Genomic DNA, 136,853 nt, shown 5'->3' on the forward strand with positions numbered 1-136,853 from the left:
GAGCCTTGCGCTCCCGCAGTTGCACTCCCGCCGTGGTCTCTGCAACCAGTGCCGCCCTGGCTGCCTCTCTCCGCCCTCAGTGCTCCCAGCTCCTCAGTCGAACCGCAGCCTCCTCAGTCAGACTCTGCCCCGCTCGCCGTCCCAGCAGCGCCCACGGGCAGGAAGGCGACAGCCACCTCCCTGGCAAGCACCACAGCCCCTGGACCCTGGCTCCAGGCAGCAGCCGGATGCGCGGCCCCGCGTGGGGCGGAGGGCACAGAGTCAAGTCTGGGCACCGAGGCATGGCGGCTGCTCCAGTGGCCTCTTCTCAAGGATGATATTGTCATTTCCCCAAATTTGCTCCTGCTTCAAATCTGTGCAGCCAGGTGTGCTGAACGGCGGCAGCTCCGCCAGGAGAGCCCAGGCCGCCCACCCTCAAGTACGCTCGCCGGCGGGCGGGCACGCACGCTCGCCCCGCACTCTCGCTCCGCACGCTCGCCCGCGCGCATGCTCTCTCACACCTGCTCGCACTCACACAGAGCGGGCTGCTCTGTGGTTTAGCTGCAAGGCCGGCGGGGGCTGGGAGCAAGTGGACGCAGCTTCCAGCTACTCTGCAGCCATCTTGGACCCCCCTGAAATCCTTCTTGAGTATAAAAGCTTTTTCTCTTTGCTGTACTGTTACGGAACAGGAAGTGTGGTTTGGCTGCCCCCTGTCACCCACAGGAAAATCCCAGAGGCAGAGGTTTGGTGAGAATAAGAGGACTTTTATTCAGAAGCCGCACAGGCTAGGGGGATGGCAGTCTCCTGCCTCAGAGCCCAGCCGCTCCCACAGCCCGGAGGGAAACCCCGCCACCCTCTGCCAGACCAGCCCCAGGCTGCGGCCAGAGCTCCTCCCCACGTTCAGAACAGCGCCTCCCTTCCCTCCATTTAGATCTCTAGCCAAAACGTTCGCCTGCTCCGGAGCATCCAGGCCCCCAACCAATCCCGTCCTTTCCCAGGCTAGACAGACAGGTTTTTTCGGGCACAGCACCTCCCCCTCTGCCATCCACAGGAAGGGAGCAGGAGGGCTTTCTCTCAGCCAAACGTTTCGCTGGCCTCGTGCTCTGTAGAGGAAGCCTTCACCCAGGGGTCTCTCCCGGGGGTGGGGAAGTCCGTGGTCAGGCCCGTGTCTGGGCAGTGCGGCTTCTCCCGCCGCCTCGGGCGCTCCCTGCAGTCCCTCCCCTCCGTGCCCCTCTCTCACTGGGGGCACCACGCCGGTATCAATACGACACAGAAAAATGTGAAATAATTCAGAATCATTAATAACGCTCAGGTTTTATATAATGAGAAATGTTAGGTAGAAAAAGATCTTTTTAATAACCAACTTACTGTGCTTGGCTAGAGTTCAATGTTCAGGAGTTGCTAAGTTCAAAAACCTGGCGAACCCCGTACCACCGTTCTGCCCCGTTTCTTCACAGGGTAGCTTCTAGAATGCAGATCTTAATAAGATTGGCAGGCATCGAAGAATGCTGTAGCAGAACCAGCAAATTAGGACCCCTTTCTCGAGTCCTATGGGGGCGCCTACCCTAATCCACTCCACCCAGGCTCCTGGGGAAGCCACAGTGGGGCTACTGCCACTAACTTTCGACAGGTGAAATGAATGTCACGGGGAGTGGCTGCGGAAAAGGTCATGCAGGCGATGGCTGCAGACAGGGAACGGCTGACTGCAGAGCCGTGCCAGTCAAAGAGGAGATATCCTGTTGGGACTGGCAGAGTCTCTCCCCCCTGTCAGTCTGTAGCCCAAGGCACGGCGAACCTCAGAACGCTGGGTCCGCACTGGCCTGGAACTCTTTCAGGCTCAATGACTTTTTCCCTTGCTCATTCACAACCACATTTATGGATGCCATGTGGGTGCTCCCTTTTGCTTTGTGCTGCTGCTTCTCCTAGATTCAGATCTGTCGCGGCCTCCTGTGCCGCCCAGGCTGCGTTGGGGCAGGTTCCTGTTCCTGGCCACCCCTGCGTGCCATCTCACATGGCATTAGAGTCCCTCTGCCCCTGCACAGACCTGGATCACTGATTCCATTCTCTGGTTCCCTTCAAGGACTTTCACCTTCTCCTTACGAAGACTAGCTTACATATCAAACGGTTCACACAGCTCCTGTGCCTGGGCTTGGAAGGAAGACAGCAGAGTGCGCCTTCTGCATGGCTTTAACATAGTCCTTTCCACTGGGTCCTCAACAGGGTGCTCCACGGGGCTTCATTCTCAGAATCACTACTGAGATGTTGAGAATGAATGGGAGGCACTAATGGGAGCGCCTCCCAGGCCGACCCACGTTGCTGGGACGGGCGTGTCCCCGGTGTGAGAGGGGTTGTTTATGCCACCGCTTTCCTTCCAGGCTCTCACCAACAGCAGCTACCAGCGCAGTCCATGGATGATTTCTAATATCATTATCTGGCTCTTTAGCATATTTAAAGTATGAATTTTTAAAACAAAAATTTTAGTTCATTTTAAAAAATACAGAAAAGCATCATGGTAAGATACAGATTATATCATTAGCTAAATTATACATACAACTACATATAATTATTATAAGTAGTTCTAATAATCATTACATAAAGTTCTCTATATTATGGCCTTGTAGATCTATAAATTAAATGAATCCCTGTAACAGCCAGGTAGAAAGTCAGCGCAGGGCATGGGAGCAGCGAGGAGGCGCTCCCAGCAAGGCGCTGCCACACGGTCGGGCCTGAAGGCAGCAGAGCTCACAGCAGGCCCGGCCAATCACTGGAGCTTCCTGGACGCAGCACACCTACGGTGGGCGGAGAGACAGCCGCTTAACTAGCCCCTCACACTCCATTCTGGGCACAGTGAGGATGGAGAACCCCTGACAGCGGCAGCTCTCAGCTGTTAGCAGGTCCTTTGTGTCAGGCCCTGTTCTTAGTGCTTTACATGGACTGAAACATGTTAATCCTTATAGCAATCCCAGCGCTCTCTTGCCCTGGAAGAGTCAACTTGCCCAAGGTCACGTGCAGAGTAACTGGTGGACCTGGGGTTGGTACCAGTGAGTCCCGGACCAGGTGTGTGCTTGTACCTTCATGCGGGAGCTTCTCTGTCATTACAGCTCATACACAGTGCTTCTTCCTTCTGAGGGGGCAGCGTAGAGGGAGGAGAAGGTACTCAATTCCACAACATTAATGACTCATGGAATATACCAGCACTGATTTAGAAACAAATTCTTTTAATTTTTGTTTTCACATTTTAGCAAAGAGAGAAGAATTTTCTTTGAAATATATGAATCTTGTCTCGTGTCTTCAGTGTTCCACTTGCCTAAGTTGCCTTACACCAGGGGGACCTAATTCCTGTCTCTGGAACTCAGGCTGAAGAGGACGGCCAGGGTTCACTCCCCCATCCTCTTCCTCTCCAGACATGTCTCCCTTCACCCGTTGAGGCAGTCCAGACTCTTCTGCTTCCTAGTCTGCAGGTGGGACACAGGCACTCCCAGGCTGCTATGGCCCCGCTTCTAAAACCCACCGTCTTGGTGATTGTTTCAAATTCTCAGCCAGGCAGCTCTGATGGGCTCAGCATGGACAGGTATTAATTAGATTCTGTACCAGAGTCTGGATCTGGGGTGAGGCCAGGGGACTCAAACCTGGCTGCTCGTGCAGCAAAGCTGAGTTCTAACTGGGGACAGAGGTGGGGGTTTGCAGTGGACGAGGAGGAGCAAACAACCCAGTAGGGATCTACTACACTTAGATTCCACTGACAGGCAAAAGAGAAACAATTTCCAGGCCCCATTTCCTCCTGAGTCCATGGACTTAGGCTCAGCTTTATGAGCTTGGAGTAAGCGCTGGTTATTTGATAGCATCATTTTACCCGGAGGGCCTTGGTGACAGTCACTAATGCCTGCGAAAAGCAAACAAAGGACGCCAGAGAGCACAGTGAGCTTTATTAGGTTTCCTTAAATGGAAGATGATAGTCTCATTCCATTAGAAACACAGCTCCTAGAGCCTTCCCTGATACATGGTAAACACTCAGTAAAGATTATTTTCATCTGAGCAAAAGGCACAATGCAAATAGCATGAAATGCTGGTCAGGTGGGAGCCCTGACATGTGTCTGGGGTCTTAATCTTCTCAGCACTTTTCTAGTCCAAGGCCCATTACAGAGCTGACAATACTCAGCAAAACCCAGTATTGTGATGGACTATTTCTTCAGAATAAGAAAAATTAAAACAGGGAGATAAGCATTTAAAAGGCCAAGAGTAAATGAACCAAGTTTTATGTTAATACTGAATTCCTAGTAGCCTCTTCAACTACTGGGTGTTTTCCTCTAATAATCTGGCATCTTTTGATATCTAGCCTGTCAGTCTTTTTAGTATGTTACAATCTGTTCATATGAATTCCATAAAATGCTTATTATTTGCTATGATCTTGAAGCATTAATGTCACAGTTACTATCTAAACTTTAAAAGTGAAGAGTAGTTTAAGATATTTTGTGTTGGTTTGCACATTAATTCAAATAAGTTACAAATACTTCCCAGCAAAGCTCTGTCACGTAGAGCAGGATGAGGCCCCGGAGGACCTTGCCCTTTGGGTGGCCGCCATCGCCCTCTCCTCCATCCAACTCTGCTCCGTGTCTGGCGTGGATTCTGATCAAAGTCTGGCTTAGAACCAAAGGCGGCACCTTCTTCCCTGTCCCGCTTGGGGATAATGGCCTCGGCCTCCTGGAAACCAGGCATCCCACCCCGAGTCAGGTGAGAGAAAGCGGCTCCTCCTCCACAGTGAACTCCGCTCAGGCAGACAGGCTGCCGAGGTTCTGTCTGCCCCGCATGCAGGAAGCCACACCGACCGATCGGTGAGGATCGAGGCATGTAGGTACTGGGTACGGCTGCCATTACAAATAAATCAAGACTTGTGGACAGACCAAGGTTACGAAATCAGCTAGCGGGCCAGGCAGCTCTCCTCAACTAGCACCGCAGCGCAGGCATCTCAGGCTGCAGCCGACCCCCAGTGCCCTCTTACGCTCACCTTTCCATCATTTTCCGGCCCCTGCCCTTCTGGTAACTATTCACTTAAGAATTACCCTAGGTGGCCAGCAATTATTTGGGCTTCCCCTAGCATAGGACTCCTAAACTTCCCTATCCTGTTCACAGCCTTCCCAGCTATCCTTGCCTAAAATTAAAAATTTAAAAACCAAATGACAAGATCGGTATATTGGTTTTCAGACGGGGAAAAGTGGCACCGTTCAGATCTCAGGCCGGAAAACGCTCCGGGTGCGCTGTGAGGGCACCTCAGAGCAGGAGGGCTGCAGGGAGGCCGTAGGCCTGCGGGTGCTGGGGCAGGAGGTACAAGGGAGAGGCCCTGAGAAGGTGCTGGGGCGACACTCCTCAGGAAATCAAGGCATTTAAAAGCAACAACATGTGCAGGGGGGATTTTTGAAAAGCAAACACAGGCCCAGGCAGGATACACACCCAGAGAAGACCTGAGAAGGCTTTAAGCTTCCGTACTGGGCTGATGCCCAGGGCTCAGAACGTGCCCTGCTCATTGCGAAAGGTCTCCCCTGGCACAGTGCCAGTCTGCGAAGACTGGGAAAGAGGGCTTCTTTTTTAAATGACTAATTTTCAACAGAAAAATTACACAGTGTACGAAGAAACAGAAAGACATGGCCCATTCAAATGAAACAAACAAAACCAAAATCTGGCATTGAAGAAGCACAGACATTGAAATTGCTAGACAAAGACTTTGAATGTCTTAAATATGTTCAAAAAGTCAAAGGAAAACATGGACAGAGACTAAAGGAAATCAGCCACACAATATATGAACAAGATGAGGATAGCAACAGAGACAGACATTAGTTTTTTAAAGGAGCAAACAAATTCTGGAGCTGAAAGATACAGTAATGATTTGAAACATTCACTGGAGGGGTTCAACATCAGACTTGAACACACAAAAGAAAGAATCAGCAAATAAGAAGATACATCATTTGAAATCACTGAATCTGAGGAGCAAACAAAGAAAAAGGATGACCGAAGTGAACAGGGCCCAGGAAGCCGAGTCTCCCTTCTCTCCGGGACTTCAGTCTGTGTTGCCTTTGCACAGTACCTGGGAACTATGGCCTCCTGTATTTTGTCTCATTTTATAGGATTTCCCTTTGTTGGAGGAAAAAAAAGAAAATAAGAATTTCTTTTAAAAGAATTATGTTTTTGTTTTTTTAAAAAATATTAGTGAGGTCTAATCCTGTCATAGGCTGTCCTTGATATAAGCCCATAATTCTGGGGATATTATAAAAGACACGATCCACTGGAAGAATGGGAATATAAGATGGAAATACAATATTCCAGTACTGTTAGTTCAAGCCTTGCATACCATCTTCACATGACACTTTTCCGTGAGACCAAACCTGAGCTTTGGCGAGCTCTGTGTGCCTTTGGCTGTCTACCTGAAGAAGCCCTGTGCAGGAGGTACAAGTGGGCTGAAGATTGTGACCTCAAAAAAAAAAAATTCAATCTTATGTGGATTCAGAGATTTGTGGTACTGATAGGACTTAGGCTAATAAGTGCATTTCATCGGTGTTCAGAGAATTTTATTTTAAGGATTAATGTTACAAAAGCTTTGGGTAAAATCTAGAAAGATGGATAATCCTCTCATTGCTAGTTTAAGCATCAGTGTGGAAGTGGGAAAGAATATTATATATGATTATCTGAAACCTACTCTCACATCTAAAAGGTGATTTAAATGAAATCCTTTATATATTTGACAAAACAAAGAATCTTTTTTTGCATGATAGCTTCTGGAAAAAAAAAAGTCATGCTGAATTTTTTTTATGCTCTCCTTTGATGTTCCCAGAATATATGCCTGCTTACTTCTCATTTATGAAGAAGAGACAGTTATAAGTTCCATTTTTCAGACACACCAGGTGGTCCTATCATCGCCACGACATACAGGTGAGGAAACTACCCAGGTGTGCTTTGTGCCTCACTGTGAGCCAGGCTGCGGCCCAGGGGGCGTGTCCTCAGGCCAGTGTCCCTCCCACACCGCACTCAGCGGTGTGGACACTAAGACGTCAGCTTATCAGGGACTGTCAAGCCCAGAATGGTTAATAAGTGACAACCACAAATTACAAATATCTGAGGAAAACCAACATCATGAAAGAGAGACCGCAGTCTCTGTAAATGAAGAGTCTTTTTTAAAAAGCAGAAGAGGGTTTTTAGATGACTAGAGTTAATATTTTCAGAGGATTTAGAGACAATAGCATCTGCAGAAAATAGACTGGGTGTTGAGAAAAGATCCTGCAAGAGAAAAATAGTTTTTAAAGTTAAAGAATTCACCAGATGCTCAAGTGTAAATCAATGAACAGGAATGCTGAGCTAAGGACTTCTTTGAGAACACAACAGAGAGGGGAGATAGGAAGAAAAGTTAAGAGACACAAAGGACAAGCCCTGAAGTTCCAACACCATTCCCAAGATGTTTTATCGATGTCGCTGTCATCTCTTTCCGGCTTTTCTTCCTACCCCCAAATAAATCTCAGCCGGCCCTTTCCTCTTCCTGAGTGTGAGGCCCTGCACAGCACACCCACCCTAGGAGCTCTGTGAGCCCAGACCCCTTGGACTCAGCGCCAGAGGGCGTGCCTCCTTGTGCTCCGTGGTGCAGGGCAGTCCCTGCCTCTGGACTCCGGTCCGCCGCCTGCCTTCCGAGCCCAGGTCTCAAACTAACTATCGCTCCTGCAAGAGCACGCAGAGATGAGGTGCAGGACGGCTTCCCTGCATGGCTCCTCCAGAATTTTCCACCTAAAACTCAGCCCGTCCTGTGAACCAGCAGTCTCAGTGTTTGGCCCATACTTTCAAAAAAAGTAGGCAGGGAGGTGGGTTCCTTCTCTCTCTGTCTTCACAACAAACACCTGGGAGCTCTTGTAAGTTTCCTCTGTGACTTCTAGGTGTGGCTGCTGCACCATTTTCACTAGCTTTTTCAAGCTTTTTCATTGTTGCCACCATTCAAACACATACAAGCAATGAAAATTCTTAAATAAACAAGCCGATGTCCATGAACCTTTGGGGGCAGCGCAGGGCATGAGAAACAGGCAAGCCCCCTCCCCTGTGAAACCCTGATGGAGGCTGGGGTCAGAGCTGGGGCCCCGGGACCTTTGGCAGTTTCCACAGTTGCAAACATGAACGTGGCCAAAGCTGAGGGCCAGCACGCTAACTCTGCAAGAGTAAAAATGCATCAGTAAGAATGTGAAAAAAGTACCCAAAGAGGAAAAGGCAGCGCTGCTGTGGACCAGGCTGGGGGATGGGCTCAGAGGAAGGCAGGCTCAGGCCCGGATCTGGGGTCACCCTGCAGCCGAAACACCAGGGCTCCTCCTCTGGTTAATGCCTGCCTTCTCGCCAACGATGCTCAGGCCTGTTTTGCTATTACTGAGGATACCCAGACCCTGTCCTGGGACAGCACCCAGTATGGACCGCATGTGTCCCCCAAAATTCACATGTTGAAATCCTAACCCCCATGTGACAGTGTTAGGAGGTGTCGTCTGCGAGGTGAGGCGGCCATGCGGATGGATGGAACCCCCATGAATGGGATCAGTGTCCTTCTAGGAAGAGAGGCAGAGCGCGGTCCCTGCGGTCCGCCCGCGAAGATCCACGAGGAGGTGGCTGTCTGCAGGCCAGGAAGCAGGCCCTTGCCAGACAGCAGATCTGCCAGCCCCTGCATCTTGAACTTCCAGCCTCCAGAACCACGAGTCATAAATGTTTGTTGCTTAAGCCACCCAGTGTGTGGTAATCCATTAGCAGCTGAACTAAGGCATCAACAAGCCTTGATGAATCTGCTGCTGCGAGTCCACCTCAGAAACAGTAACCAGTCCAGCCCTGGCCGGTGTGGCTCAGTGGACTGAGCGTTGGCCTGTGACAAAAGGTTGCTGGTTCGATTCCTGGTCAGGGCACATGCCTGGGTTGGGGGCCAGGTACCAGGTTGAGGGCACATGAGAGGCAACCAATCTATGTCTCTCTCGCACACTGATGTTTCTCTCCCTCTCTTCTTCCCTTCCCCTCTCTCTGAAAATAAATAAAATCAAATCTTAAGAAAAAAAGAAACAGCAACCAGCCCAGAACTGACCTGTGTCCTTCAGCAGCCCTCTCAGACTCCCCCTGCAGGACAAAACCTCCCAAAAATGCTGTTTTCCTCCCTCTTGGCAAGCAGCCCTCTGTGGTTCCGGTCACATCCTCCTTCACTATACTGAGTCAGTCAGTCCGCTGTTAGCAGACCACAGGCGTGCTCTCGGTGGGCCTTGGGAGGTGAGGCTTGCACCTCTGAGATGGTTCTGGCCGACGGCCTGAGGAAGCGCTGAACTCATCTCTGGATCCTGTTCTGCACCTTCTCCTCATGGCTGCACGGCCACGGCAAACTGTCCCAGGTGCTGGCTCTCTGGTGTTCACTGCTTGGCGTAGATAGTCCTCATAGGACAATTCTGCTTAATCAGTTCTTGGCAAAAGAGCCAGGGGTAGTGGGTGCAAAGTGCACTGATAAATAATGTTAGGGAACAGCTTTTTGAGCGCTGTTTTGCGTGTTTGCTAAGCCTGGTGGTAAACGTAGGACAAGGACTGAACATTCAAAACCCAGAACAACCCACGAAGACAGGAACTACTATTATTCCTGTTGCCTAAATGCTGAAATAGGCCCAGAGAACAAGGAGAAGCAAAAAGAACCAAGAGCCAGGAGCAGGCAGCTGGACTCCACAGCCCAGCTTACGCGGTTGGCACAGGGACATGGCCCTGGTTTCAGCTCTGCCACAACCTTGTCACTACCTCGGACAACCTGTTCATCTGTTAGGTTCAGGCACTTTAATTAGGGATGTTCCAAACAGAAACTGACTCACAGAGTTGTCACAGACTGACAGTTGTCAGAGGGGAGAGGGGACAGGGACTGGGTGGAAAGGCGAAGGGACTAACCAAAAAAACAAAAACAACAAAAAAAACAACCCTCACAGACACAGACAACAGTAGGTGATTCCCAGAGGGAAAGGTGGATAGAGGAGGGTAAAGGCAGATAAATGGTGATGGAAGGGGACTTGACTTGGGGTGGTGAACACACAATACAATATGCAGGTGGTATGTTATAGAACTGTTTATCTGGAACCTATATAATTTTATTAGCCAATGTCATTTACTGTGGTAATGGCCTTAATTCATTTAATGTGATTTTAAGTAATAGTACAAATTAAGAAAATTGCATTTGGCACTCTTCAGTTCCAAGATACCATCAAGGACATTGTTTTTCTATTAAAATGTTGCATGTTTTCTTAGTTAGAAATCAGCTAATGAACACTTCTATGTCAGTGTCAAGGTAACAGGATAGAAATACAATCAACAATTTATGTGCGCTTTTGGGAATAAGAGGAATTGTGGTTAATAAGCCAGCTGAGCTCTGGTAATTATTGTATTTTGCCATGTATAATGTACATTTTTTAGCCCAAATTTTTGAGGGAAAAATAAGGACGTGCATATATATTAGTACCATATATATAGTACTAATTCCATATCTATACAAATGTTATTAATTATTTACGCTTATACATTAAAAGTGTAACTCTAGAAAGCAATAACGGTATCTGTATGCTAAATAATACCCTGTAATATGATAATTGGCTTTGTTTCTAAAGATAAATACATAAAAAGTTGTATTAAAAAGTTAAAAGATTTTTTTCCTGAAAGTTTGGGCCAAAAAGGCGAGTGTGCCTTATATGTGGTAAAATATGGTAGTTCTATTTATATGGCACGATAGAGATATGAGAAGTTAGATAAAGGCTTCTGAGGAGGCTGGTGATTTATTTACTGAAGAATATCCTGACTTGGTATAAATTGCAATTTGTGCTTGGTGATAAGATTTCTGATATTTACTTTCCCCTTTCTCTGGCGTCACCAGGATTAGAAAGTAACTGAAATGAGTCCACTGTTTCTCTAACATATTTATGGAGCTATAAATGCCCAAGTTTTCTTTGTAAGGAGGATGAGGTAAATCTGGGATATGGTTGGAGCAGTCTGCATTGCTCAAAGAGGTTGCAAAATGAGCAATGTCAGTTTGAAGAAAACTTATTTTTATAACCAACATATTGATGAGGCTGAAGAGTAATGTGTGCTGTGCTGAGGATGAAAAAGGTAGTAATTCAGTGACTGGTAAAACGTGTTCCTTTTCTCTGCCCCTCTGTTCACAGCGCCCTTCTTAGATTAACAATGAATCTCTTGGAAGCACTTAGAGAGTATAAGTTAGTAGACAATTTTCAAATTCAAGCCATCATTAAAACTACGTAAATCATATACATGATGGGGTCTAGAAAGGAAACAACCGTTACCCCCCCAAAAAAGTTTGATTTGTTGGTGGAGCATTAGAGGAATTTTTATCTTCTTTAGAATTCTGTTGATGTGGTTCTATTATCTGTAAAAGAAAAAGGCAATGAAATCTAAACCCAGTGCTTCTTTTTGTTACCAATGAGCGAGAGAGAAGTGGGGGCTCGGGGGTGGGCGGGGGCTGTCCAGGAGGCTACCAAACTCTCGTATGGTTCAATGCGACCTGCTCAGGAACGAGGCCTCCTCGTCACCATTGGTGCTTTCTTCCCCACTCTAGGAGGTGCCCTAACAGGTTGCTAGGATGAAATCCTAAAGCCTCTCTTGCATAGAGCAGTTAGTTTTTGGAAGAGTCTATCATAGGTCACAAGATAAGAGGAGCCCTAAGGGACAAGGAGTTTAAAATGACTGTACCTCCACGGGGGTAATTTAGTTCTACCCAAGCAAGGGCAAGTCTTTGGGGCAGGAGTAAACAGAGCACTGGTGGCAGACCTACTGGAGTGATGAGTAGCGATGTCACTCACCCATCCTCTCCGGCTGGAAGATTCTGGGTCTAAAAGCCTGAATTCTGGAACTGACCAACAGCATCTAGGTTGGTGGCACCTTCAGACAGGAATCTGACCTTTTTTCTTATAATCTCAGTTCTAAGATGAGAGCAGAAACACCAGTTCTCTTTAAACCTCACAAACCTACTTCAAGAGTAAAAGAAGACATAAGAATATTGGCACTATTATCGATGATGTAGTAATACTGACCTAGTGGCCCTTTTGCTAACAACTCCTTTTGTGATAATGGTTTTTCCAATGGCCATCTGCAACAGATGGCACTTGCTGAAGTGAAATTGCACGCAGAGATGTTAGGACTGGAGACAGTGTGCACCATGGGAAAACTGTCTTCACCTGGCCTTGATCACAGCTGTATCCCCAGCACCTGCGCTAATTCCTAGTACTCGGCAAGCACCCAACAAGTATTTGCTGAGTGAAAGAACGGACACGGGGCTGGTCTGAAATTTTTGTATTAAATGAAGCTGACACTGAAGGTCTGAATTCAAGGCTGTGTTCTGCTTGCAGTGGAGGGTGTGTTAACATTAAGAAATCCTATCCACTGCTTACAGGTTCCAAATCTACATGCAATGCTTCAACATGGAAGCCATATCATGCCTACATATGACAAGGAAATGGCTATAATGACTTCATCTGGAATTTAAGTCCTAAGAGAATTACACAGAATTAAGAACTGTGGCTCCTGAAGCCTCTGAAGGTGTCGCTGTTTAGTGTTTTGAGCTACACCCATGCACGATGGATGGGAACATCTGTGCATCCAGTGCAGACTAGTGGTGCTTCTGCTCACTCCACTACTGGGTTCTGAAAAAAAGTTCCATGGTAAAGTCTGAGCTAAGCAAACCTCTCCATCAATGTTTGAAATTATGTATTTCTAGCCATTAGTATTAGTAATACTAATTAGTAACAGCCAATTACTTAGCTATTAATATATCTATTGCATCTTTTATGTATTGGTCAAAAACCCGTTTTGCTGGGCAAGGTTTTCTCACCTGTTGAAAGCAATGGGGAAAATAGAAACCACGAAAGGGTTAAATTTTGAAACAGATGAAGTCTGTTCTACACTGTACAAAGTCTGTTCTACACTGTACGGAGTCTGGCAGAACTTCCTGTCTTAGGTATCTGCCTACTGCTCTGAGAACAAATGCACAGGTATGCAGAGCGAGGGTGACGCACACATTATGCACACGCACGTGATTGCCCGAGTGCGCCATGACGTTCAGGGAGGAACGCAGCACGCCAACCTCGGTATGCTAAAGCCTTTGTAGGCCACGATCCTTTATTTTTCTGCCTAAAACTAAACATAATCCTTATTTTTGTACCCAAAGAATACTGAGAACCACAGCTGTCAGTGAAGTGCTTCAATACTGAAAACAATAGACCCTCAAATTTATTAATTAAAAAAGTAAATTTTCAAATTTAAAATACCCATTAACAACAGGGATTCGGGGCACAGATAGGAGTTAACCTAATAATTGCACATGATCAGTGTTTTGGTTTTATCTTTCTTTTTTTAATGGCTGACATTTCTTTAATAGAATTATGACAGTTATATAGAATATGAAGGACCAGTATTACTCCACAGTGCCTTGCTCTACCAAAATAAAAAGTGTACAAACATCAGTGATTGCCTCCAGCAATTCCTTACATTTAACGTAATTTTGACAACTTTTTTATATGCAATACAAAGAATGTACCTTTTGTTGTTTCTGTGGCAAAGTTATTCCTGGTATTATTGTTTTTTAAAAAATATTTTATTTATTTTTAGAGAGAGGGGAAGGGAGGGAGAAAGAGGGGGAGAGAAACATCCATGTGTGGTTGCCTCTCGCAAGTCCCCCACTAGGGACCTGGACTGCAATCCAGGCCTGTGCCCTGACTGGGGATGGAACCAGTTGCTCTTTGGGTCCCAGGCCAAGTCTTTGGGTCCCAGGCTGGAGCTCAACCCACTGAGCCACACCAGCCAGGGCCCTGGTGTTCTTTTTCATTTGTCTTTGAGAGTCGTGGTGAAATGTGTGGTGTCCTTTTAAGTAATGAAAAAAAGACATTAAAAACAATTTGTGAAGCTTCTTCTGGCTCACTCTTTCCCATCTGTACCTGAGGAAAGGGGGCTGAAAACCTGGAGGGAGGGAACCAGGGGAAATGGAAAGGGTCCCTGGCTGAGCTAGAACAGGAAGCGTCACAAACAGATAACCTTTCAGGAGACAGAAAATGGGATCGCTCCTGCAGTTGTGAGTGGAGAGTATGGCAGTTTGGGTTAGGGAAACACAATGATTACCAGGCTCAGAAGCTAAATGGGTGCCCCTAGAAGACCACTACGCTACAAATCTCGACTCTAGCCACTTTCATTAGAAAAAGGAAAAGACTCCGCAGCAGCGCCCTGCTCATCCCCTCCACCCCAAAGAGTAAACAACAGGCAATCTCAGTTACAAAAAGAATGAGGCATAAACCCAAAATCACAAACATTATAGGAAGACCAAATCATGAAAAAAAATTTTCTAATACATTTTTTTCCTCTTTCTTTAAGAGAAAATTTGCACTTGAGGGAACTTTTAAAAAATAATCAGGACACTAAAATCAGTATAATTAAAATAGTAATAGGGATAAGCAAAAACATCACATCATGAAATGAAGGCAGTTATGAAAAATATTAACCAGAGATCTTGGCAATACAAACAGCAACTGAAAAAGAAACCTTGGACAGATGGACTGGGCTGGCAGAACGGGTACTGCTGAAAACCAGACCAGAGAGCAGGAACACGGAGCCAAGGATTCCCCGCCAAGGATTCCCCCAGAAGGCCACACGAGGCACAAAGCGATACCAGCTACCAATGCCCGGGCGAAGAAGGATGGGAGACAAGAGTTACGGGTGCCCGCCCAGTCAACAGGCGTCCGTCCCTGTGGCTGTCGTCTTTCCTGTTCATCTCCGCCAAAATTAAAGCGCCTTGCGGCGGGCTCTTTCCAGCGACTGCCGGCCTCCGGCTCGCAGCGCAGGCCTGGGCCCGGGCTCCCCGAGTCCGGGACTCCCCTACCAGCACCTGGAACTTCCTGGGCCTCAGACTGGCTCCCCGGAAAACCCACAACCACCAGCAGCCTCACTGTAACCCAGTCCCTGGCCTGCGCCTCCCCAGCCGACACTTTAGCACACGCCACACCGCGAGGGACTCAGGGTCCGAGGGCCGGACACCCGCCCAGCGTTGACCAAACCCGGGTGCTCCGAAATGGCCCGGCCCCGCCCCGGGCCCCGCCCCGACGCCGGCGCCCCGCTCCTCCGAGCGCGGGGCCTTGTGGGAATTGTGGTCCCGCGTGGAAGGCGGGGCTGCGGCGGAGCGAACCGGGACCCGCCGGAGCGGAGGCTGCCCCGCCCCTCCCTCCTGGCTCCGGCTCCATGGCGGCCAATGAGGCTGGACCACGCGGGCCCCAAAACACGGGAGGCGCGGGCGGGGTTTAGGAAGGACCCTTCTCCAACGGCCTCCTGCGTCCCGAGTCACTAGCCCGAAACTGCAGTGCTCCGGAGGCCTGACCTTGCGCAGACCTGATTGGGTCGGACCCTCCAGACACTGGACTCGCTCCTCCCCGTCTTCTATTTGACGGCCACTCACACCCAGGCGCTTACAGGGTACACCCGACTAGAGGAATCTACGTAGACGCAAGTGGGAGGGTGCCTTCAGGGGCCCGGCCCCCGCTGGCCCACGTGCAGACAGCGGCGCTACCGTCCGGGAGCCCCGCTCACCTGCCGCCCCGGATCCCGCAGGCAGGACCCCGCCCGGAGGGGCAGTGTGCCCCTCGTCTGCCGCAGAACATCCCCGACGCACCCGTGTCAGGTTTAGGTCGCAGTCGTCCAGACCCACGGGATTTTCTGCTCTGGCTGCTGATTTTGGCGGAAGTATAAAAAGAGCTCAGGTTTCCCTGTGTCATCCCAATAAACAATCGATTTTAATCAGACTGTAGGGGGCAAAAAACCCTTTCCTTCTACCGAACTTGGGGCTCCTGCTGAAGGTCATGGAAATTAAACTGACAAAAGGCAATTCGCAGTGAAGAGTAGTCAGGATGGTGCCAGTGACCAAGGCTCACACAGTGCAGCCCGTATTTCTTGTTTTTTTCTTCCGGTAGTCCCTTAGACATACGTTAAACTTTTTGTAGTTATCTCCAAATTCTTGGGTATTTTGTTCCTTTTTTCCCCCTGCTTTTTTTCCCCTTTGCTTTTCCATTTTGGAAATTGCTTGTGACATATCCTCAAGTTCAGAGATTCTTTCTTCAGCTGTATCTAGTCTACTAATGAGCCCATCCAAGGCATTCTTCTTTTCTCTAACAGTCATTTTGATTTCTAGCATTTATTTTTAAATTCTTTTTGAGAGTTTCCACTCCTTTTTTTTGTTAATCCTCACCAGAGCATATGTCTATTGATTTTAGAGAGAAAGGAAGGGAGAGAGGGAAACATGGATGGGTTGCCTGGGGTAAGAACCCTGACCAGGGATCAAACCTGCAACCTGTTCTTTCCATACAGCAGGTGCTTAGTTGCCTTTAACTTCATTCAAAACAATTTTGTTAGATTGTATTGTGACAGTTGTTATATCATCCTGCATTAAAAACAACTTATCAAAATTAGTGAATTTTTGTGTAGCCGTTTTAATTTTGAAGATGGAAGAAGATATGCAACATTTTCAGCAATTGGGCTTTATTACTTAAAGGAAAGCAAAAATACAACTGAAATGCAAAAAAAAGATCTGTGCAGTATGGAGAAGGTGCTGTGACTGATCAAACGTGTCAAAAGTGGTTTGCAAAGTTTTTTGGTACTATTGACATTTTGGCTAAATAATTCTTTGCTGTGGGGCTGTCTTATGCATTGGAAGATGTTGAGCAGCACACGTGGCCTCTGCCCACTAGAAGCCAAAGGGGGAGACAGCCGACAGACTCAAAATGTCCAAATCAATAAAGTTATCGGTGAAAACGAAAAACGTGTCTTTTGTTTTATGGAAGAAACATTACGGACTTTTTGGCCAGCCCAATACACATGTGCCCTGATCCAAATTCGAACCTGCAACCTATGGTGTATGGGCGGATGCTCCAACTGAGACACCTGGCCAGGGGTCCACTCCGCTGTTTACATTGCTGTCTGTGCTTCCATGCCTTGTATCCATTAGAGCCCTTAGAATATTAATCATAGTGGTTATAAATTCTGTTTTATAATTCCAACATCCCTGCCATATCTGGCTTTATACTTGTTCTGTCTCCTCAAATTATGTTGTTTGCCTTTTGCTATGCCTTGCAACTTTTTCTGGGTAATGGGTCATGATGCCCTGGGTAAGTGAACTGTAGCAAATACCCTGTAGTGGTGCGGTGGTGCAGTGGGGGGAGGGGCCTTTCTACACTGCTGTGATTTGGTCTGAGTCCTTCAGTGAGCCGGTGCCTCTGGGCTGAGCTTCACAAATGCTTCTCAGTCCCCGCTACGCCTTAGGTGGGGCAGGGTTGCTGGAGCCAGCTGGAGTCGACATTTTCTTCCTTTCTGTTGGTTAGGCTCTGATAAAACCCCAATAGTTTAGGCTCTTGTAAAACAGTTTCTCTGGAGGTCAGGCCTTGTTAAGAAAAACAAAATGCTCTGGGTCTTTCAAAATGGTTACTTTTCCCCTCCCCCTGCTGAGAGTCCCTCGAAGAACCTGGTCAAACTCCACCAGGTAAACCTCACAGACGCGTGGAGAGTCTTTCAGCCTTCTCCACGTCCACGGGGAGCCTTCTGCTTGTCCGCAGTGGCTCAGAGTTTCCTGCCCCATCCTGCTCCCCACACAGGTTTCTGCTCATGGGTTTCCGTTCGGGGAAGTAGGCAGGCAGTCCCCACCTGCTGGTCTCCAATTTTGACGGCAGCAGTTTGCTCTATGACACCACATCTCTGATGATTCTAAGAAGAGCTGTTGGTTTTTCAGTTTGTTGGGCACTTGTTAGGAGGGAGGGAAGACTCCAAGTTTGTACATGCTTGCCAAAATTGTGAAGTTTTTAGTATTTGAAAGCAAAATAACTCTTATTTATTGATACACTTTTATGATTGTCATTAGTGTACCATAATTCAACCATGCTACTGTCACTGAACTATTAGGTGCTACCACTCTTCCTTATTTCTAATTTATACTTTATTACTTAAAATTATTCTTTGTGCACTTCAACTTACTCTTCTTTGGGTTATTTTTTCTTATATCCAAAACACAAATCCATAATCTTCAGTCCCAAGCTCCATTAAATAGTGTACAGCTTAAACTTCTCTCCACGCTAATGGTGCCAAGTGTAACTTACTGACAAAAAAGCACACGTTTCTTTCCCTGTCACTGCCCTTGGTTTGACCTTGTTCAGGCAGGGGCGGGCCTCACTCTTGTGTGCCTTTGGCGCCCCCTATCTTCCCTCTTGGTGCACTTCCCTCTCCTTGCTCGTGATTTTCTCCATTAATGTTCCAGTTCCCCAGAGAAAATCCAACTGATTAAAATAATTGATAACAGCATAAGATTATTTGAATTTAAAAAGGGATCAAAATGGTGGCAGTGGCAAGAACAGCACCAGGTGTTAGACCAGTGGGGTCAGGCCAGACCTTGGTTCAGCAGCCTTGGCACTTGAGTTGTGGTTAAGAAAGAATTCAGAGTCAAGGCTCAAACTGTAAGAGAAAGTTTATTTACAAAGTCACAGAGGTAGAAGTGAGCCATACAGGACATGGGCTCAGGAAACAAGTTACAGAGACAAAAAGGAGGGCCCTTGGACCTTAAGAGCGAGAGAGAGGCAAGGAAAACGCACCTGGGGGGAAGGCGGTAGGAAAGGCCCAGGTGTGTTCCAGAGAGAGACCCGCACTGAATTTATCTGGGGGGCCCAGCGGAGGAGGCCAGCGCAATATGCATCAGCTTCCCAGGCGTGTCCTTCCAGGGCCGTGGTCTCTGCTGACCGGTGGACACCAGGGCAGGGGGGCCATGGGTCAGTGCAGCTGGTCCTGAGGTCAGCCGTGGCATCGCTCGTCCGGCTCGGCTGCTCTTCCAAGGCCCGGGGGCCCAGATGTATGGGGTGTGGGTCAGAGCCTCATCGTCCTGGGGGCTCAGTGCTGAAGGGCTCTTCTTCAGCTCCCTTGTTCATTGCCCCTCGAAGGGGCTCTTACCCACGTGACTAGCAGCATGGCAGGGAGGAAAGGGCAGGGGAAGGTCCGAACCACATGACCAACAGTATGCAAGGTCAGTGGGCCTAAAAGCCAGGACTAGCGGTACGCTGGGGGGAGGGAGGTCACCCTGAGGGCAGATCACTGTTTTCTCAGTGTTGCCCATCGCTAGGCCCCGGGGCTTTCCTCCCTGGCGACCTTCTCTGCCTGGGATGTGGTCCTCCCTCTGCTCTTCTAACTGCCTACCACAGAAAGCATATGACACAAAGGTATGAAGTGCTGATGGAGTAGAGCAGATAGGAAGAGTCTTGAATCATGTAAAATGCTAACCATCATTTAGTTGTAAAATGGAAAAAGTCAACAATTACTTTCGTATTAAATTGAACATTTTATAGTCTGGAAATCTTTGAGGGGCAGGCAGGTCAAGACTGATTTTATGAAGCAGGCACCTTTGTGAAAATCATTTCTAATTTTCTATTTAAAATTATTTTAAATAAGATATACATAAATAACTTATTCATATGCAAAATTAGAGCATTACAGAGAAAGTTATAGTCTCTTTAAGCATTATTTCCTCCCTCCCTCATTGCTGGTAGACAGCCATTATTAATTATTGTTATGAGTTCAGCACATATCCATTCTTTAAAAAAAACCTGCCTTGTTGAGGTATGATAGTCACACAACCAGCTGCACACGTTTATCTGTACAGCTTGATAACCTTTGCCATACGTGGGCACCGATGAAATCGTCGCCACAAGGTCTGTGTGGCGAACATACCTCTCCCAGCCCCTGATGACCGCTTTTCCTCTGTGGCCATTCTTCTCTCCCCATCAACAGCTCAGGCTCCCACTGATCTATCACTATAGACGAGTCCGCTTTCAACAGGTTTAGATAAATGGAGTCATGCAGTATGTACTCTCTGTTTTCTGGCCTCTCTCCCTCATCAAAACTGTTTTGAGAGCCATTTGTATTGCTGTGCAGGTCGCTAGGCTCTTCCCTGTATTGCTGAGTCACATCCCATTGTAAAGGTAAGAGAGAACCTTTTCACCCATTCACCTGCTGTGGGCATTGGGGTGGTTTCCCGTTTGGGGCCATTACAACGAAAGCTGCAGTGAATACTTCTGTATGAGTCTCTGTTTGAACATGTGCTTTTAAAAAACACAAGTTAGAGTAAAAACATGGAATAACAAGATTATATGGTAGGCATAGATTTGAGTTTTTAAGAAACTGCCAAATGGTTTTACAAAGAGGTTCTACCCACATTACAACCACCAGGGTATGCGAGTTTCAGCTCCTCCACATCCCTCCTACACTTGATGTGGTTAGTCTTTTAAATTTGAACCATTTCTGTGGTAGGCAGTTAGAAGAGCAGAGGGAGGACCACATCCCAGGCAGAGAAGGTCGCCAGGGAGGAAAGCCCCGGGGCCTAGCGATGGGCAACACTGAGAAAACAGTGATCTGCCCTCAGGGTGACCTCCCTCCCCCAGCGTACCGCTAGTCCTGGCTTTTAGGCCCACCGACCTTGCATACTGTTGGTCATGTGGTTCGGACCTTCCCCTGCCCTTTCCTCCCTGCCATGCTGCTAGTCACGTGGGTAAGAGCCCCTTCGAGGGGCAATGAACAAGGGAGCTGAAGAAGAGCCCTTCAGCACTGAGCCCCCAGGACGATGAGGCTCTGACCCACACCCCATACATCTGGGCCCCCGGGCCTTGGAAGAGCAGCCGAGCCGGACGAGCGATGCCACGGCTGACCTCAGGACCAGCTGCACTGACCCATGGCCCCCTGCCCTGGTGTCCACCGGTCAGCAGAGACCACGGCCCTGGAAGGACACGCCTGGGAAGCTGATGCATATTGCGCTGGCCTCCTCCGCTGGGCCCCCCAGATAAATTCAGTGCGGGTCTCTCTCTGGAACACACCTGGGCCTTTCCTACCGCCTTCCCCCCCAGGTGCGTTTTCCTTGCCTCTCTCTCTCTCTTAAGGTCCAAGGGCCCTCCTTTTTGTCTCTGTAACTTGTTTCCTGAGCCCATGTCCTGTATGGCTCACTTCTACCTCTGTGACTTTGTAAATAAACTTTCTCTTACAGTTTGAGCCTTGACTCTGAATTCTTTCTTAACCACAACTCAAGTGCCAAGGCTGCTGAACCAAGGTCTGGCCTGACCCCACTGGTCTAACACCTGGTGACTTTTCACTGCACCAACAGTTTTAACGGGTGTTAAGTTGTAGTTCATTATGGTTTTAATTAATATTTCCCCAGAGACTAGTGATGTGACCATCTATTCATGTGCTTACTTGCCGTCTGCTTTGGTGAATTTTCTTTGAATGTTTGCCCATTTTTATTGGGTTGTTTATTTCCTTATAATTGAGGTTGAGGATTCTTTTTACATTTTTATATTCTATATATTTACAAATATTTTTTCTAGGAAAGGAAAAGTTTTAAATTTGATTAAGTGTAGTTTTTAATTTTTTATAGATATTGTATTTTTTGGTATTGTACCTTACATATTTTTGCATAACCCAAAGTCCTAAAAATTTCTTCTGTATGTTATATAGCTTTAGGTTTTACATTCATGTGCAAGTCTTTTAAATATGCTTTCGGTGCCCTTAGGGAATAACTAAGGGTGGAATGGCTGGATCCCTTCGTGTACACTTAATTTTTTAAGAAATTGCCCAAGTATTTTTTTAATTTATTGACTTTAGAGACAGAAACATCGAATTGTTGTTCCATTTATATATGGATTCATTGGTTGATTTTTGTATGTGCCCTGATCTATCACTTCTGATCTAATTTTATCTCCATTATTGGCTTATTAACTTTAACCGTTATTTGTGTTATTTTGGTGATTGCTTTAGTTCATTGTGTACATCTTAATATATCACAGTATATATTTACGTGATATTATAAGAATTTATACCTACAAACCTTGGAAGAGTATACTTCCATTTCTCCCCTCCAGGCTTTTGAGTCATTGTTGACATTAATTTTACCTCTATTTCTTTTCTAAACCACACATACACTGTTACTATTTTGCTTTAACATCTGTTAGCTTTTCAATACACTTAACTAATGAGAAAAGTCCTTTTTCTATTTGACCACATGTTTACCATCCCTGGCGCTCTTCACTCCTTTGTGAGGTGCACACGTCCACCGAGGGTCGCTTTCTGCCTGCCTGAAGGGTTTCAGTTTCTGTGGTGCAGGTCTGCTGGAGATGACCTTGTGGCTGAAACGTCTTTATTTTGTCTTTGTTTTTGAAAGAACTCTCTACTGGTCATACGATTCTAGGTCATGGTTCCTTTCTCCCTGTTCATTGAAGTCACTGCTCGCCTGTCTCCTGCTGGCGCAGCTTCTGGTGGGAGACCTGCTGCCGTTCTTCATTTTGTCTGTCTGCAGTGCCTGTTTTCCTGTGGCTGCTTTAAGATTTTGTCTTTGTCAGTGACTTTGAGCAATTTGATTATGCTGTAGCTTGGTGAAGCTTTTTCATGTTTCTGGTGCTTGAGAGTTCATTGTAATTATTGTTTTTTAAGAAACATATATCTTATTGATTATGCTATTACAGTTGTCCAATTTTTTCCCCCTCTTTATTCCCCTGCACCGCCCCCCACCCCACCATTCCCCCATCCCATTAGTTCATGTCCATGAGTTGTACATATAAGTTCTTTGGCTTCCCCATTTCCTACACTATTCTTAACATCCCCCTGCCTGTTTTGCACCTACAATTTATGCTGCGTACCCTTGTACTTTCCCCCCATTTCCCCCCATCCCCCATCCCTCTGATCTCCATTTCTGTGCTTCTGTTCCTGTTCCAGTTGTTTGCTGTTTTGTGTTTTTTTTTTTAAGTTCTGTTGTTGATAGTTGTGAGTTTGTTGTCATTTTACTGTACATAGTTTTTGATCTTCTTCTTTTTCTTAGGTAAGTGCCTTTAACATTTCATATAATAAGGGCTTGGTGAGGATGAACTCCTTTAACTTGACCTTATCTAGGAAGCACTTTATCTGCCCTTCCATTCTAAATGATAGCTTTGCTGGATAGAGTAACCTTGGACGTAGGTCCTTGCCTTTCATGACTTTGAATACTTCTTTCCTGCCCCTTGTTGCCTGCAAGGATTCTTTTGAGAAATCAGCTGACAGTCTTACGGGAACTCCTTTGTAGGTTACTTGCTCCTCCCCTCTTGCTGCTTTTAAGATTCTTTCCTTATCTTTAATCTTGGGTAATGTAATTATGATGTGCCTTGGTGTGTGCTTCCTTGGGTCTAACTTCTTTGGGACTCTCTGAGCTTCCTAGACTTCTTAGAAGTTTATTTCCTTCATCAGATTGGGGAAGTTTTCCTTCGTTATTTTTTCAAATAAGTTTTCAATTTCTTGGTCTTCCCCTTCTCCTTCTGGCACCGCTATGACTCGGATGTTGGAACATTTAAAGTTGTCCCAGAGGTTCCTAAGCCTCTCCTCAGTTTTTTGAATTCTTGTTTCTTCATTCTGTTCTGGCTGCATGTTTATTTCTTCCTTCTGCTCCCAACCATTGATTTGAATCCTGGTTTCCTTTACTTCACTTTTGGTTCCCTGTGGTTTTTTCCTTTTTGTTTGTTTGGGTTTTTGGTTGTTTTTTTTTTTTTTTTTTGCATAGCCTTCACTTTTCCCTCAATTCTGTGGCCATACTCAACCAATTCAGTGAGCATCCAGATTACCAGTGTTTTGAACTGTGCGTCTGATAGGTTGGCTCCCTGTTTATTGCTTAGTTCTATTTTTGGAACTTTGATCTGTTCTTTCATTTGGGCCCTATTTCTTTGTCTCAGAGGCCTGATATATTGAGAGGGGTAGAGCCTTAGGTATTCACAAGGGTGGGGCAACCCATGTCGCTGTGTTGTGGTGCTGTGTGGAGGGGAGAGGTCCAAGAGAGAGCAATGCTGCTTAACTTGGCTTTGGGCTGGCTTTCAGTCACTTCCCCCACTACCCACAAGCAAATTGGGTCCTTCTGGTGCTGATTCCCAGGTGGGTGGGTTTGTGTACGTTCTAGGACCCCATGGTCTCTTCAACAAACTCTCCTGTGAGGCTGGGAGTTTCTCCCCCTGCTGCAACCCCCACAGATTTTTACAGCCAGAGGTTTTGAAGCTTCCCCCCCACCTCCGCACTGGAATCCTGGGTTGGGCAGTCTGTCTCGCTCCCCAGCTCTTCCTCTGGTTTATCTGCACATGAATGTGGCACCACTGGGTCTGCCTGCTGCTGCCTTGCCGCGAGTCCTCTCCTCCCCAGCTGCCTGTCTCTGCCCCTCCTACCGATCAGGATGAATGTTTCTTCTTTAGCTCCTTGGTTGTTGGACTTCCATACAGTTCGATTTTCTGGCAGTTCTGGTTATTTTTTGTTTTTAAATTTGTGGTTGTCCTTCTTTTGGTTGTGTGAGGAGGCAAAGTATATCTCCCTATGCCTCCATCTTGGCTGGAAGTACCATTGAAATTTTTGGATCTGTGGATTTAAAGTTTTCAACAACCTTGGGGAACTTTCAGCTATTATTTCTTCAAACATTTTTTGGTCTCCTTCTCTCTTTCCGTTTCAGGGCATTTGACATTGTCCCACAGTACTCTTCATTTTTTAAAAATTATTTTTCTCTCTGATTTTCAATACTTTCCATTGCTATGTCTTCAATTCACTAAATTTTTCTTCTGCAATGTCTTATCTCCATTTAATACCATTCAGTATTCTTTTTATCTAATGTATTATAGTTTTAATCTCTAATAGTTCTATTTTCAGTTTTTAAATAATTTCCATGTCTCTACTTAGCTTGTTGAACCTACAGGATGCAGTTATACTAAAAGTTCTATGTCCTTAATTCTCAGTGTCCATTCTGGATCAATTTCACTTGACTAATTTTCCTCCTCATTGGGAGCCTATATTTTCCTTCTTCTTGCAAATATGGAAATTTGCATCCCAGACACTGCATTTACCTGGTGAGTACTGGGTGTTTTAGTATTTCTATAAACCTTCTTGAACTTCTTGGGATGCAGCTATATTACTTGAGAGAGTTTGATCCTTTGGGGTTTGAGACCCCCCAAAACTGAAATTATCTTCTGGAGGGTGGACCCCTTGTAGTACAGGCTTCCCCTACTAGGTGAGTGTTCTAGGATCCCATCTGTATCGGTGTGCCAGCTGACGTTGTTATGAGAGGCTGCATTCAGCTTGGGTGAATTTTTTTTTGAAGACTCAACGGGTTTGCCCATTTCATGCTGGTACACCTGCCCTCACTGCACTGAGTATTCGGCAGTTTTTGACAGAAAAAACAGCCTGACCCCTGTGCCCCACCCTCTCTATTTACCCGATCGCACCCCAAGAGACTTTTTTCGTTTGTTTCCCCAGATGAAATAAGTGCTCAAAGGGAAACGTCTGGTCAATGTGGAAGAGGTGAAACAAAAAATGGCAGAAGCACTAAAAGCCATCAAAATCAAGTTCAAAAACTTTCGAGCAGTGGAAAAGTCTCAATTAGGTGTATGGCATCAAATGGAGAACTTAGAAGGTGACTGAAGTTTAAACATATAAGAATACACAATTTTTAATAAATGAATTCTGGGTTTTTGGGGCCCCCCTCACATTCCATGGTATGAAGGTGATGCTTGCTCAGCCTAGGCAAATCATTTCCAGGACTGAGGTAAGACCCTCCAAGTACTCCACCAAATGCCCACGAGTTAGGAGGTGTTTTCTGGTCTGGTTGGTAGAAACAAGCCTGGTTAATGGCACTCAGTGAGCACCAGGTTCTGTTCCCTCTAGTCCTCCTTTCCCATCCTGGGGTGTTTCCCAAAATGACTGTATCCATCAGTAAGTGTTATCCTGAGTAGTCAAGGGTGACAGGTCACGGGTTGCCAGGGGCCTTTCTGTGAAGTCCTCACAGCACTCTGTCCTGTGACTTCTAGTGAGTGGCCTTGGTCTCCTCAGACTTTTGTAATCTCTTCAGGTCAGGGAGTCTGTAGGGCTTTGCCTGGGTTCCCTTTCTCTGCACCGCAACCTTGGAAATTCCAAGGCAGTAAACTGGGGCAAACCTGGGAATCAAATTGTTTACGTCCCAGCCTCAGGGATCACTATCCCTCTTTGCCTGATGTGCAGTGCCTTAGAACTGTCATTTCATGCAATTCCTCTGGGTTTTGTGCTGTTACGGTTTTAGGCCGAAGGGTAAATCTGGTTCCTGCCACTCTACCTTGGCTGCACAGCAAAGTTGACATGTATCCATCTGTAATTGTAGACTTGTATGCATAGATGGGTTTGTGTCTTCCCCGATCTGAAACTTGTTTTTTCATTGAAAATATTTTTGAGCATATTCTTTGTAACTTCTGTAAAATATTCCATGGCATGAGTATATCATATTCATCCATTCTCCTATTGGTGGACATTGAGGTTGTTTGTGATCTTTTCTATTACAGATAATGTTGTACCAACATTCTTATGCATGTCTCCTTGGACCATAAGAGTTCCTTTAGGGAAGATACATAGGTCAAATTGCTCTCCGCTGCACCATACCAATCTACACTCCTGCAGTGTGTGAAGACCCATTTCTCTTTAATCTTGCTAATATTTGATATTGGTGGGCTTTTAAGATTTTGCCAATCTACTAACCCATTATGGTTTAACTTTGTATCTCTTATGTTGAGTGAAGTTGAGTTCCTTTTATTTTTATTGGCCATTTTTGTTTCTTCTAGGAATTTCCTGTTTCGGTTTTGCTTAACCTTCTATTAATTTTTTTATCATATTTTAATTTATTTGAATAAATTCTTAAGATTTTGGTACTGCCTGACAGGTGTGGGTGAGTCGGTTGGGTGTCATCCCGCAAAGTGAAAAGTTGCTGGTTCGATTCCCGGTCAGGGCACGTGCCTGGGTTGTGGGCCTGGTCCCCGGTTGGGACACGTATGAGAGGAAACTGATTGATGGTTTTCTCTCACATTGATGTTCCCCTCACCTTCTCTTTCCCTTCCCCTCTCTCTAAAAATAAATAAAATATTTTTTAAAAATTTAGGTACTAATTTTTTATTTTATATATAAATTATATAGTATTTAATATTCTATTTTATAATTATAAATATAACTATTTTATAATTACATGTTACTTTATATTTTATCATTATAAGTTAGAGTATCATATATAATTAATTTATCTAAGTTTATCCCGTTTTATAATTTTCAATTGCCTTGTGGCATAGCCTTTAAATTTTTATCTGGAAAGTTTATCAGATTTTTCTTCTATGTCTTTTGACTTTTTGCCTTAAGAAAGCCTTCCCTGTTACAGAAATTAAGAGATTTCCTCCTATTCTTTCTTAATAATTTTAAAGGTACATATTTTACAGTCTATTTGGAGCTTACTTTTCTGTATAGGATAAGGTAGGAATATAAATTGCTTTCAAATATAACTCAAAATATCCTGATGCAGTTTTTTGAACCGTCCACCCTTTCACCGTCTAACTGACTTTCTTACCATTCTATGGTAAATTCCAAAGGCAGACCTGTGTCTGTGTCTTGAATTTTTTCTACCCCATTAATCCTTTTTCACTTTTCCTGCACTGGTGCTCACTGTTTTAAGTTCTAGTGTTTAAAATGTCTTGCTGTCTTAGAGAGCAAATCCCCATTCTCTGTTTTTCTTTTTCAAAATTATCTTGTTTACCATTCCATATGAACTTGCAGTCAGTTTCCTGTCCCATGAAAATCCTGTTGGTTTGATTTGGTTTGTATCAAATCTCAAGATTAAAACATCTTGACCATCTTTACAACAATGAGGCTTCTTACTTCCTGACCTCAGATGGCTCTCTATTTAGTCAGATTTATATTCACGTGGTTTTGGTAAAGCTCTGTAGTTCTTGCAATGTGTTTGACACAGTTTAATTAAATTCATTCATAGTTACATTATGGCTTTGTTTGCTGCTGAAACAGCATCACTTTCCCCAGCAGGTTGGTGGTGATAAGGAAGCTGTTGGAGGTGCTCTCTGTCCCAAGAGCTAACCCACTTACTGGGATTTACCGGAAGCCTGCCTTCTTGTCTTAGCTCAGAATACATTCTAAAGGACACTTTGTTAGGTTAACTTTTTCAGTGATTGATGATCTTCTGCACATCTGAGTCACCAGCCTGAGCCCGTGCTCTGCATTCTGGGGGCACAAAACACAGGAAACTGTGCTGCTGGTGGCAACAGGTGCAGTTTTTAGCGGGTCACGGCGAACGCCAGATTTCCTTCTCCTCTGCCCTTTTCTCCTTACAGCCAAAACAGAAGAAAGTCTCCCCTACCTGACTTTAGTGAGTTGAGTTTCAGGTTTCAACACATAAAGTTCATCTGTTTGAGCAGATTTTCTCTCAAAATCTGGAGCAGATATAAATTGTTACATGTGAAGCTCTTTGCTAAGAAAGGAGCGGGAAATGGTGCTGAGAGCAGGCACCAGGCCCCGCCGGTGAGTGCTCGGTGCCCATCCAGGGGCTGGAGGAGTGTCTCTGGAATACAAGCGCGCCCTGCCCGGCTGTCCCTCTTCTCATGCCTCTCCCGCCCTCCCTATACCCCCGCCCCCCCCCCCCCCCCCCCCCCCCGCCCCGCATTCCAAATGTTTGCAGCAGCACGCCAGCTGGGGGTCGCCCACAGTGTGCGATTCTCTTTGTGGGAAACAAAACGCGGCACCCAAACCGCGGTTTTCTAGCCCATGTGTCCTGATGGGTAAATAATTTAAAGTCAGCTGGTAAGAGGGAGCAAGAGAAGTTTCATCTCCGGCACAAGAAGGGTGCCCACTGCATGAGTGAGAAGTAGAGGAACCTTCAGGAATGATTCATCCTTAAATATATGTGCCAGAATGCTGTGCCCAGTCAAACAGAACAGGATTCAAAGCAGCCAAAAATGATAATACTATATTTTACTTATTTAAGTTTTTTAGTCCCTCGATTAATGCTTGGAAATACATCATTGTCATACATATATGCAAGTCTACAGGGCAAACACTCCAGGGAAACAACGAATGCTTACAAGCCCCGGTTGCTGTGGCTCAGCTCGTCAGAGTGTCTTTATTAGAGTTCGTCTGGTAAAACAAAAAGTCGAAGGGTCGCTGGTTAGATTCCTGGTCACGCACATACTCAGGTTCGATCCCCAGTCAGAGAGCATACAAGACAGCAACCAATCCATGTTTTGCTCTCTCTCCCCCATCCTCCCTCTCTAAAAAAGTCATGAAAAATCGTTCTTGGGTAAGAATAACAATAAAAATAGGCAACAAAAGAACATTTTACATTTTCAAATATGCATTTCCCTCACATTTGGACAAGGATATAAATGGAACTCTGTAATAAACTACAGTGTATTGTAGCCCTGGCTGGTGTGGTTCAGTGGGTTGAGTGCCAGCCTGTGAACCAAAGGGTCGCTGGTTTGATTCCCAGTCAGGGCACAGGCCTGGGTTGCGGGCCAGGTCCCCAGGAGGGGGTGCATGAGAGGCAACCACACATTGATGTTTCTCTCTCTTTCTCCCTCCCTTCTCCTCTTTCTAAAAATAAGTAAATGGAATATTTTTTAAAAACTACAATGTATTATAAAGATAAATGGTCTCAGCCTGTATCCTCTCCTCGCTGTTCTATCCTACACACAGCTGCCAGACTAATCCTCCGAAAACACCAATTTTCATTTGTCACTTTTAAAAAACTAGCTTCCTGGCTTCCTGTTGCCCAAAAACTGATCCCCAATCCTTTTGCCTGGTGGTCAAGGCTCTCTATGATGTGGACCCTCCTGGACGTTTCATTCCCGCTCACTTCTTCCATGAGGGACCGGCTGTGTGACCATGGACTAGTTATTTAAGACCCACCTGGTAACTTCCCAGTAAACGTTCCATGCCCCCCCTAGGCTCACTGCTCCTTCAGCAATGCTCTGAAAGCCAATGCCAGGTCACATGCCAGCCGCTGGAGTCGGGAGCCAGGCGATGATGCCACCACCTCACCTCATGGACTACAAGTGGGAAAAAGACTTTTCCAGAAGTGACCTGGGCATCATTGTGAGAAGCTGGATAGCAAAACAGAGATCCACCACAACCTCTTCACAAGCTCTTCCAAAACTTCACAAAATGTACTTCCTGTTCCAGAGATGAGGAGGCAAACGAACTCACTAGCTCTCATTTGGGCCTCTTCCCCACCACACACAAGTCCTCGGGGATATCTGACACGTTCACCCAGGGCACGGTCCGGGTCTGGCACCTAAGGAGTCTCCTGCAGCCCATATGTGACCCTGTAGCTCTGGCCACTTTTATGTACCTCAAACCCCGTTGGGGAGCCCAGTTTTCTGGGATCATTTGTACACGACATTTGTACCGTTTTAAATAATGAAGTATGTGGTTCAATAACATAACTTTTTATTTCAGGTTGCATAAATTGAAGTAACACCCAAAATGGTATAAAAATGAACAAAACAATATAATCCATGATGAATCAAATAAAAAGTATTTTGAGTTGCCATTTTCCCCCTTTGAAGCTAGCAACGTTCCTGATAATTGTCATGATCTGTTTGTGAAAAGGTACAGAACAGCACGTTTCCCCACTTAAGGCTGTAGCCAAACTGCCATGAATGGAGGTCTCAGCATTTGCATGAGAGCCCTGCGGCCAATGGTCAGTCTGCGGGCAGTCCCCCCAAATCGCTCGCAACTCCGTGCGACCTTTCTTTCAAATGCACACCCTTCCTGATTTCAACTTTTTTATCACCTCTGTCTATAGTAAAACATTTGCTAATCTCTTTGGATCATAAATTCCTAGTAGTCAGGATTTCTCACCTTGGTTTCCCCAGGACGTGGCATTTTGTTTGGTGCATAGGGGTCAGGGGGGCAGTTGAAAACTGCATCAATGAATGCTGCCAGTCAGTCTGCCGATCCCTGCTCCACGAACAAACACTGTAAGTACCAGTTTGTTTCTCCTAACAGAGTGATAGGCGCCGCTCTCAATAGACTACATTCCAAGGAAAGAATGAAGACAGAAAGATAACCAGTTTGTTTGTATCTACTATGTCACAGGTACTAGCTTAGGTATCTTGATATATACAATATTTCATTGGATTTTCACAACCCTGTAAACTCTTACAGACGTGGCGTTTGGGTTACATGCTAAAGTCACACACAGTCATGACGACAGGCCCATGAGGGACATGCAGTATGGGAATTACCAAGTTTGCAATCCCCGTTTATGGAAACAGCAAACGTGGAGGTCACTCAGAGCACTGGAGCAAGCGTGGCGTGAACTCTAACACGTACCCATACTTTGCCATGTATAATGTGCACTATTTTTGCCCAGAGTTTTGAGAAAAATAAGGATGCACATTATGCATGGGTATGATTACATACTATGGGTATAAAGAGGATAATAATCCCATGTATAATGCGCACAAACCATGGGTGTGCATTATACACTGCAGAATATGGTAATTCCAAAATGCATACGTATTTAGGTGCTACTAGGAAATGCAAATGTTCATTTTAAAGAGTGTTGTAAAACACTCTTTGGGCAGCAAGAAGAGCAAAAGCAGAGGCATAATGTGATAGCAAATAGATTGTGCCAGAATGCTTTGGGAACTCCAGTGCATAAGAATCGTTAAACTCCTTTTGTTCCCTTTTCAATTGCAACAATAATAGCTTCCATTTGAATTATACTTTATAGTTCACACAGCCTATGGGAAAAATAAAGGTAATTGGATACAGTTGCCATTCATAAGAGAGGAGGTACAATGAAATGGAAAGTAAGGGAAATATATAGGTAATACATATTATATATAATTTACATATACGAATTACCTTTAATATATAAACTATATATAATATATAAATTATATAAAATTTATAAAAATATAAAAATTAAATATAATATATAGCCACTCTTCCTTACAAATAAATTAACCTTGCCCTGCCGGTCTGCAGCGTCATCTCACAGGCTGAAAGGCTGCAGGTTGGATTCCTGGTGTGGACACATGCCTGGGTTGCAGGTTCAGTCCCTGATCTGGGCCTGTGCGAGAGGCAGCCGGTCGATGTTTCTCTCCCTCTCTCTAAAATCAACTAGCAGGTTCTTGGTGAGGACAAAAAAAAAAAAAAAAAATCACCCTTAAGAGGCACTTCTGCCACTCATCTTCTATTTGATATCTATCGCTCCTGAAAGACAGAAGCGATAGGAAGGTGAGGGGTTCAGCGCAGGGCTCTGGAAAGCAAACCGGCTTTAGAGCGACGCTCAGTCCCTGGGGCCGCGTTGCTAACCCCACAGCTTAGTTTGAGAGGTGCTTCCTGAAAACCAACCTCAAAAATAATTCTATTGTTGAGAGAGGTTCAGAAAGAACCACAGACCCAACCTCAAAATGGATTGTAAGAGAAAATAACCTTAAAAAAATTTCCCTTCTCATCAGAGGGCGGACCAAGAGGAAGTTCATCCTCCCACCCACAAATTTCCCAGAGAGGCTTCATCAGGCGGGCCTTTCTCTCCACGCGGCGGGGCTCTGCGGGGCTCTGCTCCCAATGCCTTGTGTCTTCATGGCCCAGTCTAGACAATAGAGCCAACCCGGACCGCGGCATGGGCCTCAGGACGACCAAACAGGTGAAGAGAGGCGCACAGCAAGGCCCCGGTCGCCAAGAAGGTATGTGGGCACCTGCTGCTTCCCGCACGTTTCACAGCTGAGTTCTCATAGAGGCTGCGCGGTTGTGCACTAAAAGCTCTCACCAGCTCCCATCTTTCTGTCCTTAGGTGGGAAGGCAGGCATAGATTAGCTAAAAACTCTTAAGAGATTTCTTTTAAATTTAAGTTTTCCATCACCTTTGTGATTGATGATAGGTTTAGTTAAAGTATAACAATTTTAACTACAAGGTGGGGCAAAGCAGGTTTACAGTTGTTTGTATGGAAGATAATACAATAATAAATAAATAATACAAGAATAAACTTTCACATACTTACAACCGTTACCCTACTTTTGCCCCACCCTGGGTATACTTAGTAAACGGGGCAGGTGCCAGTCTGTGCTCACGTAAGTAATCGGTATAAAATATCTTTAAATTAAAACCTAATGGTTGTTTTTAAGAACGAAGCATTTCCGAGAGGCCCCAGCTCTTTTCTGGAGAGGCCGTGGGTGTGTGGCCGTGTGGCCCCGGAGGTCACGCAGCAACTAGTGCCAGAGAAATCCAGACAGAAGGTACTAGCGGGCGCCGCCCGGCAGCAGCGGACTCCGTCCGAAGATCTGGACGCCGTTTAGCCGCGATAGCCCGCGGGCACCTCCGCTCGGGCCTGCGCGCCGGTTTTGCCGGCGGAGGGCGGGCACGGCTGGAGGCGCAGGTTGAAGGCTGATGCTGTCGCGGCGCACCCGCGTAGCCACCGCGCGAGCTCGGGGGACCTGCCCCGGGACCTGGGCGCGGCCGGGAGGGACGGCGGGCTGCGACGCACGGGCTCCGGCACGGACCCGGCGCCCGGCCCCGCCCGCTGCAGGAGACGGAGGACGCGCAGAGAAGGGGCTCCACGAGTTGTCGGAGCAGGAAGTGAGCGCGAGGTGGAGCGGCAGGAGCCGGGAGGAGGAGGGGGAGGAGGAGCAGGGACGGGGCGGGAGCTAGAGGAGGGGCGCAGGGCTGCGCGTGAGCTCCGCGCCTCCGCACCGCAGGGCTCTCGGTCCCGCCGCGCGCTCCCTCCCGGCCGGAGGCCACTAGTTCCGCTCGGGCGCTCCTCTTCCCATCCGCCCCCATGGCTTCTCCGGACGACCCTCTGCGCGCAGGTAAAGTGGCACCGCGCCGCACGCTCACCTGGAGGCGCCCGGCCGCGGCGTGGGGTCGGGGCCGAGCTTTCCGTGACCCCCTAGCGGCGTCCGGCCGGGGTCGGCGCTGGGCCGGCAGGGGACAGTGGCACGAGGTCCCCACACGGCCCTACCCCCATCACCCACGCGTGCCCCGGACGCGCCCGCCGCTTCCCACCTCCCCAGCGCTTTTGTTCTGGACTCCGCCGCCAGTTGGGACAAGTCCCTCCAACCCCTGGCAGAGGAGAGCGCTAGGAGCGGATTCCCCTTTCCTCAGGGCGCTCTCTTCTCCCTCTCACAGGCCTCCTTTCTCTCCTCATTTCGCTTCTGTTCTGTGGGTTTGCTCCAAATATTAGCCCTCGAGCTATTTCATAAACTAGTGTCCCCAAACCAAGACCCCGTCCACCCGTGGGACCCCCCAGCTGTGGGGCCTTTGATTCGATGGGCCTCTAGTCCTGTCCTTACTTTAAAATACCGTGTTTGTACCTAAGGCCGGAGTCTGGATTGTTGTCCAATCTCCCTTGAATTTAAAACCCTTCTCAGGCCTCACCTCCCAAGAAGTTTTCTGCCTTTGCTTTCCCATAACGTGGCCAATGCGCAGTGCACGTCCTGAACGCGAATGAATGAACGATGGACGCCCGGAGCGCGGAGGCTCTTCTAGTTTTGTGAAGGTTGGAAAAGCGCGGGAGGGCCGAAGGGACCACATACCCAGACACAGAACTGCATATAACTGCTTACGTAAACGCGTTTCCTAGTCTATTCGTTGGCCAAGAATTCTGTTACGTTTTTTCGGTAGGAGGGCTAGTTGCACTTAGTTGTCTTTAACTTGGTTCGAAACAGTTTTGTTGAGACTGTATCGTGACAGCTGTCATTGTCAGCGTGCATGTTTTAAAAACACTTGTTGAAATTGGTGAGTTTTTGTGCAGTCATTTTAATATTGAAGATGGAAGAAGATACACAACATTTTCGGTGTGTTATAATTTATTACTCTAAGAAAGATAAAAAATACGCAGGTGAAATGCAGAAAAAAATTTGCGCAGTGTATGGAGAAGGTGCTGTGACTGATTGAACGTGTCAAAAGTAGCCTGCGGAGTTTCTTGGTGCTATTGACATTGTGGGCAAATAATTCTTCACTGTGGGGCTGTCTTGTGCATTGGAAGATGTTTAGCAGCGCCCCTGGCCTTGACCCACTAGAAGCCAATTGAGGGAGACAGCCGACATACTCAAAATATCCATAAGAGTATTGGTGAAAATGAAAAATGTGTCTTTCATTTTATGGACAAAATATGCAGAGTTTTCGGCCAGCTCAATATTTCTTGGGCTGGAGCAGGGGCGGACCAAGCTTGAATGTTGCGTTGTTCGCCTGAGGCTCGGGCAGTTAGGAGGAGACAGCTTCTGTGGGCGGGTGAGGTGACAGCCACACCGGCATGGTGATCTGCTGCGTTTGGGAGAGTTCCCCGGGCATTTTAAAGAAAGATCTACGCTCGTCTTCACGTGGGGAACGATAAACATTTTATCCACGAGAGATGGAAAACACACTGTCTGGATAACCTCCCCCTCCCCGCCCCCGTGCCCGTTACTTGGAAAAACAGAAGGGCACAAAAAGGCAGAAACCTCCCATTCCCCATCCCCATGCTTCTCACGTTCTGAGACCCCAACTGACAAGGTGCATGAGGTGTTAGGCCAGACTCTGCCAGCTGTGGTCTCAGGTCTCATGAAGTGGTGGCGGGGGGGGGGGGGGGGGAATTCAGAAAGATCTGGATAGGGATCCGTTGAATGGGGATAAACGTAAAATCTGCTTGTGCCCCTCCCCCCTCCCTATCCCCTGGCACCAGGGAGGTCGTACAGGGAAACACTGCTCCCTCCCACAGTGTGTAAAAGCCCTCAGTGAGTCAGTAGTGTGACGAGGCCACCAGGGTGGCTGATGTGATCTTAGATAACAGAGCCCTGCAGAGTCTAGATTCAGTGATAGTCACTGAGTCGACTCGGCCCAGCCAATCCGGGGCTCCCAACCTGGAACCCCGGGACTCGGAGGTCCCAGCACATGGGGTCTGATGGCACACAAGGGTATGACAACACCAGTGTGTCTACGGGAGGAATGTCTCCTTGATTTTGAGAAGCAGCACCTGGAGGAGAACATTTTTGGCTCCTACAAAGAGGGGAGAGGACTTCTAAGGTAGAGATGTCCTTGTCCCTTACGGGAATTGCTTGTGCCCACGCCCATTCTGGAATTTGTCAATAAGATGAGGGTTCCCCCATTTAAACAGATTTAGAAATGACATCCCCTCCACTATCTCATTTAGTTTGTCACCTCCAGGGCCCACCCACGTCCCCCTTCCCCTTCTGTAATGAAGCCACAGATGTTGCCGATACACAGAACTTGGTGAATGGCATTTTCGCGTCTCCTCCCCACACTAGGTTTCCATCCTCCCTCGTCCGATTTCCCACACTCATCTCCCAAGTGGTGCTTCGCCCCCACTCATGCCTTCCACCGACCCCCTCACCAAAAGGTAGCCAGAGTGACCTTTTAAACACGGCTCAGATCCTGTCATTTCTCTCCACTTAGAAGCCTGCACCAAATCTCCAGCAAGTCCTCAGTCCTTACGTTGCTGCCACGCTGGCCTCTGCCTGGCCCCTCAGCCGACTGCTGCCCCCTCCCCCTTGCAGCTGCGCCACCGCCTGGGGGTTCGTGTGGTGCCTTTGTACCTCCTGCCTCCCTGCCTTTGCACAGGTTGTCCCTGCTGCCTGCAAGGCTCCCTTCACCTGTCCCCCCTCCACTTACCTCCTTCAGGTTTCACCTCAAAAGTCACGGAGAGCAAGCCCCACATTACACACGCTCGTGCGCCCGGGACCTTCCCTCTCGAGCGCGCGTCACCGCCACTCTCCCCTGTTAGACTCTGCCCTGGGACAGAACGTCCGCCTGCTTTGCTTGGCAGATCCCTGAGACACCTGCGCGCACCCAGCACAGAGTAACTGCTGGCCAGCCTCTCGCTGCCTCCGTGAAGGATGAAAGAGAGAGAATGTAATCGCACATGCTTCCAGCTCTGAGGAGCTCATTCACCAGGCTAGACATGTGAGCTGAGGTTACCTTGTGAAGTTAAAAAAGACGTTGTATAGCCACATGCATGTAACAAAGGTGTGTAGGTATGAGTAGGCTCTGTTAGGCGCTTAATTAAATCAACGTCTTTATACTAAGAAAATTGACAGGATTGCTGAGGTCACATAAGAGGAAATGCTGGTCACAGTGTGGTCCTCTCTCTCTACCACTAGTCAACAAGCCAGCAGGGAGGTGGTCAGAATTGCCTGTGCAATGTGCATAAAACCTTGTTTGTGTTTGTACAGAAGTGAAGACAAAGAAAGGCTTTGCAGGTCTGCCGCTGTCCCTGTCGTGAGCTCAGTGCCCAGGGCCACGAGCACCGTTCCCCCCCCTTCCTGACCCAGCCTGGCTCTAGAGGCAGCTCAGCACCGCCCCTGGGGGAGGGGCAGCTCAGCTTTCGCCCCCTTCCAGCCCCGCTGTGTGCTCAGGAGGGTGTGAGCTGCCCCTCGGCCCCTGCCCCGCCCTATGCACGGGAAGCAGGACGAGGAACCCAGGGGAAGCACTGCGATCAGCACCCACGTGTGAAAGGTGGACCAGCCTGGTGTTGCCCAGATCCAGCAGAGGGCGACGGCTGTGGTTTCCCTTTCTCCCCGCTCCTCTCCCCTCCCCAGTGCCCGCTGCATTTCTTTCTGTTCTTAGTGCCTGTGTTTTCTGTGTCTTCTCCTCTCTACCCTCCTCTGAACCTCCTCCTGTGACCCTTTGTTTCATCTTCTCCCTCCTCCTCCCCTGCTCGTCCCTCTGAGGCCCCACTGATGTGACTGGCGTGTGGTGTTAGGAGCCCTCTGGCTTGATCCCTGGCCCTTTCTCAGCCTGTTCAGCCCCTGCTTTGAGGCCTGAGGATGACGGAGGGCTGGTGAAGAAAAGAGGAGCAAGGCCTGGGCGTCAGCCCCGCCCAGGGCGGCCGCTGCTCTGAGAGCCCTTCTAATCCTGAGTCTGATTAGCACGCTCCATGGCTTTATAATCAGTAATGCAAACAGCTCTGGGTCACAAGAAAAGCTAGTGTACATAGAAATAACGTGAGAAATAAATTAACCCTGAAACCACAAGACCCAAGAATTGCCTTTAACTCTTCACTAGAAAGCCCAAGAGGCGCTGGCCATCCCTGACCTTTGGCTCAAGATATTGGGAATTTGGGGAACTCTGGCCCGTTTCCCCGTTTTCTCTGTAAGGACACCGTTAGAGCAGATCTTTGAACTTCCTTAAAGCAAGTGTCTCGAGGAACTATTGGCCTTTATCTAATGTCACTAATAAAGGTAGATGTCAGGATGTGACAGCGTGGCTGCTGGGCAACCTGTGACTGTCCCCCTCCTGGGGAGGCCGCGGGGTGCACCGTGCGGTACCTGAAGCTCCTGAGAGATTCTGATCCTGTGGGTGATGGGATCTGGGTCCTTGAGTGGATGGTGAGTAGGTGACATTGCGGATTTAGGGCTGATGCTGGAATGACTTGGGGAGATGTTGAATGTATTTTATACATGGGAAGGACATGAATTTGGGGGGCCAGAGAGTGGACTGTTACAGGTTGAACTACATGGCTCCCCCTAATTTTGTGGGCATCCTAACCCCCAATGCCTTAGAACATGAACTTATTTAGAAATAGAGTCTTTACAGAATTAACCAAGCTAAAACTAGGCCGTGAGAGGAGGCTCTAGCCCAGTGGGACTGGCGCCCTAACGAAAGGGAAACGTGGACAGGGGTTCTCCGCCCGAGAGTCTGTCAGGTGGTCTGCGCGTGCACCCTGAAGGTAGTGGGAAACAGGGAGAAAGTCTCAGATCCAAATTCTAGCTCTTCCACTGCCCTGTGACCTTGGGGCTCAATATGTAAAAAGGGGGACACTTGTGCTTTTCTCAGGGTTACCCTAAGGATGAACCGAGACCGTGCGCAAACCACGCGGCACGGGTGGGCCAGGCGAGCGGGAGCTCTGCTTGTTGTTGATGAGGCATGTGGACATACTCGTGGGCTGGTGAGCAAGTGCTGTGAACGGGCCTTCCTGCCTCATAGTGACCTTCAGCCTGAGGTGCCTTCTAACCTACTGGGCCACGGCTGCTCACCATCGGCACTCATGGACTTTAAAAAAAAAATTATTTGAGAGAGCGATTGAGGGAGAAACGCTGATTTGTGGTTCCACTTACGTATGCATCATTGGCTGCTGCTTGTGGGTGCCCTGATTGGAGATTCGACACACAGCCTTGGCCTAGGGGGACGACACTAACCAACCAGCTGCCTGGCCAGGCCTCATCACGCATGGACTTCTGAAGCTGGACAGGCATGCGGGGCTACCTGTTCACCCCCAAGCATTACAGATGAGGGACACGATGCCTAGAGACACAAATGACGGTCAGCCCGCTGCCTCGCTGTCGCCCGGGGCCTCTGAGAGCCAGGCCCGGTTTCCCCTTCGGGGCATCAGGCCGCCATGGGTTCCCTCGTGCCTTTGAGGAGCTCCCCGGAAGGTGCGCGTGTGAATGAAACATCACCCACACTGCCAACAGTGAGATCCCTTGGTCAGTTAGTTGCCGGCTACTTTGGGGTGATCTGTGCCTTGTTTATTTCTTTACTTTTTCTTTATTCTCACAGACATTTGGGTCTATTTCTAGATTCTCCATTCTGTTTCCTATGTCTATGCTAGGATCAAGCTTTTAATTGCTGTAGCTTATTTTTGAGAATTTTTTTGTTTATTTTTTCATATAAACTAAGAACTTGTCTCTCCCTACCCCACCATGAAAAATGGGCACACTCGTGAAGAGGTTAGATATACAAGCTAAAATACAAACATACCTTTATAGGTTTTTTTTTTAAAAAAAGATTCTATTTGTTTATTTTTAGAGAGAGGAGAAGGGAGGGAGAAAGAGAGGGAAACATCAATGTGTGGTTGCTTCTCGCGTGTCCCCAACTGGGGACCTGGCCCGCAACCCAGGCCTGTGGGACTGGGAATTGAACAAGTGACCCTTTGGTTCATGGACTGACACTCAATCCACTGAGCCACAGCAGCCAGGGAGTTTTTGCTCTTCTTAATCAAGAACACGTATGCGTGTCTGTCTGTGTGGTTGTACGCCAGTGGTGCGCTGCCCTCGCCCCGCCCCGGTGCTTTGTGACCCCCGCCCCCGGGAGCCCCCGACCTGCCCTGAGTTTTAGCTCCATTAATCAATTTTTTCAGGACCTGATAGTTTCTGGAGGAACCCGACTTCCGGCTTGGGGTTTTTTCTTTTTTATTTGCTGACCCCCTTGTTTAGGGCGACCCACCCAGGGCGTGGAGACAGCGTAGGGAGAAAGCATGGCCCGAGGCTGCAGGGAGGCAGCGGGGAGCAGCAGGAGGCCGTGGCCCCGCGGGCGCCGCTGGTCTTCACCGCGGAGGGCGTGTGGCCTGCTTGCTGTTTCGGTCTCCTGCGCCCCCTGTCCCATCTGATCCCACAGCCTGGGTGGGGGGCTCAGCCTGTTCCCTGGGGCCTGAAACAATAAACATTTTAAAGCTTTTAAATAGACTGTTGGATTTTATACTTAATAATACTGTGAACATGCAGCTCCAAGAGCTCTTGGAAAAGCTTGAGGACTTCCTAGTGCCCGACCAGCCTCAGACACCTGGGACTAGCCCTTGGCAAGGAACCGCTCAGCCGGAGGCTGGTACAGTCACAGGAGTGAAAAGAATAAAATAGTAGCCCCTGTTACCTGAGCCTGGTGCCTTCCCGATGGCCCTCTCGCTTTGCTGTCATGCTTCAGAATATAGAAAACCGAAATTCTGTGTCCCTCCCAACTCCATTTATTCTCAGAGATTTCAGAGCAGAGCAAGAGCCTGGGTGCCTCCAAAGCCTGTTGTCATCCACCTGCGTCTTCCTGTCAGCTCAGGCCCCTCCGGGACACGCTGAGCTGTCCTAGAGCTCGGTCAGCCAGCTCCGAGGGGCACTGGGAGGTCATCCCCCCGGCGGTTCCAGGAGCTGAGTGCGGGCGCCAGAGGCAGGGGCCCCCGCCTGTCAGAGGAAGAGCCTGAGGCTGCAAACAGCTCTGTGAGCCGTCCGAGGTCACACCGCGGGGCTTGTCCTCAGCCGGACCGGACCGCAGGCGCTCTGGCATGCAGTGAGGACGCAGCACCCCCCCGAGCGCAGGGTGCCTTCCTGTTGGTTGTCCTGTCGCGGCCCCTCTGCTGCCTTTGGTGCACTTCTGCCTCCCCAGCCGTCTCCCCCCTTTTCCTGCTGTGTCTCTTTCTCTTTCCTTCCTCTCATACTAATTTGTGTGCAGGAAACAGGACTGGCTTGTCATGAACACAGTGGGCATAGCTGTTCAGGGTGCTGTCGGGCCATTTAGGCCCCCCCGCCCCCCGCACTCCAGTGCTACACAGCCACTGACCTGAAACTCCATTGCCCGTACCTGCTCCGGCACCGCAGCCCTGGCGGGGAGTGTTGTGAAGTGGCCCAGGTGCACTTCAGTGAGAACGAAGCAGGGGAGGCGAGGACGTGATAGGAGGAGGGAAAAAGGGCCTGAGGCCACTTAGTGGTGGCTCCCCCACCCTCTGCCCAGCCAGAGCCACAGGGTGAGGGGCAGGGAGAGGAAGAGCCGCCTGCAGGTGTGGCTGGCAGGGCCTGTGTGAAGCACACCGATCCGCAAGCCCTTGCTCATCTCCAGGCCTTTGCCTGCGCCATTCCCGCTGCCCCTGCGGTTCCCAGCCAGCCCCTTCCCCGGCCAGCGGCAGCGGCACCACGTGGGAGTTCCTCTGCAGGCTCCCGCCCCCGCCTCCCTGCCCGCCGGCTTGGCGGGCTGCGCTTGTCCTGTGTGTTTCTCTGTCACCGGGCAAACCTCGCGTGTTGTGATTAAGTGCCTGTTACACGGGCGTCAGCAGTTCTGTGAGCTCGGGGTGCAGTTAATAACACGGTTTGTTCTCGTTTTCTTTATGTTGATTCAAATCCAAATCTGGGTCTATTTTCTACTAGGCTGACAGGAATGCCACTTCAGCCCGAACCAGGGGCCTGGCCCCCTCCTTAGGGTCACATAAGAATCTGAGGGGGAGGCCTAGAGTTTTCACTGCACCGGGGTGGGAACACGTCCTCCTCGTCCGAGTCTGAGGAGACCCGAGCTCCACGGCCCTCTGTTCCCGAACCGGACAGGAGTCACGGCTGTGGGTGGGGCTGGGACACAGGACCAGGGTTAGCCCTCTGTGCCTCCCCGCATGTGCTCCTGCCGCCTCTGGGCTCTGGTCATGAAGCTGCAGACCGCTGCCCCTGCCCCGTGGGAGGGCGCCGGCAACACCCTCCCGTTCACCCCGCTCATTGGGTCGTTCTTCTTCGGTCCCCAGGACTGTAGGCTGTCACGAAACAGACGGATGTCCCCTTCACACCGCCCTCTTTTGGCGGGGTCACGAACTGTGGGAAGGCCTCTCTGAGACGGGATGCCTCTGCCTACACACACTGTCTCAATCAGGTGTTCTGCTCTGCTGGTTTGTGTCCCCAGAGGCGACCTGGTGCACGGTGTCTGCTCGGTGAGGACAGGGGAGAATGTGGCCGCCGCCCCTCGGCGGTCTGAGGCCATGGCGTCGGGTCCTGCAGGCCACACGCTGCCCCCTCAGGGGGACCCGAGGATCCCACTCAAGCAAATATAGTCATTTGTTAAAATAGTTTTACAGACACAGCCATTGGTTTAGATAGTTTTCTGGCAGATATTTTGTAAAGTGTTTCAGAAAGGGGGAACTTTTTCTAATTTTACAAATCCATAAGATCTAGTGGTTGTCTGTTCCATTTTTCTACATTTCCTCATTAAATGCCTTAACTTTTTGTTTGACAAAGATTCTGTGTTTTTGACTCACATGAGCTATACTCACATACTTAATATTTTAATACGATAAAGATGGATCACTGAAGAGCAGGAATAGGGGAGAAGCAGAAGTCCAAACTAAACCATTCCTGTTCAAAGTTACAACCAAGTCCAACATGCGAGAGAGTTGCTCATGTCCTATCCGCGTGATTTGTGGTTATTGGTCACTCTGACTATTTGTAGATATTTGTAAATAAACTGTTCCAAATATGGATTAAAAAATAAAAGTTTGTCTTAGTCTCTTTCTGATGCAGTCTGACCCACCCCTACTTAGTCCCCACTGACGGTTGAAATTGCTTTTATAGGCCTGACAATGGTAGCTTGCGCCTGCGTGAAGACAGTTCTCCAAGGACACATCTGAGCTTTTACATTAAAGGAGATCCTCTGTACTTGTCCTTCTGCAGGTCACATGGCGGAGGAGCCCGTGGAAGACACAGACCCCAGCACTCTGCCCTTCAATGTGGTAGGTTACAAATTCCACCCTGTTATTGATGACTCTTGTTTTTCTTTTTCCTCTGTTATTTCTTTTCATTTTTTTTATTACTCAGTATTACCATGAAGATCAGAAACCCCAAAATGAGATTTTCCTAAGATAAGTTTCTTTATCTCTGCAATCTCTGTGACTATAGTAAGCTTTGGGTCTCTCCAGGCTGAAAGTGGCTTCACTCAGCTCTTGCTCTGACACCTGGCAGAAGCAAACTTCTCAGATCCGCGAGGTCTTTGTCTGTGTTTCCCTTTAACGCTGCCTCTGTTACCTGCTCTGCAAAATGTCTAACTTGAGATTGAAGAAAAAGTAGGACCACCTTCCAGTGACCGAGTCCCCACAGGCCTCTGGGAGGTGGCGCTGCCTGTTTTGTAGATGAAACGGAAGCCCGGGGGCGAGGTCAGCTGCCAGCCTGGAGGCAGGCTGGAGGGACTCGCGCCGGCCTCCACGCCCGTGGCTCCCCATCCACCTGTGAGACGGTGGGGCAGGTACCTGCACCCCGTTCCACCCACGAGGAAGTGGAAGCTGACGGCTCTGTCTGAAGCCACCCTGCTCTGCTGTGCGTGCTGCCTGTTGCTCAGGACCAAGTCGGGCCATGACAGGGGGACACGTGTTCCTGTGCCTGCAGTTTGAGACACAGCCCTTTTTCCAGAGTGGCTGGAGGATCTGGTCAGTGTAGTTAAATGGCAGCAAATGCACTTGGTGTAATAAAATTCAGTGTCTCAGGCTGGTGAGCCACGAGGCCCGTGGGTGTCTTGAAGGTGTGTGGTGTTGGTGCCCACAGCCGTGGTGAGAGAGGACAGTGAAGGGGATTAAGCTGTGACACCCAGCGGGATTCGGGAGGAACAGAGTCCATCATCTTCACTCCTGTAAAAACAATGCAAGTGCCCTGTGGTCGCGTCCAAGGACCTATCCTACCGCCCCGCCTGTGGTTACCTCGATCCCCACTCACTTCTGTGGCCCCAGGTCTCCTCCCTCCGAGCCATTCCTCCCACTCCTCACCTCAAGTCACCCCTAAGCACTTTGCCACATTCCTTTTCTGAACCACCCCTGTATTAGTTTGCTACGGCCGCCATAACGAGGTCCCACAGCCTGAATGGCTTTAAACTGTAGAAACCTATTGTCCCACAGTTCTGGAGGCAGAAGTCCAAGGTCGGGGTGTCTGCAGGGCTGTGCTCCCTCTGAGACTCGCAGCAGAGGATCCTTTCTTGTCTCCTCAGCTTCTGGTGGCTGTTGCCGTCCTCAGTGTCCTGGGGCTGCGTCACTTGTTCTCTGTCTTTGCTGGCGTGAGGCTGTCTTCTCCCCCATCTGTCTGTGTCTGTGTCTCTCTCCTCTTATAAGGACATGGGTCACATCGGGTTAAGGGTCCACCCTGCTCCAGTATGACCTCATCTTAGCTAATTATATCTACAGTGACCCATTTTCCAATGAGGTCACATTCTGAGGTACTCGGGGGTAGGGCTCCAACACACCTTGGGGGGAGTGGGGAGCACAGTTGAACCTGTAACATTCCTGCGGTCCCTAGGATTAAATCTCAGTCCTTGGCGTGTCCGGTGAGGTCAGCATGCCTCTGAGAGCCAGTAGTGGCAGCTCTTTGCTGCTGCTCAGATAAGCCCTCACCCTTGTATCTTCCCAGGGCACCTGTAATACAGTCCCCTCCCTGCGTCCTCAGCTGTTGAACTCCTGTGACCTCCCCCCTCCCCAGTCGGGCCAAGGGGTCCCTGATTACGCAGCCTTCTTTGCCTTGCCCTGGGGCCTCCAGGCACTCAGTCCTCATTTCCTACCACACTGTGCCAGATGGCTCGCTTGTCTGAATTCATGCACGGCTGTGACGACCGTGACCCCGTGTGCACAGCGGGGCACAGGCGGCGGCGGCGTCTGGTGAGCCCAGCTCTCACCTGAGCCCCGCTGCCTCCCTTCCAGGCCCCCTTGCGTCTTACCCACCTCCGTCTTCCGCTTCTGCCTCCACATGCACCGCTGCTTCCCTCTGGCTGGTCTTCCACACCTGCCACGCCACTCTGCCCCCCGCCTGGCCTTGCTCCTCTGTGCCACCACCTGCTGTCACCACGTCCTTCCCCTTGGTCCTCCTCATCCCAGGAACCCCCAGGCCTAGCTCAGATGCCAGTCGCTCCAGGAAACCTGCCCCCGCCCAGCCGGTGTGTCCATTCATGCAGACGTGCAGGAGTTTAGCTAACGTGGAGTCAGAATTGGGGCTCTTCTCTCGTCTCTCCAAGGAAACAGACAGCTGCTGTACAAAGAGCCTGGGAAGTGTTGAAATAAAGGTGTATTTTTCTGGGGAGCAGAGTGTCGAGAAGGCTTCAGCCTCGGGGAAAACTGACTTTTAAGTTCTCTGATTGATGGTTGATTGATTGGTTGGTTGCTTTTGTGGAAAGGGGTTGGAGGCTTCTCAACATCCTGAAACTTTACTGCCCAACTCCAAAGAACCTCCAACGAAAGGCATTTAAAACAAAATCCTTCATTCCACGTTTGTTTGTTTTTGTCGTCTGTCCAAGGAAGACCTGGGCGAGGCCCACCAGTGGGTTGGAAGGTGCAGCTTAGTTAGGCCGGATTCAGCGGCCCAGGTACAGGGTGGTGGGAGCTCAGCTGGGGCCAGGGGCTCCGTGGGGCACGGGGCACACTCTCACCCTGCTCGTGGAAGTTGTCAGAGAACAGCTGCTTAAATAATCTGAAGCCAGTGTTTCCAGAACATTAGACACCCGTGTGCTTGTAGGCGCCAACAAAGAAATGCATGGCTGTGAGGGCTGGGCCGCGGGCAGTGCTTGGCGCTGGGCTGTGCCTGGCCGTGCCAGTGACCGACCAGGCCGGAGACCTTCGTGCAGCCAATGGGGCGGTTACCGTGTGAACCCAGGACAGGGCTGTCACAGGGAGGACTGCCCAGGACACATGCGTGTTGACCCAAACGAATGCCCCAGAATTGGTGGGACAAAAATGGGCGCATCCCCATAATCCCGGGAAACAAACACTCCTCAGTTTAAGCTACAGGAAGGCAGCACTGCAGGCAGACTCCGGAAGTCGGGGAGGCCGAGTCGGCCTCGCGTTCCGGCATTAACACCTCGTCAGCCTCGATCTCATCTCTGGAAGTTGAGGATAGGAACGAGCTGTGAGCCAGCCCTAATGATAAGTCTGGGGCTAACAACGTGCAAAGTTTTAAATTAAAATCATGACAAGATTTCCCAAGACAAAGGTTTCTTTTTACTTTGATCTTATAATTGACTGTGGTGTTTAAAAATAACTTCCTTCTTTGTTGGTTTCTACAGTCAGACAAATATCCTATTCAAGATACGGGACACCCTAAAGGTATGTACAGTTAACATAACTACTTGAATTTATGATGATTGTAATATCTTGAATGAAACACTAGTGAAAGTGATTTTTCATTATTTAACATTGTAAATGGCTTTTTTTGATGATTATCTCAGGCATGAATTTTCGTATTAAAATCTATAAATTGATTTATAACATTATACATGAAATTCCTATGGTGTTTTTCATGTGCATACAATGAAGACACCTAGCACTCTAGGTTACAAGTGACAGAAACGTCGCCGAAGGTGGTTTTAAAAAGTGGGGAGACACTTGTTGGCTTAAGGTCTTCGGGTGCTGCTAGGTGCAGGCACTCGAGGGGTGGCGCCGGCCCCCTCTGTCCCTCTCTCGGGCTCTGTCCTCTGTCCTCAGGCTGGCTTTCCCCACGTGGGGGGAAGATGGTCCCCGACACCACTAGCCTCACTTGGTGCTGCTCATGATGGCGGAGGGAGGGGGACCTTCCCCCACAGTTGCGACATGAGCAGTTTGGCTGTGTGGCCACCGCCGAATCAGTTGTGGTCACCTGGGCTGAGCCTTGAGATTGGGTGGGTAGGGAGGGGTGGACCGTCATTTCCACCCAAACCACAGGAGCACTGCCCTGGTTCCAAAGAAGAGCAGCTTGTCAGGCCCCAAGGCAAAATCACCTCTCCTGCACAGCCCGGGCTCGGGTGCCACGCAGACCACAGCGGGGCGAGGCTTTGCCTGTCCTGGTCGCCTTGCATCCGTCTGTGGCGGAAGCCAGGCTGCTGGCTGCCACGCTGGGGTCTTTACCTTGGGCTCTGCTGACAACCCAGAGGGAAGGGTGGGGAGCAGTCATCTGACCAGCTTCAGAGCTGCCCGGCACCCCCGCGCCCCGCCTCCACCACCACCCAGCTTCCTGGGGAGGGAAGACTTCCTAGCACACACTGTGGGTTCCCAGCAGCGCCTGCAGTGCTGGGTGTTGTGGGATCACTGACTGGCGGTGGGCGGGAGCTCCTGTCGGGACCCACCCGTGCGTAAGTCAGGGCCCTGCCACATCTCCCCTCTCCCCTCCAGTCCCTGCTCGCAAGACTCCCCGCCCCCACCCCGCCCCCTGAAATTACAGCATTTGAGGCTTCTTCCTGGGCGTGTCCCAGGAATGGCAGTGGTGGAGGAAAGACCAGCTGTGAGCCCCACTCCTGGCTATTAGGGGTGGCTCTGGCGAGCTCACGCCCCCCTCCATGGATGACCTCAGCGTGTCCTGAGTCCCCAGTCTGTGGCTCTCCAGTTCTGCAGGAGAGTGGGTGGCGCGAGCCCGGCAGCCAGGCGCAGATAGGATGCGGTGTTGGGTGGCGCTGAAGGCTTCCGTGTGTGGTGCTTGTTTAAAAGGCAGATTGCAGGCCCCGCGGCCCTGACGTCGTGATGAGCCGTCTTGGGTCAGGCCAGGGAGCCTGCATTCTAACGCTTACTAAGAGGCCGGGACTGCGACCGCACAGAGAGAGCCAGGCTGGGAAGCTTCGAGACCTTGATGTGCTCACCGACGACTCCCAGAGACGGAGAAGAGAGCGCGGCCGCACCGCCAGCCCGTGGGGGCTCAGCGGTGACTGCAGGCCTCCAGGTCTCAGGTTCTTGGCAGCGCAGGCAGGACATGTGAGCATCCACCTCCCAGGTGCTGGGAGACGTCAGGGACCGAGCCTGGGATGGTGCCTGACAGAGGAGCCTCAGATGGGTGGAGGGAACGCGGCCAAAGAATTGTGAGAAATCAGGGTTGAGGACTGTCAAAAGCTTTCATAGCAGAGTGGCATAAAGTGGGACGATTGTATTATTACTATTATTTTTTAATCCTCATCTGAGGATATGTTTGTTGATTTTAGAGAGGGGCGGGGCTAGGAGCTGAGCGAGGGGGGAAGAGAGAGACATTGATCAGTTGCCTCCCATACTCCTCCTAACTGGAATCGAACCCTCAACCTTTTGATGTTTGGGACAATACTCCAACCAGCTGAGCCACCAGCCCGGGCAGAAGTGGGACTATTTTAGACAAAGGATGAGCTACAGTGACTCAGGGAATGCATTGTCATGATTCAATCTGTCTAAAGATCTTTCCTCATCACCCTTAAATGAGATTTCCTGTTTTGAAAGATTGTTGCTTAGCACCCCAGTAGATACTACAGTAACCATACTGTTGGGTTTCTCCTAGAATTTGCGACAAAACTTTAATTAGAGTGGTGATGAGTTGACAGGAAATGTGACTCTAAAGAGTCTTTCTTCTGCGGAAATAGTAGTATTAAGCACATAATTTATCTCCAAAGAAATTTATCATCTTATATGTAATGAATCATGTCCAGAAGTTTAAACACTCATTCCAACATTTGCATTCAATAACATGACAACTTAATGTCTGCTAGTGTTTTTTAAACATACCATAATAGGGGCAATATCATCATTAAATGTTTATGGTAATTTTCTCATTGAAGTTGTTTTTAGGGAAAGAAAACCCATATGAATCAAAGAGACTAATTTATAGGTTTAAAAGTAAATGTTATCTAATTGTATTAAGTACAGACCCTGACATTTAAGTGAATTTTAGGGAGGCTCCTTAGTAAATGAACCATCTGTAATTAGCTTGAGCAATTTCCATATGGTTAAAAAATCTTCAACATTTATTTTCTCAAGCAGATTAAGCATGTTTCACAAAATCTTTATTATACTTCTAGCGTATTCCTACTTTATTCATCAACAGCAGAAAGCTAATTCCTTAATGCAGTTCAAACTGGAGTGGTTTTGAGTAATGTGGTTTTACCATAAATCAACTGTGGAAATCTGGTGTAATTTTAGTGATCGGCATGTTTTTGAGGTGAAACATGTTATTGTGCTTGTTCTCCTGTTGGGAACGAGTGTGTAGCTTCCGCCTCACCTGACTGTCGAGACTTCGGGGGTCACCCTGCCGGCCTCGCTTCTGGTGGGACAGGCGTCGCGTGAGCATCTCAGGCGCTGAGTTCAACTTGGGACCAATATACGTAAGATTGGACAGAACTCCTGGTCTCTTGTAGAAAACGCTGGCTCGCATGTTCTCAAGGGAATGTTACTCCACATTTTGAGGGGAAAAATGTCTTTGGAAAAAAATTCTGATTTTTGAGCCACTGTTCATAATGAGGGGAAATTGTACATCACAAATCAATCTCATTTTATCATCTTCATTTTTTTCTGGTGTCAATGTTCTTTTCTTTTATTGTTCAAAATTTTATCTAGCAAATTTAAAGTTAAAAGAGAAGTAGACTGATTTTATTGTTAATAATTTCGAGGAATTTAAACTTAAGTATAGATGATATTTGGCGCCTTTTAGAACAATTTGTTAACTAAATGAGAAGTAGTAGTTCAATTTGAAAAATTTAGGAGAAAATAAAAAAGTACTAAGGAAATCTCTAAAATAATTCAGAAGTAAAAATGTCTGCCCTAAAACTAACAAACTGACCTGCTTTGTCTTGTGTGCCTTCTCACCTCACATAGTGACAGTATTTTGTTAATAGGTTTTCTTGTTCAAACTTGAAACTAGGCACCTGACCACCTGCATGATTTGCTGTGCGTCTGCGTCCTGGTCATTCCACACCTACATGCCCTCCCACACTCCTTGACCAAGACTCTCCAGGGAATTTCCTGTTATACTAAACCAAATACCAACCCCTCCCCCAAATTATGACATAAATACAAAGTTGACCATTCTGCAAATTGTTTTTCTTTTGCAGAGAACAAAGGACAGGGAGATAACCCTAGGATTGTACGGGATACCACATAAGAAAGCTTGCTATTTAATTTCAAATTATCATTGTATTGGGGAAAAATACCTGACTTTTACAAAAACGCCGAGCTGACAGTTATGACTCTGGCCATTGGGAGAAGCTGTATGACTGAAATCACAGCTCTGTTTTTGCTGTGAAGCCTCATACTTTAGTCTGCGTAGGAATCCGGAATCCATGGAGTGCTTGTTAGATGTCAGATTTCAGAGGTCTCTGAGGTGCCAGCGGAGGCCTGGGGCGGGGGGAGCCCAGGAATCTGCATGGTTAATAAGCAGCCCAGGTGCCTCAGGTGCACAGGCCTGGGGACTGGGTCTTGAGCAACGCAGGCTGAGGCAGGATCCTGCTGCTCTAGCTGAAAACGTATCGCATAGGCTCTCAGTAAAAGACCACGTTTCATTTAAATTGTGCAGGAGGGAGTGAGTATAGCCCCTTATTTGAACAAACCTGGCAGCCAGCCCAGCACACAATAGGTGAATGAATGTTAGCGAAGGTAAAAAATAAACAGATGAATCAATCTGTCATTCAGTCTTCACTTTTGAACCCTGAGTTAAATGATTCTCTGTTTAAGGCTTTATAACTCTAAAAATGTACATGACACCAAACATTTCTTTTATAACATGCTGTATTTCTGTCAACTTTCAAGTTTAGAGTGTGATGTAGAATTCTGAGGTTAAAGATAAAAATCTGATGGAGTGAAATTGTTTTATAACACATCTGTACAACTGTCACCACATGTTGGGGACCCGTGAAGCTAACACATGTAGGACAACCTGAGGGCAGAAGTTCTTCTGTAACTGTGGACTTTGAAAGGTGTGAGATATTTCACATGTGCATCTTGCTCCTTTGACCTCCTGGCAACCCCCACATTCACAAGAGAACTGGAACGGCTGGGCGTGGCTTTTGGGAGGTGAGCTAGCAAGGCAAGCAGAACCCCTGTCTGCTCTGCGAAGGGCTTAGTAAAACGTCAGACAGAGGAATGACACAGTGCATTTGCCATGATGGCCGTCAGAGGGGAACGTGTTTCGAGTGCCTTTGTGAGGAGGGGACCCTGCTCTGGGGTCATGGAGGTGGCCCGGCACAGGACACCTGACACTGGATAGGTGGCATCAACAGAGGTTGATAAGTCACATGTGCTCACAGCCTGGGGAAGGACACTGAATGCCGCACAGGGCTCTACGGGGACACAGAGTGAGCAGCCAGGTGCTGGGGTAGACGGGCCCTGCTTCCTAAGGGAGGATGGGACATAGTGTCGGAAGGACTCTGTGGCCTGGCCAGAAGTGGGAGCCACCACGCAGGGGTAAGCAGGGACTGTGCCGGTCCCCTTGGTGAGGAGCGCTATTTGGCGAGGGGCCTCTGTGGGGCAGGTACGACCTGGGCCCCCTGACCTTACCAGGTGTCAAGGCCACACATCACATGGCATCTTAGGCCTCACCGCCTGGGCACTGTGTTCTCTTTACAAAGCTTCGTGTCTCTTTTTTTCCTAGTTGAAGAGTGTGATTCAGTTCCTTTGGACTGCCCAACCAATCCTGGCGTGCAACCTCAGGTAAGAATAATTTCAATTCTATTTTTACCCTCAGGCACATATAACCTAACTGGAATTTTTAAGGAATTATCTTCTAGAGCTTTAAAAATAACGAGTGGGATTTTTAGGTAATAAAATAGGTCTGGAAATGACCTCCGAGCATCCCAGTATTGTAGCAGATCCATAGAACCTATGGTCCCTGCAGTCACTGTGGTAGCTTGGATCTGCTCAGTGAAATAAATGCTCATCTGTAGGCCAAAACAATCCTTGTCAGTGCATTAGAAAGGAGGGTTGCTTTCTTTCTTAAGTAGGGTGCATGGGAACTTTTTATTAAGCTGAAACGAAACTGCGTAGTCTAATAACATTTTTGTAATGTTTGACAAGACTTTCATTCTTTTCAGATAGCAGAAGTCACAATTTAACATATTATTTTTATTGCCTTTTTTCCAAAAAGCAAATGTACTTACTGTTTTCTGGCTATAAAAGAATGGTTGTTATTTTAATTTTAGATAGGACAAAAATATACAAAAGAATTTGAAATGGCCTGTCATTCCACTGTTCATGTTTTGAGGTGCGTTCTTCCAGCACCGTCTCTGGGTCGCTCTGTGCTTCAGTTACTTCTTGGACTGTCCAGTGCATCTCTTTCGCTCACCCAGAGCTCATTAGCAAAATTGCCCCAAACCTCACATCTACTTAATTTGGCAGCAAAGGGTCTCAAAAGGCACGTCTCACCTCAAGATCAGTCCTGCTCCTTCCTTAATACAAGTTAATTTTTAATAAGACAAATTTGAAGTTCTGTTTAGTCTGACTTGTAGAACATCAGTCTGTCATAAGTCATTAATAATGATATTCTTGGATAGCCAAATCACTTTTGTAATAAAGCAAAGTTAGTCGATATAGTTGATAACACAAGCAATTCTAATGATAAACACAGCTCTCCTGGAAGTTGTCAGTGCTGCTATTTTAACTTTGATTTGGGGGTCTTCAGTTGCGCCCTGTGATTGTCTTCCTCTTATTTGCTAATTTTGAGACTCAGCATTTTCCTTGGCATTACAATCTAATGATTGACTTTGGCACGAACTGATGTAAAATATTTTAGTAAACCTAATATATACATTTTTCCTTGCTTACAATTTTTAATTTATTTAACAAAGTTTTGTTCTTTACATTTTTTTTATGACAAGGTATAGGCTCCCTTGAAGATACAAGAATGCTGCATTGTTTAGTTTGCTTTTAGGGATTTTCCAAAACCATTTAAGGTTAGGTACAGAATATACGTCAGGATGCTCTTAAGTGTTTTTCCTAATTTTTGTGTTATAGTTCTTTTTTATGTGAAGTAAGCACTATCCTAACAGATGAAAATATATTTATCAACTAAAAAATTAGGGAGGGATAATCTGTTTGAGGGTTTCCCCCCCAGTTTTATTTTAAAATAGAGTGTCTTATACTCTGACAAAAATGTAGGCCTGTACCTGGCCTCTTCAGTTGGTTATTTCTTTGTATAATCTATAGGATTTGTTCTAACTGCTGGATATCCAGAAAGAGCCTTTGAAACCAACTTGGCAGTCAGAACAAAGAAAACACACCAGGGGCGAAACGTTAAACACACACACATGCACCCCCCCCCCCAAAAAAAACACCCACACTCCATTTTCTATAGCTCAGACATTAAAAGCAAGCTGAAAACATGTTCTTTAGGATATTGAATATTTGCTATATCAGTGATTTTTATAACTTAACAACTAAAACCTTCCTCCACCGACTTTTAGCTGCTTTGTTTGAATGAGGCAAAGGGAGGACTCTGGTGTTTTGGAGGTCAGAAACTGAAGTCTGACGTCTCCGGCGAGGCTTCATAAAGAGCTCTCCCCTTTTAGTAATTTAAAATCGACACCCCATCTACCAGGGCACCCAGCTGCCCTGGCTGCGGCAGCTGGAGTCTGCGGAGCTCTGAGCCCAGCCGGGCGGGGCTCCCTGCGGGGGAGGAGACGGGGCCTCGGCAGCGCCCACAGGCTTGTTGAGAAGCAGTGCCCACACTCCCGATTCATGTGTTTAAAAATTCACATCTTTATGTTAAAAAACATTCCCTAGAACTTTAATCAATAAAGTTTTTACTACTTAACCAGATGCACAAATATATGGCTAGCGATAGTAAAACAAACTTTGTTCCAGTTTGTAGCCAAGAATCTACACCAAGAAGAGACTAAAGTTATAAGAAAAATGGTAAGTATTTGGATGCTAAGTTGTAGTTAGTGGTAATGGAAGAATGACATTTCCCCAGTTAATGTTGTTGATTTAGTTCTACCAAACTAATGTTGTTATTATTTTTTTTAAGTTTTCAAAACCACAGTAAATTCTTGGCTTATTTAGTTATGACAAAAGTACAGGATGTTAATAAGGCAAACTGGGCGGAGGGTAGACTGGAACTCTCTATACCCTCCTGTCAAATTTTCTGTAAATCTAAAAGTGTTCTAAAATAAAAATGTATAAATTAAAAAAAACACATTAAATGAAATTTAGAATCTAGGAAAATGAAAAAATTCGCCCACAATTCCATCACTCCCTTGTGCAGTTTTATATGGATGATTATAAAGACTGGGAACAATAGTCTCGTTGTATAACGTTGTTTCACAAGCATCGCATCCAGTTTGCTACAAGGCCTCGCCCCCAGTTGCAGTGACTGCGTGGGGTCTTCTCTGACACAAAAGGGGGTGCTAGGGAGTGTGTCCGAGGGCAGGGGAGGGCACCCTGGACGTCTGCAGCGCTCCGAGGACAGTCAGTGACAGAGGGAGCACCGCCTGCCGCGGAAGTGTTGGGAGAGTGGATTCAAAAAGTAAGTGGGGTCCCGGAACCTCGAATGCAGAAGAGGGGTAGACGGAAGGTATTGGGGCTTTTAGTAACAGCCCCATGGCCATATCTGGGACCCCGGGGGAAGACCGTTGTCACCTGAGACTGGGGGATGGCCCTATGAGCGATGTAAGTGGAGAATTCTGGAAGAAGACCCGGTTTGCGGGTAACTCTCGGGATTGCGGCGGTTCGTTTAGGCCTGTGGAGTTTGGGGCATGTGAGTCTGGGGCGAGGTGTGCGGAGTGGTCGACGACGCGACCCCAGGGGTTGGTTCTGGGGCTCCTGTGTCAGCAGGTTCCGGTGAGGCCCTGGGAGTGGAGGAGACGGGCAGGGGTGGGCCCTGTGGAGGAGCGGAGGGAGCCGCGGGCGCTGCCGGCGCTGGGGGTCAGAGGGGGCCCGGGGGCCGGGGCCGGGGCGGGGGCCGGGGCCGAGCGCGGCGCTGTGGGGGGCCAAGCACTGCGCCTCACAGCGCCTTCCGGGGGGGAATTACCTGATCGCGAAGGGTTCATTGTCTCTCCCAGGGGTCACACTGTGACCCCCAGGGGCAGGACTACGGTGTCGTTTTGCTCAGAATTCCATCCTCACTGCCTAGCGCGTCGTAAGTCTCCATAAATATATGTTGAATAAAGAGAGAGAGAGGCCAGGCCTGGGAATCACTTCAAGCGCCAAGGTGGGGACTGTCGGCGTCCTTGGGCCCAGCGTGGCCACGGGCGAGTCTCAGAGACACCACTGACTTCTCCACTCGGGTGCCTTTCAGGGAGGAAAAGGGTCACAGGGACAGGAACGTAATTGCCAGGCCTAAGGGATGAGTGGGTCACAGAGACTCTGCAGCCCTGTCATATTCATTAAGGCAGCAAGGAAAATACTGAGCCCTCATCTGAGAGTGTCAGAAAACACGGAATCCTTTCCTTTGCAGGGTGGTTTTAAAGGGTAGGGTGCCCTGGGGCGTAGAGGGGTTAGAACTAAGGGGGAGGACAGGGAGAAGTGGGATGATGAACAGTTAGTGGGTTTGTTTTCCCTGCAGACAGTAGAGAGGATTCCTTTTCTCAGCAAATATTTATTGATAACATGCTTGGCAATGTTCTGCGGAGGACACGTGGCACATTGATTCCGCTTGGAGGTGTGTAATCTGGCGGGAAGATTGCACATATGCACACGGGTGTTAGAGAAAATTCAAAGGCACAAAGATGTGAGCTGGCATTTTAGAAGGAAGAGCCTCCACTCTTTTAGCGGTAAGACTAAAAGAAGGCTGATTGGTGAAGATATAAATATTCTTTTTAGCTGTAAAGACAAGCAGTCGAGTTAGCTGATGTCTAGCTTGGGGCAGGGAAGAGGGAAACCTAGCCAAGACGTTCGGGATGAAGAGTTTGTTCTGTTCTTCCAGCAGGGAGGCCACGGGCCTTCAGGAACTAGGCGGCGGGGTGATAGTGCTCCATAAATTGGAAATGATGAGAGGAGAGGACGCAATATCCATGCATCCATCCATCCACCAAGTAGCTGAGAGCCAAGAACGCGTTAGGACCCCTGCTTCGTGCAGGGATATGGGGGTGAGTGCTCAGAGCTGCGGTCCGTGCGGCCCAACAGCCTCTGCCAGGAAGGCTGAGCGGGAAGGCACATGGGTGCTCAAAGCACAGAGGCCGCATAGGCAGGGAAGCTAAGAAACGCTCCCTCAGGCTCCGAGGGGTCTCAGCAGTCCTCGACAAGAGGTACTGAGTCTCTTTACCACGTAAGCCGACTTCTGTGAACAGAGAGACTTGGTTCTGCCCCCGCCACCCAATCCCCTGCCTCCTCTAAGCCGTAGGGGCGTGGCCTGGGCTCTCGGGGAAGCCTGGAGGCCAGGACGGAGCATAGGCCGCTCCCGGAGGAATCTTCCCATGGGAGGCCGGGGCCAGCGTGGAGCCTGAGGAACGCGGTCCTTTGTCCTCGCTGTGGCCTGCCCAGGGAGTGGGCAGGAGGAGAGCCTGGGGCTGAGAGGCAGCAGGGGCTGCTGTGGCCCAGGAATGCCACCCTGACGGCCTGCGGGCAGGTGCCGGGGCGAGTGGACGGGGCGAGTGCAGGTCAGACACGTGCACTGGGGCGCTGGCGCCTCAGCTACAGAAATGGGTCGTGTCCCAGGTCTGGATCCGAGACTCTGAGATCCGGGCTCTGCAGGCTGGCTCCCCGAGGCCTCAGGGGATGTGTCCCAGGCCTCCCTCCTCGGCTTAGAGACCCGTGTTCGCCGTCTCTGTTCGCATGACTTCCCCTCTGTGCCCGCCTGTCCCGGCATCCAGATTTCCCCTTCTCCTCAGGGCGCCGGCCATGTTTGGTTAGGGCCCTCCCCTTGTGACCTTGCTTTACGTCGACTGCATCCGTGCTCCGAGGTGCGGGGGTTAGGCCTTTAACGCCTCTATTTTGGAGATGCAGACCAACCCCAACGATGTCTGAGATCCGAAGAGAACAAACACTGAACAGCCCTGACCCGCATGGCTCAGTGGGTTGGGTTTCACCTCACAAAGTAAAAGGTCACTGGTTCAGTCCCCAGTCAGAGCGCACGCCCGGCTTGTGGGTTCAGTCCCGGTCAGGGTGCGTACGAAGGGCAACCCACTGATGTTCCTCTCCCTCTTTTTTTGCTTCCTTCTCCTCTCTCTAAAAATAAATAAATACATACATAAATAATCAAACAAATAAAACAAGACCCAAACCGCAACAGCACATTTTGGAGGAGAGATGAAAAGGATTTGGTCTGACAGGTTGTGGAACCGAGAGGAGGGAAGGGTGGCGGCCATGTGGGGTCGCTGTCACCAACGGGAACATAGCCTGTCAGGGCAGTGGCGGGGGCGTGAGGGGAAGTGGGTTGATCTGTCAGGAGCTCTTAAAATGTCAGGAGCACGTCACAAATGCTTTACGGGTGTGTAACAGAGAAGTAAGGCAAGTCGGGAGCAGCCTGTGCAACAGAGCGTTTCTCACCGTGACAGCGCAGGCGGGGGATGGTGGGAGCTGCTCTCTCTGATGGGCACCGGAAGCCCCTATGTCAGGCACCAGAGCCCAGCGGGGGCTCTCGGACGGGGTGAGAGAAAGCAGGGAAGGTCGTGGGTGTGGAGAGTCCCCAGGAGCCGGGAGGAGGTTCTGCTCAGCGCAGCAGCCAGGCCTCTTCTGCCTCCCAGGCCGTGGTCAGCAGCGTGGTGTGCAGGGGGCTCCCAGGCCAGGCTCCGTCCCCCAGAAGCCCGCAGGACCCGGAGGCAGGGACATGCCCGACTGCGGGGCCCAGCAGGCCCAGGCCGGGGCTCTCCTGCCGTGGGTCAGTCCTGTCATTTGCGGGGGGGCTGGGCAGGCCTCAGAGAGACCGCCGCGCCACCACCGGTAAGAGGCAGCAGGTGCGGGGAAAGATGTGGGCTGGGTGGCAGGAGCTGAGCTTTTAGAAGAGCAACAGGAAAAGCAGGGCCTTCCCAAACTGGGGGTGGTTTGAAAAGCCCCCTGGGTGACTGTCATGAACCCTGCCACCTGCCCGCAAATAAAATCGCTGAATGGAAGGGACAAGTGTGTGGTCGTGCGTTAAATTTGCCAGTCCACAGCAAGGTCGGCGTCGGAATAACTTCAGTTACTGTTAACGTCAATCTGCTACTGGAGACGAGTCTCTGTCTGCCATGTCCTGTCACCACCCTGCCCCCTCGGCCGTGTCGGGATAGTCCAGAGGCTGGCGTCTCATGTTGCACATGGAAGGTTCTGGAAAGGGGCAGGCCCTCCAAGTGGCTGCTGTGTGATCTGGCACCGTGGGCAGGAATGAGCATCCTTAAGGACAGATTTTACAAACACAGAGCACCTATTAATGGCCTGTGGACGGCATATTTAGATCTTACTAAAAGCCATTACTGCCCACCTGCGATGTGCTTAGACCAGTGGTCCTGAGTCCTGCATCCCACACCCCGAGACTCGGGCGGCAGTGGCCTGGCGCGGGTGTGTGCACCATTTCTAGCCCGAGTGAGGAAGGCAGGGCCAGATCAACAGGTGTGCTCAGGGGACGGGGATCAGGCATGCCCACCGCGCCAACTCTCCATGGCCACGCCTGCCAGTTGCTCCCGCCTGCCGCCAGGTGTGGCCAGTCAGCTGAAGTAGAATTGGGACGGCCTGGGTGGGCCCGATCCTGCAGCCAGCCCCTGCCGTGGCCAGAGGAGGCACAGGGGGACAGCCTGCCGCTGGCGAAGAGTGTGGGAGGGAGGAGGCTTTGACACCCCAAACCCCTTCTCCGTCTCAAGGAGCACGCGTTGGGAAATGCTGATGTTATGTATTTCAAAATTGAGGTTTAGGCTATTTTAGTTTTGTTCTTCACCAAATGTGCACTTTGGATACAGAGTTCACGGAGACTTTCGTGGGCTGTATCGCTTCTCACTTCATAGATACGACAACAGGGGTCCAGAGAGATTTCTTTCCAGTTCAGAAGCAACGAACATGTCCTAAGCGTGAGTTTCCTGGGATAACGACATCTCCTAGCTTGCGGCAGCCTTTGGTGTCCCTGGTTTATGGAAGCACCACCCTGATTTCTGCCTGTGTCTTCATGTGGCGTTCGCCCCGTGTGCGTGTCTGTCTTGAAACTTCCCTTATTGTAAGCACACTGGCTGCGTCAGATGAGGGCTCCTCTCGATGACCTCACTGTAACTTGGTTACCCTTATAAAGACCTTATTTCCAAATAAGGTCACATTCTAAGGTACTGAGATGTGGACTCCAACATATGAATTTGAGGCGCGGGACCTGACTTCAAATTCGACGCCTAACAGCATGCCGTGACTTGGTGTTGACTGTACAGCAGCGTGTAGCTTGGAATCTGATGCTCAGTAGGATTAATAAGCGGCCTGGGTGGACGGGATGTAACCCTGAGTTTCCGGGCCCGTGCGCGCTGGCACTTTGCCTGGGTCAGAAGCACACCCTGACAGTTTGCATTCTTCTCTGAGCACAATGCCAGCGCTTTCCTATCGAACTCACCTCAGCTTCTGTGGGTGACTTTGCTCTATTTGTCACCCATTCTGCCTGTCCAGGTCACATGTGCACCTTTTCCTGTGCATTGTCTGTGGTCCGACTCACCATCTGGGATACGGCTGGATACGTTTACTCATCCTTTGTCAAATCACAGTGGCTTACATGTGACGCGTGCTTGTTATCTGTATAAAATGTTAAATGCAGCTGTGAGCGAGAGATAGACTTCTTCCTGTCAAATGATTACTTTTCCATAATAGAAGTAATGTTCTTGTTAAAAGAAGATGAGAGGCATATTATTTCCTCTTTTTCCTTTGCATGAGAGAACCTATTTTTTTGTGCACTTGTAATCACACTCTGTAGACAATGTCGTGTCTTCCTTTCTTAATATAGTATCATAAGCATTTTGTATGAGTAAGTTTGATGTAATCAAAATACTAGTAATGACAGTTAAAATTTTCAAGGTTAAGTGTTGTTTCAAGCACTTATCAATATGAAGTAATTTAATTTTCAAACAACCCTCTGTGGGATGTACTGTTGTTATGCCCATTTTACAGCTGCACACAGAGGTTGAATAATTTGGGTGAGGTCGCACAGCGGTGGAGTAGCAGAGCCACGATCTGAACCGCTGGGCGGTCCGACTGCAGACTGCCTGCCTGTAGGTGCTTCTGGCTTCACCGTGGGTGATGGACCTAGGGAGACCTCCCAGGCCTCCAGTTCTGCCACTTAGCTACGTCACCTTGAGCTAGTCACCTGACCTCCCTCAGTCAGTTCCCTCCTTTGGAAAATGGGTGTAATGATACCAGTCCCCTAGCACACAGTGGGTGCTCAATAAACATCTGGTTGTATTATATTAAATGCTATGAACTCTACACAGTACTTAGATCTCCCATCCAGTCTGAAACGTCTGTCCTCACCCCTAACTCAGGCCAGATCTGAAATTTTGATCAGGTACCTGTTACCTGAGTAGGTGGACATCATGGGCAGGGTCCTTTCAAGATGGCACCGGTACACTTCACGTGGACAGCTCGCCCCTTCTCCACGCTGAGGGGCAGCTTCAGCTAGCTTCTCGCTTCCTCGCACACACAGGCTGGGGTGCCCCGATGGCTGAGGGTTGGCCTGGCGTGTCTGCACATCAGGAGGCATCCGGCCGGAGAGAGGGGCTGTCCTCCCGCTTCTGGCGAGCTTCCCCAACTAGTGTGCCCTTGTAGCCCCTCACTTGCCGTGGGTGGGGCAGAGGCCCGCCCCTCCTCCTGGTGGGCGGAGGGAGAAAAGCAGCCACAGCTCCTGTTTCTTCCACTAATTCCTTTGAAGAAACCTCTTCCTCTTTCAAGTTAAAGGTGGGGCTGGGGCAGTGGTCATGCCACTACTTGAGGCGCCCGCGTGGCGAGGCTTACGAGCGCCTCTCTGTGGGGTGTGTGCCTACCACCGTCCCCAGCTTGGGGCCCCAGTCAGAACTCCTAAGACCCTAGGACAGCATCCCATGTCACACCCTGCTGTGTCCATCCTGTGCCACGGGTTACGTGGAGAGCTCCCCGGTCGTGGGGCTGAGATTGTTTCCTCTCTTGAAGGTCCAAGTGCCAGTCCACGTCCCCCGCCCCCACCATGTAGGGCTGTTCATTTCTTAGACAACACTTCATACCTGCTTGTAGACAAGACAGACCCAGCCGCCAGGTTGCCCTTTGTTCTTCCACTGAGCAAGTTGTAAGAGCTCAAAGTCAAATCCTAGTGATAAATGCCACCAAATTAAAGAAATAAAAAAGTACTATTTTATCTACAAAGGCCCATTAACAACTAATTGATTTCTTTGAAATTAAACAAGACTTTCAAAAATAAAGTCCCACATTGTGTCACCCAGAGTAACTGGGGGACTGGGTCACACAGGTGTTAAGCCTGGAACTCCACATGCTCAACTGTTGATGGTGCTACAGAAAGTAGAACGTGGAGGCCAAGGCGGACGTTCTCACCCCGTGGAAGCCAGGACACGACCTTTGTGAATGGTTGACGCTAAAGGAGTGGCCCAAGAAATTGTGTCTCATTTTGTATCTTGTTTATTCCCAAAGAAACAGAAGTCTTTTATTTCCAAGGACACATGTTTGGTGTCTTAGGGGGGACTCTCCCTGTGGCCTTCACCCTCACGTGCCATCTGTGCCTTCTCTTTGGACGGCTGGGTTCCCCTCTTCATCCCGGCCCTGCACGCCCTGACATTCTGACAGATGCCTGCGGACGCCTGGTCTCCTAAACTCGGTGCCACCAGCACCTCCTCAGAGGGCAGCTTGGCATTGCCAATCCTGGCAGCTAAGAAAGTGGGTTTGGGCCCAGACGCCCACTTGACAACTTGGTGTCTTCAGAGCTGAAGGGGACCAGTGATAACATGTTGTTTATAATCTGAGCGGAAGGGTTGAGACCTGGGACCTGGTCCAGTGTCACCCCCCACCCCTTGGCCCCAATGCCCAGTGTTTCTCAGTCAGTAGCAGCTAGGTGGCACCCGTTGCTGCTGGGGCTCTTGCTTTGCCTAAATCTAGGGAGATTTTAGGCTTTTCAACATTCTAATGATAACAGCCTGGCAGGCGAGCATGGGCAAAAGCCACCGGCACAAAATTGGTAAATGGAGGGTTGCTCTTGTCATTAAAAGGACTGAGAGGCAGTTGGCAGAATGCGGTCCGGCAGCTTCCTCGCCCGGGCAGAGCGCCCACCGCCAGCCACCTGCGAACCCGAAGCGATTCCGAGCTCTGTCACAGGAGGGAAGGGACCGTGCAGCGCCCGTGGAGGGCGACCGCTGACGGGAGCCGGCCTGGCAGGCCCCCGCCTGCCTCCCGCTGCACGGCAGCCTGCAGGCTCCAGCAGGTCCGTGTGACAGGCGGCGCGTCCTTCGCAGCCTTAACACTCCGAGGGAGAATCAGATCATTCTGGTTTTAGGAAGTTCTTGGTAGTTCTTCACTTCTTCTCTGCTGTGAAGTTTAGAGAATGGGATACCAGGGCAACCAGGTAAAACTGGAAAACGCCCCCAGAGCCAGCACTTGGAGTTTTTAACTCTGCCCTCGCAAACAGACTGGAGGCCCCCGGGTCCCGCGCTGCCCGCGCCCCGAGAAGGGAGCAGGGGTTTCAGGGCTCGGCTCCGCTGCAGCGGACATCGCTGCCTCAGCTCTGCGAGCTGATCGCCAGTGTCTCTGGGGCTGCGCTCCTCACGCTCCCTGCCCCTCGGTCCCCTTCCTTCCAGCTTCCTGTCAGTCGGGGAGGGGCGTTGTCCCTGTCCCCTCTGGGGAGGTGAGGGACCGTGCCACATTAGAACAATCTGAATAGATAGACTAACCACCGAAATGTTAAGAATAAGTGTGTCATCCCAGGTAAAGTTGGTGAGGGTCTCTGAAAGCCATAGATCCTTCCTTCCTGTGTTTCGATGCCCTAGACAATTTTACCTAAAACAGGTAATGATCTGACTTTATTCCAATTTGGCTCATCGCTCCCTCAAGTCCCGTCACCTTCCGCGCTCTACACTGAGCTCATTGTCCTGGATATGGCCTTCCTGCCCTCTGCCTTTGTGTCCACTCGTTCTCAAAGCGCCGCCCCCTGGATCAGCTCCCCCGCCCCCGCCCCACACCAGCCCCGGCCCCTCAGGTCCCTGCCCTGACCCAGCCTCATCCCGTCCGCCGCCGCCCGCAGGCCTTGTGGCGCAGCCCTGCTGACGGAGTGGGAGCTGCCCTGCTGGGCGCTAACCAGGACCACCTGCCGCCTCCGTGTTTGATGGTTAGAGAAAGTAACAAGATGCCCCTCCACACTCAGGCCGCTCTGCTGCAGCCATCAGTTCAGGGCCTGGAGCACTTTTTCTATAATGAACTTCTCAGAAATGAAATTTTAAAAGAAATCATAGTACTCTGATGTAGTTGATTACGCCTCTGTCTTTGACTTCTTTGTACTTCTGGATGGAGTCAAAATAAAATATTTATGCTAAGACTTGTACAGGTCAAGGAGCAGAATGCCTGCTTTCTGGCCTTTGGTAGCTATTTCCCTAAGAACAGCATAGGGGAGGTTTGTTTATTAATCACTAAGTTGCGTCGTCCTCTATTCTGTCGGCTCTGGCTGTTTGTCTTTATGGCTTCTATTCCCGTCACCTGGTGTATTCTCTTCTAGTCCCATTTAGTGCTCTGTTGACTGTAACGCCTTCCAGTTTCACTAAACTTCTGGGTGGTGTGGGGGTTGGGGGCCGCCACCTCGCACTTGTTGAGAGTGTAAATTGATAGAACTTCCAGAAGACTATTCGGCAGCTTCTGTGAGGAGCGGATCCAGCAGAGCCACTTAAGGACGCCATCCTAAGGAGCTCGTGGCAGAGTGTGGTTGAGCTGGAGGTCACCGGGAAGTGCCGTAGGAAGCGGGTGAATAAACGCTGGCGCTGTGACAGGTGTGATACTGTGAAACCGTGAAAAAGAGGAGTGACCCCTGACCTCCCATTAATACCATAATATATCATTGTTATGTTATTAAGCAAATAAAGCAGGTTGTAGACAAATGTGGTTTGGGGCTAAAAGGTATCTCTGTACAGGGTCTTATGACTGAGGACTCAGCAAGGGTGTGCCCTAGGTTGTAGCCAGGGACCTCTGGGAGGGACATGGGACCAGAGATGGAGGGGAAAAGATTTTTGCATCTCTTGTTGCTTTTGAAAGAACAGCGTGTTTTTGGCATTGTTTCAAATTTAAAAAAAGTAGTAGAATAAATGATCCAGCATTTGGATGGCATGTAGGCTCAATGCTTTTCTCATTTTGGCACTTGAAACCAAGTGCCAAACGAAGCGTCACACACCGTTACGCACCACAGGAAGGTTCTGGACTGGAACGATGAGTCCCAGACCCGGGGTCATGCCCACACGTCCTCACGGCGCCCCTCGGGGGTCTGGGTCCCGGCAGCGCTGCCTCCCGGGGCTGAGACGCGTCCGGGGAGGCACAGGCAGGCTCCTGCCTCTGCAACGCGCACGTCCTCGCGGTCTGCTTGCCTGTGCAAACCTTAATCTCCTGTAAAGCACTGGTGGTGTTTTTGAACAATAACCAACGATCCTTCACACAAAAAGGGAAACCACCCTGCTTTCATCTCTGGAACCAGAGCAAAGGAGTGAAATTACACCCGAGCCGGCCTCGCAGGCCAGGGACAGCAGTTGCGTCTGACCCCCACTTCACCTCCTGGAGTAGCAGGGCTTCCTTGTAATCGGATAGAAAGCTCGTTGAAGAGAAGAAAGAACTAAATGTACACAAACCTGCAGGTTTGCTCTCATCCTAGCAAAGCACCGTAGCATTTAATTCAAATTTCTGTGTTTCTGTGTGTTGTCCTTTCATCCTGGGGCAACTCCCCCTGTTCCCTGAGGTCTCAGTTGAAGCCTGGCCCACCCCTGCGCCCCTTGGCATCTGTCCGCACCTGTTTAACACATTAGTCCTTGTGGCATCGTTGTCTATCACGTCGTCGTTCAGTTAATGTACATAACTTGGGGCAGCCCTGGTCTGTCTCCTTTGTCCCCACAGTCCAGGACTGGAATGGTCCCTGACATTGAGTAGGTACTTGGTAAATGTGTCCTAAATTAAATTCACTTCTGAAAGCCAGCTTCTGGGAAAAGCCAGTTTTCTATGTGTAAATTAAACTTCAATAAAAAGTAAAAGTAAGTGCAAGCAGTTATTACAATAATAGTAACTAATTTGCAAAGAAAGAACTGAGTATAAATTGCTTTAGAAAGACCTGATTGGATACACCCAGTCAGACAGCTAAGCCCATGCTTGTCTGAGCCCTGCTACTGTCGAGTGCCTCAGTGTTTAAAATCTCATTTTCACAGCCGTTCACTCAAGTACTTTCTTAAAACAGGGAGGTCAGTCTTTAGCGCTGGTTGTCCTCAGGGCGATGCTTGTTTCCTGCTTTGACTGCCCAGAGTCCCCTGGTCCCTCGAGCGTGAAGCCATTCACAGGAGGATTTTCTTCTCGGGCTCTGCCTGCAGTTTGAGCCGCTGCCGCCGGGTGAGCTAGGATGACTTGGTTCCCAAGCAGACTCCTCTCAGGTTGCAAAATAATGAAGGTAGAACCCTGTGTCAGTCTGCTAGGCAAAGAGACTTAAAGGTGGAACGACGCAGCAGAGGACAGATGCCCCACCCTCGCCCCCGGCGTCGGCCTTGTTACGGCCTCCTGGCCCCCCTGTCCGCGTCTCGGCCCTCGGTCGGCCCCACGCGGACTGCATGTCGGGTGCACGTTCGCTTCGATGCAGGCGTCGACTGGGCCCCGGGGCCTCTTGGAGGTGGTGTGAGGCCAGCAGGTGTAACCGGCGGGGGTCCCCCGCACCCAGTGTCTTCAGCTCCCGGAGCAGAGACGGGACCGAGCCAGAGTGCAGATCAGTGTGACCGGCCGGCTCTCTGGCTGCCCAGGGAGTCCCGGGCAACCCTCCGCACTTTTCCCCAAACATCAGGTGATTCCTTCACACTCGCAGTGGGGGAGTTTTACAAAATGGGGCTCGCCTGTAGCCTACTTGAGTGTGTATAAAATGTTGGTATTTAACTTTGCGATACCCTCAGACTTACTAAGGAGATGAAATTTTTTTTATTGTGCTGAAATGCATGTAACCTGTACTTACCATCTCGGCCATTTCTAAGTGCACAGCTCCGTGCCGTTAAGGACATTCACGCAGATGTGCGGTCGTCACCACCGTCGGCTCCAGAACTTTTTCTTCTTCCCAGACTGAAACTCCATCCCATTAAAATTTAACTTCTCTCTCCCCCCAGCTCTTGGTAATCCCTGTTTTATTTTCTGTCTGTTCAGATTTGACTCCTCTAAGACTCTCGCATAATTGGGATCATATAATAGTTGTCCTTTTGTGACTGGCTTCTTTCACTTAGCATGGTGTCCTCAAGGTTCATCCGTGTCGTGGCAGATGTCGCAGTTCCCTTCCTTTTTAACACTGAATAGTATTCCACATTTTGTTAACCCGTTCATCTCCCGCAGAAAACCAGGGTGAGGCTGGGGCCCCACTGAGGTCAGATACTTGAGCTCAGAAGGGCTCAGGGCGAGGACAGTGCGGTGGAGCTCAGCCAGCGCGGCCAGGCGAGGGGCCCCCAGCCCGCGCACAAATCTAGGGTGGTCTTAATCCCACCACTCACGTGCGGACCTTGACTTAGTGCGCAGGCCCCGGGTGAGGCCAGGAGGGTGAAGTGGGGTGGAGCCCCCGCTGCCGGAGCCCGAGGAGCTGAGGCCAGAGAGCAGGAGGGAGGGAAGGTGGGCGTGGGGGCGCGGGCGTCGCTCCCTGGGTGCCGTTTGTCTCCTTTCCTCCCCACCTTTCACTCAGCCTCCCTCTGCAGGTGTGAGGAGCTGCCTGTCTCAGGTGCACGAGTTACCACAGCACAGCAAGGACAAGATCCTTGGCCATGGGGTCTAGAGTCTAGAGCAGAAGAGACACTTCACGCGTCTATGCTCAGTGGAACCAGCGCCCCGTGGGACGCCCGTGTGGGACGCTGTGGGTGCACCCAGTGCACGTGACCAGACTGGGACTTTGGAGATGGTTTCCCAGAGGTGGTGCCTAAGCTGAGGCCTCAAAGACACGAGAAGTGTCTCCTGCAGGCCAACAGCCACGCGTGGGCTCCGGCCACCTCCTTTGCCCTCTGGCCACCTTCATGTCCCCTTCGGCCACCTCCATGACGCCTCCAGTCACCTCCATGTCCCCACCACCTCCTGGGTGGAGGCCGGCCAGGCCTGCCTTCAGGAATTACCACTCCTCTCCTCAGAGCCTGTAGCCTTCCTGCCACTTCTGACACCGTCACCTCTTGCTGTGACCACTTTTGCCTGCTTTCCCGTACTCCCCCCCCGCCCGCCGCTGAATGTGGGTGCTCGGGTGTGACTGCACACCTGGCTCTCCGCCACCTGTCTCTCCGCCACCTGTCTCTTTTCCCACAGTCACGTCACCACTCTCGTGTCCTGCCCTGGCCTCCCCGCCCCAGCACCGCGATTTGGCTCCGACAGACCTGCCCCCCTCCCTCATCTCCGCCCCCCACCCCCTGGGGCTCCCTCTGCCTGGCTCCAGCCCGGTCCCTTCCTCCCGCAGGACAGTGGTTTGGGTCTCAGCCACCCTTGCCTGTGAGTCGGTCCTGCTTTCCCCGCCGCACCCCTAGTCCCCCCCGTCCCCCGGCCTCCACGCTGTCCCTAACCACCAGGAACGTCTTCCTCCCACCCCAAGCCAGGCTGTCTCCTCCCCAGCCCAGAGCTCTGAGGGTCCCTGCTCCGGCCAGGGCTCTAATGACAGACGCCCCATTGGCTGCGTTGCGCAGCCCTGCTCCTGGGACAGGCGTTGGGGCCTCCGTGCGGCTTCGGCCGCTTCCGCCGTCTCGTTGCCCTCTGTCGGCTCTCACCGCCTTTGCCCACGATAAAATGCCCCGCAGGGCCCCAGGCTCCTGCCGGCTCACCTGGGCCTCCGGCTCAATGCCCTGTCCCCCAAGTTCCCACTCCAGACCCTCAGCAGGGCTCGTTTCAAACGTTTCTGCTTGGAAGAAGCCTCTTCTGTGTGTTTTTTCTGTCGGAAGAGACCTCTCCTCCCTGACAAGCACCACCTCCCTATTGGAGCTCACGGCCGCTGCCTGTATTTTAGTTACTTCTGCGCGTCTCTGTATATTGGTGTGTCTCTGTGTCCCCAGCGTGGCCAAGGGCAGGCCCTGAGGTCAGGGTTCAGGGTGTTCCTCCTTTGTCTGCACGGCCCGACACAGGAACAAGCTGCCTGATAGACACATGTTGAATAAAAGCGTGGATGTGGTTTCAGGAAGGCCCTGTCAACCACAAAAATTAGTCCTTTCTGATTTCACCCTTAGAAACTACCTGGAACAGTTGCGTAAAATCAGAGCAAGACAAAGATAGGACCCTAAGTTCTGGCGTCATCAACCTTCACAAGTGATTCTGAGTCTGGTCCCTTATCTTCATCCTGGGGACGATTCTGGCCAGGCAGTACCTTTGTTAAAAGTGTTCTCCAGATTGTGCAAAGTGAAGTAAGCTGTGTTACGTAGCCTTAAAGGGGAGTTCAGGCTCAACAGGGAGTTCAGTCGCACCACAGACCCTCTCGAGCTGAATGTTCATGTCCTCACACCTCCGGAAGGTCCTGTTCCGGTTCCTCATGTCCGGTTCAGGGAGCAGCGCATCGTGGTGGCGGCAGTGTGTCCCCACCGCCCCCGCCGGGGTGTGCGATGCTTGCAGGTCTCCGCACGACCTGTTCCGCAGTGAGGAGGGAAGCCCGGCCTCATGGAGCTTCTGGATTTAGCTTTGGAAAAGTAGAAAGTTGTTGTTCTTTCAAAGGCTTCCCTTCACTTTTGCAAACTCTAATAGGTGTGGGGGAGCAGCCAGCTCTTTGTTCCGGGAAAGATGGTGGCAGAGACTCAAACAGAAGCAAGAGGCATTTAGGTTAGTGAGGGGGGAAATCCAGCTGGTGGGATGTAGGAATGTGAAAAATTACCTCATAATTAGACAAGTGTGTTTACATTGCTGAGACACGGGAATTTATGAGCTTGGAGTGAGGAGAAAGGCTTCTTTAGGAGCTAAGAGAAAAAGAGTGTTTAAAATGTTTGACACCAGGGAGTTAGCACATCTTTAAGGGTGAAACCCGCCTAGATCTGAGGACACAGAGCACTTACAGGCAGCCCTCATCTGTCACCCACCTCGCTGTACAATCAAGGAATGGAGGCCAGCGTGGGGACGTGATGTGCCCGAGGGTATGAGGCAGCTGGAGGGGATCTGGGGCTTTTGACCCGGCCCTGGAGTGCGGACGCGGAGGGTGGGGGAGGCCGCATCCGCTGCTGGGAGGGGCTCAAGGTGCTCAGGGACAGCGTTAACATCAACGCAGGCTGGGCTCCTCTGCTGACTGGGTTGTAAACACACACACTCGCGCACACCACACACGCATGCACGTGGGCACGCCCTCCCAGGTCAGCCCCTCCGTCCCAGGGTCTTGGTTATGAAAACAGACCCCGTCATACAGGCAGAGAGACACAATCACCCCTCAGATTTGGACACTGCTCTTTTCTAAGTTTCTCTTCGCTGCTTTGTAGTGTCTTTAAAAAGGACAAGACACAAAGGGAAGAATTGTCACCTGGCCTGACACACAGCTGACCAAGAAATAGATGAGAAACACAATAAGGAAAATAACCCAGCAGGTGAAATAAAAATAAAACAGGAGCACGTTGTTGCACGCATTGATATGTTTTTTAATAATGGGGACAGTCATTCATTTGACATTTGCTGAGCCTCCTCTGCGTGCCGCCGTCCTGGGCGCTGAGGACCTGCCGAGGGCACACAGAGGCTCACGTTCCGCGTAAGGCAGCGTTTGCCACCGTGCAAAACCACTCTTCCTACCCACCACCCACACCCCAGGTTTGGGTGGGTGGACATTTGACTCCACTGGAAAATCGATAATATCTCTACATGGACCTGATTTTAATGACGGTTGCTTTTTGGTTTCTAGGGAGAAGAAAATGGCTTTGCAGACAGTACTGGAGACCCCCTTGCAGGTGAGTGACGCGCAGATGATGGCTTCCGTGACAGCTGAGTGGCTGTGTCAAGACAACCTGAGACATGTTTATCATTACCTTTAAATGCCTCTGTTACAGAGCAGAGACACCTCCCAGCCGCATGCCTTCGGAGAGCGTTTCCTCTGCACGAGCCCTGCGTTGCTCACGGGCTCAGCAGGTTCTCAGCTGTACGGGCTTAGGGCTGGGCAGCTGTCAGAACTGGGCGGGCTCCCCCCGTCCCCCCACCACCCCAGGCTCTGGGAGCCGCAGTGCCGGCAGAGAACTTGGCAAGTGACTTGGGCAGATGGGAGACAGCAGCGGGGCACACACAGGGCCAGCTCGGCCATGCTATGCGCCCTCTGTATGTCCCGGGCACTTGGGGAGCCCAGGCGGCCCCTCTGTTCACCAACCCATGTGCCACCCCCAGTCCCTCTCCTGCTGTTAGTGTGTTTAACCAAAGAAACGTTAAAGTCTGTTCTCCGCTTTTTTTAAGAGAAACTACGGCAATGTTTCAATTTCTTACTAATCTTGGGGAAAAATCGGGAGTGAACATTAAAATAAGCTACTGAGGTCTGGCTGGTGTGGCTCAGTGGGCTGAGTGCCGGCCTGTGAACCAAAGGTCACTGGTTCAATTCCCTGTCAGGGCACAGGCCTGGGTTGCAGGCTGGGTCTCCAGCTGGGGGCATGTGAGAGGCAACCAGTTGGTTTTTCTCTCACACATCCATGTTTCTCTCCCTCTCCTTCTCCCTCTTAATAAAGACCTAGTGTGTGCCAGGCCTTGTGGTCAGAGAACAGTGTGGGAGACAGAGATTATGATTCTGGTTCCAGCCCAGCCACTGCCTGGCTGTGATCAGAGAAATCAGGGAGAAGTCAGGCCGAATGGACCTACAGCGGAGCCCTCGCAGCAGGTCTTTTGGGACAGGCTCAGTGACCAGGGCGCCATCCCGGCACCGCACCGGGACTTGCCTTCCTTGGGCCCTGGCTTCCGCAAGCCCTGCAGTGGCCACAGGCTCCTGAGGGGAGCGCTGGCGCATGGCCTGGAGGCGGGGTAGCGTCCTGGTGCAGTTTTATTTTCTTCCCGCTGTCCTATGCTACGTTTCATGTACTTGTCACTGTGAACCTACTTTTGCCCCACCCTGCGTTTGCAAACATTCTAACATGAACGGTATCAGAAAAACCTGCTGCCTACCCTTTAAGGGCTTCCAGCCCTGGCCCGGCCCGAGCTGACTCAGGGCTGATGCACCAGGCTGCCCTGCTGGCCAGCAAGCCACCTGCGCAGCACACTCTGTGTGCTTCAGTGTCTCAGGGCAAAGGTCAAGCGGAGTCTTCAGCTGGAACAAGCCCCTGTCCAGCTCCCCCTGAAAAGTGGCCCCTAAGCTGCCAGGCAGCCTGTCCCAGAAGCTCCTGTCCCCAGTCAGGCCCTTGGCCTTAATTCCAGCTGCCTGCTATTGTTTCTTGTAATTTGAAAACCTTAGTTTATGTGCGATCCAGTTTATAGCAGGTTAAGGTGAGCGGGTGGGAGGAGGCAGGGCACTAGGCAGACAGAGGGCTCGGGCGGAAGAAACGGCAGCTGAGCATTGGGACCCAGGAAGAAGAAGAAAGCAGCTCAGAACCACCACCGCTCAGGGTCCCTCTGTGGGACCGCAGGGGAGAGGGCCCCATGCGCGGGGGCTGGGCGCCTCTGCTACACCCTGGTCAAGGAGACATTCGACATTACAGTGTTTTCATGCAGAGTTTCAAAATGAAAACGTTGGACATTAAAGGGGTAAGGCTCAGTTATAAGAAAAACAACACCCAAGCTGTAAAATAGTAAACTGCTTCCCCTGCCCCCTTCTGGTGGTGGATTCCACATGGACCACGACGCCTTCTGCACCTGCTCTCAAGCGTGGCCAGGTTTTCAGGGCTGACTTTCTGATCACCCTGTGGAACCCAGCACTTGCCTAATTGAAACCTAATGTCCCCACAGATAGGAATGTAAAATAGGATTTTCATTTATTTCAAATTAGGTCCCTAAAATGACACTGTTAATGTATGTCTCATATACTTCCACAGTTCAAATTCATATGAAATTCTATACCTGGACTCTTTCTTATGAAGGAGTTTCTTTTTTCTTTTTTTGGTCTATTTCTTTCTTTTCTTTTTTTTTTAAATATGCCTTCCACGTTCCAATTTCGTTTGATGAGAAAATTGAGACTCGGCTTGATTTGGCAGCCTGGAGCCGTCCAATTTGTCAGGCTGCCCAGAGCGGCTGCCAACTCAGCATCTCCTTAAAAGGGCGTTTTAGGGGGAGAAAATGAAATCATATTGTTTTTCCTGTTGGTTGAGATCAAACGCCCACCAAAAGCCCTTGAGTCAGTTTCTTAGTAGATGAAAATAATTCTTCATCATTTTCCATCTCCTAGCATTTAACTAACTGCCTCTTCTGAATAATGTGGTGTGTATGCACATCCAAAGATTTACCAAAGCCATAAACTGGCATTTTAAATTTATTTCCAACCACGTTAGACACCACACAGAAAGAAACATGAATTTACACCCTAAAGAAATGTTAACTGTAAAAGTATTGACTCTACTGTGACACACTGAGATTTTGCACGTTCCAGATCTGATAATTTATAGACACCTGGAGTGGAGTTAATTTCAAGACCACAATATTTTGCTTTTGGCAAATTTACCAATATAAAATGTTTACTCGAGACCTAGTTATCCTGGGAACATTCTTATAAGCGATCCAAGAGCTACCAGTGGTACTGGGCCTGTTGGAGGAAAACACCGAGTGGTAACAGCTCTTGAAAAACCCACCGTACAAGATGGAACACCCCCCCAACCCCCGCAGGGAGACCCATTAAGTCAGCCTCTGATCCACTGCCAGCATCCCGACCAGAGCTATTCTCTTGGCTCAACTAATCACAACCTTTGTGAATCCTGAATCTTGTTCCAGTTCACAATTAACTGTTAATTGACTGGTAATTTATTGCCTACGAGCCCCAACTTAGTAGTGAGATGCCACACCATTGGACGTGAACTGTGCCTACCAGTTGTTCTGGTGACTTAGACGCGCCTTGTCGAAAAGCCTGCTTGCTTCCTGCACTCTCCTCCGAAGTACGGCGTGAAAGGCGTGTGAGAGAAGGTGGGGAGAGGAGCAGACAGGGCGCCTCTCAAAGAGAAGCCGCTGGCCTGCCCCAATCCGACGTCCGCAGGCCCTCTAAGAGCTTCCTCCATGTGCGTGACCCTGCGCCGGGTGGATGGCTTTAAGGAGATGGTTTTCAGTTCTGGCACCACATCAGAATTCTCAGGGGAACTTGAACAACTTTCCGTGTCGTGCCTGCCCCCGAGCCCGGTGAAACGAGGGTCTCAGGACATCAGGGTTTTGTCCCTCTCTGAGTGGTGGGGGCAGAGTCTGTCTTGCAGCCAAGGTTGAGAACCACTGCTTTTATTTTTTTTAACTTTTGTTTTCTTATTTCTGTCCCCTCTGTTTTTTCTTGTTGACACTATTACGGATGGCCCCCATTTCCTTCCCTTGCCCCCCTCTACCCAGCACCCCGCACCCCCAGCCTTCATGCCATTAGTGTCTGTGTCCATGGGCTTTGCATATATGCAGGTATATTATTTGGCTGATCTCTTCCAGTCCCCTGCCCTGAGATCTGTCAGTCTGTTCCATGTGCCCATGTCTTTGGTTTTATTTTGTTTGTCAATTTATTTTATTCATTAGCTTCCACATATGACTGAGATCCTATAGTACTTGTCTTTCTCTGACTGGCTTATCTCTGCTATTAAAAAGGCTGTTGGTCTTGATCCCTCACCTATGGCTACAAATTCTTGGTCGCTTGCTCACCTTGGGCTAAGGTGACGCTTCAATGAATGACCTCATTTGATCCTCTCGACCACTGGATGAAGTAGGCGTCCCTGTCTCCGCTCGGAGTGAGGACGTGGCCTTAGCAAGCTCCGCTGCCTGTCCGCACCGCACGCCTGCCTGCGTGGCACTAGCAGGCGCTGGCAGTCGGCCAGCCTCCAGCACTCTTGCTGTCGGTCTTGGTGCTCCACAGCCTCGCCTTGTCCGTAGCAGCCGGCAGGCTTTCTTCTGCTTTGTTCACTCAGCCTTGCAAAAGGTCCAGTGGGCTTGACAATTTCCAGATAGTTCTTCAGAGGCTGTCCAGAGGTTTCTACTTTGACTGTTTCTCTGTGTCACCCTCTTCATTCATTTTATGTACTCAAAAAATATCATTGAGTGCCTACAGTGTGCTTGGGACGAAGCAGTGACATCAGACATTAAAGTCCCTTTCCTCTTGGAGCTTATATGCTAGTTGGGACTGACAGACAATAAACACAAACAGTTAAGTAATCACACACGGTGGTGGGTGCCTTGCGCGCAATAAGTGAGGGTGATGGGTTTCACCTGGCAGGGCAGCCTGCTGCTTCAGGCACGCGCGGACCTAGATGGTACAGCGGAGCCAGCCACGTTGGGGGCTGCGGGAGGAGGGCCCCGGGAGGCCAGCTGGTGCCGAGTCCTGGGCTGAGCTGAGCGCAGCAGGGGCCAGCGTGGGCTCTGCAGAGCCGCAGAGGAGACGCAGGGCTGGGGCGTGCGAGCCGAGGCCAGGCTCCTGGGGTCCCTCCTCTTCCCTCTCCAAAAGGAAATGCGAAATCTAACATCTTCACCTGGCATTGCACGAGAGTTGGCAAAAATGCTTTCCCGTCGTTATCTGACTTAATTCATGAAATGGAGGAATCTTATCATCAGTATTACAGATGAGGAGCCCGAAGTCGTGGATGGTAATGCAGTGACAGCCAAGCTCCTAGAGGCTGGGGAACCCGGGCTCGGTGAGCCCCGTGTGACACGGGGTCAGAGCGGGCGGCGCGGGGTCGTGCACAGGGAGGACACAGTGCAGGGCTGGTCGTCCCCCGGGCGTGTGGTAACAGACACTTACTGTGACAACGGGAAACCTCTGAGAAGCCTGGCCCTTCCTCCCCGAACGGCCTCCCTCAGGGTGAGCGGGTGCTCGGACGGGACCTGCAGAGAGCGCGCCCTCAGGGCGCCGGCCTCTGAAATCGGAAGTCATCAGGAATTCCCGGGCTGTTGCTTTGCATCAGGGGAGACTACACAAGTCAAGTGTCAAAATGTGGCAAGCGAGGACCCCAATTATTAGAGAACCGAATAAATAATTAATTTCCTTTTTTTCATTGGCCCCTCCCTTCCTTCCCAGATCGAGAATTGGTCCATCTTTCTGCGTCTTAAGACCAAGCCTGCACTCTTTCCACCAGTGTCGGTCTGCTGCCAGCAGCCACCAGCAACATTCTTTCCTTTCCTAATGACTCTCTATTCAGGGCCGACAACGCACCCGTGACAGTAACTCGTCTCCTGAGGAGACAGCTCACGTCTCATTCTTCCAGGCAGCAAACAGTTTTTGAATTGCCGCTGCACGGCAACCCTGTGCGTCTCATTGAGAGGCATCGAATGATAACCCACTTCTCCCTGCTGATGAAAACCTCCTTGGTCCCAAGTCTCTCCCCAGGCGGCTCCTCCTCAGGCATCGCCCGCTGCCCCCGCATGCCCTGCGACGCGACAGGTGTTCACGGCGGGCGGACACAGGCACGGGACAGGAAACAAACGTGTTTTCCTGCTCAAGTCCCCAGAGAGCTAATTACAGTTTATGACTCAAAAGGCAGCTTTCGGTTCACTAATGTTGGCAGTTTGTGTAGATTCCAATTGAGCAAGGTGTCATTTGTGTTGTTGAAAATACAAAAAGAAAGAAAACACCAGCAGGCTTCGGCACACCATTTGATAATTTTGTCAATGTCACTGTTCAAAGAAATGCAACCTCTTCATACCCTCGAAGGGTTAAAGGCGCTTCAGAGAGGACTTCCTGGCGTTTTTCTTCTTCTTGGGTCTAAAGGAGAAGATGCTGCCAACCCTGCATCTTACACAGGTGCTGCTGGAGAGCTCTTCGGGCACCAGCGCACGTAATTCTGGCGCCGAGGTTAGAGTCCACTTTATCTTCCTGTGACGTGTAAAGCTATTTTTAAAGTATCCAAATAAACACAGTGATTATAGAAAATTAAGAAATATCCATTTTTGTTAGACATACTTCCAGATTTTTCTCTGTGCCTATGAAGATGTACATAGTATACGTCCCAGATATTAATGACTGTATTATTTGTTTTTACAAAAACTCTGCTTTCCTACTTCCTGAATATTGTTAATTTGATCCTATCTTTAAATAAGAACAAAGGAAATTCAGGATTGCCCTAATATACCCCTCTTTTAGCGAGAAGCTACCTTCACCCTTTGAAAGGTGGGGTTTTTTTTAGGTGAATTAGCTCTGTCTCACCCTGCAGCTGAAGTCTTACTTTTTGACAGGCCATCCGTGCAGCTGAGGAATCACTCTCGGTGTATTACCCAGAAACGTACCTGAATTTTAAACAGATGTGGAATGCACCATAGGTGTTTAGGTGGCATAGGGGACAGGAAGCCTACGGAACGTCTCCTGCGCAGCAGAGCTGGGGGTGTGGACACAACAGTGGGGTCCCAGCGAGGCCTTCGGCGGGAGGAGGAAGACTTCCTGGAGGAGGGGGATCTGAGGTGGGCTTTGCAGGATGGACAAAGGTGACTGGTGGAAGGGAAGTTCAACAGAGGAAGTTCAGGGAGAGGGAGAGAAGAGAGGAAACACTAGAAGAGGCATGGAGGTAGAACAATATAAGGTGTAATTTTCCACCTGTGAAACGGACAGAGATTTTTAGAACCTAGTGCTGGGTGCTGAGGAAGGTGCCGCGGGAGACGCGCCTCCCCCGCCCCCTCCCGCTCCGGCTGGAGTGCGCAGCGGGCCCGCGTCCGTCTCCGCAGGCAGCTGGGGCCTGCGGGTCCCCTGTCCTGGGAGATGCTTAAAGGTTTGTGTGCGGGGGTCGGCATCGAATTATTACTCAGTCATGAAATCGGGAAAACCCAAAGCGTCCATCATTGTATATAATTTCTACAGTTTCCATCCTGAACTTATATTAGTTTCTCTTTTAATATAATTGAGCTTTTTTTAAAAAAGGAAATGCTGTGTGTGTGCTGGCGGCGAGCCGCCCGGCTTGTCTGGAGCGCGGGCGGTGCCGGAGGACGTCCTGGGACTCCCGGGCGGAGTGGCCGCAGCTGCCCGTGGAGTCCACGGCCGCGGCGACAGGCCGGGGAGAGTGAACCTGCGGCGTACGTGGCCGAGGTGCTTCGGGTGCACAGGGGGACATTGAGTGCGATTTGAGGTCCCTTGCATGGGGCCGGGGGGCACCTGGACGCCCAGGGGGCTTTCCGGCGGTCAGTGCTGGAGCAGGGACAGCGCCCAGCCGTCCGCCGAGCCCGCGGTCCGTGGGAAGCGCTCGCTCTGCACCGCGCGGCGGGCTGGGTCGTGCACATGCGCAGAGCGAGAAGGGCCCGAGGGTCCAGCGAGAGGGCCTGGTCGCGCTGCTGGGGGTGGGGGAGCTGACCCACGAGAAGCCGTGGGGGCGGGGACCTCCGGGCCAAGGACAGAGCCAGAACGCCCCCGGCTTCCTCCCGAGGACTGGGCGGTGAGACAGGCGGGGAGGTCTCCGGGCCGCGGTGACCCGGGCAGGGACGCGCCGCAGCGCGGCGGGCCGTGCCTGGGGGTGTGGCTTGGGTGGCAGAAGGAACCTTCAGGGAGGGCGCCGCCCGCGATACAAGCAGCAGCGTCCAGGGGACCACAGAGTCCTGGGCGCAGTTCCAGTGGCCGCCACCTCCAGGGGAGCTGGAGTGACAGGGACGTGGGTGGCAGCATGTCCAGTGATCTTGAAGGTCCGGTGGTGACCCGCTCTTCTGTCCCGGGGTGTCCTGCCCCAGCACAACGGCACCCCGCCAGCAGTGAGGGTGCGGGGAACTGGGGCCCGTCTCCACGAGGTTTGGCAGAAAGGAGGCCGGGTCAGCTGCTGCCTGAAACCCAAGAAGATGAAGAGCGTGGGGAGGCCTCGGAATTCTCCTTCTAGGAGTCTAACAGGGAATTAAAAAAAGAGCAAGGGAAAGTGGCTTCAGCAAGTCATGAACCCAGAGGAGAGTGGTTTATTTTTTTATAATAGAGGAGCCCTTATATGTGTTCGTAGATAAAGGAAAGAAAATCAGTAGAGATGGGGGCTAGAGATGAGGGAAAAAGATGTTCGAGGGAATAGATCTTGGAGAAGGCAGGGGGCAGGTGCAAAGCTAACCAATGTATCTGTTAATGTAAGGCATTATTTTGGTTGTCCCAGAAATGTAACACCACTAGAGAAAGTTTGGGAAATAGAAACATAATCTTGCCATAGTAATGCAATAGCTATTGTTATTTTTTGTACATGTCCTCCCACAGTAATATTAACACAGAATTTTCACATATTCTAATCACAGACATTTTTCACTTAACGTTACAGCACAAGCATTTTCTAGGTTGCTTCCTAGTCTTCATAATTACTTAAATGCAGTTCTGTCAAGTAGCACAGTAATTGACATGTAAGTTGTTGAAAAAATGGAGGAGACTACAACGAAAATGTTTCTGGATACACATCATTCAGATTATCTCCTTGGGCTGGATGCCCAGAAGTCAGATTAGTAGGTCATGGCTCCTGTTACCTTTTAACATGTACTTGCCCCCAAATTGCTGGTTCTCTACCTAAACCATCAGCAAAGTGGCTCTCTTTTCCCAAACTCTTTGCTTTCCTAAATTGGGATGTCTACAGCTTAGTGTGGTAAAGGTCACTGTCGCTTTCCAGAATTTCCCAGGCCCATAGTGTCCCGCATGGCCTTTGGCTGTTCAGCCCCCCGTCTGAGGGGTCAGGAGGCCGCCCTGGCGCAGGAGCAGGCTTCTCAGGTTGCCCCGCGGTCCAGATGCTGCTCACAACCTTGCAGACTGCATCCTCTTAACGCTCCCTGAGCACGGGCACCAGGCGGGGGCTGCCGGGTGGGGGCAGGCTGCCCACCCCCCGGGCTGGGCTGGGCTGGGCTGGGCTGGGCTTTGCTCATCTGCCCTGCGCACACCTCGGGGTGTTGGCTCCGCTTCAGAGGCAGCCCCGTGGGTGAAGAAAACGCAGATAAAGGCAAAGCAATGATAAGGTGAGCATAAATTTTAAAAAGTAAGCTTTCCGGCATTATCAAATATCACTCGTTTTCAAATCTGTGTGTGGAGTGGATATTCCAGTTTTCAGGGTGTGTGTTTGAAAGACCATCTTTGGAATTGTGCAATCCTTTGCACCCTAGCACGCTGGGCTTGGCACCAGGCAGCTGTCAGGGCTGGCTTGCGACTTGGAAGGGGCAAGGGTGGAGGTGCAGGCAAGTAGGGGCTGGTTTGCTCAGGGGGCGGCACTCTGACCCCCTCCGCACGCTGATGCTCTGCCCCCGGAGCCCTCGTTCTGGCCGGTAGTCTCACGTTGTAAGACAGAGTCTCGGAAAGAAAGAGAAAGGGGCTTTATTGGTCAAATCTCACTACTGCTTCCAGCGCAGCACCCTGTCCTGGGCTGCAGAGAGCCCACCGTGTGTGAGTGGTAGACACCGGACCTCGTGCCAGCTCAGGTGGCAAGTAAGGGACTGCAGAGCTGAGGCAGCGCGTGGCCTCTTGCTGACATGTAGCTGTCCTGTTTGTTCCAGACGTGAGCGAGGCCAAGTCCTGCCGGGACAACTGCACCTGCTCCTCCTGCTCGCCGCGGGCCCCCACCATCAGTGACTTGCTCAATGACCAGGACTTACTCGACGTGATCAGGATAAAGCTGGACCCGTGCCACCCCACAGTCAAGAACTGGAGGAATTTTGCGAGCAAATGGGGCATGCCCTACGACGAGCTGTGCTTCCTGGAGCAGAGGCCCCAGAGCCCCACCTTGGAGTTCCTGCTGCGGAACAGCCAGAGGACAGTGGGCCAGCTGATGGAGCTCTGCCGGCTCTACCGCCGCGCTGACGTGGAGAGTGTCCTGCGCCGGTGGCTGGACGAGGAGTGGCCCAAGAGGGGACGTGGGGACCACCCCAGACACTGCTAGGCTTCTGCACCTTCTTGCTGGCCTCTGTGGATGTTGAAACAACCCAGGTCAGGGAGCAACGGGAATCTCTTCTTTTTAAAGAATTTGGGGTAAGGACATAGAGCGGTGGACGTTGTTTCCCTGTAAGTTGGTGGTTTCGGGGGAAGGGTAGACTATGTTCTGGTGGCGGATTTTTGTTTGTTTAGTTTTGCACATGTTTTAATTTAATATTTGAACCTGGAGTTGGGGGAAATATTTTGTAGGCTCACATAGGGACCAGGCCGAGGCCTACAATCAGGATGGACTCATGCCATGATGAAAATGAAATTATCCTCGCCCCAAATACTGCGGAAGATGGAAGTAGGAACAGACAGTGATGGCCCCAGTCACTGCCCACAGGCTCCTTCACCGTCAGTGGCCGCCCCTCAGAGGCAACAACACAGAGAAGCTGCCTCTGGGTCTACGTGTGACTGTTTGGTTACAACGTACTTAGGTGGGTGACAGGATGTTAGTGTTACGTGGTGATACCTTTCAGACATCAGTGCCACTATCAGAAATGTCATTTGCGCAAGTGTTTTTGAAAGAAATACAAAAAAAAAAAAAATCAGTGGTGGTTGGGAAGGGAAGAGTCAGAAATCAGTAGGTGCGAGGACCGAGGGCCCGGGGCTGATGAAGAGAAGATACAGAATGCCCTTTGGTCACACACGACTTTTTAAAAATTAACTTAAAATGGACTTTGACATCTTTCACCTAAAGCTGGCTGTCTCACCCTTGAGATGAAGCTCTGTTAAGGAAGAAATACAAATCACCTGCCCCGCAGGTGCACCGCACCCCTCCAGCACTTACTATCTCAGCTTAAAGCAGCTTAGCCAGCAGGGGGTGGGGATCTTCAACCGTGATGCTGGCAGGGAAGGTATGCGTTCAACTCCAAATTTTAAACCAAATGAAAAGTTGGGTCCAAAGAGTATCTAATGGTCTTATTTGATAATTAAGGGGGAGGGAAATCATGGGAGATAGATGTGTTTGTTATTGGAGAGACTAGATTTTCTAGGATTTGCTGGGGGAGGGAGGCGAAGCCTGATTTGCTTGATAATTCCATGGAAGTGCTGCTTGGATTTGGCTGTGGGGTTAGAAAATTAAGGCACTTTGTTCAGTCGGGGAGATTCTGTATGTCTAATTAAAATAAGCAAAACTGATGACTTAATATTGATTGGAGCGCAAGAAAGATTAGTGTTGGCTCAAAAGAAAGTGATTTTCTAAACCACCACCGTTTTTTTGACTAACGGCCACAGTGGTTTTGCTAGGCTGCTGCAGTAAAATGTCAGCCTCGCCATCAGATGCGAACTCTGAACTAGCAAATCCCCTGCAGACTCACTCAGTCGTCGCCTCTGCTTCAGCTTTTCTGCCTTTGTCAGAATTATTAGACAAATGCCAGGTTTATTGCAAGATGCATTTAGAGTGACAGCCAGTAGTAAAATGTAGAGATTTAAAAAAATAGATATTTTTGCAAATTGATGTCCAGTGAGGCGGTGGTTAAATATTCATTGTCAGCCATGTCCGGGGCACCGTAGGGACTTGCACTTCTAAGTGGCTCCAGTCTTCTGGGAATTAGATTTTACATGCCATGTTCTCATGAAGCGACATGTGACACATTCTTATATGTTAGCCCAAAATTTACTGTGGGTAAACATAGATGAGCTTTTGGTGTTCATGATTGACATTTTAGGGAATTGGAGCTAAAAGTGTTGTGATTATTTAGTGTCACGTGGTACTGGACCCCGGCAGTCAGACGGCCATCACCCCGTGTGTCCTGACGCCCCTTGGGATACAAAGAATGGCCAGCCTGACGAGTGTCCTGCTAACCGCTGCCTGGCCAGGTGCCATCAGAAAGTCCCTTCTGTCCCCAGGCCACTGGGGAACTCCCTCCACTCCTGCCTTGCACAGTTTCCTCTGTCACCATCACCTCAGGGAACTTGTCACCTCCACTCCACAGCAGCCTGCAGGGCCCATGACCAGCAGAGGCTGCGGGAGACCTGAGGGACTGGCAGAAGGAGAATGGGAGGGAAAGCCCCTCTCTGCTCTCTTCCTCCTCCCACTTGGGGCCCTGACCTCCCCCAAACAGAATAAGAGGTCACCCAACCCAGCCATCACACCCACAGAGTAGTTGGAAAGGGCTCCCCGTGTCCAGAGGCTCCCTCCACGCCCACTGACAAAGGGCAGCCTGAGGGAGGAAGCGGGGAAAAAACACTCGCCACCACCCTGCCCTCCCCCCTCCCCCGGCCACTCCAGCTCCCCTGGGCTCCTCCCAAGTTCCGGATCAGGGGAGGCCCCGTGTTCCGTGTTCCTCTCGGTGGTGGGGCAGCAGCTGGGGGAGGTGGCCTTCTAGCCCTGTCAATAGGACCACAACGGAAAAAAAAAATTTTTGTTTTAAAAATTTCTACTCTCCCAGATATTAAATCTGGAAAATGGACAGTGATCTTCCCCTGGAAGCTCTGCTACACACAGCGAGGAGGTTCTGCACAGCCGTCCGTACTCTGAGCCACAGATTTGTGAATCGAGAGCGCTCTGTGGGCTGGGGGCTGGCTTGGGAACACGGGTCCCTGCTGGCCCTGCTCCTGCGGGATGCATTTCCAGAATTCCAAATGCAAAATTTCAACCTCAAAACTGACTTTTAAGTGAATGTATCATCATATGTATCATGCATGTTGCTATTCCTCCTAAATGTCAGCCAAACTTACCTTTGAGTCAGGTGAAAAATGCTGACACAGAATTCAGGTGGGTCCGTGTGGGCCTGGTGGGCTCCATTGTCTTTAAATTCAGGAAATACCGGACAACCAAGTTACCACAGAGCACTAGTCGCTCGTCTCTTCATTTGGCCTCATTACTTCCGAAGTCCTGAGGGCTAATCATTTCTATCCCTGGCTATGAAAGCTCGAAATTCCTATTACAATTGCGTGGGGGAAGTGCCAATGTAAAAGGGACTTTTAAAAATTGGAGAGTTGACATAAATGTGTTGTTTCAATTTGACTCTATCATCACCCGCACATATTGACATCTGTATGGGTTGGCATTTACTTTATGAAAAGTTTTAATTATTAAAGCATGATGTTAGTAGAAATTTAACCAAAAGATTTTTTTTTAAAATAAAGTTCATACAGATTCTAGACTTTGACTAAATGCAGGATGGCAGAGAATACTTAACCGAAATAGAACTATAACTCAATTGTGTAATTACCCAAATAATTTTTAAAATTTAATTTATAGCGAACACTGTAATGGGGTAAATATGCAAAGGCAAGAATGAGGAGGAAGAAACGTATAATTGATCAAGCTGTTAAGATTTAAGCTCATTACTATGGAAGAGCTTTGTGGATATGCTGTCTGCAGGGATCCACGTTCAATGGGTCACGCTATGAACTAAATTGCTGGTACTGAGGTCCTTTTGCTATTAGAAGGATGAAATCTCCCCAGCTAAATTCTGAGACATGCTCTTTTGAACGGCGCTCCCACTCGCAGTGCTACCAGAGGGAGCTCTCTGGACTACGCATTTTACTCCGCTGCAGTGGATCACCACTCACAGGGGGTGAAAGCCAAGCCGCACTGACTCCACGCACCCAGGACATGGACGCACGGGAAGACTCTTTACGAGAGGGGTCTCACCTAAGGCACGTTATTTCAAGTTGTGAGATTTCAGGCGGTTAGGGCTTAAATTGTTTGCCAGGATTGGCATCGATATTCAAGATAATTATTCAATGCTATAGAAAACTCGCCTTAGTAAACAAAGGGCCGTGCTGGCTCCTTCACTGCAGTTGTGTTGTGGTGCTGCCCTCTGCTGGAGGATAAGGTCCACACACCCTTTGTGGCTGGGCAGCTGCCCGAAGACCAGCCTAACACCAGCCTCTATTAATTACTTATTGTAAGAGTTTAGAAAGCACAGCACTGAAATAGCCCTTCCAGGAAGCCCCACCGCCCCGATCCCCGCGGTCACAGCACCTGTGGACTGGGAGCACCCGCCTCCCTTTCCCTCCGAGGCACACACGAGAACGTGCTCTTCTGACTGCAATGTTAATTTAATAAGTAAGGCCCAGTGGACTTTCTTTTCCTTCCTTTTTACATGAAGAATTGTTTCATTTAGTTTTCAGTCAAAGCTATTCTCCTTAAAATATTTTTCACTTCTGCCCTCCCTGTTGTGTGATTTTGCTCTCCCTTGTCCCTGTTTCTGCTCTTTCTGTTGCTTGTTCTTGCTTGTTCTAGAGCCGTTCATTCATTTCTCAAGTCAAATCCCCTCTATGTGTCTATGGCCTTCTCTCCCCTAGCTATAGGCCGACATCTGCTTCTTTTTCACACTTAAACGTGCAGAGGCAACCTGTGGGATTGTCTTCCCTATTTAATGGCACTCGGGGCCTAATAATGTTACAACTGTTTTCTGCCATGGTAACAGAAACTACATAATGGCATGTGCCCAAAGAATTGAGGAGACCATTCTGTTTGCTCTGTGGGAGTTCAGGCTCCACCTCTGAACCCTGCGCAAGTGGCTGTAATTGCAGGAGGACAAGTGTCTGTCACTACCCTGGTGTTGGGAGAGCACCGTGGCCGCCACAGTAAACCATGTGTTGGATCTGCTGCAGCTCCACGCAGTGGGTGTGCACCCAGTGAAACCCACACCCGGAGGAAGACTCACAGCACAGGTCCTGCTCAGCCGTGATGCCTCCTGGAAATCAACCCCGCAGTTGTGTTGAGGTGCCGCTTGAAATGCCTGAGTTTACTGCCCATTGGAAATGTAGAAGAGGGTAGCTTCCCATGACTTCCTAAGCCGTTCTCTTCTGTTGTAGTGACAGCGATGGAGACAAGCCCTCATGAGCCTTGAGGATGACATTTCTCCAGCCATTGAAGGCAGTGCCTTCAAACTACTGAATTTTTGTGATACTCTGTGTTTATATAGCATAATGTTGTACTTTTGAAGCTGCCTTCATTTTGATCTTCTGTATGATTTTATATTTTTCTTAGAAATAAAGATTATTTTTAGCTATTATAATGGGTGCTATAAAATTAAAGATTGATGTCAACCACTATTTCTAATGAGTGCTTTTATGTAGATTTCAACACAGTCACTGATGCACGTGTTCTGTTGGTCAGTCAGTAATCTAGTGAGTATAACATGTGTCCTGGACACTGAGGATGCAAATATAAACAACATGTCCTGAAGCCTGTGGACTCGGGAGAATCACTGCACACAGGTGTTCCTGGTGTACAGCTCAGTAACCTGTATAGTCACACTGTTGTGCAGCAGATCTCTAGGACTTTTCATCTTTCAAAACTAAAACTCTGGGCCATGGCCGGGTGGCGCAGTTGGTTAGAGCATTATCCTGATACATCAAGGTTGCAGGTTCGGTCCCTGGTCAGGGCACATACAAGACTCAACCAAGGAATACATAAATAAGTGGCACAACAAATCAATGTTTCTCTCTCTCTTTCTCTCTCAAATCAATGAAATATAAATTTAAAAACCTTAAAACTCTGTAGTTATTAAGCAACTCTCCATTTCTTCCTCTTTCCCAGCCCAGGGCAACCACCATTCTTTCTGTTTCCATGAATTTGACTACTTTAGACACCTCATTTAAGTGGGATCATCTTAATTGTCTTTTTGTTACCAGCTTATTTCACTAAGCATAATGTCGTCAAGATTCATCCATGTGGTAGCATGCATAGCAGGATTTCCTTTTTAATGCTGAATAATATTCCATTTTATCTATGTATCACATTTTGTTTATCCACTTATCTGTAACAGACACTTTGGTTGTTTTCACCTCTTGGCCATTGTGAGTAATGGTGCTATGAACACAGTATAAAAATATTTCTTTGAGATTCCACTCTTAGTTTCTCTGGATATGTATCCAAAGGTGGGATTGCTGGATTCTATGGCAGCTCTATTTTTAAATTTTTGAGGCACTGCCATACTGTCTTTCCCACATCCTTCCCAACACTTGTTATTATTTTATATAACAGCCATCCTAATGAATGGGAGGTGGTATTTCCTTGTAGTTTTGATTTGCATTTATCTAATTTAGTGATGTTAGCATCTTTTCATACACTCAGTCATGTGTACATCATCTTTTGAAAAGTGTCTTAAAGGTCTTTGCATATTTTTTAATTGGTTTACTTGTTTTGATTGTTCTGCTGTTGAGTTGTACTAGTACTTTACATGTTCTGGGTATTAACTCCTTATGAGATAAAGATTTGCAAAATATTTCCTCCCATTCTGTAGGCTTCTCTTTTACTCTGTTGATTGTGTCCTTTAGGCACAGACTTTTAGGTTCGACATAGTCCTGTTTGCCTATTTTAAAATTTGTTATCTGTACTCTTGGTGTCTTTTCCAAGAAATCATTGCCAAAATCCAACATCATGAGGTTTTCCCTCCATTTTCTTTTAGAAATTCTATAGTTTCAGATTTTATGTTTAGACATTTAGTGCATTTTAAGTTAATTTTTGTAATTTTTGTTAATTTTTGGTGTAGGTAAGGGTACAACTTCATCCTTTTGCATATGGCTACCCATTTTTCCCAATTTCGTCTGTTGAAGAGACTTTCTTTTCCCTATTGAGTGGTGTTGTCACTCTTGTTGAGGATCATTTGACCACATTCCAGGGGGTTCATTTAGGGCTCTTTGTTCTGTTCCAATGGTCTGTATGTCTGTCTTTATGTCAGTACTACACTAATTTGCTTACCAGTTTTGTAATATGTTTTGAAATCAGAAAGTGTGAGACCTCCAACTCTTTTGTTCCTTTTCAAGATTATTTTGGTTATTCAGGGTCCCTTGAGATTCCCTACGAATTTTAGAAATTTTTTCTACTGTAAAAAGTGCTTTTGGGATTTTGATGTTGGTTGCAATGGATTTATAGATCGCTTTGGATAGAATTGTCAAATTGTTTTAATACAGTAAACATTTGATTTTCTCTTGAGATATAGCCTAAGGGCAGAAAACTGCAAATAAACCTTGATTTTGTTTTGCAATCATATTGTTATGACAATATTTTTTTATCCTGAAACTATTATATATAATGGGATAAAGCAAATAAGTAATTATGTTAGTGTTGTTAGAAACCAAGATTTCACAAGAAAAATGGGGTACAAATGTATATTTTAAAAAGCTAAATGAAAACATTATAACCCTGAACTGAATGAAAAGAAACAAGTAGAAACTCAGATATCTAAAAAAAATATTTTCCCTGGCTACACCCACTGAGGAAGTTTAGAAACCAACCCAGTTGCCAGAAGCATCCTATGTCAAAATTGTGGTCTTTACATACCACTTCCCACTAACAGCTTTCTTGTAGAAATTGCGAACTTCAGATTTGGTAGGAAGTGAAAATGATAGGTTGGGACATCTTGTCATACCAGAAGGCAAGGAAACTAAGATTTGTGTCCCAAGACACCAAGGCCAGTCAAAAGGGTCCCCTCTGGTTAAGGATGGGATAATTTAAGTATCCAAAAAAACCAAACAATAAATATATTAATATTCATGAAATCATAATGATGCTTTTAAAAAACCAATTCATTGGCTACCTTTTGTGGGGGAACAAATAAGAGGGGATCCAAGCTATGAAGAAACCCCCAAGTACAGGGAAAGGATCAAGCACCTACCCTGCCTTTCTGGCATAAACTTCGCCTTGGTGTTATCAAGTAGTTGGTGAAGGAAACAGTATTTCCTTATAGAAGAATTCTGATTCATAAACACTGGAGGAATGATGGAATTTATATATCACCTTTTTCAATCTCTAATGAAGTAATGGGTCTTGGCAATCACCATCAATGGCAAGCTGCTAAAACCTTGATCAAAACATGATGGGAACTTTGTAATAGATGGATCTGGCTAACAATAGCTGAAACCACTCACCGTTCTCAATATCATACAAAGAAAAACGAGATTTCAAGTGTCTCCTGATGACTTGTAATTGGAAGTACACACCGCCCTAAAATGAACTCAGGTCTTACTAAACCTGTAAATTAACCACCAGTTTTGAAGTTTTTACAGATTAAATGAAGTCTGAGATTTGCTTTAAAATGAGCCAGTGGTGGGAAGGTGATGTTGGGGGGTAGATGAAGCTTGCGGGACCTGCTGATCATGGCCGGGCTGGACAACATGTGGATAAGAGTCCATCACAGTCTTTACTTATGTGTATGTTTTAAAACATCCAAAATAAAAAGTTTTTTAAAAAGTATTTGAACTCAATAATTTTTTTTTTTTAATTTGGAAAAACCACCTGGATTTCTTGCTTGCTCCAACCTGTCACAAATTCTTCCCTGAGGTTTCACTTGTCACTTTATTTTATAATGAGCTGTGTCAATACAAGCTGGCAGAGGAGTGCTGTGTGCGAAGAGGCTTGGCTAAATATGGATACGGCTGCTGAGGGACGCCTTTTAATGGTATTGTGAATCTCAGCGACTTTGGTTAGAGGAACCAAGATTATAATGAGCATTAATAGTTTTTAATTATTGTATTATTTATTTGTACTACAACTGTAAACCTACTTTTGCCCACCCCTGCACCCCTGTATTTATACTTCTTTTTCCTATTCTGAAGCATTCAATTTTGTTTTGATTTTTTAAAAAATCCTCACTCTAGGACATGCTTTTTGATTTTAGAGAGAACCATTGACGTGATAGAGAAACATTGATTGGCTGCCTCCTGTAAGCCTCCCAAGTGGGGAACCTGCAAACTTTTTGGTGTACAGGATGATGCTCCAACCAAGCCACCCAGACAGGGTTGTTTTGACTTTTAATATTTACCTAATCTCATATATATATTTTCTCATGTGAAATAACAACACACATTCTTTGGTTAAATATACCATAGACTGTGAAGTTATTCAAGGAAAGTATTTAACCTAGACGGGATATGGCTCAGTTGGTTGAGCATTGTCCCACAAACCTAAAGGTCACTTGTTCAATTCCTGGTCATGACACAAGCCTGGGCTGTGGGTTTGGCCCCTCGTTAGGGCACATAGGAGAGGCAACCAATTGATGTTTCTTTCTCATATTGATGCTTCTCTCCCTGTTTCTCCCTCACTTCCCCTCTTTCTAAAAATAAATAAACAATCTTTTAAAAAAGAAGAGTATTTTAAAAATAGGATAGCATCTCCTTCTTTAAGCCATTGGGATGAATCAATTTAATTTGCATTCTGAAGTCTATCCCATCTCCAAGATTCTTTCATATTATGACAAAACCATAATTCTAGAAGCTTGATTCTTACACCTGGAAAGACTAGATTTGGGAAATGATCCTGTAGAACATAAGAGGTAAGCCTGATAAATCTGAACACAGGGGTCTGGAGGGCGAAGAAAGAGGCTGAGAGCTCTCAGGAGGTGCAGGTGTTGGATGTAGGAGAGGACCATTCACTTGAGCACAGTTAATAGTGTGTTGGTAAATGTTTAACATCTGGCTTTGGGGGAGGGGACTCCTAAATTGTAGCAGTTGCCTATTTCCATGGTGTAAATACTCCCATCCTGTCCAATTTCAAGGTGCATAATTGGCCCTTGTAAGTGGTAAGAGCCACCTCCTATTCAGCTGAATTTGTCTTTCAAGCTAGATCATAACCCATTGGTGGGACTTGCCAACATCTTAGTGGGTTATAAGCACTTTTTAAATGAAAAATTAGAAGCCTTCATGTATAATGAGTATTGCTTTGTGAAATTTTGGTTTCCATAATTTTAAGTATGTATGTAACAAGTCACAATGTAAATGTAGTCCTTCTTGGGGCTTATTTGAAAAAAGTCTAAAAGGCACCACTGCTGTATCTTCTGTCTTTAAAATAAACAAATATTAAAATAAAATAAAAAAATCTTCCTTTTACCCCATTGTCTCCTTGGCTTCCATGCTCTGTTCCTCTTCAGAGCAAAACTTCTTGAAATATTTAATTATTATTCCCACCACTTCCTCACCTTTCATTTCTCAATCCACCACAGTCGATCACAAACGACTTCCATGTTTCTAACTCCATTTGTTGCCTCTGTGTTCCTTGATCTCTCAGCAGCATTTGGCATAATTGGCTGTTCCTTCTCAAGACTTTCTTGGGCTTCTATGTCACCACTTTCAACAGGTCTCCATGGCTGCCCCTCCTCAATCTGTTACTGGTTTTTCTCTTCTTGACTTATGTCCTGGGTCAGTTGCCTATCTAGCTTCTCTCCTAGGTGACCTCATCAAATTTCCACAACTTCATCTCATATTATTTTCTCTTCATCTACTACACTTCAGCCATGCAGCCATCCTCTCTGTTCCCGAGGACACTAAATGCCCTCTCAGGAGTCTCAGGTTCTTTGTGTTAGTCATTTCCTAAACCTGGAAGTCTCCTCCCTAAGATTATCATTAGCTTCCTCCTTTCTTTCACTTACCAGCAACTTAAACGTTACTTCTTCTGAGAGGTCCTCCCTGCCACCCTGCTAAAGTAGAAGCCCAGGTGCTCCCAATTCCATTGTTTTACCTTAATCTTCTCCAGACACATCACTGTCTGCCTCTCCCACTGGCACGTAAGCTCCACGGAGGCAAGAACTGTTAAAACTCCCTTGTCTCCTGGAGTTTACACTCTGGTGGGTGAAGTAAAATAAAATAAAATAAAAAGGTAAATTATGTAGCATATTAGAATATGTCAAGTGCTCAGGAAAAGTAAAGCAAGTTACAATGATAGGGATTGTGTGTGTGCGCTTCATGAGAGTTTTGCAATTTTAAATATGGTGGTCAGGAAGAGCCTCAGAGGATTGATATTTGGGTAGACATGAAGGAGGAAAAGGAAACATCAAGTGCAAAGGTTCTGAGGTGGGAGTGTGACAAGCATGCCACAAGAGTACAAGGCCAGTGTGGTTGTCTCAGAATAAGGGGAGAGGAATGAAGTAGGAAATGAAGTCTGAATGTGTGGGGGGCGGGGGCAGACCAGCAAGTGCTCTTGTAAGAACTTGGATCTTTACTCAAAGGATGAGCAAAAGCTAACGGGAGGTTTTAGCAGAGGAAGAACACTGTATGGATTACGCTTTGTTATCACGTCTCTGGCTGGTGGTTGAGAATAGATTGTAGGGGGGCAACAGTAAAAGCAGGGAGACCAGTTAGGAGGTGCTTGCAATGATCGAAGGAAGTGATGCGGGACCTCCAAATACTTACGTCTCTTCTCTGCATCTAGAAGGGTCCTGTGAGGGAAGTACAGTCATCCCCCTAACTGGCAGTTTCAGTTATCTGCTGTCAACTGTGGTCTGAAAATATTACATAGAAAATTCTAGAAATATACAATTCATAAATTTTAAATTGCATGATGTTCTGAGGAGTGCTGGAAGGTATCCCCACTAAGTGCTTTGTTTACTCATAATCCTTATCCCTGGGCCTTGTCATGGTGGGCATTCAGTACGTATTTATTAATTTTGTTACATAAAAAATATACTGAGCTCCTTAAACAAAACAGGGACCCATGAGGGGGGGTTATTTCTAAGAGTAAGTTCTTGGGATCAGGAATTACTTCACCTACAGTGGATTTCTGGCTCTTTTACTAATATCCATTTTCACCTAAGTCCCACCTACCAAAGAAATAGAACATGAATGTGTATTTATTTCAACCTAGTTTGTAAAGGAGAGGTACTAAATCCAGGCAAAGTTGTAAAGAGATTCAGTGGCTCCTCATTTAACCAGTAACCTAATACTTCCAATGCCTGAGAATCCCACTAGGTACTGTTGGTCCTATTGGACTAAATTCGTCTTCTCAATTTGCAATGGAGTCGGATAGACAGGACACAACGCACGGAAAGACGAGTCCACCACATCCAAGGTAGTGTGTGTCAAGGGCTAACGCAGCAAGTTAAGTTGGATCCTCAAGAGTGAATCCAAACTTAGAAAAAGAATGGAAGGAAGAGAGAAAAGTAAGTGAAACAGACCTGAGTTCACTGGTGTGGGATGTACTATGAGTCCCTCATTTAAATAAAAAGAAAAGAAAAGAAAAGAAAAGAAAACAAAAGCTACAGAGCAGAAAAGGCCATGGCAGTGACACTGAAGCGTGTCTATCACAGAAAACGCGGATAAAAATCTAGTAGCGACACGCAGGAATAGAAAACGAGCTGCAAGCCCAGCAGCCAAGGCGGCCCAGGCGACTGTGTGTCTCTGAAGCTTTCGCAGCAGCAGGTCGGTCAGGCTCGCAGTCGTGTGGCCCACTCGTGCTCCGTGCGTCTCCCGCGGACGCGCACAGTTTAGAAAAACACCTGCCATCCGGCGAGACGACGTGCACGGGCTCAGGGTGGGGCCCAGTCCAGGGCACTGGAGCCAGGCCCCCTCCTCTCATTTCCCTGACACCCAAGAGGTGGCACAAGGCGGCGCCTGCAGTCGGGTTACCCTTGACCGCACACCTTCGACTCCGGTCCCAAGCTGGTAAGGAAGCCACCCTGAGAAACGCCGGCGACCTGCGAAAGGCCAGAGACCGGCCTGCGGTCCCGGCTGGGCGGTGTGCACCCCGGCCCTAAGCGCCGTCCCTTCGAGACTGGAGGCTGGCGACGCGCAGCGGACAGGACACGCTGGACTGGGAGCCGAAGATTTCCCCTTCTTTCCCCACATTTCCCTCCGCCCCAACCCGACGACTGGGCAGGGGCGGCCACTTCCGCCCAGGGATTTCCTTAAACAGTCTTCCCAGTCCCTGCCGTCCCGCACCGAGCCGGTCGCGGCCCGAGTCCCCAGAGGCTGTGCGCGAGGCGGGGCTGGCCGCGGCAGCCGGGCAGCGGACGCGGACTAGCGGTCAAGCGACGTCCCTAGCGCGAACTCGGACAGCGCGGCGGACTGACCGCTCTCGCGTCCCGTAGCCGCGCGCGGACGCCGAGCCGGAGCGGGACCGCGCGCCCCGGCAGACAAAACCTTTGCGTGAGCGCCTGGGACGCCTGCCCGGGTGAGTCGGGTGCGCTAGGGGCCGCCGAGGCGCTCCAGCCGTCACTGTCCCAGGTCAGAATTGAAGGGTGGACCCGTCTCCGGTGAGCCCGCCAGGTGTGGTGCGGGGCTCTCACCGCCGGCCTGCGATCTGAGGCGGCTTCCTCCCCGCCGTTAAAATGACAGGGTCTTAAGTTTAGTGACAGACCCCCGTGGGTCCCCGGGTTCGCTCTGAACGCGCCCTGTGAGAAGCCGAGTCTCTGGACTGCCTGTTAAACGTTAGAAAACGCAGGTCTGCCGAATAGCGCTGTGCCCGTGAAACGTAACGTTGGCTTCTAGCGCGGCGGCCCGTGGTGGTGACATGCGGAGAACGACGGGCTCCGGAAACTTGGGGGTTGGGCACGGTGTGACCTATGGGTGGTCCTGGCTTCCCTGCGGCCTTGCCTGTGCCCCTCGTACGTGTGGTTAGAGACGGGTGGGTGCTGAACCGCGAAGTTTGCGGTTTTCTCACCGCGGACCAAGTGGCGGCTGCTTCGCGCATGCTCCGTGCGGGCGGAAGTCGGGCGGAAGTCAGGCGGAAAGCTGGAGTTTGGTTTCTCTTTTAGTTCTGAGGTCTCGTCTTCCCTGGCGCTGTTAGCCCTACCGACGGATTCTTTTTTAAACATTATATTTGACATACAGCATCGGGCTAGTTTCAGGTGTGCAACAGGGGCTCCTCGCCTACTTACCTTACGCAGTGATCACCGCGGTAGGTCTGTCAGCTAGTGATTACGATGTTATTGACTGTGTTCCTTTGCTGTGTCACACCCCGTGACTCGCTTAAAACTAGAAGTTTGTCTTTGAAACTGGCTGATGCTCCCCCACCACACGCATCTTTTTTGTCTTTTGCCACAGGGAAAACTTACTAATATTCGATTGGATTTTGTTTTCCTTTGACTTGTTTAAATTAGGAGGAGGAGGATCAATCTTTGCTATTAAAAATAATAGCTAAAACTTATAAAGCACTTGCTATCCCATGTTTTATTAATTCATTTAATCCTCAGAACAGACCTCTGAGGTGAGTGCTGTTATTCTTATTGTACAGATGAGAAAAGTTGTACAGAAGTATTTGCTACTACTTTATTTTAGTATTTTTTTGTTTTCTTAATATGTTTTATTAATTGTGCTATTAAATTTGTCCCATTTTTTTCTTCTCTTTATTCCCCTTCCGCCTTGCACCACCCCTTCTCCCAGCATCTCCCCCACCCGACCCCGCCCCCGCCTTTCAGTTCATGTCCATGAGTCGTGCATATAAGTTCTTTGGTTCACTATTCTTAACCTTCCCCTGACTATTTTGTACCTACTATTTATGCTGCTTATTCTTTCTACCTTTCCCCCCATTCTTCCCCTTCCCCTGACCCTCTGATCTTTATTTCTGTGCTTTTGTTCCTGTTTTAGTTGTTTGCTTAGTTTTTGTTTTTGTTTTAGGTTCAGTTGTTGACAGTTATGTTTGTTGTCATTTTACTGTTCATAGTTTTTGATCTTCTTTTTCTTAGATAAGTGCCTTTAACATTTCATATAATAAGGGTTTGGTGAGGATGAACTCCTTTAACTTGACCTTATCTGGGAAGCACTTCATCTGCCCTTCCATTCTAAATGATAGCTTTGCTGAGTAGAGTAATCTTGGATGTAAGTCCTTGCTTTTCATGACTTTGAATACTTCTCTCCAGCCCCTTCTTGACTGCAAGGTTTCTTTTGAGAAATCAGCTGCTGGTCTTATGGGAGCTCCTTTGTGGGGAACTTGCCTCTTCCCTCTTGCTGCTTTTAAGAGTCTCCCCTTATCCTTAATTTTGAGTAATGTAGTTATGATGTGCCTTGGTGTGTGCTTCCGTGGGCCCAACTTCTTTGGGACTCTCTGAGCTTCCTGGATCTCCTGGAGGCCTGTTTCCTTGGCCAGATTGGAGAAGTTTTCCTTCATTATTTTTTCAAGTAAGTTTTCAATTTCTTGGTTTTCCTCTTCTCCTTCTGGCACCCCTATTATTCAGATGTTGGAACGTTTACAGTTTTTCCATAGGTTCCTAAGCCTCTCCTCATTTTTTTGAATTCTTGTTTTTCATTCTGTTCTGGTTGAATGTTTATCTCTTCGTTCTCCAAATTGTTGATTCGAGTCCTGGTTTCCTTCCCTTTACTGTTGGTTCCCTGTATATTTTTCTTTATTTCACTTTGAATAGCCTTCACTTTTTCCTCCATTTTGCAACCATCCTCAACCAATTCAGTGAGCATCCAGATTACCAGTGTTTGGAACTGTGCATCTGATAAATAGGTTATCAGTTTATTGCTTAGTTCTATCTTTTGAGCTTTGATCTGTTCTTTCATTTGGGCCTTATTTCTTTGTCTCAGTGCCCCTGTTATGCTGGGAGGGGCAGAGCCTTAGGTATTCACCAGGGCAGGGTAACCCAGGTCGCTGCCTTGTGACACTGTGTGTGGAGGAGTCGTTCCAGAGGGAACAATACTGCTTTTCAGCCCCCAGCCAGTTCTCAGTCATTTCCCCTGCTACCCATAAGCAAATTGGGCCCTTCTGATGCTGATTCCAGGGTGGGTGGGTTTATGTATGTTCTAGGACCCTGGGGTCCCTCCAACGAGCACCACTGTGAGGCAGGGATTTTCTCCCACTGCTGCAACCCCCACAGATTTTTACCAACAGAGGTTTTGAGGCTTTTTTCCCCCCCACACTGGAACCCTGGGTTGGGCAGTCTGTCTCACTCCCCACTGTTCCTCCTGGTTTATCTGCACTTGAATGTGGGACTGCCAGGTCCTCTCACTGCCACTTTGCCGGGTGTCCTCTGTGCCCCAGCCGCCCATCTCTGCCCCTCCTACTGGTCTGGATGAATGTTTCTTCTTTAGCTTCTTGGTTGTCGGACTGCTGTACAGTTGGATTTTCTGGCAGTTCTGGTTATTTTTTGCTTTTAAATTTGTGGTTGTCCTTCTTTTGGTTGTGTGAGGAGGCAGAGTGTATCATCTTACGCCTCCATGTTGGCCAGCTATTTTAGTATTTTTAATAATAAATTTCATGTTAGAAACGTTCCACTGATGTAATTCTTAAACCAGTATTTCCTGCATTAGTACTACAACACTAGTTTATAAGTACAGTTGGTAAGAATTGGGGTCAGATCTTTGATTGTAATAGCTTCTTGTTATTTAGTAAATTTTAGTAAAATAACATAATTTAAATTGAAGAGTAATGATATGAAGAAAAATGATGCATTTTCTTTCTGTTTTGATTTTACACAGGGTGACTGCTTCAGTTTCAGTCTGGAGAGCCTTTAAATGAAACTTGCTTAAAATCTTAGATCATACACAGCAGAGAGACCCCAATCAACAATACAGTGGAAAAGGATGTTGTCCTTAAACAACCTGCAGGATGTCATCTATAACCCGGTAACTGATTTCTCTGAAGTCACTTTTTACTTTGGCAGGATTGAGAGTAAATCCAAATGGATAGTAACTATCTGTTGCTGGGGGAGACTGTCAAGAATAAATTAGGTAAACATGTCACACAGTCCCTCTGCGTGACAGGGACTGTGGTGGGTACTGACTGATAACAAATATAGCCCTTGGAGCTGTCCAGTAGGGGGCCCGGTGCGATCGCCGCCCAAGGTGGTGAGAACGTGTTGTGAGCAGCAGCAGCGGAGGGCGGTGGCGGGACACGGCTATAACCGTAAGACATAATTTTAAAAGGAAAACAGACTTCTTACTGTACAAGTTTTACATTTTCTTTTTTAATTAGACCTATTTATGAGAAATTAATGTCTCAGTTTTTAAACCCTCTGCCTTTCAAATGCTGCTTGTCACTTGAGCAGGGAAATGTCAAAAGCTATTGGTGAGATGGAAAATGAAAAAAATTAAGGGTCTTGTCCCAGCCTGAATGACTGTAACTGCTCAAAGTTTCAGTGTACATCCTGGGAAGTGACGAACTTGTTTTAGTTTTAGGTGAGGATGCAGTTTCCATGTATCTGGAGCTGAATCCCAAATTTAGGTCTGACGTAGAGTTGCTGCTTTTTTTTGTAAACAACCCTCCCGCCCCCAAGAGACTCTTGGCAATAGGGAGGATGAGGGTCCTAAACCAGTCTTAGTGTAAGTGGGTTCAATTTTTTGTTATTTACTTTGTAGCCATACTCTTTTTCCCCCTAAGCTTTAACATTATTGTGCAAGAATAAGGTGTGACCACTATATTAAGCAAACTCGGCTTTAGAGCAAATAGTCGCCATAGTAATTCAGGGTGCTTTGCTGAGTAGAGAGCATCAGTCCACACAACTGAAACAGAAAATGGCTAAAATTTCCGGCGCAGCCGTTTCTCAGACTGGGACAATTTATTAACAGTTGTGAACAACTTATTAGTAGTGATAGTCTCAAAAAGCTCTTTCCAATCCTAAAATTAAGTATATAATAAAAATGTCTGTGGTTATAAAAATATAAAGGTTTGTTATAGAAATCATTTTTGGTTTCTTTACAGTTTTTCTTTTTAATATTTATTATAACTTAAGGTGACACTTATTTAAGATTATAATGTGTAAAGTTCTGAAGGCTACTTTCTCACTGATACTTGTATCACTAATATTTTTGTGTTGTTAAATACTCTGCATACATGTGATTAGAATATATATAAAATTTGAAGTTAGAAAAACTGTTCTCATTTTATTAAGAGATTTACACTATGCAAGATGCTGCTACCTGTTCTTGGAATTGGCTGTGGCCCAAAAGATCAGCATGGAGGTGTGACTCCTTCCGTGTTGTCTACACACAAAACCTGACCCCTCTGCTGTGTGTCTGCAGCCACACTCTGTGCATCTGTTGAGCAGAGACAGTTTTCTGGTGGCGTGGGCTCTGTTCATCCCACCCAGCCTGCCCTCAGCAGTTGGAACACCAGATGGTAACTGGTTTTTGGGAATGTCTTGTTGCTGAAGGCAGCCACACTTGCTGTGCAGTGGCTGCTTAGTTGCAGCTCATCTGCTTGTGAGAGGCCTGCCACAGCCATTTCCGGGCAGTGAGAGCTCATTGGACCTCTGGACCTCTGCCCTGGGGACGTGAGGGTGAGGACCTGGAGCTGCCCCCTGAAGCACAGAGGTGTGGGCCACAGACAGAGCACACAGTGCTGTGCCAGGCCCCAAGAGGGGCTCACTCAGGTGGCCTAGGGAACCTGAAGCAGGATCCACAGAGGAGTGTGCTTGAGCCGAGAGCCACCCATTGACAACGAGCCCCTCTTGTTTTATTTATAGCTTGACAGCCAGCATTACCTCGGATAAATTGCAGCATACATGGCATAATTGGGGTGAGCATGGCGTGAGGCATGCTGTTTTCTGGCCAGATGATCCCAAGTGGAAGAGGGAAGGTTGTGAGGCAGGCGATGCAGCCATATAACACAAATCCCCAGCCAGTGCAGTCACCTTAGGGGAAGGGAGTGACAAGGTCTGAGTGTGTCAGGCCCCAGACAGAAAGGCAGCGTTCCACCTGGTGAGGGGCAGGCTGAAACCCAAATGCTGTGTGGGAATGCCTCCTGGGGCCCAAGCCTGAAGGTGGACCAGGCCAAAGGGCAGCGGACGCCGTGCCAGGAGCGACCCACTGGCTCCCAGAGCTCATCCCTCAGATGCAGCGTGGTGTGGGTTGCAGTCCGGAAGCCCAGGTGAGGCCCGCGTCCCCAGCGTGGCTGGGACCTCCACAGGCAGTGAGCGTCCTCACCCCGTCGGCACTGGCGCAGGGCCGGGTGCGGTCTTGATCCGGCTGTTGTGGGGAACTCTTGGGTGGGGAGGGATGACATTGCCATGAGTTGTTTTTTTTTAGTATCAGGATTATTCTATTAAATAGAAGTGTTATTTCACAAAACGTAATACTTATCTTGTGTCCTTTGCCAAATAATTTAATTTGCAGATATTGTGTAGCCGTATGAATAGTGAGGACTTGGAATATGCTAGGTTGAGCAGATTTATTTGATAAAAATATAATATTTCCATTTTATGTAAAAGTACATCTGTTAAAATTATTTTTCTTAGGTAATCCCCTATGTTGGGACCATTTCTGAGCAGTTGGAGCCTGGAACTTTGATTGTAATACGTGGGCATGTTCCTAGTGACTCAGACAGGTAAAATTGTTGTATTAGATAAACAAGGACATGAATAAACTGTCTCTTTGTGACTGTGGGACAATAATGAAAGATAACGTGGGAGGGACATTATGGTACTTGAAGCCTGATTTTGCTTTTGTCAGCTTTGTGGCCCAGATGTCAAGATTGGAATGAGGGACTGAAGTAAAGGTTATTTGGGTTTTTTATTTTATTGCTATATGTCTGACCTCATTATAAAGAATTGGATATACAAAGTCTGTCCAGAGGTATCCAGCCATGTAATATGAAAAATAGAGACATTTATTAAAGAAGATACAAAATAAAAACAAACATTGTACATACGACAGTGATGCCTCAGTCCCCTTCAGTGTAGGCACCTTGGGATGTCAGATAGTTCTCCTAGTCACCATTAGCTGCCCTGTTGTACTTTCCTGAATCTCATTGACAGTCTGAAATCTCTTACCTTTCAAAGGTGATTTTAGTTTTGGGAAAAGCCAGAAGTCACAGGGGACCAAATCTGAGCTGTAGAGGGGCTAAGTCACCTGGCCGATTTGATGTTTGGCCAAAATCTCTGCATGAGACATCGTGAATGAGCAGGCATGTTGTCGTCATGAAGCTGCCAATCACCAACCAGTTGCCCATAGCTGTGGCCTTCTGAATCATCCAAATTGTTTCCATGGAGGAATGTTCAAGCTTGACACAAAATTTGATACAAATTTGTTGCTCTGCTCGCTCCGTCACTTTGAATGGGACAGCCACACAGAACACATGATCCCTCAACAGTGTCTACTGCCCCCACTGACTAGTACAGTGAAGTCATCATTGTTCACGCATGTACATTCTAGTCCACCCTCCCTGGTTGCCAGGTTACATCAAAGTCATGCAAACCATTCTCATTATATTAACGATGGCTGGACTTTTTCTGGACAGACGTTGTATATTAATGAGGAAAACTGAGATTGGACGACAGGGAACAAAGTCCTGTTACAGGGTCAAACTCCCACAGCATCTCTCTCTCTAACCCTCACCTGAGGATATGTTTATTGATTTTAGAGAGAGAGGAAGGGAGAGAGGAAGATAGACACACAGACAGACAGACATCGATGTGAGAAGGGAACATCAATTAGTTGCCTCCCACCCATGCCCCGACCTGTGATTGAACCTGTAGCCTAGGTATGTGTCCTTACTGGAGATCTAACCCACAACCTTTTGGTGTGCGGGACAGTGCTACAACCAGCTGAATCACCTGGCCAGGGCTCGCACAGCGCCTCTTAAGGTCTGTTTTTGGGTGGTATGCTTCCTTGGCTATTAACCGTGGTTGAGGCCATATCCGTCAGAATTGGGCTCGGGTCAGCATGGCTGCTGTGCACACAACAGTGGCTTAAATGAGATGTGAAAGTCAAGTCTAAAGGAGACAGTGCAGGCGTTTTAAGGCAACTCCATTAAGTCTTAGAGAAGCAGGCCTCTTCTGGCTGTCTGCTCTCTTGTCCCAGGGTGCGGTGATTGTGCTGTTTGATTCTTGGCACTAGACCTGCACGTGGGTGATTGTGCTGTTTGGGGCGGGGGCGGGGGCAGGAGCAGGGCATGGACAAAAAGCAGAGGCTGCCTGAATTAAGGCAGCTTCCAGTAGTTTCCCTAAACACGTGGCTTCCACGTCAGCAGAGCTTTACCCCATGAGCATGCCTGCCTGCAAGGGAGGCTGGAGAATGGAGGCTCCTTCTGGACGGATGGGGCCCCAGCTGCAGCTCAGGGGCCTGTGCCTAAGGAGGAAGCCAAGGAAGGGAGTTCAGGCCATGTGGGTGGATGAGCGCAGGGTCAGTCGTACGTTATGTAGCCTGGATTTTCGTGCTTTTGGGCCCCTCCCTGCAGCCTTCCTTTCCAAGTCTTCAGGTGGCCACGTTTCTTTCCTCACACAGATTCCAGGTGGACTTCCAGTGTGGCAGCAGTGTGAAACCTCGAGCTGACGTGGCCTTTCACTTCAATCCACGTTTCAAAAGGGCCAACTGCATTGTTTGCAATACTCTGAGAAATGAAAAATGGGGGAGGGAAGAGATCACCTACGACATGCCTTTCATAAAAGAAAAGTCTTTCGAAATTGTGATTATGGTGCTGAAAGACAAATTTCAGGTAGGTTTTGGAACTGAAAGTTGAATCCTCATTAATGAGAATAGGTGCACAGGAAGCTTGTTCACGTAGTGAACTCGCCTTATATTTCTTACCTCCAGAGAGAGTTTGGCTTTATAACTTTCCTCTAACATAGGGGCCAGGCAGGTCTGCGCAGGTGCGGTGGCGCTATTTCTCCTAGCAGGGCTGAGCTCAGTTCCGAATTGCCACAGCACCGTACTAATTATGGGGTAGTAAATTAGGATCACTGTGACCCAAAACTGGGGGGGGTTTGGACTAATGGACAGGCAGAGAACCTGAGTTGTGGAAGTCAGAATCCAGTGTGAGGTTAGGTCCTGCCACAAGAGGGTTTTTAGGATCTTGAGCTTTTAGACCCAGAGATCTCAGAAATCCTGTGTGTAGTTTTCCACATGCATTTCACACTATGTGCGCACGCGCGCGCGTGTGTGTGTGTGTGTGTGTGTGAGAGAGAGAGAGAGAGAGAGAGAGAGAGAGAGAGAGACATAGAATTTGGTCCCAGCAGCTCTTCCCCTGCTTTCCCTTCAAGAGAAGACACTCCCATCCCCGGTGCAGGTCCTTCCTGGCCTCCAGGATCCCAGTCCCACCACAACATCGCCCCTCAACCTCCTGAACTTCATCACCCTTTCCTTCTCTGGCCTTTGAGTACTTTTTCCTGTGCTGTTGTGCTTTGGTTTTTTCCTGTATTTACTTTGCTTGCCACTGGGATTTTAAGCTCTTGCAGTTTAAAGACGATGCTGTATTCTGCTTGTGTTTCCCTGACATTCTGCACCACAGTACCTGGTGTTTGGGAGGGAGGGAAAAGGAACTGCATTTGCTGGAGACCTGCACTGTTTCAGGCTGTGCTGGGACTAAGCAGTGGCCTTGCCTTCTCACAACAGCAGCTATTTGAGCAACAGCGTTTTCCTGCTTACAGACAGCAACCTCAGAAAAGTTGGGGAACTTGCCCATGTCCATTCGTTCAGCAAGTGCACCAAGTACAGACTGAGTGCTGGCCATGGGCATGGTGGTCCCTCAGAGGGTGGCAGACTTGCAGAGCGGGTCACTCCTGGGCGTCGGGAGCCTCTGAACCCCAGGATGGCTCATATTTCTGCATAGATGTACACAGGGGTCTGCACATGCGTGCATGCATGATTGGCCTGGAGATGAGAAAGTCAAAAGAAGATGAACACTGCTGGCCTGTGACGCTTTCAGTCACCATCTGGTCAGACATAAAGTGGAGCCCTGGTGGAAAAGGGATATAATGAAACCCAAGTAAACAGATTCCAGTTCGAGTAAATTAATGCAACTAATTTATTAACTTTTTTTTTGGCGGGGGTGGGGGTGCTGTTTTCTGTGTCCATCTAGGTGGCTGTAAATGGAAAACATATACTGCTCTATGCCCACAGGATTAGCCCAGAGAAAATAGACACTCTGGGCATTTATGGCAAAGTGAATATTCACTCAGTTGGTTTCAGCTTCAGCTCGGTGAGTACCCTTCCTTAGTGTGGGGCCTTCTTTGATGATGTTTTCTGATGAAATGGGAGGGGATATCTTTATTTAACATCTCAAGATAAAGTAAATATCTCCTTCATTAGTGCATTAACTCTTGAAAGTAAATCTTTCAAACTACTAGGATTCAATCTTTTTTTCTGTGAACTTACTTTATGTAAATATCATTTGGGAAATTGACCTGCTTCTCTTTGAGGCCTATATTTAAAAATAGTTTTTTAGTTCTATAACCCAACCTTGCCTTCTTTACCACTTGTGAAAATTATTTTATTTTTTATTTTCATCCCCCAGTCTATCTCCTCTTGGGCGACCATCAGCTTGCTCTTTATATCTATGGGTCTGTTTCTGTTTTGTTTTCTTTAGTCATTTGTTTTGTTTTGTTTTTAGATTCCATATATAAATGAAATCATACAATGTTTGTCTTTGTCTGACTTATTTCACTTAGCATAATGCCTTCTAGGTCCATCCATATTGTCACAGATGGTGAGATTTTATTCTTTTTTATGCCTGAATAAATGCTGCATTGTATGTATGTACTACCTCTTCTTCATCCATTCATCTACTCATGGACACCTAGGTTGTTTCGTTGGCTTTTTTGTAACTAATGCTGCAGTGAATATATAGGGGTGAATATAACTTTTTGAATTAGTGTCTTGAGTTCCCTCAGATAAATATCCAGAACTAGAATTGCTGGTGCATATGGTAGTTCTGTGTTTAATTTTTGAAGAGTCTACATGCTGACATATTTATAATCCCACCAACAGTACACCAGGGTTCCCTTTTCTCCACATCCTTGACAACACTTGCATTTGTGGATTTATTGATGACAGCCATTCTGAAAGGTGTGAGGTGGTATCTCATTGTGGTTTTAATTTGTATTTCCCTGAGGATTAGTGATGTTGAGCATCTTTTCACATGTTTGGTTGCCATCTGTATGTCCTCTTTGGAGAAATATCTATTCAGGTCTTCTATTCGTGTTTTGATTAGATTGCTTGTTTCTTTTGGTTTCTTTTTGCATGAGTTCCTTATATGTTTTGGGTATTAAACCTTTATTAGGTATATATAATTTCTGAGTATCTTCTCCTAATTGGTATCTTGTCTCTTCATTTTGTTGATGGTTTCCTTTGCTGTGAAAAGCCTTTTTAGTTTGACATAGTCCTGTGTGTGTATTTTTTTGTTTGTTTCCCTTGCCTTAGGGGACATATCCAAAAAGATGTTACGAAGTACAATGTCAAAGAGTTTACTGCCTGTGTTCTCTTTATAAGAGTTTTATGGTTTTGAATCTTACATTGAAATCTTTAATCCATTTCCATTTATTTTTGTATATTTTGTAAGAAAGTGGACCAGTTTCATTTTTTTGCTTGTATTTGTCCAGTTTTCCCAACACCATTTATTGAATAGACTGTCTTTACCCCATTCTATGTTCTTGCCTCCTTTGTCATAGATTAATTGACCACCTAAGTGAGGATTTATTCCTGAGTTCTCTATTCTATTCCATTGATCTATGTATCTGTTTTTATGCCAGTACCATACTGTTTAGATTACTGTCACTTTATAGTATGGTTTGATATCAGGGAGTGTTTGCTCTTTCCTTCCCACTTCGCTCTTTCCTAAGATTGCTGTGGCTATCAGGGTCTTTTGTGGTTCCACATAAATTTAGGATTAGTTGTTCTAGCTCTGGGAAGAATGCCATAGGGATTGCATTGAATCTGTATATTGCTGTAGTAGTAATTATACTTTAACAATATTAATCCTTCCAGTCTATGAGCAAGGTATCTCCTCCCATTTATTAGTGTCTTCTTCAATTTCTTATTGTCTTATAGTTTTTAGAGTTGGCCTTTCACATCTTTGGTTAAATTTATTCCTATGTATTTTATGTTTTTGATGCAATTGCAAATGGCATTGTTTTCTTAATTTCTCTTTCTGATCATTTGTTATTGTTGTGTAGATATGCAGCAGATTTCTGTTATTGAGTCTGTGTCCTGAAGCTTGAATTCATTTTTTCTGATAAATTTTTGGTTGAGTCTTTAGGTTTTTTCTAAGTGTAGTATTATGTCATCTGCAAATAATGAATTTTACTTCTTTCCAATTTGAGTACCTTTTATTTCTTTGTGTTTTCTGGTTGCTGTGGCTAGCACCTCCATGTTGAATAGAAGTGGTGATAATGGGCATCCCTGTCTTCCTCCTGATCTTAGAGGGAAAGCCCTTAGCTTTTCACCACTGAGTATATGGGTTTGTCTTTATTATGTTGAGGTGTGTTCCTTTTATACTCACTTTGGTGAGAGATTTTTATCATTAAACACATCATAATTACAAGATTAAAGATAAGGAGAAACTCAAAAGCAGCAAGAGAAAAGGAGACAGTTACCTACAAAGGAGTTCCTATAAGACTATCAGCTGATTTCTCAAAAGAAATCTTACAGGCAAAAAGGGGATGGCAAGAAGTATTCAAAGTCATGAAAGGCAAGGACCTACATTCAAGATCACTCTATCCAGCAAAGCTGTTGTTTAGAATGGAAGGGCAGATGAAGTGCTTCCCAGATAAGGTCAAGTTAAATGAGTTCATCATCACCAAGCCCTTATTATAGAAATGTTAAAGGGAATTACCTAAGAAAAAGAAGGAGATCAAAAATTATGAACAGTAAAGTGACAACATACAACTATCAACTGAACCTGAAAAACAAAAACAAAAACAAACTAAGCAAACAAATAGAACAGGAACAGAATCATAGAAATGGAGATCACATGGAGGGTTATCAGCAGGAGGGGCAGGGAGAATGGGGGAAAAGGTACAGGGAATAAGAAACTTAATTGGTAGGTACAAAATAGGGGGCGATTAAGAACAATATAGAAAATGGAGAAGCCAAAGTACTTATATATATGACCCATGGACATGGACTCAGGGGACGGTAATGCTGGTGGAAAGGGAGACAGGGCAGAGGGGGATAAAGGGGAGGAAAAAGGGACAACTGTAGTAGCAGAATCAATTAAACATACTTTAAAAAAAATCCCAAACAATAGGAACAAGAAAACCCTTTCTAGCTAGGTGGGGGCTATGTCCTTGACACAGGAGTGCCTCGAGGTGGAATGTCTCCACCGGGGATGACTGCATTCTCAGTCACGATTGATACTGCTGACTTGCCCTCCAGAAAGATTAGAACAGTTTGCACTTTCAACAGCTGTGCTCATTTGCTCACATTCTTCTTGACATTAGTTCCTAGTTTCTTTAATGAAGTATGTTAAGTGCTGTTTGGATCATAATTTTCAAGCATATTTTTATGTTTAGTACTATTTATCATCCTTTTTGATATGTCAAGCAGGTTATATTAGGAATTCTGATGGATGTTAAAAATCAATCTTATCTTTTCTTCAGGATTTAAGAAGTAGCCCAGCACCTCCCCTGGAACTGACACAGATACATAGCGAAAATGTAAGTTTTCATCTCTTAATGAAACACCAGTTTAAAAACGTTCATTCAGCCCTGGCTGGTGTGGCCCAGTGGATTGAGCACCACCCTGCCAACCAAAGGGTCACTGGTTTGATTCCCACTCAGGGCACATGCCTGGGTTGCAGGCCAAGTCCCCAGTGGGGGGATGCACGAGAGGCAACCACACATTGATACTTCTCTCCCTCTCTTTCTCCCTCCCGCCCTGTCTCTCTAAAAATTAAAAAAAAAAAAAAAAAATGTTCATTTAGTTGCCATGTCAATCAGGTGGCAGGCAGGCTGAGTTTTTTATAGTTACATTTCAGTATGAAAAATTGTTTTTAGGGTGGGGCGGGGAAAATGATGGTGTGAAAATGTTGACAACTGTATTTGAACAACAATAAAAAAAATGTTTTTGATTGTAATAGGCTATAAGTAATCATTTGAAAATTGAGGCCGCTTTGGTGGTGCCAGGCACTGTAGGTTTTGCTGATGCTTAAGCTGCAGTGTATCTGACCACCGCCTACCGCCTACCAGTCGGTGCAGAAAGAGCTCTTCCGAGGTTGAATGGCACTGATGTGAGGAGTTGAACCCAGTCAGTGCATTGGGAAAGGAGCCCCCACATGTCTCTTCTCCCTTTAGAAAAAAGTTCAACTAAAACATTGAGTTTTTGCTGCTGTAAATGGGACAAGTGAGGTCGTACTGAGTGCAGCACTTTTGTACCTCATAAGCAGAATATAATCTCAGTATTTGGGGAGCACCTTGGAAAGAGCAAGTAAAATGTGTTTGAAGCTCCTATGAAAAATTATTAGCATACAATGGAGGGGAACGGGGCTCAAACTGCACTTGCAGCCTGAGTAGCCCTCAGTGACTCCCCACAGGGCCATCATGGAGCTCTGGTGCCCGTGTCACCCCCAGGGCAGAGTGGGCACAGCTGCCCCCAGGTTCTGGCCTGGCTCGGTACAGCCAGGAAGCCCAGCTGGCTGCTCATGTCGTAACATACAGCTCTTCCCTTTCAGACTTCCTCATTTTGTCTTTCTCTTCTAACAGGTACAAAATGCTGGCATGTCACAATTTGTAAGTATTTTTGCCTACGTTATAATATGTGGAACATTTTATAAAATGGCCCAGGAAGTGAATAGTTTAAATGTTGGAAGACACCTTCATTCCTTCCATGCCTTACTGCAGAACTGTTTCCCTGCAGCCTAGTAATAGAGGAGACATTGGTAAAATCGTACCCAGAACTGTCTGCACCAAGAGCAAAGATTCGACTGCCAATCACACTTTGACTTGCGCCAAAATACTACCTATCAACTCTTTGTCAAAGGTTTGAAGAGCCTAAATTTTGTTAATTCTATAAGACAAGTTTTAATTTGCTGGTAAATGTTACCACTACCCTCAGGAGAAGCACAAAGCAGCCACTTGGCATTTTCATGCTGTCCCTGGACAATTATCAGTCACCCATGCTTTGTCTAGGAGCCGTGAATATGTGTTTTCCTAACTCCTTCCCTTCAGGCAGAACAGGAGCAGTGCTACAGCCTACAAACACAAAGCTTTTCAGAATGAGTTTCACTAACGTGAAGGGTATGAGGTCCCACTCCACATCCACTTATTTCACTGGTTTCTATGAGCCAGGCACAATGTTTACTACTAGGGACCCGTCTGGGACCAAGGCACACACAAGTTGTCCCTTCATGGGGTTCAGAGTTGCAGCCTTTAAACATTACCCAGTGTTTGGAACGGTTTTCCTCAAGATCCCATTCTGTAGGCTTCCTAGGGTCAACTTTGCTTTCTTTTCAGACTCTACCATTTGTGGCAAGGTTGAACTCCTCCATGGGCCCTGAACGGACTGTCGTCATTAAAGGAGAAGTGAATACAAAAGCCAAAAGGTTGGTATCACTGAGTTAACAGTAATAGTGTAAACACTCGCCCATGTGTCTCTTGCCTATACCCTGCAACAGTCTTGTGAGATACAAGTAGGGCTAGCATCATAATCCTCATTTGAAAGATGAGAATATTAAAGCAAAAGGAAGTTCGACTGCTAACAAGTAGTTGGTGGCAGAACCAGGATTAAATTCTAATGTTCTGACCCAGGCTTTTTGCGCCCAAAGGGTGTCATTTTTGTCCACAAGGTCCCTTTTTGCCTTGTTGAACTTCAGGGCAACCCTATGAGTTCCCATAACTTTTTATTAGGGCCTTTCTTTTCATGTGACTTACAAAGTTTCTGCTTATGAACGGTCTCCAGAAATGTTCAGACTTCTGAAAGCTTGAAAGTATAGGTATTTCCTAGAAAGAAGTCACTTCCAAGGAAGGAACATGTGTAAATGTTAGAAGAGAATCCCTTCTTCAAAGGACCTCATACTCCTGCAACCCGAAGAGATCACTTTGTTTATTCTTGTAACCCTTCAATTTCCTCCCAATACCCTCACCATTGACTTTAGTTTTTTTAAATCTTTATTTTGCAAATGACGTATCTGTGGAATGCTAACTTGGAATTTAAAGTTTCATTTTCCTGTGTTCCTCTGGTCATGTGCAAATTTACATTTTCTGTAGTTATAATCAGAGTTCAGTTCTGATTGTTAAAATTTCTGAAAGTGCACTGCGTTTTTCTACTTGATTGTTTTTCTTTTTCTCTTAAAAGCTTCAGGGTTGATCTGCTATCAGGAAAATCAAAGGATATTGCTCTCCACTTGAACCCACGCCTCAATGTTAAAGCATTTGTAAGAAATTCTTTTCTTCAGGAGTCCTGGGGAGAAGAAGAGAGAAATATTACCTGTTTTCCATTTAGTACTGGGATGTACTTTGAGGTAAGATTATATTTTTTGAAAATGGGATAGGAAAAATAATCCTGGGAGCAAGGGTACGATAAATGGTCAGTGCAAGTCAAGACCTTTGTGAAGATTTGTGTGTGTGTTCTGTTTGTTTATTTTGAGATTATGTTTTGAATGCCTCTCTTATCACATAGACAGTTAGTGCAAATGGCAGAACCAGTAGTGGACCACAGTATTTGCACTGGAATTATTTGATATTTGTTGTCATAGCCAAAACTACTATGGAGCCCCCTATTATTTAATAGGAATTTTACCAGGAGCCTTGTCTCAGTACTGGAGTAATATGTTTAATACTCAGTGAGCATGAAGACATGGGAACCCTAACACTGCCTGCACTGCCTCCTTCCATGCTGATTACGCATAGCTGTATGTGGCAGTCCTTTTGTCCAAGGAGTTAGTCCTGTTCATATGCATTTAAGAAAAGATACTTTAGACCTTTGGAACTTGCAGACAGATAGTCTTGAGTACCCAAGTATATAAATATTATGAAAGCACAACTTTCCCAAAATGTTTCTGGAATGTTGAACATATGGATGTTGGGTGGTTGGCTAGATTCACCCATTACTTAGGTGGCTCACTGCCTCACATGGCACTTTAAACAGTCTTAAGCTCTGGACCATTTGAGATCTTCAGGAATCATCAAAACTCATTTTTAAAAGCATAAACATCAAGGGTGAATAGAAGGTGGTGATTTGACATTAATACTTATTCCTAAGTTCCAATATAATGCAGTGCCCTGGTATGTGGAAAAACAGATGTGAGATAATCATTGGACGTTGTGGATAGTTGTGGATATTGGTTTGGAATTGAGAAGGATGTGGAAGGTTGAAGGTCAAGTTGGGTTTTACAGATTTAGGGAATGATTTGAACAAGTCACTGGAAGAGGGAAATGTAGCATAGGATTTGTTGACTTGGCAGGAAAGAGATCAGAGTAAATGCTTTAGCAGGAAGTAGATCCTTGTGGTTGGTGATAGGAAACTAGTGACATAACTTGTTTTTTGGCCCGAGCCCTCAAGTTTTGAACTACTGTAATAGAAAAGAACAGTGATAATAAATTCTTTCAAATAAGAATTGTCCTGTTGTTAGTTTTCTACAGAGACAGTTGTCCTCGTGTTGGATTGCTTTTATCAGTTTTCCATAGTGATAGATTTTTTCCCAGTTGCTTCACATTTTTGCCTTTTTAATGTACTGTCATCAAAATCCTCAGATCTTTCCATTATCCCATTACTTTGATTTCAGATTTACTTACTAAAATACTTTTGTAGTTCCACCTGTGAGCTCTTGTTATCAGTCTCATGTTCTCAGGAGCTGTCCTGTAGCATCAGATGGTTGAGGGGTTTTGTTGTTCCCTGTATTCTCCCAGGTTATGTACTTTTCTTCTGTGTTGTGATAGTATTTTCACCCAGGTGCATGCCATTTCTCGTGCATGTGTTTGCCATGCATTGGCTCTGCTCTTGCTCTGACACAACTGACTCTTTTCCCACTACATCCAAGACCAGCTTGGGTTCCCTTCTGAGAGCATGAGGCTGTGTTTTGTGGTCTCCTGAAGTGTTGTTAACTGTACCTTACCAAAGGTCTTTTCTTTGTGATTGAAACTGAGATTTCCACCATTGTTAGGGATATTTTTACAAAATTGTCTGTGTCCTCAGAACCTTCATTTCTGTCAGCTCTAGATTTGTGAAATTTCCCTGCAGCTTTTTCTACTAGTACCATCAGAATAAACACATTGGATTTGCTTCTTTGCAGATAAAGATTCTGTGCATCAGCCCAGCCTCTGGGGGAGGGCAGGTTGGCAACAAGCCTGTGCTGCTCCTCTCTGGTTTTCTGCAGGCAGGGGGCAGAGGGGCCACTGTGCAGGCTCACCAGACGGGCCTCTTCAGTGTGGAAAGGAAACACCTGGCAGAAACAGGGGCCGACTGGCTTTGGGATGTGGTATTAGAAACGTGAGGTTTAGGTGTAAATGTGATTTAAAAGGATAGTGGTTCCTTTTGTACTTTTACTGTTTTGAGTTTTAGGCAAAGAAGTCTGAAGGGCTAACACCAGTGATGAATCTGGACTGAATCTTTGCCAGAAAGTTAATTACCACATAGATTCACAAACTACTGAGCTTTGAAGAGCTTTTGAGAAATAGATGGAGGCCTTAATGTGCCAAGATGGGATGGAAATCAGAGCCACCAAGCCGGTGGTTCATTCCCAGAAACTGCCCTAAACTTCTGAAATTTCTTGTTGTCTGATTTGTCCAAAATCCTAGAGTGTGAGGCAGAAGAGTCAGGATCCTAGTCCTTTGGTTCCCATCCTTTAAGTTAGAACCACCTCCTCGATTAATGAGGGTCCAATATCAGCAGTTTCCAGAGGTCCAAGATGGCGGCAGCATAGGACAATGCTAAACCTACCCCCTTCCATGAACAAACACAAATATACAAGAGCAGTTACTCCTGTGAGACAACTGAGGGGTGATTGAACAGCTTCTGACCAACCAACAAGAAAAAGGGACCAATTAGAGAAGGCTGAGAAACTGCAAGAACCGTCTAGGAGCTGTGGGAACTCTCCTGGCTGGAGGAGCTGGTGAACACCCTTGTTTGTGTCCCTGCTGCTTCAGTAAGGCTGTACTTTGGCCATCCTGTAGGCGTGCCACACCAGCTAATTTGCCTGGAGCCTCCAAAGGAAACAAGCAAGCACACCAGGGTGTTGGCAGATACACCTGGGCTTCCTGTTGAGGGCCACTCCATCCTGACAATCTAGTGCCATTAAGCACCTGCCCAACTCCAACCAGCTTCCAAAACTACATGGCACACAAAGCCTACACAGAGGTTGCTTCTACACAAGACCAATTTCAATACAACACATAAGAGAGACTATACAGAGAGGGCTGGGGAGCTGCAGGAGCTCTCCAGGGTCAGAGGGCTCAGTGTGGGCCACTGTTCATATCACCCTGCCCCTCCACAGAGTGGGCAAAAGGGCTTTCCAAGTGTTCTGACCTACCGGCCAGGTTGCTGCAGTATGTTCTCAGACATATAGTATCAAACTAGTGTGGCCCTGGACAAAGGGAGCAAGGAGGATCACTCCCCTAGCCTTCTACCTGGAGCTACTCAATAGGTCAATGCCCTGGACTCAGTAGACACCCAGTTGCCTCCTGTCAGCTTGCTAAAACCGCTGAACACCCAGCCTACCCAGAGGCTGCATCTACACGAGGCCACTTTTTCAAGACTGGAAGAGAGAGGTATTTTATTTAATTCATATAAACACACATAGAAAGGCAAACAAAATGTGAAGACAGAAGAATATCTTTTTAAATGCAGGAACAAGAAAAACATCCAGAAAAACACTCTAAGGAAATGGAGGTAAGTAATTTGCCTGATAAAGTTTTCAAAGAAAGGGTCACAAGGATGCTCACCAAACTTGGGAGTATAGAGGGACTAAGGGAGAACTTCAACAAAGTGTAGAAGGTATAATAAAGAACCAGGAATACCTGAAGAATACAATATCTAAAATGAGAAACATGTTTGAAGGAACCAACAGTACATTAGCTAATGGAGAGGAATGGATCAGTGACTAGTGGAAGTCAACCAATTAGGACAGCAGAAAGAGAAAAGAATTTTAAAAAACCGAGGATGGCCAGTCCCAAGATGGTTACCACCATGAAGAAGGGAACTGCAGAAAATGCCAGTGTTACTTTTTTTTTTTTTTTTTTAAATCCTCACCTAAGGATATGTTTAATAATTTTAGAGAGGAATGAGGGAAGAGAGAGAGAGAGAAACATCGATTGATTGTATGTGCTCCTGTATGTGCTCTGATCAGGTATAGAATCTGCAATCTAGGTATGTCCTCAGGCAAGAGAAACAAAATAAAAAATATACAAATGGGATTGCATCAAATTAAAAAAGTTTTTATCCAGCAGAGAAAGCTATCGACAAAACGATAAGACAACCTATTGATTGGAAGAAGATATTCACAAATGATATAACTGATAAGAGGTTAATATCCAAAATACATGAAGAACTCAGACAACTCACCACCAAAGAAACAAAGAACCCAATGAAAAAATGGGCAGAGTACCTAAATAGACATATAGGTGGCCACCAGATATGTGAAAACATGCTCAACTTCACTAATCATCAGAAAGAAACAAATTAAAACCACAATGACATATCACCTCACACCTGTCAGAATGGCTATCATCAATAAGTCAACAAATAACAAGTATTGGGGAGGTTGTAGGGAAAAGGCACCCCTCTTCACTGTTAGATTTTAAATTGGTGTAGCCACTATGGACAACAGTATGTAGATTCCTCAAAAAAATTAAAAATAGAGCTACTGTACAATCCAGATTTCCAGCAAAATCACTAATTCAAAAAATTATATTCACACTACATTCATTGCAGTGTGACTAGTAATAGCCAAGATATGGAAGCAACCTAGCATCCTTCAATAGATATATACAATGGAATATTATTCAGCAATAGAGAAAGAAATCTTGCCATTTACAACAGTGTGAATGGACCTAGAGCATATCAGGCCTAAGTGAAATATCTCAGACACGAAAACAAGTATCATGTGATTTCACTTATATGTGGAATATAATAAATCAAAATGAATGAATAAACTAAACCAAGCAGACTTAAATATAGAGAACAAGCTGATGATTGCCAGAGGGAAGGTGGGTGAGGTGATGGAAAAATAAATAAAATTAAGGAAAAAAAATACCAGCAGTTTTCCTACTTCATTAGAGTTCTGAAACATTGATGAGGATGGGCAGCTTTCAACTTGGCATGGAGCAAGGGGCAAGGGAAGGTTTACAGGTGAGTGAATGTGCAGGAAAGGAAGGCCCACCAGGTGCTGGGACAGTCCCTTTCCCCAGTAGGACAAGGCATAAGTGTCATCTCCAGAACACGGCAGTGAGATGAGGGTTTAGCAAGCACAGAAGGCTGAGTCGTGAGAGTCCTCTGCGTGTGTATATAGCAAGGCAAGTGGTTTACTTACTTATTTTACATTCTTAGTGCATGATAAACAAGAATTTTTAAACAAGGGGAAGCACTAATGTGTGTGTCCTTTCCTTTCAGATGATAATTTATTGTGATGTTAAAGAATTCAAGGTTGCGGTAAATGGTGTGCACTGCCTGGAATATAAACACAGATTTAAAGAGCTTAGCAGTATTGACACGCTGGAAATTGATGGAGATATCCGCTTACTGGAAGTAAGGAGCTGGTAGCTGGCATGACTGCTACAAAAACTAAAATACAGAATGGCTGATGTGACACTCACTGGCTTTGTAAAATGCATCGCATGATCATATTGTCTATATATTGTTAAAATGAGCTTACAAATTAGTTCTACTGTATGTTCTCAGTCATGCAGTCGGGCTTTGTCTAGCACAGAAAGAGGAAATTCCGGGCAACAGCAGCTTACCCATTACTAAGGCCTTGCTACTCTTTTCCCCAGCCAGTCTCTTGTTTATAACCCATTTATATTCAAGAAGTACTTGTGAAGTGCCTACTCTAATACGTAGATAACACTAATTGAGCACTTACCTTTGCCAGCACTGCACTGGGAGCTGGGAATATACATACAGTTATGCCCAAAACCATGTTCCCCATACTCTTGAGCTTGGAATCTTCTGTGCTCTGCCCTTGTGCCACTGTTTCTTCTGCAGGTATAAACTCACCAGGGACTTGGAATTACTCAGCTACTAATTTACCTAAAGACTAATTTATAGACAACACTACTCCTGTCCCAGTGACCACATTCTTAAATAGGCTTCTTTCCTGTCCCTACAGAAGAGGAGTTGATACTGACTTATATCTGGCAATTTCCTTTAGCACAGTAAACACCTAGCTCTGCTAGCTGTAAGCATTACCAAATAATTAACAGTATGAAATCTGAACATAGCACAAAGATTAATGAAAAAAAAAAAACCCCAACAAACACAAGCAAAAACAATAAAAACAAATGGTGCAGATGATGTTGAAATTAACTTGATGTGAATCACAAGGCCATTGATTTCTGTACCAGTAAGTGGGTATTTTAGAATATATGAATTTAGGGTGTCCGAGGTCTGCACATACTTCTCTAGAGAGTTTAAGGTAGAAACAAGAGGAATTAAATTTGTAAATGTTTATAGGTAACAAAGCAAAGTCAAGAGTTGATTTAATGATCGCTTATGAAACAGGCACTATCAGAAAGTAAAATATACCAACTGAGACCAAAGTAGAGAGAGGCAACATAAACACCTGTTGGTTCTGCACATGCAAAGCAATACTGCCTCTCTGCTGTTCCAAAGATTAGTCTGCTGTCATTAGCCTGAGATCAAAACATTGTTTTACTTTAAGTGATTAAAATCAAACTTGTATCAGCAAGCTAAATTGTTGCATTTCTGTAATTTTTCTGTTATTCTTTGAAGCTAGTTGACAGAAGTTCTTTGCAGAATTCTTACAGGTCAGATCTTGTTGCAGGAAATTTCAAAGGCTTGGGAGTGGGTAGGTAAAAAGCCAAGACAGCCAGTTCATTTTATCATATTAAATTGCTGGGCTGGATTCTGCAAGGGTTTGGGAGTATTTTCTTAATAGATGTTGGTTATTTTTTTTAATCCATATACTGAAAAAAATACTATTACCATTTTTAAAGTACTCAATGGTGGGAACTTCTAGCACTTCTTTCCCACCTTTTCATGTTAATTTATTATTCTGAGTCTTGCCAAGCTCAAAAAACAATTGCCGAGGTGTGGAGGGGCAGTGCTTGGGAAAGTTACGTAAGAGAAACACTCTAGAATCCCTCAGGGTTATTTTTTTTCTTCCTAAAAGAACATCAGATTGCGTGACTGAGGTTTTCCTCTTAAGTCTTAAACATAGTTCACTTTTGTTTTACATGGAGATTATAAAACAAAAGACTGATTCTTTGATAAAATAAATACAAAATCTTAAAATGTGTTTGTAGTGAAACTATTAGCATTTATGACTGGATCTTACTGAAACATTTCTGAAAGAGAAATATGCATGTCTCTAAACTGCAAGTCAGCCCTTTGTTTCTTTGTCACAACTCTGCACTGAATTTCTTTATTAAATTAGACCAAAGGCTTTCAAACTCAAATTGAACATTCTATGGGACAGCTCTTAGATGCCTTAAATGTCAAAAAAGCAAAAACAATAAATAGCCATAAAATAAAGACAGAGTAAATGGAAATTGAACCTTCCTTTCCAGCTTCACCGTGACACAGTATAGGAATTAAAGAACCTCAAAACTTTGGGGAAAAAAATCAGTACTGTACTTCCTTATACAAGTAATTCTTGGTTAACCACCAATGGAAAAGTGATTTTTCTATTCCTGGGCCGGGGTGCAGGGGGAGGGCTGCTTCACGCCCCCTAGCATCCTGGGCCCTTCCTGCTAGTTGAATCAGTCAGTTGTGGGCTGACAACACAAACTACTAGCCGCCTGGTGTCCGCCCCCCCCCCGCCCGCCTCGCCCCGCAGGCAGCACTGCTTCCCTCAGTATTTTTGTAAAACCTAGTGAAGTGTTAGAGTTACTCTAAAAGGAGGAAATGCCCAAGTGCAAGCCAGTGTTCGGAGAGGACGCAGAGCCATGCCCAAGTACTTGTAAGTTCTTTTAAAAATAAACCTGCTTTATTACACCTGAATATGAATATGCAAGTGAATGAATCATCCTGGTTCTGGAATGATACTGACTCCATTCCACCCGAGACTTTAAGTAGGGTGCATGTCATTGGGTCTGAATACAAAGGCAGAACAAACCCACAGAACGCCACACCTTTCTGATGGTGCCACAGCCCTGGTGAGCCCTGGTGAGCAGCAGGAGATCCCCCTGCTGCTCAGGGCTTCACTCAAGCGTCCTTGCAAGGAGTTACCCTCGAATACTCCGAAACGATCCCCGTGTCCCTCGTCCAGCCTGTCTGTAGCCCTCCTGCCTGGAGCTGTTGTCATTTGGGACCCTTGCAGGGTCAGCTGTCACTTAATCCCCAGTAGTGAAGTCCCTTTGGCTGAGGAGAAGGGAGACAGGAGGGGAAGGTGGGAGAAGGGGGGGCCCATTCACAGTTCGGGGCCATTACATGCTCTCAGCCCCTCCATATTTCAGCTGGCCTCTCCCTGCCCTTGGTTCCCTGTACCAGCAGTCTCTTAGGGCCTCATGCTTTCCACAGTCCTGGCCAGTAGGGATGTGAAGATGGAACAGGTGTGCAGACTCTGTGCTGCAAGGGTTTCCCACCACATTGGGTGACCAGACTTCATGGTCCTTCTTTTCATGCCCAGCCCCGGTGTTTCTGCAAATTCCACGTCGTGCCTGCTTGTACACTTTGCAGGTGTTGATGTGAACGCAAGTGGGAGGAAACTTGTCTGGCCACGCTATGCCTCAGCCTTTGAAGCTGAATGAAATGAATGGAAGAAAGAGAATGCCACCTGAGCAAAACCAAGCCTCCAACTCCACAGGGTTGGTTTGTTGTTCACCTCTCCCCTCAAAACCACATTGTTGATAATTAATTTCTGAAAGACCTTTTTAAAACGTGAAAACAAATCATTTCTACAATCCCCAAACAGTGGAAAGTGTGTTGAGTGGGTCATTCACTACTCGTGCATTTGGTTACTGCCTTGGTTAAACACCAAGTTGCTTTCATGGGGAATTGATGACACTGTGAAGAATTTAGGAATTTGGAGTTTCTATGTGAGTTTTCCCTTTGATGTTCAAAGAAGAGTCAATAAGGAATCTTGCTTTATATGTTTAGTTATGACAGATACCGGATAGGACCTGAGCTTAGATGGAATGGCACCAGGACAAGATCTACATAGACTTCCAAACCTGTGCGAATTACAGAGCCCATTCATCCAAAGAATTAGTTAGTCCTGTGTAGGGAAGAGTCAGCTCATTCATCAGCTCATTCATCCAAAGAATTAGTTAGTTCTGTGTAGGGAAGAGTCACAAAAAGACATAGCATTAGTCATCAGGGTGTTTTTGGAAATCCTCTGTTTTTTGAAAATCAGGTTAATTTGACAGGGTACAAGACCAAGGAGAAGAAAATCCTGGGTTCTTCTCTGGTCTCTCAGACATGCAAGTGTGTAAGGTAGAGACACATCTGTTGCTAGAGGCCCTTCGACCTGCACAGATGATGGCCTGGTGGCATCTGTATAGCACTTCCCAGTTTTCAGAGCTGTCTTAGGGCTGTTTCAGTGTGATGTTTCCAGTCATCGTCTGGGCATAGGCATCTTTATGTGTCCCGTCATACAGGCAGAGACAGGCTCAGAAGAATGGGTTTGCTCAGGGTCTTGTAGATCATGACCAGAATCAAGTGTCCAAACAAATATGCTTGCTTTTATCTGGCAACTATGCCCCTTAATGTATGGAAAACTAGGCTGATTTATTTGAAAAAATCAGATGCTTTGGGGGGGGGGAGGATCATAAAAAAATATAGTAGTGTACCAAAATTTAATAGATGCAAATATTTTTTAGGCATCTGTGTATGTATGAGAGATTTCTGTGTGATACAAGCCTACCCTATAAAGTTCAGATTAATTTATTTTTAAATTACCAACACTGTGAAAAGTCTTTGAGGATACACCAGTGTTTCTCTTTCTTCAAACAAAACCATTAACAAGAGAAGGTTTTTACAGTGCCCTAACCGTTCTTTAGAAGCCACTGTGTTCTTTATGTTTGAGGGAAGAAAACAGAACAGACACCTGTTTGCTGTCATCAATCTTCAGTGACCCCAACATGCTATGCTCTGACTTTATTTCTGGGCTAGAAACATACCTCTAATATCTAATGCCTCGTGTGTGCGTTGGCAGAACGTGGTGATCTCTGGCTGACAGCTACCCTCAGTGAACACCATGACTTGTATAGAGTGGTTGCTGGGTCCTCTTGTCCCAGGGATGCTGGGCTAAATACAGAATTTTTCAGTTGGAAGAATCACAAGGAGCTTCCCAACCTCCTGGTGCCATTGTCACAGAGACTGGCAGCCATACCCTTAAGAGTTCAGTTCAAGGGAGCAGACTTTCCCAAGGATATGGATGTGGACGTGAAGATTTTACCCACCTTCTGGGCCTCTGCTGGTGCACGTCCGCCGTCTGCATCAGGGTTCCCCTCCTGTTAACAGGACAGAAGTGAAGGGAGGTTTAAGTCCATACCTTTCCCCTTTCCCACAGTTAAGTGGGTGGCCGTGGGGGACTGTCTCTGTCCTGGGCAGGCCCCAGCCCTGTGGACGTCCTGCCCAGCCTCTTTGGCCAGGGTGATTGGCATTTTTGGAGGTGGGGTTTTGTAGTTGGGTTGTATGTTTTTAAATTCATTCTTCCAGTCATTGTCTTTTAATTGATGTGTTTAAACTATTTACATTTAAATTATTGATATGTAGGGATGAATTATGCCATGTTAATTTTTGTTTTTTGTTTGTTCTGTTTCTCATTGGTTTATTTCTCTTGTCTGGCTTTCTTGTGGATTCCCTGAACAGTCTGTAAAATTCTGTTTTGACATTTAAGTGTTTTTGAATATACTCTTTTGTATCCTTTTCTTAGCATTAGTTCTAGATGCCACAACAAACACACATAACTTCTGAAGTCTACTTTGAGAGAGGTATAGGAACCTTACTTCCATTTAGGGCCCTTTGCCCTCCCTACATTTAAAATAGAAGTATCTTGAATTTTTTTTTCTATATACTTTGACCAACAGATATGAGGGGCATGTGTGTGTATTTTCTTAAACAATAGAGATGATCTTCCCACAGTTCTGGAGGCCATGTTGGTTTCCCCTGAGGATTCTCTCCTGACCTGTGGACAGCTGTCTTTCTCTCTGTATCCTCACGTCTTCCCTTTGTGAGTGAGTTACATTTTTTTCATCAGCCATTGAATGTGATTTGGACTTGTGAGGAGAAAGATAGTCCATTCTACTCTGATTTCTGCCCGTTCTGTGTTCTAATTTCCTTTCAGAAGTTCCAGGCCTCTGTTTGCTATCATTTTCTTTGTGTCTGAGAAGCTGTCTGTAGCTATTCTCTAGGTGTGCGTCTACTAGTGGCAAATTCTCTTAGTTTTTTCCTCTGAGAATGTCTTTGTTTTCCCCTCATTTCTGAAGGGTATTTTCACTAAATATAGCATTCACAGTTGACAGTTCATTTCTTTCATCATTTGAACAACTGTGTGCCACTCTGTAGGTTCAGATGAGAAACCGGCTGCAATTGGAATTAGTGGTCCTGTAGGAAATGCACCCTCTCTCCTGCTTTCAGTAGTTGGTCTTTGTCTTTAGCCTTTACAGGTCTGTCTAGTCATGACGTGTACTGGGGTAGATTTCTTTGGGGTTATCCTGTTGGGGATTTTCTCAGCTTCTTGAACCTGCAGGCCGTGTCTTTCACCAGATCCGGGAGGTCTCCAGCCATGGTTTTCTCAAAACGCCCTTCCAGCTCACACCCCTTCTGTCCTGAGGCATCAGGGACATGAGCAATAGCTCATTTGCTATTGTCCCACAGGTTCCTCAGACTGTTCATTTTATTTTTCAGTAGATTTTCTTCCTGGTGTTCATACTGGGTATTTTTTGTTGTTCTATCTTCAAATACATTCATTTGTTCTTCTGTCACATTCATTCTATTATTGAACCTATTCTTTTGAGTTTTTCCCTTTGGTTATTTTATTTTCCACTTGGTTCTTTTTATTTTTTTTATGTCTTTTATCTCTTTGGTGAGAATTTTCTGGTATCCCCGCCCCCCCGCCCCCGCAAAGATGTTTGTAGCAGTTCTATTCTTGATAAAACTGTCCAGTTAAATGACTCCTATCCTTACACTTAGAACACATCTTTTAATTTCCAGTCATTTTATTAATGGGCGGTTGCTCACTGAAATACCTTCACTCATCTCATCATGTCCAAATTCTATCCACACTGCCAGGCTTGGTTTAAATGCCATCTTCCACGGAGCCTTCCCTGCCACCCACCTTGGGTCAGGCAAAGACGTGTGACCTTTTTTTCGTCTTTATTTGTTACAAGTGTATTTTAAGTTGCTCACCGAAGCATTCATATGATGGCGGCTTTAAAACCATGTCAGAATATGCCAGCATTGATTCATCTTGGCTCGTCTTTTCCCATGCAAATTGTGATTTTCCTGGCTCTTGGTAAACTCTAGGTCTTGCTTTGGTAGGCATTCACCTGTTCAGGTGTAGGTCCAGTGTGCTCCCATGGGTTGTGGTTCCAACTGAAAGTTTGTTCTGGGGGCCGTGGCTGTGCTGTTCTGGTGGGCTCCACTCTCACGGTGCTTCCAGAGCTCACGCCTGTCCCTGCAGTGTTGAGCATGGTGGACGTTCTTCCTGGGACTGTCAGGTTGATGTGGAGGTGCCAGAAGTACCATCCCTGTGTGTCCCCAGGGCTGCACATTTAGGCAGGGTCCCTGCCTCCCAGAGGGTCAAGCCTCTACCTGGGCCACCCTCTCCTGGTGGTGGCCCCGTGGCCGGAGGAGGGGTGGTGTTGGGGGGTGGCTGCTGGCCAGCACAAGTGACAGCTTGAGCTTTTATGCATGGTATTTGGTTCACAGTTTCCTTTTCTGCTGCCAAGAAATAAGGAAGTGGAAACGGTACCTTTACCTAAATCCCGAATATCAGACGTGGGAAACAGGTCCCCCCTTCTGGCTTTGTGACTAAAGAAATCTCAAAAGGAAAACCACTCGACGACGAAGAGAACACGAGAGCTCTCTGGACAGTAGTTAATGGTAGAACAGGTTAAGGAGCAGGATGTGTTCTGCACGAAGCCCTGGTGTGGAGCAAGGAAGGATCCCATGGAACCCCGATGGGTCGGGATGGGGGGCTGTGCGGGGCGGTGTCCGAGGCCCCTCCGTCTGTCTGGAGCCGAGAACACCCCTCCCTTAAACGGGTTTCGCATGCGTTTGAACTGCTCAGCCCAATGCCATTCCCAGCCCCTCAGAAGTTCAACGTAATCGCATCTGCGATCGGTCCCTGGCAGCCCAGTGGCTGCGCAGAGGCTCCGGGTGAAGCCTGGAGGAGCAGCGCGGAGCCCCGTGACCAGGCGGTCAGCACGGTGAGGTGACCAGTGAGGGAGAGTGGTCCTGAGGCGGACGTAGAGCAGCTGAGAAGGCGGCCGGGCGCTCCTCTCTCGGCTCCCGGAAGGCAGGGCGTCACCGGAAGTGCCCGTGCCGGGCACGGAGGAGCTGATCCCGAGTCAGAACGGGAAGGGCGGTGGGACGGAAGGAAACGCGGGCCGTGGTGAGTCGGCCTGCTGGGGAGATGGGGTCACAGTGGCGGAGAGTCCCCTCAGAGGGCAGCGAGAGAGGACGGGAGAGTCAGCCCGCAGTCTGTGGTCCCCGACCGCCGCGGGGACAGCTAGGCCCCTGCCGGGACCTCTTAGTGTGTGGCCGGGGTCAGGCTGGGGGTGGCGGGTAGGGTTGGAGATGTGAGTGTCCTAGGGGGGTGGGCGGGTGACTCTCAGAACTGCCGGGCAGCCATGGACCCCGTGCTGTGGTTCGCCCCGCTGAGGTCCGTCTAGCTCTCCAGGCCCCCGGCAGGCCCTCCCCTGGGGCGGTCCGCGCAGTGCGGGGACTCCGGAAGGTTTAGGACCGTCCTCTCTCTGTCCCTTCAGTGCCGCCTGCCCTGCTGTGGGGCTCCTTCAGGCGATTGGGTTGATGGCCTAGCGGTGCCTTTGGGGACAGTATACAGTTACTCATGTCAGAGTTCGAGTTACCCAGTGCGGGGTGTAAGTCAGACAATTCACCGAGTCTTCATTTTGGAGCATGAAACCGTTTCTGCAAAGCAGTTTCGAATGATGGGGTTTTATGATACTTCATCTGCATTATTCCGTCTAGTGTAATTCTATAAGACTTTATAACATCTTGCATGTAAAAACAGGCGTTTACTATGTGGGTGTTATGTTCGCCTGTTACTGCTTAGAAGCACGTTTCTGTCCCAGCCCAGGTCAGGCTGTTGCCAGGCAGAGTTGGGGTGGATCCCGGGACCCATTGGCGGACTTGGCCAGCAGAGGGCGCAGCTTGTCCAGCGTCCTGAGACCACACATCTATCTCTTGTGACCCACGTTCTCAATGTGCCTGGGGCCACTGGGAAGTCAGGTCATGGGCATCCCATGTCATGTTTGTGGTCGCTTATCACCTTTGCAATAGCCTTCCTAGAATTGGGGAAAATTTCTAGGTTATTAGTCCCAATTTCCATTTGGGAAATAAGAAATCAAGTTTCCAAATTCCCTAAGGAAGAGCATGTGACCTAGGCTCTCCCTGTCCAGAGTGGCCCTGTGAGGAGGCAGTGGGGGCTCCCCCCATGGACGGTGTGGGCACCTCGCAGCCACCAGCATTGGGGGAGCGGTCATGGAGGCGGTGCGGGTCACTCCCGGTGGGGAGGAGTTCCTGGCACCCAGTGGCCCAGGTCTAGCAGCAGCAGAAGCTGAGAGGTGACTTTCCTGCTGGGTGCTGAGGACCACGGGTGAGCAGCGGCCAGCGCATTGTGAGGTTTCCTGCTTTGCTGCGCGTGCTGAGCCGGGCTGTCTAGCGCGACAGCAGCCGGCCTGCCCGTGTCCTAGAACTGTCCCCTCCTCAGCAGGTGGGCTTTGTGGATGGCAGCTGAAGTGTGGTAGATATGCCCTGTAGTGGGCACAGAAGGCCCAGGTGGGGGGAGTGGATGTAAAGTAGCATTGAGGAGGCCAGCAGGTCACACCAACTGAGTGTGAGTTGGTGCTGTACCACTTACCATCAACTACTGTATTAACCTCATTGTAATCCAGCTCTAGAGAGGAAGAAACTGAGGCACAGTGAGTTCACGTCCTTGCCAGCACGGCCCTGGTGCTCTTTTCCTCTTGACCTCAGTACCTGGCAGGCGGCTGTTTGCTGCCGCTCCTCCCATAGTATCGATGCCCTGTCTGCCGTGTGTCAGGCACGGGGCTGGTGTCCAGAGGCCGACCTGACCTTCCCAAAGCACACAGGAGGGTGGGGAAGACTAACAGTTACCTGATCCCCACCCAGATGATGCTGCACTGGGGCAGGTGAGCTGAGGAGAGGAAGGTCAGTTATTCCTCCAGGGCCGGGGGACCAGCACTGACCTCCCCGGACAGCGGCCTCTCTGACAAGGCTCAGCCCTTCTCTTCATTGACGTGTCAGTTATTATCCCTGCTCCCCACTGAGCATTTCACCTCCTTACCAGCCTCCCCTGGATCGGCTTCCTCACACTGGCCAGCACTGTGAGAACGGGTCTGTGGAGAACAATAATCAAGACAAGAAAAGAAGGACTGAGTGCAGGGAGGAGGGACGAGAGGCCTGACAGAGCCCGGGGCCCCTGATTAAGAGGAGGGAAGCCTTTTACTGTCTTAGAAGGTTGATGGGCTATCATTTCCCATTGGTCCTTTCTTCTGTCATCATGACAAAAATATCTTTAAAGGTCCTACTACGTGTACAACGGGCATTGACAATCTTGGTTCCCATTCTACCCGCCTCTGCCTCACAGTTCCTGGGGCCCACGGTCGGTCCCTCTGGGAACCAGCCTCCAGGGGATGAAGGAGGTCAGAGCACCCGCCCCCACCCCTCACATGCAGCCTCGTAGGGGACCAGGACCATGTGGTGGGCACATGCGGCGTGGGTCCCAGAACCAGTTGGATCCTCCCTGGCTGACTGGCCTTCCTTGGGCAACACCCACTTGGGTCGGAAGGAACTGAACTATGAGTGACTTCGGGCTCCTCCTTCGGCCTGAAACACGCCTGACCCCTGGGGGCTGGTGTCCTACCTTTGAGATAGAAACATGGGCAGCAGCTCTGACAGTGAAAGGAGAAACCCTGCAGACTAAGCACCCGGTGAGGGCTGGGCACACAGAAGGTGCACAGAAGACGCACCTTCATGTGTACTGGGTGAATGGAGGAAGAGGCCTCTTCAGAGGGTCTTCTTGTTGTTGGACAGAATCTGCCCAGCTCTTTTGTGGACTCTGACAATCTCGTTCCTACTGACCCCGACGCATGGAGCTCTAGTCTCTTCACTCTGACCTGTACTGGCAGGTCCACGTGTGGGAAGCAGCCCCGGACATTGTGAATTCCTCCACGTACATTTTAGCCCAGAGCCTCCAGAGCCTCTATTTGGAAGGGGCCGTGAGTGTGCGGTCATCGTGGACACTGGCCCTCTGGACCCTGTGTGTCCCATGTGGCATGTCCCAGGTGGCTTTGGGGCACGATGCGTCCTCCAGGGTGGGTTGTTCGGTATGGCTTAAACGGAGTCGTGAGCTAGTGCCAACCCTCTGCAGCCCTATTAACAGCTCCATGGGTACTGACAGCATTCCCAGGGACAGTGGTCAGGACCAGGCTCTTTTTCACTCAGAAAAGGCCTTGAAGACTTCGTAAATCATCTTTCCAGGAGTGGCTGAAGTGCGGTCATTCGTTCAGTCATTGACCTCGGGAATGCTTCCTGCCACCGTGGAGGGTCTGAAGTGCGGCGGCCTCCCTTGTAGTCTGGAGTGGCCTTTGAAGCCCTTCTCAATGGAGGAAGCTGGCAGAGATGGTGAAGCGGCAGGGTGATCAATGGCAAGAACCAGGCCAGGAGCTGGGAAGGAAGCTGGAGCTGCTGGATGGTCAACAAGGACTGAGGGCCCTCCAACTGGATCCTGACTATAGGCCGTCTGAACTCAGGCGACCCCGAGCAGTGGGCCTCACTGCCCTTGACGCTCATGGAAACAGGGTGTGTGCACGGACACAGCACGTTGTCCGGGGCCCAGCAGACCCAGCTAGGGGAGCCCGGAGCTGCCCGATCCTGGAATCGCTACTCTTTGCCGCTCACGGCTGTACTGTGAGCACAACACGGCCCCGGGGGTGGCGCTTGACTTGTATGCCGTGTCCATGCTCCGAGGAGGCAGCACGGAGCTCAGAGTCTTGTGGAAAAAGTGGGAGGACATGTCTGTACATCTGAGACTGCCAGGGTTATTAAAACCCAGGGGAGGGCTACTGGTGAGCCTGTGAGAGCTTTCAGGTCAGCTGCAGAGGTGCTCTGGTGACATCGGCAGTCTTGTCACGCGGACTTCCCTTTGCAGCTGAAGAATTGAAGCAGAACAGAGGGAGCCGCAAAGCTCATGACCCGGATCCCTTCTCAGCGACATCCCCGGCTCATGGCCAAGGGGTGGGTAGGTGCTGTGAGGGCGGAGCTGCTCTGCAATGAAGAGGTGGCGATTGAGAAGCTTTGGCTTGATGAAGCGCAGAGAAATGTTGAAATATTAAGGGAAAAATGATTTTTAAATCAAATGTATGGGGGTTACTTTGTTTAATGAGATTATATAAGTTACCATTCTATAACACAATTTCTGAGTATCACATGTGTGCTCACCACGTAAACTCTAACCTCCCTCCATCCACAAAAATTGGACCCCCTTAACTCTCTTGATTATCCCCCCCTTCCCTCTGCTGACTACCCTTCTGTTGTGTGTGGGAGTGTGAGTTTGTATGTTGCTTTCAGCTTTTTATCCCACACAAGAGTGAAACACGTGGTTCCTGTTCTTTTTTGTCACTTGGCAGGATACTCTTAAGATCCATCCATGTGGGAAATGGCAATATTTCATCTGTTCCTATGGCTGAGTAGTATTTCACAGTATAGATGCACATCTCCTTTATCTGACCTTCTGTCAGAGGACACTTGGGTTGCCTCCATGTCTTGGCTCTGGTGAATAATGCTGCAATGAGCATGGCAATGCATATGTGTTTGTGAATGAGTCGTTGAAAAATTTTGGGCAGATACGCAGAAGAAGGTTTCCAGGATCATAGGGTAGGTGTAATCTTACTTCTCTCAGAAGCCTCCACCCTGTTTTCCATAGTGGTAGCACCAGTCTAGATTCCCCCTAGCAGTGAATGAGGGCTCCTTCCTCTCCACAGACTCTTGGGTCACCTGTCTTGCTGACGATAGCCATTCCAATGGGTGTGAGCTTGTATCTCCTTGTGGTTTTGACTTGCATTTCTCTGATAGCTAGGAGTTGAACATCTTATCCTACGTCTGTTGGTCATTGAGAAAGAGGAAATCGATGCCAGGGGTGATATGAATGCCCTGCATCTGTCTTTCTGGTCCATTCAGATAGGTTAGCAAAGAAATGCCAAGTCAATGAAGCAACCTGGTCAGAGGACGCCTGTGATTATTTGTAGAAAATAATTAGCTCGATAGTCATTGAGTTTTCCTCTCTGGAACATACCTGCACACACATGTACCACCACATCCTCATGTGCACATGTGTGTGCACACATGCACCATGGACGCCTTCCTACACACACACCACACATGCACATCCACAGACCTGTGCACACATGTGCACACACGTGCATGCTCACACGACCAGGAGATGCCCAGACGACCCCTTCCCTGGAAGGCCAGGAAGATAATGGCAGCTTTGGGATGACCTCCTGGTGTGGGGTGAGTGACTGACGACTCCAGGTTTCATCCCCTGGCTCCAGCCTCACCCTCACCCCCACCAGAGACAGACACGAGGACATGGAGAGACTCGGATGCTGCCTGGCTGTCACAGTTGTTCCCTCTGCCACTGGGCGAGGGGCTCCTGGAGGTTGAGAAACCCTCTGCTGTTACTTCCAGGGACCCACGACCAAGCCCAGCACCATGCACTCAGCAGAGAGAGACTTGATGTTTGAGAACGTGTGATCTGTTTACAGGTAGAGCCGTCTTCAATACCCCTCAGCTCTGCTGTGTGTCCTCTTCACTCAGATCTATGTGGGGGTGGCCTCAGAGGATGGCACCGATCTGGCCCCTTTCATGCCCTCCAGTGAAGGGGGCACTGGGCAAGAGGAGTGAGGGGCAGGCAGATGTCCTCTGAGCTCCTTCCCAGCTGGACCGGGCCACGGAAGGCCCTGGAGGGCCACCGCTCTCCCCAGGCAGCCTCCTGGGTGTTCCTCATCCACTGAGTTTCCGTCAAGTCCACCAACACCTTATAACTCCTGTCTCTACTCATATCCTGTTAACGTCCCTCTGAACATGCTGGAATCCTGAACTACGCGTTAACAATGTGCGAGGTATTTTTGTTTTTTCACCTACAAGATGCTCAATTTTACTCCTTTGAGAAGATAGATTTAGTGAAAAAACAGTGTTCTTTCTTGGGTGGTCAAATTTGCCAGATAATGTGGCCATTTCCTTCTGAGTCAGAACCCCAGAAGCCTGTGGTACTGAGGATACTGTGTTTTGTGCTGAGAATATGCGGGGCCGGGTGGTGATGTAAGTCCGGGAGAATCTCAGCCTCGAGGGTCTAATGGTCCACCCTGGGTTGTGCTTTTGTGGACTGTCCTGCATGTGCCGGCCACGGGACCCACCACACTGTCACAGACTGACAGCGTCTGCCTTCCTCTCTAGGTCAGGAGCCGCTGATGGGCAGAGTGGAGCATCGTCCCCTCTGCCCTCCGGATAGCTGTGGAAGGGCTGGGCTCCCGAATGCACACAGGACGTGTATGTCGAGGGAATGCCCAGGGGTGGGAGGCGCCAACACCACTTTACTTCTTCAGAGCCAGGCAGACCCCTCAAAGAAACATTTCAATGCTACTGCAGCAACGTACGTGGCCAGAACCACAGTTTAACAGACTGGGGGTCATTTGCCTGATGCCAAAGTGACAGTGTGGAATTGTCCCCTCTGAAACCAGGTTTCCAGTGTAAACCGCAGTAATGGAAGTAACAAAATAAAATACAAGTAACCGTCTATAGCCACCCCAAAGAAATAAACAAGAGAAGCCTGTCAAAAAGTGAAGTTCTTTCAAGTGTGACATATTGACTGAGACAAGAACACCAGCCTGTTATGTTAACAGAAAGCACCTGTGAAAAAGGCTCATCCAGGTTCTCCTATGGTCTGTGTCACGGGGAATGGGATTTACATTTTCCATTTTAGCACTTTGAATCTATATATGCTTATTACTAACAATAATTCACGATGTTCAACATCAGAAAGCCTGTCATTTCTTATCCTGCCAGCCCCATGGCTTTAACTGGGGTTGCTGGGCAAACTTCTCTGCTGAGAGAGGACATTAACTTTTAATATCTTTTTCATTGGATGATAAGATGGGCAGTTTTGAATCCATTGTTCCTTAATTAGTAGCTTTTCACTCCTCTTTAGGAAGGAAAGGTATATATATATAGTGGTTTCGGGAACTCATGCCAATCTTATAAGAACTGGAGTTAAACAGAATTTAGAAAAGCGAGGCAAGAGGTAAGGGAGTTAAGGTGGGAAAAACCACATGACATCGTCATCATCCCCATCGTCACCACCAGTACCACCATTATCCTCACCATCATACGATCATCGTCATCACCACCATCATCCCCGTCACCACCACCGTCACCATCGTCCCCATGGTGTTAATAACAATACTAACCAACATTTACTACCACTTACTCAGTGGCAGGCACTGTGTCCAATGTGTTTCATGTAATATTTCAGCTTGGTGTGACCTTTGAGGAAGGTAGACGCTTATCACCATTTTACAGATGAGAGAGGGGAACTACAGGGAAGTTTAAATAAGTTTTCCAGAGGCTCTCACCTAGCAAAGGGTGGGAATCCAACCCAGCAGCCTGACTCTGGAGCATGTATTCTACCAGGTAAGCTGTAGTAAAGTATACAGCACAGGTGTATACACAGCAACGTCTCATTTGTTAATAATCACAGCCAGGGGCCAACTGTTTCTCTGCCACAGTTATATCAAGGCTCCCACACCTGGGAGCAAAGAATTCTTAGAAATGAGACAAAAACCACAAGCAACAAAAGGAAATGTAAAGTGCATTTCATGAAAATTAAAAAGTTTTGTGCTTCAAAGGGCACCATCAAGAAATTTAAAAGGCAGCCTACAGAATAGGAGACAATACTTGCAAATCATGTACCTGACAAGGATTCACATCTGAAATATGTGAAGAACTCTTACAACTCAATAGAAAGACAGCTCAGTTTAAAAGCGGGCAATGGATCTGAAAAGACATGTCTCCAAGAAAACCAGTGAGCGTGTGGAAAGGTTCTTGTCATCATGACTCCTCAGGGAAACCATGCAAACTAGTCCTGCAGGGCTGTCAGGACCTCTAGCAGTGAAGAGTCAGGTAAGGAGTCCTGGCCAGTGCCCAGGACCCGGAACCCTCACACAGGACTGCTGAGTGTGAAACGGTGCGCCCCTGTGGGGAGAAGTCTGACCACTTGTCAGAGAGTTAAACACAGAGCGACCAGCAACTGTACTCTGAGCTACATCCCCAAGAGAAATGAGGATGTGTTCATGCAGAAACTCGAACATGAATGTTCACAGTGCACCATTATTCACAACAGCCAAACACAGAAACAACCCCCCTGTCCGTCATTGGATAAAGGGTAAAAAAGAGATGGTATGTCCATACAAAGGACTATTACTCACCCATAAAAAAGAATGAAGTCCTGACACGCTACAATGTGGATGAATCCTGAAAACATCATGCCAAGTGAAAGAAGTCAGTCACAGAAAACCACACATGACATGACCCTGCTTGCTCGAATGTCGCCAATTGGAAATCCATAGACAGAAGGTAGATTGCGGGTGGGCTGGGGTTGGGGAGGCGATGGGGGTGAGAGATAAAGGGTGCAGGGTTTCCTAGTGAGGTGATGAAAGTGTCCTAAAAACTGGCTATGGTTGTTGCACATACCTGAACATACAAAAGACCACTGGCTTGTATACATGTAATGGTGAATTGTATGGTATGGGAATTATATCTCAAAGCTGTTTATACAAAAAAAAAAAGGGAAATCTGGAGAGGGATTCTCAACCTTTACCCCAGAGATTCTGAGCTGGGACCAGGACGTGGCCTGAGAATCGTACACCGAGCGCCTCGGTATTCTGACGTGGACAGCACAGCCGCACTTGGAGTGCATCCCGAGATGTAGAGGCTGGTTTGTTCCCGCTGAATTATGGGTCAATCGCATTCTAAAAAAATGCCCTTCCTGTGGTGTCTTTTCTGTAAAAGCACACCTGCAGTGTGCCCTTTAAAAATGGATGACTATGAGTTAAGTTCTAAATTTCCCCCTAAAGATATGAGGATACTTTTCTTCCCAGCAATTACAGATGTACAGTAACAGCATCGTTGTCATGTGATAGGTACAGCAGGTCCTGCAATGAATGACACTTGTTATAACGTTGCTGAGAAGCCACAGGATCTTCTCTATTGTTTCTATGAAGCAGCCAATGGTTACATTGCTTTTGTTATATCGTTCCACTGAAAGTCCTTCCCTGCCCTCCATCCCTTGTACCACTTGCCTCTCAAGGCCTCATGCTTTCCACAGTCCTGGCCAGGAGGGATGTGAAGATGGATCAGGTGTGGACCTGGCCCTCAAGGGGAGACTGTCAGTAAAGGAGATGCCACCAGCCAGGAACCAAAGTAAGAGGAGGAATTGAGGGCTGTCTGGTGAGAGTCCAAGGAGGGTGGGGAGGCACCTTTCCAGGGTGTCCCTGTGTGCTTTTCCCTCTGTCAGGGGCTGTGGAGGGCTCCGAGCCCTGAGGTCTTCTTCTCAGGAGTCATTACCTGCCAGGCCTCTGTGATGGACGCGGGACATGGTGGGCAGAGTCCCAGCGGCTCGGAGGCCCAGCCCCTGGAGGAAGTGCCCTCCGGACACCGGGCCTTTCCGGACGGCTGCCAGGAATGTGGCCTGAGATGCGGCCTGGAGAGGAGTTCTCAGTCCTCTTCCTCCGCTACGGAGGCCGTGCGCGGCCCACGCAGGGCCCGGGCAGGAGCTGCGCCACGGATCGGGCATGGCCTGCCCCCCAGGGTGGCTCCACCTCTGCCCTGAAGTGGCCCCCCATGCCCTTCCCAGCTGAGATTGCTACGCAGGGTGACTCACCACCCAGCCTCCTGCCTCACCCTCACCGGCCTGGCATGACCGAGGAGACGGCTGCGGGACACGGGCAGAGCAAGGCGCTCGGCTGCGCTGGGCCACGCGTCCTCACCCGTGAGAGGCGGACGATGCTCCTTCCGTCCTCAGAGAGCTGCCCGAGGATTGGGGTCCTGCGTTTCTTGCTGTCCCCTCTGTCCTCACCCCACAGAGCCCCTCCTGTTGTCAACAGCAAGTTCTAGAAAATGACTTCCTCACAGGGGTTGTTGGTCTGCTGCCGACCCCATTCTCTCAGGCCCCACGACCAACTCGCTAACTCGAAGGTGTGACCTTGGGGCCCTCTCTCCCCAGCCTCCCCGAGCACCCCTCCCACACAACCTCGGGGTGGGGAGCCCCTGCTGCCTCTTCATCTTCCTTCCCCCAAATGACAATGACGTCCTGGGCTCTCTCCTCCACACCCTCTTCCTTCAGTGTCAGCTTCTGCTCGGCCATCTCGGGCCACCGCCTCTGTCCTCCATCCAGATCCGCGTTCCAACCAGCCTGCCACAGGGGCCACCTCGGTCCACGCTTCGCCCCTAATGGCCCCCCTGCCGTTCTCTGAGTAACCACCATTCCACCGTAAATCATTTCCAGCGTTAACGCTTCAGACGGCAGAGGGCTTCTTTGATCACAGGCACACATGCTCTGTCACTCAGACGTCCATGCACACACGCACCCTCATACAGTCACACTCTCACGGTCTCAAACATACACACTAACACACACTCGTGCACACAAACTTACATTCAAACACACATGCTCACACACAAACATACTAACGCACTCCCATGCACAGTCACAGTCATACATACACACTAATACAATCGCACAAAAACACGCATTCAAACACTCTCACACACACTCACACACTCTCCCACCGTCACACACACACCTTTAGTTGTTGATCACACTGCACAGGCTCCTCACTCCCTCGCCCCGACTCCTCCGCTCTCCCGTCCTCGCCACCCCAGCCGGGCCTCGTGCCTTCTCACCAGAAGTAACGTGACAGTGTCCTAACTGTCACCCGCCCACCCCTGCGGTCCAGAGCCAGATCAGCCTGTGGACGCACAGTGAGGTTATAAAACCAGTCTCCTCATGGTCCCCAAGCCTGCCCTGGTGTTCCCACCTCCCTGTCTACACAAGCCAGTTCCCTACCTAACACCTTCCTGCCCCAGGACACGGAGCACATCCGCCTCTCGGAGCCTGTAGGACACCTGCTAAAGGAGAGCCTGCTCTTGTCCCACGGAAGCAACCTGGAAAGAGTACTTACGGCCTGACATTACCAGGAAAAGTGAGGAAGTGAAACTCAGAAACGGGTAGAACACCAGCTCTGTCCTGGAAACCGTACGCTGGGAGAACCTACAGAGAAGCAGGTCTCTCCGTTCCCTTAGGGTCCGAGGGGCTCACGCTGGGGGGAGGGGTCCGTAGACGCGTTTTCCTCTTTCCACCTGCGTAAATGCACAGCTCCTCTTTTTCTGCTCCATAATTTTTTCTAATGAGCTTATATAATTTTCATAATGAAAAAAGTGCCTTATAAAATGTAATGCTTGCCCCTTGGCCTGAGGCCTCAGAAGGCAGGCCAAAATTTGGAGGGTGGAGAGATTTGAGGATGATACGAAGAGGCCATACTGTTTCCACAGGAAAATATTTGTACATTGCCTGAAAATGAGTTCCTTTCCCCGCAAACCGCAGGGTCAGAACAAACAGCCCACGATGACAGGAATGACCAAAGGATAAGAAAATCAGTGGGTCCAGGCACCTTGAATGGCCACCTTGCTTGTGAGGCAGGTCCTCGGGCCACCCCTGCGCACGCACACTTGGGTCAGCATGACAGCCTTTCACCGTCCCCAAAACTGAAGTTGTCCCTCCGTACCTGCAGGGCACTGGTCCAGGACCCCCTGCAGACACTGAGACCCACGGGGGCTCCACCATCCAATGGATGACATGGGGCCCCATGCAGACGGTCGGCCCTCCGTGTCCACGGACTGCCCACTGTGTCGAAACAGACAGCTATTTACTGATAAAAATGCACGTGTCCCATCAAAGTGACGTTCTTCGAGGATCCGCTGTGTTACCACCACTCCAACTATTGCCATTGTTGCCATCACCCAAGGGCGCAGTGGGGAAGCCTGTGGGAACCGCGGAGCCTGCAATGGGGCCGTAGATGGGTCACGGCCTGGTCATCCCCAGGAAGGCCTGTAAGGGCCTGGACTCCCCGTGAAACAGCTGCCAGGAGCTTCTCCTAGTGCAAGTCCTAACAAGAGCTCTGATTGGCCTCCTACAAAGGGCGAGTCCACGGCCCTGCCTGCCGCAGAAGGAGACTCCAGTGAAATGAGGAGGACTCTCTCCTGGCTTCTGCTGCGGTGGGTCAGTCAGCACCGACCTGTGTCTGCAGCGACACACACTGGCGTCGACGCTGCAGGCCCAGCGTGGGTGCACGTAGACACGCTTTCTGTGCCTTCCCATGTTCTAGAGAAACACCTCTGGCTTCTCCCATGCGGGGTCCCAACTCATCCCTTCTGGCCTCAGCTTCCCGCACCCTTGCCTCAGCTTCGTTCCTGTGATCGAGGTGGGGCTGAGTGAGCCCCGTCATGGGTGCCCATCAACCAGGATACCTGGAGGGCCCGCAGACCCGGCCCCACCAGCCGCCAAGCCCGTACGCAGTGCCCATCCGGGAGGGGCTCCACATGGGCCCAGGACAGGGAGAGGGGCCCGGCTGGCAAATGAGATGCAGAGTCGTTAGGCCAAGGGGCAGAGCCCGCACCTGAGCCGTCACAACCTGCCCTCAGGGACCCATGACGGGGTCGCCTGTGCCTGCTGCTGGGATGAGCTTGTGTGTGGGAACAGAAGAGAATGTCACAGTCCATGCCCTTAGGAAGCTCACAGTCTAGCAACAGGGAACCTGTCCTCGGCCAGAGCCTGCACAGGCTCCCCTGGACTGTCCCCCTTGGGCATCCGTGTTTGTCTGCACTGCCCAAGGGTAGCAAGGACCCCATGGAGTTGGTTTCGCTGGACTCCCCTCATCTTCCACATCCAAACACCCTGCATGTCGAGTTCCTCGCCCCCATCCTCCCTGGTGATGCCTGACACCCAGCCTCTCTCATCAGCCACCCACTGGGCCAGTCTGCCCGCCTCCTCCAGCCCCGATGTCCCCTCAGTGAGTGTGTGTTACTGACGCCACCTGCTGCTCCCAGTAGGTCCTCACTTGCCCCAGCTGGGCTCGGAGTGGAGCGTGGTTCTGTCCCGATGTCTCTCCTGTTTGACTCCTGAAGAAAACCTGTATGTTTTGCTTTGCTGTGTGGCTCTCGCTTTTTTTTTGACACTAGATGAGGCTGCAGACTGATGAACAGCTGGGTCAGTCCCGAGTAGACTCGAAAGAGGGGTCAAATAGGAAGCATTTCAGAAGGGGCACATGGTGTTGATGTGCAAACATGTAAACGAGAAGCCTAGGGACACCCGGAGCCAGAAGCAGTGACGACAGGTGTGCAGGGGGTTGAGGGAGAAGTAGGGCCCCGCCAGGCGGCAGTGCGAGGTGCGGCCGGAGGGCCGAGGGGGCGGTGGCTCCCAAATACAGGGGACGGCGATCCGCTGGGGCATGTCCGTGACAGCCAAGGGGGCACAGAGGGTCAGCGTGTACAGGCCAAGCCCAGGGCATAGGTTAAAGGAACGTTATCACCTGTTCAGGTTCCAGGGACACACGGGACCGGTCAGGGGAACGGTCAGCCGGTGTGGATTTGTAGGATCAGAGAGGAAATCGGGGACGGAGAGGAGAGGAATGGGGGCATGTGTGAGAGATGGAGGAAGGGACATCGGAGACTAGACCCATCCCAGCCACGCAAGCAGACACCCCAGCCGCTGTGAATGACAGAGACGCGTCCGCCATCAGTCCTCCTCAGCCTGATGACGCCCTCACTGCCCCTCCCCACCGCTCCCACCACCACACCCGCCGTTTTGTGGGGGATCATGGCCAGACTCAGTGAAGGCAAAACAATTAGGTTCAATAAAGCGTCGGAACCACGCATGTTCGTCTGCTTTCCCACTTGCTGATGTGAGGGCCTCGTGCCGGGCAACTGAGGGGACGCTCTGGAGGATCCCACCCGCGGAGCAGGCGCCCCACAGCCGCCCTTGGGGGCCCGGGGGCTCCCTAGCTCACTGTTTCATTAACTGCCGCAAAACTAGTGCCCTGCATGACAGAAACTGCTCTTGAATGTAAATCCCTACCGCCCCCCGCCCCGTCCTTTCTTCTCTAAGGAACACAGAATTCTAATTTGTTTCCCTTTCCTTCTGTGAACGAGCCTGTTTGTTTCTTGTTATAAAAGAAAGAATTGTACTTTGCGGCCTTGGAACGGGTCGAAGAGCAGGCCTGAGTCCGCAGAGCAGAGGGGGGACCACAGAGCGAGGTTGGGCAGAGCTCACGTGGCACAGGAAGCTGCAGCCCACGGGCACTGCCGGCACTGGTCTGCCCGGCGACGTGCCTGAAGGTCCCGGGTGTGGCATTGGGCTGGACGGGGCGGGGGGGGTCTGCCATGGAGAGCATTTAGTTTCCCACGCCCACCGCTGTCCTGCGCGAGGGGGCTGCCTCCTGCCTGGCCCTGCTGCCCGTCGGACAGGGCTCCCACTCGCGTGGCATCGGAGAGGTGCCCCGACGTGGTGACAGTTGGTGTTTCTCTGGTTGTGTTACCATGGGCGGGGGGAGGGTGATACAGTCAGAGGAGCTGCTATCAGGATTAACGTGGAGATGCTCTGGTGAGACCTGTGTGTAGTCAGAGGTGGGCTGGCATCCAAGGCGTGTCCGTGAGGGAGGTTTCATTGTTCTTTTAATTCGGGGTCCTATTGTCTAGCACTTCCTTTCCCCATAGGCCAGTCTGGCTTTACTCACACAGCGACCCACTGCACCTGGTAGGGGCCTCGCGGAGGGAACCGAGGAGAGCCAGCCCCCTCCGAGGGGCCAGTGCCACCGGCCGTCCTCTGCGAGCCTCCCACACATGGGCTGTGGCAGAAAGCCTGGGCTGTCCCCAGCAGTTCTCGGACACGCTGAGCTCCTGGGGAAGGCGGAAATTCCCACTTCCCTCTCTTTCTGTCTTTACTGCTGCCTGCCGCGAGGCATGGGACGGGGCCTGTGGAACAAGCCACAGTCCACAGTGGGGTGACCGAGAGCGAGGGCAGAAAGGGGACTGTGCAGATGTGCAGGCGTTAGTCCCCAAGCCCCAGTCAAGAGGGTGACTTGGCGCCTCAGCATCCCACGTGTGACGGGAGGTGAGGTATCCCAGAGC

At 48.4% G+C, this 136,853-nt stretch overlaps 2 protein-coding genes across 9 annotated transcripts; both read left to right on the forward strand.

Moving 5' to 3' along the window:
• Positions 1–32,482: 32,482 nt before the first annotated feature.
• On the forward strand, positions 32,483–79,968 carry EDARADD (EDAR associated via death domain). The gene is made up of 6 exons (XM_054575487.1): positions 32,483–32,546; positions 42,978–43,036; positions 46,336–46,375; positions 51,618–51,676; positions 69,903–69,948; positions 79,547–79,968. Exons 1-6 carry the CDS (start codon positions 32,483–32,485, stop codon positions 79,927–79,929), a joined length of 651 nt encoding a protein of 216 aa, XP_054431462.1. The 3' UTR covers positions 79,930–79,968.
• A 12,193-nt stretch (positions 79,969–92,161) lies between these two features.
• Positions 92,162–116,096, forward strand: LGALS8 (galectin 8). 8 transcript variants are annotated; one of them, XM_054575508.1, is made up of 11 exons: positions 92,162–92,303; positions 96,060–96,206; positions 98,816–98,904; positions 100,803–101,013; positions 102,376–102,495; positions 105,893–105,949; positions 106,994–107,020; positions 107,148–107,270; positions 107,744–107,832; positions 108,585–108,750; positions 113,835–116,096. In XM_054575508.1, the coding sequence occupies exons 2-11, from the start codon at positions 96,165–96,167 to the stop codon at positions 113,982–113,984; spliced, it is 1,074 nt and encodes a 357-aa protein (XP_054431483.1). In that variant the 5' UTR covers positions 92,162–92,303; positions 96,060–96,164; the 3' UTR covers positions 113,985–116,096. The 8 variants fall into 8 exon arrangements, with proteins under 8 accessions (XP_054431483.1, XP_054431481.1, XP_054431480.1 ...); XM_054575506.1 differs by lacking the exon at positions 92,162–92,303 and adding an exon at positions 92,687–92,811; XM_054575505.1 differs by lacking the exon at positions 92,162–92,303 and adding an exon at positions 92,688–92,864.
• Positions 116,097–136,853: the final 20,757 nt, after the last annotated feature.

The sequence above is a fragment of the Pteronotus mesoamericanus genome, unplaced genomic scaffold, assembly GCF_021234165.1.
Source record: "Pteronotus mesoamericanus isolate MK-2021 breed Mesoamerican mustached bat unplaced genomic scaffold, CSHL_Meso_final contig_303, whole genome shotgun sequence".
In the NCBI taxonomy this organism is placed as follows: Eukaryota; Metazoa; Chordata; class Mammalia; order Chiroptera; family Mormoopidae; genus Pteronotus; species Pteronotus mesoamericanus.

Excerpts from the sequence above, each read along its gene's own strand:
- EDARADD (XM_054575487.1), top strand. The coding sequence starts at position 32,483 with ATGGGCCTCAGGACGACCAAACAGGTGAAGAGAGGCGCACAGCAAGGC. Across the intron at positions 32,547-42,977 it reads AGGCCCCGGTCGCCAAGAAG|GTCACATGGCGGAGGAGCCC; the intron begins GTATGTGGGCAC and ends GTCCTTCTGCAG. Across the intron at positions 69,949-79,546 it reads TACTGGAGACCCCCTTGCAG|ACGTGAGCGAGGCCAAGTCC; the intron begins GTGAGTGACGCG and ends TGTTTGTTCCAG.
- LGALS8 (XM_054575508.1), top strand. The coding sequence starts at position 96,165 with ATGTTGTCCTTAAACAACCTGCAGGATGTCATCTATAACCCG. Across the intron at positions 96,207-98,815 it reads AGGATGTCATCTATAACCCG|GTAATCCCCTATGTTGGGAC; the intron begins GTAACTGATTTC and ends TATTTTTCTTAG. Across the intron at positions 105,950-106,993 it reads CACAGATACATAGCGAAAAT|GTACAAAATGCTGGCATGTC; the intron begins GTAAGTTTTCAT and ends CTCTTCTAACAG.